Here is a 119188-nt window from a genome sequence, read left to right as displayed (position 1 = left end):
CTTTGTCATTGGCGAATGGCTTGTGTGATTGCATGTTTTTCTGTCTGGGTTTCTTGGGATTCCTGAACATGATTCTTCTTAAGACTAACGTGTGTAAGAGTTTAGGACAAACATATTTCAAGGATGAAATATTTTTTTAACTTTTTCACTAAGCTGAAAAATAATCTTAAATGGCCTTTTGTCTTTAGGAGTCTTAGGCATCTAATGGAATGATATAACAGCTCATTTTTTCCTACTCATACAGAAATGCAATTATAAGATGAAATGATAGGTTTAATTGTATTTTGGAGAGTTGGACTCTGTTATCACTGACATATCCATGTAGAGAGGAGACAGTAGCTATAGGACGCTAAGATTGGATGGCTTTTCTAAGTGTCACTGATGCCTACAGAAGGTTAATGAACCACTGAGGGCAAGTATCAGGTAATTGAAAGCCAGATGTGAAAACGGCCTCTTTAGTTGCATACAGCATTCTCATTTCCTACAGCAGGAATCAAAGGGAAAAAGGAGAGAATGAAGACCAAGCCAGGACTTAATAGAGTAGCAGAATTTCAAAGACAGACGACCAAGACAGATCTGTTATGCAAGGTCAGGGTCCTTATCGGGAAAATTGGACACATCAGATACAACATCTAATTGGATCCCCTTCCAAAAGATTTTAATTCGACAAGCTCCTGGGAAAAGTCCTAGTCTATAGACGTATTTCCCTGTAATCCTCACTAACTCCCCAACCCTACTCCATGATAGGAGACATTAAAGAGATTTCTCTTGTGCAAGACAATACATGCACCACTCAGGATCCTCATAACTCAGCTGGGACCACACTGGCCCAGCTAAGGGAAGATAGAGACTATACACTAAAGGGACCATAAGATAGTACACAGGTACTGATAGGAGTTGGAGGAGATCCTGAGGATGCCTGAAGAAAGGAGCCAGAATAGAAGATTGAATAGAGAAGAGTTTTTGACTTGGAAGTACTCCCCCAAGTTATGGAATTTAATTCCCTAGTAAAGATTCCAGGAGTTAGTGCAAACTTGCTACTAGCATGGCTACCAGAAACATGGAAAAAGTGATGGCCCACTTGAGTTAAAAAATGGCCCAGTTGAGTGGAGCTAAAATCCAGAACTGCCTTGGCAGACAGTGAAGGATGGAGCTAAAAGTCTCAGAGAAGCAGTCATGCTGGATATACTACGGCTGGAAAGGCAAGAGGAAACACCATGGAAAAGGTCCTGAGGTTCAGAGGTACACTAGCAAAACAAAAAAATCAGAGGTGACTCTTCTATAAAGATACCTCTACCAAACAATGTTGGCTGATAGCAGCAACAGGGATGATAGGACTCTGAAACAACAGAGCCAGGTGGCAACCTAAAACCATCCAAAGCCAGGAAGTCACGATTACTCTCCTGATGGCAAGCTCAGAGTGGCAGCCAAGAGGGCCAGAACCACAGAGAGGTATGAGATACTTCCTATAACAGTGTCTCCAGAGACAAAATAGATGAGCAGTCACCCAGCTTGTACTACTTAGCTTATACTAGCAGAAGTCAATGATGGGCAACTTCAAAGCTGAGGGCAGTTGCCCCAGTAAAATGTAATAATCCCTTGCCCGAACAAGCCAGTTTTCAGACCCAGAACTGCTGTCAAAAGAGATGGCTGGGTCCATAGGAGGGAAAACTCTGCAATATCATGGCAAGTATACACAATAATGATTAGGTAACTACCCATTAGGAAAAAGGGAATACCCAGACATTTGAGAATGGTTGGACATAGGTCATGAGCTGTCATTAATGGCCCAAGACCTGAATCATCATGGCCCCCATGTTAGAGTGGGCCCTATGGGGGCCAGATAATAAATGTAGTACTGACCAACGTCCAGTTTACAGAGATCCTCAGCATCCATGGGCTCACTCAAATAGAAAGGACCTATTTGGTGGTTGGCCCAACCCCCACTTGCATCCTTGGTCTGCAGAATAAGAGCTATCATATTGGAAGAGGCCAAGTGGAAGTCTCAAATTAACTTCCGTCATGTATAAATAAATGTAAAGTCATATTGTGGGGAGAAGAGAGTAGATATTTATTGCCATATTCTATTTACCTCCTCCTCTCAGTCCTTATTAGTTTGACCAGTCTGGTCCCTGAAGAAACCACATGGAGTAGGAAGGGTCACTAAACTAGTACAATCTCAAGTATAATAACCCCAGTTGCCGGCACAGTGCCAGATACAGCATCTTCATTAGACCAGATCAATACCACCTCAAGAATATAGTATACAGCCATTGATTGGGGGAAGGCATTCTTTTTCCTTTCAGTCAAAACAAAAGATCAGAAACAACTCACATTTCCATGGAAATAATAGACATTAATAGTTTTGCTCCAATGCCATATTAAGTTCAAACACACCTGTGCCAGCTGGACATCCACAGAACAACACATTCATCTATTTCATCAGTGCCTATTGAGTCATGACCAAGAGATGACTGGCTTGCTGGAGACCTTTATAAGACAAGTGTGTTCCAGAGGGCTGGAGCTAAACCCTGCAACAATTCAGGAACCTGCACAACTCTAACATTTTCAGAAGGCCAGGGGTCATGTCCAGCAACCAGGACATCTGCAAAATAAAGACAAATTATTGCATCTTTTACCTCACTGTGAAGAAGGAAACAGGCCTGGTGAGCCTCTTCCGCAAGTTCTTGAGTCAGCATATTCGATACCTAGAGATATTGTTGACTCATGCACCTTGTGACAGAGAAGGCAGCCAACTTTAAGTGAATCCCAGAGCAGAAAAGACCTCTCTGCAGCCAGCACAGGCTACCAGGCAGGGAGTCCAGATCCATACGATCTGACAGGCCTCCTGGGATTAGAGGAATCCTTGGGGAGGAAAGGCACCATGTGGAGTCTGTGGCAAGTTCCTGTGAGAGAATCACAAGGCAAGCCCCAGGGCTCTGCAGCAAGGCCATGCCATCTGCAGTGAGGAATTGTAGATTGTTGGAAAACAGCCCCTAACCTGCTAGGAGGCCCTGGTAGAAAGAATCACCAAGTACTTTGTGACCAAAATCGCCCATTAAATGTAGGGTCTTCTAAGACCCAATGAGACTAGCCCAGCAACAACCCATCATAAAGTGGAAGTGGGACCTCCAACAGGAGGAGAGGGTACAAGCAGCCTGCCTGAACAGGTAACCCAGACCCCGGTCATCTACCATAATTATCCAGAGATTCCTCTTCCTGGGCACATTATGGCAGGATGAGGGATCCTGTAAGTCCAACTGGAAGACGAGGGGGAGAACCTAAGTTGTTGCATGAATGGGCTGACTCCATACGTGAGAGCCAGCTGAAGTTGGATAGCCTCATACGGGGTGAAGGGAGGTGGGGAGGGGCCTTAAAAGATAGTAATAAGAGAAAATACTCCCAATATTCAGAGCTTTGAGTAGTGCCCTTGGTGTAGAAAAAAGAAGTGTCCCGAGGTTAGAATATATTGGCAAATGGCCCAGCTAGCTGATGAGGAAAAATAGGAAAATTAGGGATAAAGGGTCTGGGATGAAGGTGTGTGGATGGACTTATAGAAGAGGACTCAAAGGGGGAAAATCTTTGTATTATATGTTCAAATCCCCAGAGAGCATCCACCATTGATGAAGAACTAAATCAAGTAGACAGATGACTCAGCCCACTGGCCTCAGCCAACCTCTATCATCAGCCACTCCAGTGTTGGCACAACGGAAACATGAACAAAATGTGGAAGCAGCGATGAAGGCTATTTATGGGCCAACGGCAAAGACTCTCACTTACCAAAGATAATTTGACTACTGCTGCCACTAAAGCTATCCTGCCTATAGCAGCACCCAACAACGAGTCCCCAATAGAGCACCATATTGATAGGTCTTCCTCAAGAGACAAACCAACCACTTGGTCGCAGTTTGACTACCTCGGGCTCTTTCCACTCTAGAAAATTCAGATATCTGTTCTTTGTTCTCAGAAGAATAGATACATATACAGGTCATGGGTCAGCACAGTCTCAACCAGCACCACCATATGAAGGTTTATGGAGTGTTCGATCCACTGGCATGGGATTCCATATCCTATCACCTCCTCAGACCAGAGGACCAACTTTACAGCATAGATGTTCTGTGAAAGAGCTCGTGAACATGGAGTTCACTCTATCATAGCATAGAATTCATCTCTCAGCTGCCAGCCTGGAAGAGCACCGAAATGGTATAGTGAACACACAGAGTGCCACATCAGAGGCAACACGCGGAGTGTGGGTGTCATCCTCCAAGGTTCGGTACATGCATTGAAACAAAAACCTGTATATGTATATGGTGGTACTGTGCCCACAAAAAGGACACAAGGATCTGAGTACCAAGGAGCAGAAGCAGGAGTAGCTCCACTTACCACTATGTTCATTAATCCACTTTCTGCTTTCTGTCCCCCTAACTCAGCTCTGCAGGACTGGTAATCCCACTGAATTATGAGCTCAGGAATTGGGGGCTTCCTATGTCCAAGCACGAGCAGACAGGAAGAGGAATCACCTTCCTGATAGTGTCATTGACCTTGATCACCAGGAAGAGAGAGGGCCACTATTACACACTGAGGGCAGGGAAGATTACGTTTGGCACCCGAAGGTAGAAAAAAAGGTTTGTTTCCGCAGACACTAGGTATCATTTATATCACACCTTTCCGGGTTATCAGAATCTGGTTGTGTTCCTTGTCTTCAAGTAATTTTTCAACTTTTTGTAAATTGTAGGTAATTCTATGTAAATTCTGTCTCTTCTGGGAGTGATTTTAATTGATGTATTCCACACTGCATTAAAAAAATTTTGTCCCTACTTGCAATTCATCCCAATATCCCTTAGTGCCAAATATGCTTGTGCTCTTTTGACTTTCTTGAATTTTCTATGTATACGCTTATCTCATCCCTCTTTGTATCTGTTTGAGGGTCCTGAATTTTTCTTTTTTTCTGAAAAGAAAATTGTCTTTTAATACAGGTGACTCAGCACCTTTTGTATTCTCTCGACCAGTAGTGATGGTAAACGGAAAGCTATAGGAACCTCTGCTTACAAAGGGGCTCAGGTCTCCTGGAGAGGAGGTCTGGGTCATATCAGACCAGGCTCTGAAGCCAGAGGAATGGTAAGCGATGATGAGAGAACCCAACCGCACCCCCGGGGGGTGGCTCATCCTACTAACTCCCCTTTCAGAGTTTCTCCTCAGGAAGAAGCATTCGCCATAATCCTGGAAGAGACGCTGTCTGAACATGTATGGAAAAGCAAACTGAATGGAACAAGGAGTGAACTGTAGGGGACCCAGAATTGCACCGCGCACACCTCTCTCCAAGGAAGGACTTGGGGCCCCGGGGTGGGACCCAGGTGTGGGGGCTGAGGGTCTGACAGCTCCTTCAGCGTCTGCCTCAGGGGCAGAAAGCTGCTTCACCCCAAACCTGCCCTTCCTGATTCAGTGACTAGACAAATCCCCACAGAGTGACTGTACTTTATTCTGGGGACACGAAGGCCCAGCCATCTTGTCCCCACACACAACACTCAGAGGTATAATATTCACCCCAGAGTTCCATGCTGGGTTGGCCCTGGTTTGGTCAGGCCTGCCCTGTGGTTCAACTTCTCCCTGCCTCAGCCGGCTTCTTCCCCCTTACTTTCACAGTTCGTCCACCCCAAACTCCCCGTCACTGCCTTCTTTTGGAAAGCCTGCCCTGAAGTGCTAGTGCCCTTGCTTCTAATCCTTCTTCCCTTATAGTCTGGAATGTCCTTTGGTTTTATATTGTTTTTTTTTTAAACACCCGTGCAACCATGTCATTTCGACAGTGACTCTAAATCATCAGTGGCTTATCGGACCAGGTTATTGGTTCCCCTACGTATGCCAGGAGACCTGAGAAGTCAAAAACTGTGCTCTCGGGGTCACTGCGTGGCTCAGTCAGGTAAGCGTCTGCCTTTGGCTCAGGTCATGATCCCACGTCAGGCTCCCTTTTCAGCGGGGAGCCTGCTTCTCCCTCTGCCTCCTGCTCCCCCTGCTTGTGCGCTCTCTCTCTCTCTCTCTGACAAATAAATAAATAAAATCTTAAACAAATAAAACTGTACACTATTCCATAATTTTAGACCTTACCCACAATCAGTTCTGTATATTATAGGACACAAGGCCCTTTGGAATCTGAGCCATCTGCTAGTCCTCATCTCTGTCTGTCCTCAAAATGGAAGCACCAGGAAGGTTCCAGCATGAGGCTGATACTCCAGAGAATTCTCCCCTCTTGCTCCTCATCTGCACAGGTGGTACCAGGAAGCATTGCTTCCTCGCTCCTTCAAGAAGACTCAGACTAAGGCCACCGGTAACCCCCTCCACCTTTAGAGTTCTCCTTATCTCTTTTTTCTTCCTTTTTTAAATTGAAGTTTGGTCAACACATAACGTTGCGTTAGTTTCAAGTGTGTAACACAGTGATTCAGCAACTCTACACGTTATGCTAAGCTCCCTACCAGTGTAGCCGCCATCTGTCACCATACAACGTCATCACATTACCATTGGCTATATGCCTTATCTGCATCTTTCATCCCTATGACGCATTGAGGCCATAACTGGAAGACTGTAGCTCCCACTCTCCTCCCCCATTTTGCCCATCTCCCTACCCCCTCTTCTCTGGCAACCATCCATTTGTTCTCTGTATGTATGGGTCTGCTTCTACTTTTTTGTTTCTTCATTTTTGTGTGTGTTTTATATTCCACACAGGAGTAAAGTCATGGTATTTTTTCTTTCTCTGACTTATTCCACTTAGTCTAATACCTTCTGGGTCCAACCGTGTTGTTGCAAATGGCAAGATCTCATCCTTTTTTAAATTGCTGAGTAATAGAGCACTCCTTATCTTTACTGAATCTGGTCACTTGTCAGTCTACCCACCGCTGCTAATTCCCCACACTAGCCTGTTCTCAAAGGCTAAAATGCTGTCTATTTTTCTATCTTGGGTGTCCAACCATAATGTCTGGTTTACATTAGGAAATATTAGTTGGACAAATGCATCAAAAGATCATTTTTTGTATATTCCTAACTGCCAAAAACAGAAAACAAGAAAATATCCACCAATAAGTGAATGGATGAACAAATTGGGTATACAGTCTTAGTCTGGTAAGGCTACCATAAAAAAATAGTACACACTACATAACTTAAACCACAGAAATTTATTCTTCCTTGTTCTGGAAGCTGGAAGTCCAGGATTAAAGTGTCAGCAGATTAGGTGTCTGCAGAGGCCTTTCTCCTTGGCTTGCTGATGACTACCTTCTCACTCTCTCCTCACATGGCCCTTTCTCTGTAGATGTGTCAAAAGATAATTTTTAGGGGCACCTGGGTGGCTCAGTGGGTTAAGCCTCTGCCTTCGGCTCAGGTCATGATCTCAGGGTCCTGGGATCAAGCCCCGCATCGGGCTCTCTGCTCGTCAGGGAGCCTGCTTCCTCCTCCCTCTCTCTCTGCCTGCCTCTCTGCCTACTTGTGATCTCTATCTGTCAAATAAAAGAAATAAAATCTTTAAAAAAAAAAAAGATAATTTTTAAAAGAGGGCATGATCGTGCCTCTCATGTAGCTATAATAGCTATAAGAGGAACACATGTCAGAGATGTGATTTAAGTCATTAATGAAAGAGAGAACCAGTACCATGGTACCACCTAGGCAAAAGAGAATCCAAAACACAAATATACAGACATCTGGAAAGCTGAGAAACATTTACAAATAAATGCAAAATCAGCAATATCTTGCTGGTCAGTATCCATGGGAATATCCACTAAATACAACTGGCTTTTGGGTGGACAAAAGTCATTTGCGTGACTATCCATTTTTCCACAACTTAGAGAATTATAAAATAGCTTAGACAATCTGGAAGGATGCAGTAGACAGTGCCCCCAATGATCTTCTTAGTCCAATGTCTTTCCCGTTTTCCCCTACAGTTTAATTAATGTATAACTCTTCTACCCCAAATTATGCATTTAATTATGCAGTCATTTAACATAATTAAAAAAAACAACACACAGTAAAATGCTTTGTTCTCAGATACGCTAGAGAACAATCCTTTCCGGCTTTAACCAGTTAGCTAAAGCCAGCAGTCTGGTTTGGGTCCTGGGGGAGATGGAATCCCCCATCCCCTGTCCTCTCGTTTCCTCTAAATTTTCACAGATATGGCCCAATTCTTAGCAAGAGATATTATTAACAATATCAATATTAGCCAGAGAAAGACTTTGTTGTCTTAGCTGCTCTGAAGAGTTGGAAAAAGCTAACTGCCTTTCTGGTGGTGTGTAGGGCTCTACCAACCTGATTTACACCATTGCTTTCCTGGGGGAGAGAGAAAAGCCACGTGGGCCCAGCTCCCAAGGCAGGTACAGAAATGGAGCTGGATGCTGGGGGAGAAAGGATGGGGGAAGGAGCCCAAGGGGGAGAAAGGACAACAGGAGTCTAGTGAGGCTGTTCCTAGTGAACGGCATCTAGAACAGCCGTGAACCACACAGACTGCGTCTCTAGACGTAGCAGCTTGTGAAGAGGTGACTCAGGCGGCTCAAAGGGCAGGACTTTGCTCGTGTTCAGTCAGAACTTTCAAGTGCTTGAAAACCCTCAGACACTGGTGCTGGCAGAGGCTTTCTAAGAAGCTGCATGGAGCCCACACTGGCCCGAGTCCTGAGCCCACCTGAATGGGCTCCGCTCCCTCCGCTCAGGGAAGGGAGCGCTCCACGCCCTGTCTCGGCCCCTGTCTCGGCCCGCGGAGACCTCTCCCACGATGCCCTGAAAAGCCACTGTGCGACAGGCTCGTCACACCCTCGACACACGCTCCCCCCACACAACCCTGGGTCTCCCCCAGGGCCTCCCTAGGGACGCCCTTACCTCCCCTGGGTCCCCTCCACCCCTTTGCTCTCCTCCATAGCGCTTTTAAACCTGTCAGGGGCCCTCTTGAGTCAGGAGCTCTTTACCTTTTCTTACCAGCTGATCTGTTTATTACTTTCAAGACACTAAGTTTGTTAAGGAAAAAAAAATTGCCTAACAAACCAACCATTTCTATTGCATAATAATCCTTGTCCCCATGACAACCGATGCTGCCATACTGAGTTGATACAATATCAGTCAAAAGCAAAGACACTTCTCATGGTAAATGTATAATTTCCATTCGGCTTCTTTAAATATTAGAAATAGCCTCTGCTTTTCTCCCCATTTGGTGTCTGGGGACCCCAGGTTGGGAACTTCTGAAGGCTAGTGTTGAACGGGTGCCGATCAAGCTGCCCTAGTTCTCCCTTTTCACAGATGGGCGAACTGAGGCTGTTAATTTTAAGGTGAATTGGCATAATCAAATTGGCAAAGAATCAGAGTATAAACTGAGGTTTGTTTTTTTTTTTTAAGTCTCCCCTCTTTGGTCTCTGACTCCTAGCACTAAGTTTTCTTTTCTTTCTTTTTTTTTTTTTTAAGATTTTATTTATTTATTTGACAGACACAAGTAGGCAGAGAGGCAGGCAGAGAGAGAGGAGGAAGCAGGCTCCCTGCTGAGCAGAGAGCCTGATGCGGGGTTTGATCCTAGGACTCTGGGATCATGACCTGAGCCAAAGGCAGAGGCTTTAACCCACTGAACCACCCAGGTGCCCCAGCACTAGGTTTTCTTAAAAACAAAAACAAAACAAAACAAAAAAAACATAAAATAGAGCTGGGAGGGACTGCCACTTGCCCCCGAGGGAGACTTTTCTACTTGCAGATGGACCTCTCTGTGGGATCTTGGATTTTCTGTATAGCCGCTGCCTGCTCCTTCCCTGGGGTGGAGAGGTCTCGCCTACCCCGGGAAGAAGGAACCTGAGACATTATCTGGTTGGGTCGTCCCAAGTGGGTGTCCAGGATGTTGACTCTTATTTTGAGGGAAAGGGCTTCTGGGGTCTGTTACTTTTGAGAAAGGCAGGGTTAGACAAATGTAAGCTGATTTAGTTGAGTCTAGTTTAGTTTTCACTGTGGGACTTCCTTCGAAATGATTCTGGGCCTAATGACCTGGCAGGAGAATGACATAGCATATATTATCACCCAAACTTACAGGACCTGAATTCTCTTTTTCATAGGAGACCTATTAATACCTCATGGAATTCTGGGGTTCCAGGGAACATTAGTTTGGGACCTGTGAGCCCCATCCACCATTTCCAGAAGAAGAAACTGAACTCCATGGAGTGACCAGGCCAAGCTGCTCCCAGGTTGCTAGAGTCCAATTCTGTACTTTTCAGATCTGGGTCCATACCTCACCCACCATGTCCCTTAATTTAACCCCAGAAAAAACTTAGCAGGAGATCACAGACATGGAGGGAATTCTGCTCAGAGAGAAGCTGCTTCTGAGGCTCATGTGTGTCCTCAGCAAAAGCGCCCAGGCTGGAGGGGGCAGGAGGGACCTGGGAGGGAGGGACCCCACAGGACCACAGGACGAGCAATTGCATGGCCAGGGGGTCTAGAAAGGGCTTCCCTCTGGAGGCCCCAGATAATCCTAGTTCTAAGGCAGGCCCCCGCAGCACAGAGGGAGGCCCCAAAGGCAACTTCCACTCGGGAAGCACAGGCTTCCCCGGGTCCGGCAGACAGGCCTCTCCCCAGAGTGCCCCTGCAAGCCCGCATCTCCCAGCCAGGGTGGGAGAGACCCGGGCCAGGGACTCCCAGGGGCCTCCGGGGAAGGTGTCGCCGGGAGGAATAGAGGAATCCTCGGCCAGGAGTGAGGGCTCCGAGGGGCTCCAGGCCGACTTGCCGCTTGCCTGAGGCCGTGTTCCAGGGGCTGCAGGCACCAAGATAAAAGGACACCGGGCCCCTTCGAGAACAGCCTCGGGTACTCGCTCCAGACGCCGGAGGCCACAATGAGCAATGACGAGCTGCAGCTTTCTGGGAAGCCGTGGTGCTGCCATGGCTCAGACGCCCCAAAGCAGCTTCTGAGATTCGGGGAGCCCTCTCCCACCCAACACCTGAGCCACTCTGCTTGGCCAGGTTAGACCTCCATTAGCCAAGCCAGGTCCTCTTCCCTTCCTGCCTACCCCCCGAGTGTGGGAGGGGCACACTGAGCAGCTGTCCTCATGCCTAGGTGACCACCCCTGTCAAGCCCTGGGGACGGGATTCTGATTCGAGAGGAAAGCATTCTTGGGGGGCGCTGATCTGAGAGCAGCAGTCTGGTGGGGCCTGGGTGGGACTCTCCCTGATACGCAACACAGCCAGGTGTGTGGTTTCCAAGCCTCGCTGGGCCTGGGGCGGGGTCGCTCCCCAGCCTTGTTAACTGTGGGCAACTTCCTAGGCCTCCTTGGGTCTTGGCATCCTCCTCTGCAAGATCAGATTTGGGAATCTTGCTGGGGGGTGACTTACAGGCCCCGCAGTGCTGCCCCAGTGCACTTGCAGGCATCCGCCTTCCACAAGAGGAGGATGGAGGTGAAGGACAGTGTTTAACCCACATCCCTGTGGACGTGGGAGGGGCGATGTGGGGAGCGGCGCCCACAATCCAGGACCCAAGCCCATCAGCCCTGAGAACCTCCTTAGAAAGTCTCTTCAACAAGTACATGCATTTCCACCATCCTCATTGCCTTCGTCTCATTTGATCAAGCTTATTCCCAGACCTGAGCTTGACCCTCTGCAAAACTGGTCCCCAGACAATCGGTGATGTCTTGGGGCCACCATGTACCAGCTAGGGAACCTTGAGCAAAGTTGTTAGTCTCTTTGAGCCTTGATGTACTCATCTATAAAATGGGAATGATAATACCAGTTCCTGGGGTTGCCAGTGAATTAGACTAAGTGACAAAGGCAAAGTGAGCTGATTCCAAAGCTCAGGCCTTAGCCACTGCTTAGAGCTTAAGGACACACGGAAGTGACAAAAAGATGAACCCACCCAAAAGGCACCGCAGTGAGAGGTGTTAGGACACAAGGAGGGGGTATTTACTCTGGCTGGGGCCCCCCAGGTGGGGCAGGAAGGACCCTCCAGGTGGGGAGTACGCAGACGTGTTCATGGAACGTGAACTCCAGGGTGACGTGAACGGCGTGTGGAGTGCATACAGGGGTTGAGGATATGAGACGAAGTAGGAGAAGGTGGGTTGAGGGGCTATCAGGGCTGTGAGCCTGCTGGGGGCCACTTTTCACTGGTCATGAGGACTCTGGTCACAAGGTTTTAGAAGGATCAGCAGGTAGCTGTAGTAAGCCACGGTATTGGAGCAGGGGGGGCCAGGCCGGAGGCGGGTTCAGGTCTGTGATGGCGATCCCAGTGCTCCAGACTGGGATAGAGGCAAGGGAGATGGGAGAGGAGATGCCTCCACGAGAAGGGAAAGGGGCAGCATTGTTGTCTTGGAAGGTGAGGGAGAGAAAACTTCTCAGTTGCTGGCGTGGGTGACTGATGATGCCACTCTCTGCGGGAAGACTCGGAGAAGGGGAAGATGATCCACTCAGATGCCTCCGTGTCAAGTTAAAGTGTCTGAGCAGGTGGGGGTGTCCCCCGGCCAGTTGTGGAGCACGCGGTAGGAACGTGAGCATGGAGGCGCCTGGCAGAGGGGACACCTCATGAGGGTGTGGAGTGGGGGTCTACAGCATGCAGAGGTAGATGCTTGGATGGCTTGGATTAAGATGATGTCCCTCTGGAAACCCACACAACACAAGACTGGAGAGACGAGCTCCAGGGGACAGACCAGGGGCGGGAAGAAGAGTCAAGGAGGAGCAATTAGAAATGAGTGAGGAGGGGCGCCGGGGTGGCCCAGTGGGTTAAGCCTCTGCCTTCGGCTTAGGTCATGATCCCAGGGTCTGGGGTCAAGCCCCACATCGGGCTCTCTGCTTGGCTGGGAGCCTGCTTCCTCCTCTCTCTCTGCCTGCCTCTCTGCCTACTTGTGATCTCTGCCAAATAAATAAAATCTTAAAAAAAAAAAAAAGAAAGAAAGAAATGAGTGAGGGTAACCAGGAAAGAGAGAGTCATGGAAGCTGAAGGAAGAGACAGATCCAAAAGGGACCGAGCCACAGTCTCCTAAATCCCGCAGCTCTGGGCCCCAGCCCTTGGGGGCAGGACACGATCACTACGCGGTTGCAAAGATGACGGCTGTTTTTATGTGAAGGGAAGACTCATTCAGAGCTAGAATGAGCAACATTTCTTCCTTTTTAACATGTTTCATGAATAAACCTCCACAGAACTAACAAAGTTTTTAACCACAAGGCCGCGCGTGCAAGGTACAGGTGGTTCCGCAGTCGTGTCGTGGACATTCAGGAACGCAGCAGAGAAAAGTGGCGCGGCTGTGGCCAGCGACTCAGCTTGGTCTCCTCCATTCACTCACTTTGGGTCTGAGTCCTGACTCCGCCACCTACTGTCCTGCGGGTTACTTGACCTTTCTACACCTCATGGCTTCGCCTAGAAAAGTGAGTTCTTCCTGAGGAGCATTGCTGAGAAGACTCTGTAAAAGGACACATATGAAGCACTTAGCATGGTCTTTGCACATTAGCGTTTAAGAAATGTTAGCTGTGGGGCTCCTGCGTGGTTCAGTCCCTTAAGCGTCTGTCTTCGGCTCAGGTCATGATCTCAAGGTCCTGGGATGGAGCCCAGCTCAGTGCGGAGCATGCTTCTCCCTCTTTCTCTGCCCCTCACTGCCTCCTGGCTTGTGCTCCATGCTCTCCGTCTCTATTGAAATAGCATCTTTTTAAAAAAAAAATGTTAACTACAAAAATAACATAATAATAATTATTTTTAATCTGGTCAACCAATATTTATTGAGTGCCTACTATGTGCCAGGCAATATGCTAGGACAGAGCTGTCCAGCAGAAATACAATGCAAGTCCTAATGGTTATTAGCTGTTTGTACTTCCTCTTCTCCTGTAAACTCTTTACATGCTTTGCTCATGTTTCCTCTGTTCTTTAATGCAGTGGTATTACATCATGACTTAAATTTGTACTGGTCTAATGACGAGTGATTTTGAACACCTAGTCACATATTTGTTGATCATTTGGATATCCTTTTTGGGAAATGCCTACTCAAGTCTTTTGTCCATTTTTAAACTTCATTTCTGTCTTCTCGTGATTTTAAGAATTTCAGGTATCTGTTTGGCAGATAGATACTGCAAACATCTTCTCCAAGTCTGTGATTTGCCTTTTCACTATCTTAAAGGTGTTTTCTGATAAACAGAGATTTCCTAATTCTAACGAAGCCCGGTTTATCATTTCTGTCTTTTAAAGTTGGTACTTTTTGTCCCCCATTAGGAAAGATTTCCCTAACCCAATATCATAAAGATCTTCTCCTGTTTTCTCTAGGAGCTTGTCTGGCTTTCATATTTTGTTCTATGATCGATCTCTCATTAGTTCTTGTGAATGGTAAGAGGTAGGGGTCAAGGGGTCAAGATTTACTTCCTTTCCAGGATGGATATACAACTGACCCAGCACTGGTTATTGAAAAGATCTCTTGCACTGCCCTGCTGTGGAGCTTTGGTTGTAAATTGGGAGCCTGTACATGTGTGAGTCTGTTTCTGGGCACTCTAGTCTATTCTATTTGTCTATACTTTTACTACTGCCACATTGTCTGAATTAGAGTCACTTTATTCTAAGTTTTGGTATTTACTAGCTAAGTCCTCCAGCGCTGTTCTTTTTAAAAATTGTCTTAACTATTCTATATCCTTTACACGTCCATATAAACTTTAGAACCAGCTCGTCAATTGCTACCAGAAAGAAAAACTGTTGTAATATAGATCAGAATGCATTGAATACTATTATGGGTTGAGCTATGCCCCCCCCCTGCAAAAATTCGTATGTTGGAAGTTCTAACCCTCAGTACCTCAGAATGTGACCTTGTTTGGAAATGGGATTGTTGCAGATGTAATTAATTAAGATGAGGTCCTACTAGAGTAGGGTGAGTCCCTAATCCAATATGACTGATGTCCTTATAAAAAGAGGAAACTTGGACACAGACACGCACAGAGTGAGAACGCCACATGAAGACTGAAGTTGAATTGCCACAAGCCAACTACCAGAGCTGGAAGAGAGGCCTGAAACATCCTTCTCTAGAGCCTTCAGATGGAACATGGCCCTGCTGAGACCTCGATTTTGGACTTCTGGCCTCCAGAACCGTGAGACAATACATTTTCGTTGTGTCAGCCCCCCAGTTTGTGGTACTTCCTTACCACAGCTCCATAGAACTGAAACAAATACATTGAACAATTCAGGAGAAATTGACATCTTAACGATAATTTTTCTGATCTATGAACATGGTATATTCCTCCGCTTATTCACATGATCTTTAATTTCAGTAATGTTTTGCAGGGTTTTTTTTAAAGATTTATTTACTTATTTTAGAGAAAGGAAGAGAGAGTATGTGAGCAAGGGGAGAGACAGAGGGAGAGGGAGACAAGCAGACTCCCCACTGAGCAGGGAGCCTGACGTGGGGCTTGATCTCATGATCCTGAGTTCATGAACAGAGCCAAAATCAAGAGTCGGACATTTAACTGACTGAGCCACCCAGGCATTCCTGTTTTGTAGTTTTCAATGCAAAAGTCTTGCATTGATCTTTGTCAGACTTTATTCCTAGGCAAGTGATATTTTTTGATGCTTTTCTTCATGGTACTTTTTATAAATCTCACTTTCAACTTGTTCATTGCTAAGTATATAGAAATGCAATAGATTTTTATATATTGATATTGTAGCCAGAAGCCTTGTTAAATTTACTTCTTAATTTTAAGAGTTTGTAGTTTCTTTGGATTTTTCTATAATAATAGAATCAGCAAATAATTTTATTTGTTTCATGATTTATGCTTTTTTTTCCTTTTCTAGTTGTATCATACTATTCCATTACAACACTGGATAGGATAGAATAGTCTATTGTACTGGATAGACTTTCCTTGTTTCTAAACTCAGGAAAAATGTCCCATATTTCACTACTGAGCATCATATTAGTTATATATATTTTTTGTAAATGTTCTTTATTAGAGAAAGAAAATGTAGGATCCATTTTTATACTATGTGTATATACTATGTATAGTAGGTACATATACTAATACATACTATATATATACTATATTCATTATATTACATTACTCTGTTTATTTTGGCATCAATTCCTCTCTATTTTAATTATTATAAACTTATAATACAATTCTGTATTTTATAGAATAAACTTCCTCTCCTCCTTTTCTTCTTTCCTTTCTTTTATAATTTTTTTCTTAAATATTCTTGCCTAAATATAGAGTCTTGACTGAACTCACACTTGACTCTTTAAATTCAATGAAAATTTTCATCTTTATCATATACAGTAAATGTTGTGAGCACTAAGTATTTCTCCATTCACCCAGATCTTCTTTGACATATATAGTAAAATGGGTTTTTTTAATGTAGTTTCTATATTTTTAAAAATTATGAAATATGTTTATGTACATTATATATACTATATTATTACACACATTCTACATATGATACAAGATGTGTATACATATAATGTTCATTGTAAAGAATAATAAACATCCATATATTCACCACCCAATTCAATAAAACATTACTCTGCCTCTGAAACTCTTCTCCCCAATTGTCATCCACCATTCTGTTCCCACACCGAGGAGGCCATTATATAATCATCTGTGTTAATAATTCTCTTGCTCCCCATTAGTGTGACCCCATAGGCATGGCATGTGTCGCTACAGAATGTATGGTTTAGTTTCATCTGTTTCTTTTCCTTGCTCTGTTTGCTCTACAACCCGTAAGAATCGGCCACGTTGTTCCATGTAGTTACCATTTTTCAATATCGTTGATCTCTAATGTTCCATTTTACAAATACACTAAATCATCCCTTCTACTATCGATAAACATGTGGATTATTTTCAGTTACCTTGTATTGTGAACAATGTTGCCATCAATGGGCTATTGCTTTTCTGGATTCTACTCCTATATTTCTTCATAGCCTCTCATATGTCTTAAGCAAATGACTACTCTATTTCTGAGCACTTTTCTGTCTTTTCTCAAGATGGAAAACTGTCACAAACATGACTTCAGGTCTCAGTCACGCTCCGGCACCTTTCTCCCTGAATCTGCTTTCATTCTGCAGGTGAGAAAAGTGACTCGGCCCAGATAGTAGTGATCACTGACAGGCAGGTGAAAGCCAGGTGTCCTCTCCTCGTGCTGATGCCGCCCCCCCAGAGCAGGCGTGGTAGAATAGGAGGGAGAGCATTCAAATAGTTTCCTAATCCCAGTCACTTCCTGTGATTAGGATTATGAAATGAAAAGTCGTGGTTTGGACTCGGGCATGGGAACAGATGCCTGGCAGAGTGAGGGCAGAGGTGGGGTGAGGGGCATCAAAGGCAGGGAAGTCCTTATCTCCAGAGGAGGTCCCTGTCCCATCATCCTGGGGGACTCCCTGTCCAGCTGCCTGGGGGAGTGGTTCAGGCTAACGCCGGCAAGGTAAGAACCGTGCTTCTCTTCTCCTTGGGACTTGGACAATTCAGGCAGGCGCGACATAGGAGAGCGTGTGTGCGTGTGTGTGCACGTGCGTGTGCACGCCCGTGTGCTGGAGTGTGCAGAGATGCATAGCCAGGTGGCTGCTCCCTGGAGGTGCCCTGCTGTCCTGTTGCCTGAATAGGTGAGCCTCGGCCACCCCGCCTGTGCTAGCGCCTCATTGTCTGCTCTCTCCTCCCCCATCTGTTTCTTCTTCTGAGAACTATGTTATCTCCCAATTTCCAGGCTCAGAATGGAAGCTTAATGCCCCTTCCACTGTCTGTGATGCGTGAGCACTGGGGGAGGGGGAGGAAGGGCATGGCAAGCAGGCCTGGGCGTCAGGGGGAAACCAGAGGCAGTTAGGAAGCCTGGGTGCTGGGCCTGGCCCTGCCAGGGACCGACTTTCTCACAGACCCTGAGGCAGGACTGGCCATGTCGAGCGAATGAACCAAATCCTTCAGAAATGACCTTGATCCTTGTAGCAAGCAGTGGCCCCTCTTCTTCTGTCAGGCAGCCTTACTTGATAGGGACTTTTTCTTTCTTTCTTTGAGCTGCTTGGCATTTAGTCAATGCCTTTCATGCAGCAGGCACGTGGTAGGGGCCGGGGACACAGATCCAGATCAGGAAGTGCTCTGTGTCCATCAGTGTGATAAACAGTCTGGCCGCAGCGGTTAGGAGGCCTGTGGAAGGAACTGGGGAAGACGTCCCTGAGGGGGGCCATTTGAGCTGTGCGGAAGGTCTCCTTGGAGACAGCCAAACTGCATGTGAGGGGAAGCAGCGTGTTTCGGGCTGAAGGAAAGCCTGGGAAAGGCAAAGAGATCAGAATCAGCAAGGCCGGTCGGGGGAGCTGGAAGCAGTTCTGTGTGGCAGGCGTGCAGGACGGGCTGTCGGGCTGGGAGCTGAAGCCGGAGGTCCACAGGCCTTACGAAGGGGCTAGAGTCTGAACATAGGACACTTCTCCAACCTGACTGGGCCTGAAAGCACTTGGGCCGCTAGAAGGCTGACTCCGGGCCTTACTCCAGCCGAGAGAGTCGGAATCTCCATGAGCAGGCCTTGGACTCAGCCTCTCACCAGTGTCCCAGGAGCGTCCACACAGGCCCTTGGCGAGTGGCAGGACAGTAAGCAGGGGAGAGGCGAGCAGGGAGGAGGCAGGGCCCAGGGCTCTCTTGAGCCTCTGCTGGAGGGAAAAGGGAAGAGCCTGAGGGCAGACCCTGGAGCTATGAACAGCATCCCAAAGAGCCGACAGGCTCAGTGGCCTCTGCGTGCTCCTCAGATCATGTGCCCCATGTCCAAGACAGGGGTGACCAGCTCCTCCAGGCGATACAGTGGAGGGATGGCAGAGGCGCCCTCCCACCTCATTCCCACTCCACCCACCTCTAAGGGTGTGACCTGAGGGACCATCTCTCACCCGTCCCTTTATCCTAAGTGAAACTTGATTTCCACATCCAACATGGCTCCTCGTTCAAAGCTGTGTGTTCAGAGCATGTTGAGGGAAGGCGGGGAGGAGGCGTGAGAGGCTGTGTTTCCATCCAAGCTAAGTGGAGGGAGGCTTCTTGGGATGGTGGGTTTCCCTCATTGTTCAAACGGACGAAGAAGGCTATGTGATTGCTACTTACCCTGTATTTTTGTTCCTCCAAAACATGGTAATGAAGGATTCTGATACACAGGACATAAGGGGCCATGCTCGAGGTAGCCCACCTTCCAGGGACAGCCACTTCACAGGACAGCGTCCAAGCCCCTCACCGGGACCCCAGATGCCCTCCAGCAGGCCACGTCACCCCTGCTTTGCAGTGCCAGCCTGCCCCTGCCTTCTCCAGTGTAACTTTTACACGTAGTAACAGGGGAACCAATCAGTTTCACACCGGCTGCCCGCGTTTATGCTAATTCTCCCCCTACCCCAGCCCTGTCTGGCCGGCACCTGCTCTTTGTCCAAGACCCTGCTGCGCTCCGTGATACCCCTCCCCACCCAACACACACCTCAGTCACACACCTCAGCTGCTCCTGCCAGCAGACCTTCACCACCACCCTGTGCTAGCCTGACTGGGGAGAGCTTACATGGAAAGTTTCTGTTTCCCTCCCCGGCCCAGCTTGACCAGAAATTCCTCAAGGACAGGGCCTGTGGGTATTATATTTTGCCTTTCCTGTGCCTGGCATGTAGTAGAAACTCAATGCATGTTTGCTGAACCAAACAGAATCCAGATGAATGAGAAATACCTTCCCACGTGTGACTGTTGTGGTAGTTTAATAGCTTCTGAGGATAGGCTTCCTGGTACTTGTAGATGGCTTTTAAAACCTCTGTAGGGTTTAAAAACCCATCCCCCTATATTAAGTGTAAAGTAAGAAATGTAATGAGTAAACTGAAGGTGATTATTTGCATCTCAAAGGGGGGGGGCAGGTTTCCTTTAAACATTAAGCTTTTGCTGGAACTTTCAGAAACTTGCCTTACAGATCATTAACTTCTGGGGGTGGGGAATAGGAGTCCTGAAGTTACTTACCTCTTGGAGTCTGGGCTCTGAGATGCCTCTGAAAAGAGGAAAGAAGGCAGAAGATCTGGGAGCCCCACGGGACTGGATTCAGATTCTGAGTAGACTAGCCGTGTGGCCTCAGGCAAGTCCCTTAACCTCTCTATACCCCGATTCCCTTATCTCTAAAGAGATACACTACACTCACTTGGTGGGATTATTGTAAAGATCTAAGGGATCCTATATGGAGTCTCTTAGTAGAAGTTCCGCAATATTGTTGTTGGGTTTGACATTGCCAATGGATGCGAGGAAGAGGTCTTAGCAGGTTTCCAGAACTTTACCTTGGATTGCAGGAGTAAGGAAAGCAGAAAGTATCTAGACCGGAAGGGCTAGACCAGGGCGGCAAGCGTATTTTTGCTCTCACAGCACTTGACAATGTTTTGATTTTTCAGGCTGACTCTTTCCATGCTCAACTTGCACAGGCACAGTGCCAGCCACACTCTGTGGTGTGGTTGAGGTGAAGGTCTCGAAGGCTAGAAAGCCTACCACTTACGAGCTCCGTGATCTTGGGAAGATCACTTAACTCAGTTTCATAATCTGTAGAAAAGAGACAATAACAGTACCCATCTTTTACGGTTACTGTATGAGATAAAGAACATAAAGTGCTTAGCCCAATGCCAGGTGCACGGTGCCCCCATAAATCTCCATAAATGGCACATGACTGTGTTACGAAGGGATCCGTACTAATAAATGGCGGTAAGTGCCCTGCTGGAAGAACAGCTTGGTCTGGGAATATGGAAGGAAGTAGGGATTCACTTGCAAGATCGCTGACCCCAGACTTTGGAGACCACCCAACAGGAGAGCTGTGTGACCTTGGGCCTGTTCTGTAACATAGAGGATTTGCCCTAGATAATCTCTCAGGTTCCTAAATCAGCCCAAGGCCAATATAGCCCATCTCCCCAGATAGCTGCTCTCGGTTCTGGGGCAGGGTTGGGGTGGGGGGCTCGTGCCTTGCCCTGATGCCCCCACCTACTATAGGGTAAGGCCTCCTCACTCAATAGCCAGGACTCGCCTGGAAACCATCCATCCCCTCCACCCCGGTTCAGGCACTTAGCCCATTGTGTGGTCTTGTTGCTGTGCCCGACATCTAGAGGGTGACAGGACCACACAAGTACAAACAGGAGCGCAATCCATACTTGAGCGAGCAGCTTGTCCGGCTGAAGGAATGATGAACGAGCGCTTTTCCCTTTGCAAAGATTTCTGGAATCTCCTAGGTCCAAACTCTATCTTACTATTTCCTGTCCTTTGTTGACAAATGTTTGGAAACAGGTGAGATTCGTTACCTCCCTCTAGGTGGAAAGAGAAAGAAAGCTCCGTTGGCAGGTGAAGCCCTTTGCAGCTACTTCCTCCCAGGTGTGGAGAAAGTGGCAAAGTCCCTTCAGGAGTCCCCAGGGCTCTGAGAACCCGTCCCTATCCCTGGGGCTGGCAAGGCAGGTACCAGGCTCTCCCGCTGGCAGGGCAGGATGAGGGAACCCGCCTCCACTCCGGGTACCCTCGAGCCTCTGAAAGGCAGAAACGAATGACCCTGACCTCCGAGACAAGGGCACCTCGGAGAGAAGGGCCCGAGTTCTCTGGAAAAGTTGTCTAAACAAAGGGCATTCCTTAGCTTCCACCCGGACAGCCGAGCCTCCTCCCCAGCGCCGGGGGTAGAGTTACACGCATCGCCGCGGAGCCGGCAGGAACGCCGCGTTTCCCAGCCTTGGCTCGCCGGCAGCCGGCTCCCACGCCGCGCGCGCCCCGAAGCCTCGCCGGGCCGGCCCCGCGCGAAGCGGGTCGGTCCCGCGGGGTCCTCCGAGCGCCCCGAGTCCCCTCGCTCCCCGCGCCCCGGCCCAGCTCGTCCTGCTTTCCCCGGGATAGGGGAGCCCGCGGCCGCCCGCGCCGGGAGCAGGAGGGAGCGGAGGGCGGCGGAGGCCGGGGTGGGGGCCCTGCCCCGCTCCTCCAGCCCCTTCCGCTGCTCCGCCTTTCTGCCCTCCGCGCTCCCTCTCTCCGCTGCCGGCCCGGGGCGCGCCGGGCTTGGCCTCTCCCGGCGCTGGCAGAGCCCATGCCGCTGCCTGCCAGCCCGGGCCGCGCCCGCTTCCCCCCGCGGACCCGCAGGCAGCCGGCGGCCCGCACCCCACCGCGCGGCCGGAGCGCAGGCCGCAGGGCCGGAGAAGGGCCGCGCCGCGCGGCGGGATGGAGGCGGTGCCCGAGGCGGCGGCGGCGCGGCCCGCGGGCGGCGGCCCCCAGTGAGTACGCGCGAGCGGGGCGGCGGGGGACGGGGGGCCTCGGGGAGCGGAGGGGAGGCGGGGAGGGGGAGCCCGGCCTCGGAGCGGGCCGGGGCTCGGGGACGCCGCCCTGCGCGTCCTTCCCGCGTCAGCCTGTGGGAGTCGGAGGCGACCCCGGGCTCGGCCGGCTGCCCGGGAGGCTCCGGTGCCCCGGGGAGCCCCGCGCAAGGCTCGCGGGCTCGCGGGCTCCGGCGGTGCGGGTCCAGGGCTGGCCCGTCGGGAAGTTCTTTTCCCCTCACTGGCATCGCCCCGCATCCCCTGCTTTCTGAACCGAACGTGAGAGGAGAGGATTCGGTGGCTGCGAAGAGAAAGTTGGTAGATTCTAGACTAGCTGGTGGAGGAAACCATCTCGCCCTCCCGAAGATACTCCTTACACTTGGCAGGCTTAAGGCTGATGTGACATTTGCACTTTGTGCGTATGGTGCCTTTTGAACCACGTACGTTCCAGAAGCACGTATACATCGAATGGTAGTGAACGACGATGGAGGGACCTGCCATGTCAGAGAATCCTGTGGTGAACTTTAGTTCCTATCCGAAGTGAAAAATTCATTCCTAATTTGTAATGCATGTAAATATGAATTTTTATACATGCAGTTTACTTCAGATGAGACCCATCTAAATGTACGGTGTTTAAGGAGCATTTTCTCGGCGAGTGGGGTAAATATTAGTGCACTGAACCACTTGGTGAGTAAAATCCCAAGCTCATTTTCACTCCCTGTGAATACACTGACTTCAGCTCTGCCACCAAGGAGCCGTGTAATTCTGGCAAGTCACTTCACCTCTCCCGACTGGATATTCTCATCGACAGAATAAGGGGAGCTGGGGGGAGGGTTAATAATCACCCCATCGCTGAGTGCTTTAAAGAGCCCTGGCCTTAGAAGGAGACTTGCATTCCAAGTCCAGCCTCCTTTCAGCCCGTGTGACCAGATCTCTGTGTGCCTCAGTTTCTCTGTCTGTGAAAGTGAAGAAGAGAATCCCCTTCTGGCAGAGTGTGTGGGGATCATCTGAAAGAGGGTGTTTGAAAGCTCTTGCAGGCCTGCCTGGCACAGAGCAGATGTGGCTAGGAGCTGGTGACTGGCCGTGGCCACCCTTGGAGCACAGCCCTGTGCTACTGTCCTGTGGCTTATACACAGGGAGGCACCTTCGACCAAGGGGTCAGATCCTCTGTGGTATCTTCCTAAAGTCTCTCATCCCTTCTGGTTCCCCTTAAAAAGGGAGGAGCCTGTTAGCTTTTAGCAGATCTGACATTCTCCCCTGAGACCGCCTGTCAGCAAAGACGGGGGCTGGGGATTGGGAAATCTGGCCCCTGTTGTCACTCTGGTCCACATTGGTCTGTTGTTTGAAGCTTCATTGTGCCCCATCTGCAAAATGGGGATAGAAAAACTAGGACACTGCTCAGAATTGGCAGAAAAACCCCAATAACTTATTCATGCCATCCAGTGATTTGCACTTTTCAAAGTTCTGTCCCCGGGTTGTTCGTATCTGCACAGGCTTCGATACCAAGGCACTTTGGGGACCCAGGAGGTTGTTAGAGCTACTAGCCACATGCTGGGTCTCAGGAGCTCTGTCTGTTTTCTCCTCCAGAGGGACCCAAATAGGGAGCAGAACAGCCAGCTCCATGGAGATGACCTCAGCTGTGGAGAGAAGTGGCCGTGAGCCACAGCTGCATAATGGACACCTTCCAAGACCCTGGTCCTGCTCTCTGGAAGACAGAAAACCCAGCCTGATGGCCCCCCAGCATGCCAGGGCATGGGGCATGCAGCTCCAAGGCCCCTCTGTGCTGGAGTCCAAAGTGAGGGCCTTGAAGGAAAAAATGTCCGCAGGCAAACAGGGGGTGAGCCCCTGCCTCACTTCTCATGAGCGGCCGTCCAAGAAACCCAAATGCAGGCGAGTCAGGGGGGGCGCACCTGGGATTCTGTCGGAGCGGTCTTCCTTGCCCGATGCGGAGGAGGGCCTCCCTACTCAGAATCTGCCCGATGGGCAGCTGGACAGCGGTATCAACAAGGAGGAACCTGCCCAGAACGGGGGTCCCAGACCTCCCAGGCCACCTTCTAATGGGCTGGAGTGCTGGAACGGGAGGAGCCCGTGGCCTCCAGAAGCAGTACAGGCCTTGACGGACAATGAGGGGAGTCTGCCACCAGGGCCTGGCTCTTTGCAAGAGAGCCCTGTTCACAGAGTCACCCCAGGCCAGCCTGGGGGCCCTGGGCCTTGTAACAAGGTCGCCCACATGCCCAACCTGAGGAAAGGAAGGTCATACGCCCTTCAGGATGGTCTAGGTTCAGGCGGAGACCTGGACAGCTTGTCTCTGACCTGCGAGGAGGACTTTGCTCCCAGGCCAGCCCTGCTGGGGGGGCTCTGGCGAGCTGCAGAGCTGGGGGCTCTGGGCACTGGGGGCAGTGCCTTATCCCTGTCTGACCAGGTGGAGAGGAACCGCCTTCTGCTGCAAGAGATGTTAAATGTTGGGGGTCAAGGCCCGCCCAAGGTGGGAATCCCAGCCTGGACTCCATCCTGGGACAGACGCCCACCAGGTGAGGCTCACTCTGTAGGTCTGGGTAGTGGGGGCAAAAGGAGGGAGTCCGGGAGGAGACGAGGGGCCAGAGGGTACGCGTGGGGGGTGGGTGTGGCAGGAAAGGCAGAGGAGCACAGCCGCTGGCCACCTCGTTCCACAAGATGTCCTCTTATTCTGGGCTTTGACACAGACTCCTTACCACCTCCCAGCTAGCCTGCCTGCTGAAGACCCCCATGAGCCCCCAGACCAGTTGGAGGCCACCCTCTGAGCTTGGGGTGGAGGCGACCATGATTTCTTCCCTGTGGTTTATAGCCCTTTCCGGAGGGGCTTTCTGGACCTTCCTCTGATGACTTGCCCCCAGCCCCAGTGGACCTCATCGCCCCCTGGCGGAGACCCCCCCTCCACAGAAAGCGCAGGCATTTTCTCAGGCGGCCGCTCTGCTGGGATGGGATGTGCAACTGTTCAGGCCAGGGAGAGCCTTCTTACATATCCTTCCTGCCACTCCAAAAGTCTGTTCCTCACCCACACCTGAGAGGCCCCACACAGTCCCCTTGGTCCATGGCAGTGCTCACCAGCGGTCACCGTGACAGGCTGCGCCTCCACTTCCTAGGCTGAGACCCAGAGTAGAGTTGAGTTTATCTCTGGAGTAAGCCACTCCTGGAGAAAACTTTCTTCTCTGTGTTCATGAAGTGGCAGCTGAGAGCCCGGTTTCTGGCTCCGCCCTGATCTCTGCTTCTGTTCTGTGTCCTAGAGCGGCCAGCAGGGGACGTGGACTGGGACTCAGGTGTCTCCCTCCAGGACTCAGACCAGAGCAGGTGAGAGCCCAGGATGCATGCGTCCTCTCCCTCCATCCTCGCTGGGCTCCCCCTCGTTTGCCCAGCACCAGGAGAGTGGGAGGGCTCAGGAAAGCCAGGGGCAGGCAGGAACCCACACCAGCAGACCGGTGACAGTGGGCCACTGTGGATCCTCATATCTGAGACCCTATAGAAGCTGTCCATCCCCCCCAGTCCCCATGGGTGCCTGGCTACTACTCGAGTAAAACCACTGGGCACAGGACGCAGTGTCAGAGCACTACCAATGACCCGCTTAACATCCCTGGGCGTCCTTTCCCGGCCCTGGGCTCGGTCTCTTGATCTTTAAGTTGGCCCACATAGCATCTGTCTGGCTTCCTTCCCAGGACTGTGGTGGGGCCATCAGGAGACAATTGTTGTGAAAATCCTTAGGGCAAGTCCACAGATTGCAAAGCTTGTCCCCCACAGCTCCTTCCCCAGCCAGAGAGCTGTGGTTCTGTAAAGGGGTTTGCCTCCTCCGACCTCACCTGTGATACCCCACAGGCGTGCTGCAACCCTGCCACCAGCGTCCCCAGGCAACTGTGCTCTGGGTGGTCGGGACAGTGGGGCCACACTCCAGAGTGTCGTGTCCTGGCAGGATGTGGGCTCAGTGGTGCTGAGCGGCCACCCCTAGTGCCTGCTCAGAGGTTGGCCTCCGTCTTCAGTGAGCTCCTGGTTCTGGGCTCACCGGGCTCTGTGTCTCCGGCTGCACAGTGACGTCCCTTGGTGAGGGTCTCCCAGCTTCTGTGGAGGGCAGAGGTCAGCACCGGTGTCGCTTCATTCCCAGGCCACTCCCTGCATAAATTCCACTTCCGTTGACCTGCCTTCCAGAAAATGTGGAAGAGGCCCCCCCCCACAAATTAAGGCTGCCCCCGTTCAGGCGATCCAGCTTTTGCTTGGCGACTGCCTTTGCTGTGGCCTTGGCCAAGGGCCTGGTGGAGAGGGGCCTTTCTGACTCCTGCGTTGCTCATTATTTATGACTTGGAAGCATCACTGACTCCCCTCTGCCAGGTCCCCACATAGCCGGGCCACCATATGGAGGAGTGTGGCTGCAGAAAGGACTGGTCCTCAGGGACCCGCTGTCCTCCTCCTTCCCTGGGGAGCCACAGAGGAGGCAGCTGGGGCAGACGAACCTCAAGTCCTGTGAGTTGGGGCCTTCTCTTCCTGCACCTGCTCCGGCGTGCCACTTCTCACACGCCCCCTGCCCCGTGGTGTGCACCCCCCGCAGGGTGTCGCCCCTGGGAGTTTTGTCCAGAGCTCACTGTTGAAAGGAGAACGTGGATAATAAGTACTAAGAATATCCGTTTTAGAGGAGGAGAAACTCAACTGTGGGGAAGGAAGGGACGCCCCCCCCCCGGTCCTGTGCAGTGATGGTGTTTGTGTGGAACCCTCGGGATGGGGATTTCTGGACGGTTGCTTCAACCCCAGGCCACCTGCAGCATTTGAGGGTTCAGGTCGGGTGTAGGTGTGCCGGGGTAAGGTGTGTAGGTGTGTGCAGATGTGTGTGTAGTGTGATGGGCGTGTGTGTGTAGAAAGAAGTTGTCTTAGTGAACTCTAGGACTGTGCCCAGCATATATCTGGGCATGGAGTTGGCCTGGGGAAAACTTTGGCCTCTGGGGTGCCCCACCGACCTGTGGTGCACAGTCAGGCCCCTCCTGAGCAGACACCCAGGCCCAAGGGCCAGGGAACGTGCCTAGTTCAGGGATGAGAGAAACATCGGCCTTGTCGGGAGGCCCCCTTGGACAGAGCTCCTCATTGGGTCTATTCCTGAGTCTCCTGGGCAGAAATTGAAGCTGTCCCTAAGACACCGCAAGCTCCCCCTGTTCCCTCAGGGGGATGGATTTATTGACACCTTTTCCTTATAGCTGAACTTCCCCCGAGACCTTGGAAATAAGGCCTGCTTTCTCCACTCTGTAATCCAGCAGTGCCAGTGGGACCAGCATCCTGGGGACTTAGTGTCTGTACGGAGGGGCCTAAGGCCCTGGGCAGGGGGGTGTTCTGCCGCAGTGGCCGTGCTTCTCGGTGGCCATCCTTCAGGGGGTCAGAACAGACTCTGGCAGTGAGTCCTCTGATCTCCTCTGCAGGTGTGACGCAGAGAAGGTCCGGCCTCGCACTCTGGTCCGGCATCAGTATCTTTCAGAATTGCAATCAAATACTCATTGACCATATTAATCCAACCCGTACTTAATTATAATTGTCTATAGTTGTTATCGCTTTGCATGGCGATCAGAAACGGTGGCCACTGCAGAGCCTGAGACAGTTGTCACGGTGTGCACGGGATGCGGGCTGGCCTGTTGGGGGGTAGTCTCCAAGACAGTTGACCTTGCAGGTGGGACACCTGAGATGCTACGAGAACACTAGAAGTGCTCCGGGACCCTGAAGGCTAAGAGCCAAATGCAGAGGAGACCTCCATCCCCTGACCCCAGAGCAGCCCCCTCTACTAGGAGGGTTGAGTCCTAGAGAGCTGGAATGTGCCGGTGCCTGTTCTTCCTTCTGGAAGACCATGCCAGCCCCGCCCTTTCCCAGCCCCTGTTGGGTGCCGGGCTTGTGCCAAGTCTCTGCCCAGGTCAGTCTCTGCCCAGGTCAAGTCTCTGCCAAGTCTCTGCCCTCACTTTATCCTAATAACTAACTGTGGCAGCTGTTCCTGGTCCCTGACAAAGAGGCCCCTCTGGGGAGAGGTTAAGTGACTTGCCCAGGGTCATACTGCTAGTAAGTGTGGGAACCAGGGTTTGCCGGCAGAGCTGCCTGGTGCTACGGTCTGGGCGCTCACCCACACGCCACACTGCCCCAGCTGTCCTCTCTGTGCCCCACAGGCCGCTCCTCGAGTTAGGGATCTGGGGGTCTTCTGCCTCCCCGAGCGCCGGTGAGGTGTTCTCAGGGAAGGGCAAAGAAGGGGAGGTGCCAGGCTCCATGGGCTAATCTTGTTTCTCACCCAAGCACTGTTGAGATGATTTGGGGGGTGGGGTTCTGGTTTGGGAGAGGAGGACGTGGCAGGCAAGCACTTCCGAGAGGGCAGGTGGGGGCCAGTGCTGTCGGCCACCTGTTCACAGGCTGAGGGGGAAACCGGTCCCGTCCGAGACAGGCACGGGGAGGAGAGTGAGGTGGGCGCTCTGCTCAGGGCTGGCTCTGCCCTCTTCCACGCTTAGCAGCCCGTGGGCATCCCACCCTCACTGATAAAATGGCCTGGACCAGCTTGGCCTCTTCCCTATCTGGAGGCGCTGAGAGAACAGATCAGGATTACAGACTGCCTTGGGATCCCAAGTTAACCCGGCTTGGTGAAACAAAACATCCGTGAAGCCAGGGGGGCAGTGTAGTCAAGGCAATCCTCATCCCAGGCCTGGCCTCCAAAGGGAGTGTGAGCTGAAAGCAACCGGCGGCCGCGGCGGCGGCGGCAGGTGCCAGGCGCCCCCTTGAGGCCGACTCTGGCTCCATCAGGACCTTCCGCCCTCCCTCCGTGCCCTGCTGGGCTGTAGCGATTGTTCAGCCTTGGGGAAAATGGAGAGAAGAGGGTCTTTGGGGTTGTGTTTTATTTGTGCTCTAATGATGAAGGAAACTCAGAGGATTCCCAGGTTGTTGATTTCCCCCATCCCTGCGGCAGAATCGTGCTCATTTCAGAAGCTGAGGCCGGAGGGAAGCCCAGCCCCCACACACACCTCTTCATGAGGAGAGAAGGCAGAGGGCCAGCCTGCAGCAGCCCATACCCTAGTGGGTTCCAGTTTTCTGGCCCCTGCTGGGATGGCTGAAGGTCAAAACTCCCTGCCCCAAAGCAGCTCATAGACTCCAGTGCAAAGGGAGGCAGGCAGGGATTCCCCCAAGGATTTCAGAGGCCTGGCTTGTGGCTCAAGGGGTCAGGCCCACAGCTGCTAGATCTCCGGCTTTTTAAAAATTAACATATTAACTAGCATTTTCAGAGAGCATCCTGTGAACCAACCGCTGTGTATGATTTCAGAGGGAATTGCCCATTTTTGCGCTCACTGCCATCTTCACCTATATCAGCTTTGGCCATAGATGCTGCTGCTGGGTCTCCTCCTGGAGCTCCTTGGGGGCAAAAACTGTGCCGATCTTATCTCTGGGGCCCTGTGCCTGCCAAGCAGCGGCATGGAACAGGCCCTCAGAAAACGTATGGTAGAGACTCATAGGCAGGAGTGTAGGTGGGCTTGGTAGGAGTGGGATGGACACAGGACAGGACACCCCGTGTGTGTAGGGCCTGCAGGAGGGCTTTCGAGAAGGCTGAACCGGGATGCGTGGATACTACAGGATCCAAAACGGGAAGGCTGGCTCTCCATTTACGGAGAGGTATGGAACTGAGATTTTAAGTAGGGCAGTAAGAAGAGGACTGACATTCTCTGTCTTCCTTCTGCCGCACCCACTGTTGTCCATTGTCCGACGACCGTGTCTTTAGACTGCAGGGCTGTTGTCGTGGCCTGTGGCCTGGCACCCGTGCTCCACAGCTGGTGAGAGGGTTTGAAGATCATTCTGGCTGACTGGTCAGGTTCTGGATCTTCTGAGCCCCTAGGATTGGGGGGCATGATGAGTCCTGGGGGTGAGCATGGGAGAAGAGGCATTCTAGCACATTCCCAGGATTCTCCCGGCGGTAGGGGTACCAAGGCAAGGGAGTGGGGAAGGATGGCACAGCCACAGCCTGTCCTACATATCCCCAGCCACCCCCGATCCTGCCCGCAGACTCAGATATACAGACGCAAAGGAAAACTGGAGGACAGCCCCCTTGGCGTTCCCAAGCCCACCAAGAACACACCTAAAAAGAAAAGGTAAACCACTCACCAGCATTCCGATCCTGTGCTCTGGATTGTGTAGGGTTCTAAGTGCTGGGTGGAGAAGGAGGAACCCTAACGTTTGAAGCCTTGACGCACAGCTCGTGCCTCCTGGAGCGCTCATGCCACATCATGACCACACTCGCCCACACGCCTCACATGGAAACCTCATGACGGTCCCAGTCTCTGTGAATACAGAGGCTGCAGAAAGCTGCTTTGCCCCAGACCACCTGTGGGCTTGGGCTGACATTCAAGAAGAGGAAACCCTCCTCCCTGGCCTCTGGAGTTGAGCCGGCCACTCTCCCTCCTATCGGGGGGAGTCTTGGGCACCTGGCTCTGCACACGGAGGCCAGGCGGTGCTGCCCAGAGGGGCCAGCCCCTAGGGAATTTGTTAGCCTTCAAGATGCAAGAACAAAGCCAGCCGCCCTACTCTCCCCAAGTAAGAAGTTGGTGTCTTAAGGAAGCTCTGTTCGCCTCCACCCAGATCCTTTCCAAGGTGTTCAGTGAGACAGCAACCATTCTCAAGGACGCCCGCTCTTCCTTCTCTGGTCAGAAGTTGCCTGTTAATTCTCTGGGCAACAGCTGCTCTCTGCTACCAGTCTCCTTGGGCTCCCCATTCGATGGGCATCACCTCGGTGAGCCCTGTCAAGAGTGGTCCAGAGCAAAACCACCAAGCCTTCTTGAGTTTCAGAACAGGTTCCCCTCCAAACGTACCTTCCCCTTGCAGACAAGGACAATGTCATCTCTTTGGGATTTCAGTTCACAGTTAGGGATTCCATCCTTTGTTCCTAAGGAGAGAGTAACTTAAAATAAATAACCTCAATAATATCAGCAGTAGGAGTAGCGAATGCTAACCTGATTGAAACGTACCCAGTAGCCGGCTCCTTTTAAAAGGCGCTCAGTCTCTCTTCTCAGCTGAGCCCTTAGTTAGCAGATGAAGAAACCGAGGCTTAACCCCAGAGTAACCTACCAGGGTGACCCGCTTGTAAGGGGCAGCCCCGAATTAGGACCTGGTTAGGCTGCTCCAGAACCACACTTGGAACCTGCACTCTGCTCCAGCCTGGCCGTGTCCAGCTGCCCACGACGGGGAAGGCACCAATGATAACGTCCCCAGGATAGCATCCCACCGTCAGGCCACACGGAGTCAGGACTCAATTTCAGGCCCGCCTTTTCTCTTCCCCTCACTGGCGGAAACTGTGCACAGTGGGACAGAAGGAGAGCTCGGCCCTCGGTCATCTAAAAGCTTTATCGAATACAAAGATGGAACAAATGCCAGGCAAGAAGGTTTATATATGTCCTGTATGTGATACATTTCCCCTTTGCCCATGGGTCCTGGAATCTAGGAAATGTCAGATCTCCTTATAGTCCAAATTATTTCCCTAATTCGTGTTCCTGGGATCAAAGGGTGAGACCCAGACTTTCTGGAGCTTATTATTTTAATCCAGGATTATAATGGCTGTAGAAAGAGCCTACTCTGTCCTGTTGACCTTCCTCCTTTGCTAGGAGAGGCGAGGTAGCTGTCCTGACTGGCGATCTCCACCTGTCTGGCCATTTGGGGAGCTGAGGTCAGAGCTAAGCCTGTCTCTCCACCAGGAAACTGGCTTAGAGGGAGAGACCAGACGGGGGCACAGGCCACCCTTGTCCTTGCAATCAGCTTGGGACACTGGTGGTTAGAGGGACAGAGGGCATGGCCAGAGTACTCCTGTGGTACTCTAGCTGTCCCCAAAAATTAGTTCCTTTAAAAAAAAAAAGAAAGAAAGAAAGAGAAAAGATTTTATTTATTTATTTGAGAGAGAACATGGGCAGAGTGGGGGGCGGTGATGCAGAGGGAGAGGGAGAAGCAGGCTCCTCACTGAGCAGGGAACCTGTCACGGGGCTCAACCCCATCATGACCTGATCCAAAGGCAGATGCTTAACTGACTGAGTCAAGCAGGCGCCCCAACAATTAGTTCCTTGTAGGTGTTGTTGCTCCTTGGTAACTAAAGCTCTGTGATGTGAACCCCCCAGGGAGAGGACCTCAAAATCCCCCACCCCAGCCCGTGGGGTCCACCAGACCACCTGGCCAAGACCTGGGCTCCCAGGGTAGCAGCGCGAGTCTCTGCGGCTGTCCAACTCCCACCGTTTGCAGATGGGGGTGGCTAAGGCCCAGGGAGGAACAGCACTCAGCCATGTTATCCCTGTGCCCTACCCGCTGAGCTGTTGAGTCCCAGACGGGCAAAGCTTTCGGGAGAGTAGCGACTCTGTTCTGAGGTGGAATTGCCTAAGGTTAGCCATGCACTGACGGCCCCAGCCCTTCCAGGAAATTTCCACAAATGTGGGAGCTGAGATGGCGGGGTATAGGCCGTGACGGGAAGGGGTTGGCTCTAGGGCCGCATGCCCTGGGCAGAGGCCAGGGCCAGACTAGACAGGAAAGCCTCGCTCGGATGGAAGAGTCTGGACCTGTCAGGCTGACAGGGCCGGCACCCCTGGGGCAGACGGGCAAGAGGCAGCGATGGTTCCAGGGTGGGTAGTTGGGCTGGGAGAGGCTCAACGTCCCCCGGCACTGCAGCCGTTGGCCCCCTCCTCCCGCGAGAAGGAGCCCTTTCCCCCTCCATCGGGCTGGTCAGGGCCAGGAGTGCCTGCCCTGCTGACCTTGACTGCCATCTGTGAAGGGGGCTGCCACTCCCCTCCCTGCTCAGCTTGTCACTGCACGGATGCCTTCAGGAGCCTAAAAAGCCTTACTTTTCCAATCAGTGGAGAAAGCGGCTTTGTTTGCCGGGAACCAAAGCAGGGCAGCTGATGAAAAAAGAAAAAAAAAAAAAAAAAGAATGAACAGCTCCAAGTAGAGGGAGCAGAAAGGAAGCAACAAAGCTGGAAAATGGCTTAAAAACCTGGGGGGCAAGGCCGGTCCTGGCAGCATCTGGCCAGCTGCCTGGGGGCCCTCCTGCCTGCCCACCAGATCTTGTGACAAATGCCCTCCGACAGCCGGGGAAGCACAGCTGTCACCGGAAGGCTCAGGGCGTGTGGGCGGGCAGCCAGCGGCCTGCGGCTGCAGGGGCGTCTCTCGGGCTGGTAACCTCATTATCTCTGCCTTCGGAGCAGGAGCCCCAGGGAGCACAGCTGCTCTCAGCGGCACATCGGAGGGGCCGCCTGCCTGGGAAGCCTGCAGAGCAAGGTCTCTGCTGCCAAAGGAGTCTTCGCGGGGCCGCAAGGGTGGAGATTCACTTTCACGTCCCTCCAGTAAACCTGCCTCGTTCCAAAACTGTGCCTGGACCTTGCCAGGGTTCGTATGCACAGATGGTGCCTTTATTCTAGCAGATCTTTTTTTTTTTTTTTTTTTTTTCCCTTGGGCCGCAAAGCGAGGTTAGGTGCAAAGCATGAGCAACAAAGAAAGAGACAAAAGCAAGCAAGAAGAGAAAAGAATAGGCAAGAAAAGAGAAAAACAAAGAACCATAGACTGCCCGAGCTTGTCCAAGGATGTCCCAGGGGGGCCCCAGAGTTATGCCATTTCCCACTCACGTCTGTCATCTGTCATCCAGGAAACTGCTTGCTGCCTTCCCCCAGTCAGGCCCCTTTCTTGGGGTCACCCATGTGGTGGGCGAGACACAGGATTTGGGGGGCTTTCGTCTGAGATCTAAGCCTGGCTGAGCCTCTACCTGCTTGGGTTCTCTTTTAGTGGACCCTCCGTGGTGAGGACAGCCCAGCGTCTGTGACAGTGAGGACAGGGGCAGCCTCAGGGGATGCTGAATTCATATCAAAGAGTGTGACTCCAGCCACAAGCCCTCTCAGCCTGCCCCAGGATCCACGGACAGGAGGAAGGAGATGACAGAGGGTGTGGGAAGGAGACTGGAAGCAGGGGGGTTGGCGATCGTCTGCTTTGCTCTCCACTGATGTTCGACCTTGAGCCATGTGCCAAATGTTCGTGTCTGCTGCAGAACGTCCTCATCTGTCAAGCAGAGAGCACACCTGCCCTGGGCCAGCCTGGCTGGGGAGAGGGAGCTCAGCGGAGAGAAATGGCTTGTCAGTGGGAGGTTGTGGGGCTGCCATTATTCTGTACCCTGGTGTAGGCTGTATGTCACTGTCTGCCAGACAGCTTTGAAAGAGGGCCATAGCTCTGGACTGTGGCTCTGGACCGGCTCGGAAGGCCACACATCTGGTAGGTGGGGAGGGCTGGTAGAGGACCTTTATTACGAAATTCGAGCCATTGGCTGACTTGGTGTGGGTCTAGCTTAACTTCTCTCAGCCCTGAGCTGATGCCTGACGGGTTTGGATGGGGACTGAGGCAAGCAAGCACCAAGATTTACAGAAATGTCATTCCCCCCCAAGGAGCAGAATGCGACGGGCTGAGGCCTGACTCCTCGTGTCTGCGGTGGGGGTTTGCATGGGTACGTGTGGGTGCAAAGAGAGGCAGAAGGAGAGAGGGAGGTGATGTGTGTAAAGACCATCTGGCTGGGCACAGGCCCAGTCCGACAATGCCAGGCCCTTCCCCCGTCCTCCCGGATAACTCCCGTTGCCTGCCCAGGGAAGGAACAATAGAATAATCTGGAGATTTCCCTGCCCTTCTTAGATCCTCCTGGGATCTCTGCATCCAGTCCCTGAGTGGATGTCCAAGGCGGGCCAGCTCCCCGGCCATGTCCAGAGATACTCAGAGCCATTGCCCAGACCCTAGGCCCAGGACCCCAGGCCCCGGGCTGGCACACTCTGTGCAGGCGCTGAACAAGGAAGGCTGCACACGCAGGGCATTTTCTGGCACAGCCGAGCTCAATGCTGTGAAAGCCCTTCTAATCCGTGTTATTTTCTTCTAATCCCTCCCCTGCCTGCTCTGGCCCGTGTGTCACCCTGCAGGACCTTTGGTCCCAAGCCGGAGTCTGCGCTGAGCCCCAGGCATGAGGAAGCCAAGCACCTGCTGCAGCGAGCCCGCATGAAGGCCCGGACGCGGCCCCTCCGTGCCAGCCATGAGATCGCGCCTGTCGTTGCCCAGGGTGGCCGGTGAGTGGAGCCCCGGCCAGGCTGGCCGAGGAGGGCTGTGGCAGGGAGGAGAGGTAGGATCTGGCCGAAAGGCCGCTGCTCACTCCTCCCTCTGTCTGCGTGCGTGGTTCCCATGTCAGGGACTTGATCTGAATCATTTAGTCCCTCAACGCACCTTGACCGGGTGTCGAGTGTCAAACATTAAGTCGTCAAAGGTGAGTGACATAATCCAAGCTCCCTGAGGGGACAAATGTCACAGTCTCCAGGGAGAAAGACAGGCGCACGGATTAGTACAAGTCTGTGCGCTGTGGCGTAGGAGAAGCAAGACAGGTGTGCAGGGCAGGAAACCCGTACCTCCACCTGGGAAGGAGAGCAGAGGCTTGAGAGGCTGGGGCTGCAAAGTCGGGGCTTGACGGAGGTGTAGACCTTCACTGGACACATGCTGGGGGCTGGGGTGAGCATCGCAGGGCAGAGACCCTGAGTAGAGGTACCACGCTCTTGGGGGATGGAGGGAGTGGCTCGAAGGCCAGAGAGCTCAGTGGAAGCGCGTCATGGAGGTCAAGTTGAACGGTGTGGAAGAAATCTCCAGGATCTGAAGCAGGTAGAGAGCATGACCACACGTGCATCTTAGTAAAGCTGTTCTGGCTCCGATCCAGGAGCCCCGGGGCAGTGAGCGCGCTGCACTGTGCTCCTAGTGAGATGGGACGGGGAGGAGGCTGTGGAGACAAGGCATTGCCAAGAGCCAGAAGCAGGCAGGTTTACTGAGGCAGCAGAGAAGGGAGACGGGTTGAGACTCTGGAACCAGACCAGTGGGTTCATACTGGCTGTATGCCATTAGGGAAGCCTCCGTGCCTCAGTTTTGTCACCTGCACAGTGGGAATTGTCACAACGCCCATCTTACGGGGTTGTTGTGAGGGTTACATGAAGTCCCACGTGTCAGGTGTGTAGAACTGAGCCCGGCGCAGAGTAGACACTGTGTGAGTTAGCTACCCGTAGCCCTTGAGTTGACGTGGGAAGTGTGAGGCGGGGAAGCATCCCGGGTGAAGCCCAGGGTCTGAGTGGGTATCTGGAGGTTTGGTGGTGCCTCAGCCTGGGGGTGAAGTCTAGGTGCAGGGTTGGGCTTTGGAGGGGGCTGCCCGTGGACCTCGCTCTGGACTTGCTTATTGGGCAGTTAGATACGGGATCCATAGAGGAGGAGAGAGGTCAGAATGGCCAAACTGGGCACTACCCTGCTTTCACGATGTTAGGGTTGTGGGTGGGGGTGAGCCGACTGGACACGAACAAGTTCAAGGACATTCAGACCAGCACTTCACCTAGGTGACCACTCCTTGGGTGACTTTGATCCCGTCATCACGCCGTTCCATGCGCTGTGCCCCTCCAGGAACCATTTACACATGGAGTTCACACACCCGAGCCGGTGTACCTGGGTGGGCCTGACTCGGAGCTGCCAGCCCGTGCCACGCTGGGCCAGCCCCAAAGCAGGACGTCTGCACTGTTGACAAAGCCTGTGCTTTGGTCACCGTGATGGGCACGCTGGCTGTGCTGGTTTCCATCACGTGGTCCTAGCGGGAGCGGGGATTCTCAGTGGAACTGGACCATATGCTCTTCGATGGGGAGCGCTGAGCCCGCTCATGGAAGGTCATGGCGCTGCTGAGATAACTCCAGCACGTGCAGAGGGCTGAGGCCTGCCTCTGGGCTCAGTGTCACTGTGACACCTAGGAGGGGCTCCAGAGATCCTAACCCGGCAAGCAAGCTACCCTTTTATTTCTGCGTCTGTGCCTTGTCTCACTCTGCTCGGAGGACACTAGCTGGGAATGGGCATGGCTTCTTGGGAGCATCCAAACTAGTCTCCTCTGCACGTATGTGGCACCCAGAGCCATAAAGTTTCACAGAGCCCTCCGTTCCACTTTCTATAGATCCTTGGGCTGGGTTTTGTAGCCACAAAACAGTCAAGAGGATGATTTGCAAAACAGACGTGACTGTATGGCGGTCCTGTTGGACACCTTCTGTTCCCCAGATCCCCCAAGCAGCTCATAACAATCCCAGTCACTGACTTTAAAGTACGTTCCCTTCCGTCAGGCTGTCCCCTGGCCATCGAAATGCTATGGAAATGCAAGGTGACCCAGTTTAACAGCTGCTGTGTCCAGAAAAGAATTACTTCGACTTGGCAGCCCTGGTGAATCCTCAGAGGGGGTAGCTGAAAAATCAACGCCAGATGGCTTGCTGCAGATGCTTCTAAAGGTTATGCTTGTCAGATCACCCTGGAGAGCCATGCTGAGTTCACATGGCGATGCCACACGGGCCCCAGGCCTGAGTCAGACGCACGAGCACCCCCGTGCCCTCCCCCGCCCTCGGCCCAGAGGCATCCCTCCTTCCAAAGAGCAGTTCAGTGAAACATGGACGAGAGAGTGGGGGCAGTCTCCAGAAGGCCGTCTCTGTCCTAGGTCTAGCTGGAGGTGGCTGGGGCAGGCTCGAACAGACAGGCTTTTCCAGCAGGTGAAGAGGTGGCAGTAGCTGCCTTTTCTGGAAGCAAATCAGTGTAGAAACCCAGTAGCTCCTGGAAACACAGGCTTTTGCCATTTGGGACACAGGCACACTGAGGTTGCTATTCCTAATACCGGGAGGGCAGAACATGCCAGAAATATGCAGGGCCCGGGAGGGGGGTGCACCACGAGAGCTCTTGTCTTGTGTCAGGTCGTGGCTCCATTAAGACTCTAGAGCATGTGTGGGTTGCATGGATCGTGTGGTTGGAAACGCACTGTTATAGGAAGTGGGCCTCCAGAAAGGGCTTCTGCTCGCCTCTTGTTCCAGGGGGGTGGGGACAGGATGCAGATTCTCTGGCCAGAGCCTTCTCTTCTTGGGCAAGAGGGCTCTAGAGAGCTGACCCAGAAACCCCCACATGGATGGCAACCCCTCAGATCCTGAGCAGTGGAAGAGACACAGGTGCAGGTGGGGTCCTCAGGGGCCAGAGCTCGGGGCTCCAGGGGCTTCACAGGCACCAACAGAGAACAGTCCCCAGCTCAGGGATCCCAAGGACCTCCCTGGCCATGCGGAGACAGGCAGGGAGACCCTGAACCACCCAGGGGGCAATCCTAGCGAAGAACTTCACATCTCAGCCGCGAACCCCTCTCTGAATGCAGACCCACATTATGACTTTTGGGGGTCCTGAGGCATTCTGGCCTTGTCTGCCTTCCTCCATAACAAAAGTTAAAAGTTACAGTTTATGACCATGCTGGTTTAAAGGTATCACATATTAGAATGTTTTCTTAGACTTTAAAGTCTGTTTTCTTCTGATTTGAAAAGAAATTGAAACATTTTCATGGGTCCCTGGAAGTATCGTGGCCCGTAGGTGTTGCGACTTCTGTGTGCAGCGGGTAGATAGGGCCCGGCTGAGTGTGAGCTCCAGACAACAGGAGGACTGACAACTCTGCAGAATTCCTCCAAGCAGAGCTTTTAAGCACAGGTTCCACTCAGGCCTCAAAGCAGGCAGACCCACTTGCTTGACAGTAGTTTAAAAAAAAAAATTTCCTCCTGGAGCAGTGCTCATTGAGAGAAGATACTGGAGTCAGGATTAGCAGTCGGTGCGCAGGCCCCCAGGACCCAGCTCATCCCAGGGCAGGGAAATATTTAGCCAATACCTAGTCGCGGCCTCCAGGGAGGCTCCTGTGCTTGCCCTGTGGCACTTGAAGCTGCATGATTTAGGAAGTGTTCGCAACCCCCACCCCACCCTTAGTGCGGCAGGACCCTGGCTGTCACTTTCCTCTGCCCGATCAGCATTCCTGGTTAGGTGACCAGCAGGCCTGCAGGACCGGAGGCCTGGGCTCCAAGGTTTGAGCCGGTAGTCTGCCTGACAAGGCCTGGGTGAGGGAGGGCCCTAAGCTCCCAGCCGTAGCTGGCTCCCGTGGAGATTTGCAGAGACTCAGTCTTGAGCAATGTCTCTCTGACCTCACAGCCCACCCCCTGATTCCCAAGGGTGGTAGCCTTTTTACACCATATTGGACCCCCTCAGCCATCCAGACCATTCCAACCCATCAGGACTGGGAGGTCAGCCAGTGGCTTTGCCGTCAAGACACAGAGATAGGGGTGGATAGGGATGGCCAGTGACACCCCCAGGGCACCAGTCACATTCACCTGAGCCACACAGGCAATGCCGTTTATTCAGACAGAAAGGACAGCTGGGACGGACAGCCTGCCCAGTCCAGTGGATGCTGTGTCTGCGTCTGGGCCGCTCTCCCCACTGGCTGGCATACTTTAACAGTAACCGTGAAGCATGTATGGTTTCTTCCCGCTGCTATCCGAACTCCTTTCCTCTTAATTGTGTATCAGAATTGTCCTTCTGTTGGGTAGCCGTAAGCTTGGTGAAGGAGAAACTCACATTAAGGCAGCCTTTTTGAAAGCATTGGCATCCTTCCTCCAGAGTCACTGGAGCATCCAGTTAGGGGAAGGATTAGTAAATCCACTAATCGCCCACAGACATTTCATTATAATAAGTTGCTGGCGTCTCCAGGCAGCTTGAGCCAATTGTGCTCTGTACACAATGCTACTGGAGAAGAGTCTACTTCTCTGTTGGGGGAGGGGGGGGGGTAGGGGGGCGAGAGGAAGGTAACATTAGGGAAGGCTTCGGAGACACTTTGAGGACTAAAAACAGTAACATAACACATGCACTATACCAGTATAGATAATTGCGTATGTGGGCACATTTCTAAGCAATTGGAAAGAAGTAGCAGGTCTCCAAAATGCAGGCTCCTGTCTCCAGGCAGGACTAGACCACCAGCTCAGTCAGGGTCTAGTTCTATTTTTGTGGCCCTGTCTGAGGGAGAAAACATACCCACAGCTTGCCTTTGCAGCCGCTCAGGAGCCCATCAGCCTGGGAGCTGGTCCTATGTGGCCTCTCCTTTCTAGGAATGAGGCCTGACCATGTGGCCACGGAAGAGCCTTCCAGCACTAACATCCTGGGAGTCTGTGATGACAAATGAGTGGGGCAGGTGGTGCAGGTGTTCAGAGGAGGAGATACGATCACGGTGCATTAGGTTTCTTCAGAGGAAGAACCAACAGGGGTGTGTGTGTGTGTGTGTGTGTGTGTGTGTGTGTGTGTGTGAGAGAGAGAGAGAGAGAGAGAGAGAGTGTGTGTATGGAGAGAGAGAGGGACTGAGATTTATTTTAAGAAATTGACTCATGTGATCATAGAGGCATGATAAGTCCAAAATCTGCAGGGTAGGCTGGCAGGCTTCAGACTCAGGGCAGAGTAGCAACTCCAATCTAAAGGCATTTAGTCTATTGGCAGAATTCCTTCTTGCTCCAGGAAGATCCATATCTGTGCTGTTCAGGCCTCCAGTGGGTTGGATGAGGTCAGCCACATTGTAGATGGTAATCAGCCTTATTCAAAGTCCGCCCACCTAAATTTTTTAAAATTTTATTTTATTTATTTATTTGACAGAGAGAGATCACAAGCAGGCAGAAGGCAGGCAGAGAGAGAGGAGGAAGCAGGCTCCCTGCTGAGCAGAGAGCGAGATGCGGGGCTCGATCCCAGGATCCTGGGATCATGACCTGAGCTGAAGGCAGAGGCTTAACCCACTGAGCCACCCAGGTGCCCCCGCCCACCTAAATTTAACCTTACCCAAAAAATGTCTCCACAAAAACATCCATAAGACTGTTTCACCAAGTAGCTGGGCACCATGGTACCCATCAAGTAGACGCATGAAAGTAACCATCACACATGGGATGTCGATACAGCAGGTAACATGTAACAGATAGGATTCTGATTCAGGCAGGTTAAGAAAAAAGACACCCCCCCTCAAAAAAAATACCCAGGAAATGGGGCAAGCGGGCTGCGTGAGGGGGATAAGGTAGGAAGCCTGGGGGCCCTTTAGAGTGGTTGGTGGGGGGTAGAGCTGGGGAGGAAAACATTGTGGAAGGTGGAGGCACGGTGTTTTTACCACAAAGACTGGGAGCTGAATCTTGTACCCCCTTGGGGGACAGTGTGACAAGGCTGTGCTCCAGAAGGACCAGCAGACAGGAGGCAAGGAGTCTGGGTAAAAGGCAGGAGTCCAGTGTGAGTGATAGAGAAGTAATAAATGAGAAAGATGGTGTGAATGTCAAACACTGAGCAGTGCACTGACAGGGATGCCACTGCAGGGGAAAGGAAGGGAACATTTAGTCCTTCCTTAGGCAGCCTTTGATAGGAAATGCCTGGAAACTCCCCCGGCTCCGGGGGACCCTGGTGTGAGATTTATGTAGTGTTTTCTTGAGCGGAGCAGGACTTGACCACCAGCACAGTGTCTCCCGGAGCAAAGGCTGGTGACAGGATGACTCTTCCTAGCACAGTCCTTGTCCTCACAGCTTTTCAGAGTGTGGGGAAGGAGCTGAGGAGGGCAGTAGGTGGGTGCTCGAACAGACAAGATGCAGAGCCCAAGGAGAAACATTGGTAGCATTCTGTCTAAATTTTGTCTGAGCAAGATGGTTAGGAACCTTGACTCCCACACTGTGGGAGCAAGAATGCTTAGAAACCCTGACTTCAGGTCACCACATGCTCTGTAGAGACTTACAATTCGCTTTCCCATTAAACCTTTATCGCAAATACAGCATTGGGAAAGTTCATCCCTACCTGATGCCCACGAATGCCAGGCTCGCCTCCTAAGTGTGCATGCACACACGCATGTGCACACACGTGCACACACGCACACACACAGACACGCACACCCCACTACGAGGATTTTGCTGCCATCCTTCTGTACATCCCCTGTTCCTATATAACGTTTCATCTTGAATCAGGCTGCGCCACGCTACAGAGGGAAAAGCCAAAAGTAGGGAAGCGCATATCGATTTTCTGCAGTGCTGGGTCTCAGAATCAGGATGGGCTCGGAAGCCACTCGGAACCTCCGTGGGGTAACTTTGGAATTGCGGTTATCATGGAGCTGTCCCCCGGGGTACCTTCCTCCGGGTCTCCTGCCTGTGACCTGTCTCCCCCTGTCTCCCCACCAGAGACGGCTGGAGAAGCCCAGCCCCGGACGCGAGGATGCCCTTTGCCTGCAGAGACACGCCGCAGAACGGGAACACGAGCGACTCCTCCAGCGGGGAGTCCAGCAGCGGGCAGTGGCCGAAGCGGGGCGCCTCCCCGTCCCGCGTGCGCTTCGAGGACGAGTCGGCCCGCGACGCGGAGTCCCGCTACCTGGAGCGGCTGCGGCAGCGCCCGGCGCGGGGCGGCGCGGGGCAGACGGCGGCGCAGGGCCCGCTGCGCTCCAAGCCCGAGCTCGCCCACTACGTCCGCGGGGGCTCCGCGCGCACCGACGGCGGCGAGGGCGCGCTCTGCCGGCTCGTGGGGCGGCTGGAGCAGAGGGGCTTCCCCGCGCAGCCGCCCTTGCGGGGCAGCGACAGGAAGTGCCAGGCCTGCGGCAGCTGCCTCGACGACCGGCGCCCCGGCGCGGACCCCAGGGCCCTCCGGGAGCGCGAGGGAGCAAGTGGGGTGCCGGGGGTGCGGGCGGAGCCCCTCAGCGCTCGGGGCCCGAGCCCCCCCTTCAGGCCCCTCCTTGCCAAGCCGGGGGGCCACACGGAGTGGATCCGGGAAACGCACATCGGAGACGCGGTGCGCCCCGAGGAGGCGGACTCCGCGCTGGACAGCACGGACACCTCCGACAGCTGCAGGACCGACGGCGAGGAGGCTGGGACCTCGCAGCCCAGCAGGGCTCGGGGCCCGGCCCGCGGCAACAGCCCCCGTCCACGGGGCTCCAGGCCCCGAGGAGGCCCCAGGTGGTTCCAGAAGGCCGGATGGGAGCTGCCGGGGAGCCCTCAGGCCCCTCACTACCTGCCGGGGGTTGAGCACATGGAGGGCGTCGCGGAGATGAAAGAAGGCAGGGGACACCTGCCCGAGGGGACTCAGTTTCCCAGAGAAGATGCTTTCACCAAGCCTCCTACCCTGGAATCCAAAAAAGCTTCCCTGGGCTCCCAGCGGCCGCCTGGACCAGGGCCGGGAAACCACTGGGTCCACGCTGTGGATTCCCCGGCTCTGAGCAGGACAGCCTGTCTCCTGGCCTCTTCCACGAAGCTGGGGTCCTCGGTGCCAGGCATACAAGCCCAGGATGGAGGAAGCCATGAGTCTCTCCAGACTGTGTCTGCTTCCTCCCTGCAAGAGAGTCACGCAGAGCCCTCTGCCCTGCACCAGGCCCAGAAGCCGACTTCCTTCTCCGCCAATGGCTGGGTGCCAACCCCTCCATCTTCAAGGAAAACCACTTCACCTGTGTCTCATAGGAAGGCAGCCCTGGCTAGACCCGGGAGGCAGGGAGAGCCTCTGGACCCGCCTCTAACTCCTCCGAGAAGTGGAGTTCCCAGGACCTGTGAGCTCTCCCCTGCCCAGACCCAGCCCTGCGGCCCTCCAGTCAGGCATCCTCTGCTGGCCCTGTCCACCAACAACTGCAACAACAGCACGCCTCTGGGGCTGCAGGAGCCCCCCAGAGGGGCCGGCCTCGAGGGCAAGGTAGAGGAGGGCCCCTGCAGCCAGGAGCTGCCCCCAGAGAACGGCAGCAGCCACGGTAAGCAGAGACCCCAGGCCAGGTGCTCTGAGCCCTTCCTCACCTTACATCTGACTCGATGGCACAGCTGTGCACACTCCCAGCGGCCTCTTGGAGCCCTTCAGAGCAGTGGCAGGTGTTTCCAGAACCTGCGGGGTCTGTGGGTTGGGTATAAGACTCGGCATCAGCCTGGACGCAAATTAGCCACCTCCTGGGTGGGTAGGGGGAGGCAGAAGTCAGGGAGGCAGGGGTGATTCCCTCCGACTGCGGGGGACACTGAGGTGTGTACAGAAGCAGCAAACTCTGGCTGCTGGAGGCCTGGACTTTAAGGGAGTTTTACTACTAACAGAGCAGGAATGGTGCAACAGCTCTAGGTTTACTGTTTGCTTAGAGCAGTCGGTGCCTACAATCACATGGTTGAGGCCCTTTCCTTCAATATCTTCGTTTCATTCATTCCCTCATTCATTCGTTCAGCACTGATGGAGCACCTGTTACATGCCAGGCATCTTAGCAGGCACTGTGGGGAGTACATAAGTGAATGAATTCAGCAGGAGTCCTGCCCTCGAGACCTTCTGTGGCCAGGCAGACCTGCCATCTGGTCACGCAGCGGCCAGCGGGCAGAGCCCTCCCAGACCTGCAGTCCTCCTGGACAGGCTCCTGGGTTTCAGCAGGAAGGGCTAAAAAGGGGTGAAGGGCATCACCACCGCCCTTGGAAGATGTCCTTATATTGTGGACCGATCCTGGGCATCGCTGGTCATGGGCTCTGATCCCTGTTGCTGTGATCTGAGGGGAGCAACTCGGCCATTTCACTCTTAGGCAGAGATAACAGGTCTGCCCCCCACAGCCTTGCCTTCGCCTGTCCAGAACTGTGACAGCCCTGGAGTTGGGGTGGCTTGGGAGGGATCCAGGGCTTGGAAACACAGTGAAAGAGGGCAGAGAGCTGGTAGACTGGGCTGACATTACCGAAGATATGACGGCCAAGTGCCCTCCTCGCCACCCCCTCTGCTGCACACGGGGACACAGACATTTTCCCTCTCCTTCTCCTGCTGACAGGAGCCTGTAGAAGGCAGGCACTCCCCTGAGCTGCCTGCCGCCCACCCTCTTCTAAGATCTGGTTTCTTCTGTGGGGCGGGCTCTAGGCCGGCTGCTGGCTGCCCCCAGCCACTTCCTGAGAGGCTCCTGTCCTACAGCCTCTGGCCTTTCTGGGCAGCCTGGCCTTCTCCGGCTCGGACTCCTCCTCTCATTAGCCAGGAGGTCCTGGCCAGGTCACGCCAGCCCTCCATGCCCCAGGCTCTTCCTCTGTAACCTGAGGTCTTAGGAGAGCCTGTCTCCTGGGAACCCATGACATCATCTCTGTAGAGGGTTTAATTCATTGCCGAGCACCTCAGACATGCTCCAGAAAGGTGCCTATCATTACAGCTGTTAGACCTCACAACCAACAAGACTGTGGTTTGCGTCCCAGGAATGCAGAATTTCCCCATTCCCGACCATGTCTCTTGTTATAGGAAGGGCATGACTTCTCACCAGCAGCCCCCTCATCATACTTTTATTAATCGTACATTTATTAATCACCGGCTGTGTACCAGTTGCGGTGCTGCGGGTGGGGAACTATAGCAGTAAGCAGCCCCTCATTCCCGTCCTGCTGTGTGGGGGGCTCTCCACTGCCTCTGCTTCTCTCTTGGGGCTCCCGCCTTTCTTATTGGGCATGTCCCCTCTCCTGACCATGACCTTCGGGGACGGCTCAGCGACACGGGAGGGCTGTGGTCGTTGCAGGAGGAGTGCAGGGCTTTCCCGACTCCGCAGCTGCTGGCACGGTCAGCTCCGTGAGCATCACCCTCTCCCTGGCCTCGGAGGAGCCAGAGTCCAGCCAGGAGCCAGAGGGAGGTCTGCAGAGGCCAGAGATGAGTCCTGGAGGGCAGGTGTTATCCCGGTGAGTGACGGGAGCAAGGGCCATGACTGTGGGAGGTGGGGGGCTGGGTGGAGAAAGAGACCCCCCCTCTGTGGCATGACTGGCCTCACTACTCCGAAATCCGTAGAGGGTTCCTAGGCTTCTTCTGGGCATGGCACCGTAAGACTCCTTTCCCCACCACTCTGAGTGTGTTGCACGCGCTTCCTCTTTCCCCAGGCCTCAAGCTCCTGGTACTGTGCTCGGCACACTTGAGCAGACAGTCCCGACCCTCGGGGTGCTCCCCAGGCAGGGTGGCCTGGTGGGAGTGCTCGTTTCTGACTCAGGGCTTGGAAACAAGCCTGGCATTCACCTTTCCATTCATTCTCTCCTTCCACGCGGAGGGGCTGAGTCCTCGCCCCGAGTCCCCGAAGTCTTGGTGAGCCAGTGGTGTGGCCACGACGTTCTTTCCTGCACTACACCACATTCCTGGTGACCGAGAGCCAGGTCCCCATCTCTGGCGCCCTGTGCTCTCCAGAACCCCAGCCCCATATATCCGCTTTCCCCTGACTTCTGCACTAGGGTGTCTGAGAGGCCCCTGGCGGAACTGCTTCCCCAGGCCTTTTTCTGGCAAACTCACCATCCACACGGTGCTCATTCCCACTCGCCTCCTCCCGGCCTCTCTGACCCCCTGGCATTTCCCTCCAGCTGCTTTCTCCCCATCTGGGCTGCATGACTTCTTTCTGACAGCTCCAGCAGCCCCAGCGGCTCTTGCCTCAACAGTCGCTCCTACATTCCTTCTTGGCACAGCAGCCACTAAATAATGTCAATTTTCCTGCTGGAAACCCCCAGTGGTTTTTCTCTCCCACTTGGAATAGAATCCTTGGCTTCTGTGCTTGGTGGAATCCAGCCCACCTGCCTGCCTTGCAGGTTCCGACCCGGTACTAGTGGCCTACATGGGGCCTCTTCCTGCCCGGGGAGCTGTGGCCTCCCCCTGCCCCAGGTTCTCCCCTGCGGCCTCGGCGGGACGGCTCCCCCTTACCGTACGGCTCCCAGCCCCATGCCATCTTCTCAGAAAGAGCTGGCCGTCCTCTCTCTCGGCTTGGCATGTCTCGATACTTGTTGTGGGTTTTTTCCCTTCATTTACTAGTCTGAGAGTAAGGACTTTGTGCTGTGTCACATACCCCTGTTGTTTCTAGAAAGCACAGAGGCTCTGAAGAAATGCTGAATGAATGAATTGAATGAATGGGTGGGTGAGCCCGTAGTTGGAGGTGAGGCGCAGGGTCTTGCCTGAGCTCTTGTCGGGAACAGCTGCCCAAGCAGAGCATCCTGCGGATGTCCTCTCAGCGTTTCTGTAGCCACCTGTCATGTCGTCCCCAAGGCTGGCCGTCCTGGGGCCCGCAGGACCCGGAGGGACAGTCCACCCTCCCCCCAGCCTCCTGCCGCCCGCTTCACGTCCACCCTTGCATTGCAGAGCACCCCCGGGGGTGAGCGCAGGACCTGGGCCGCGCTCCGCTGCCCCTTCTGACAGCAGCAAGAAAAGCAGCACCAGCCTGGCCTCCACCCTGGGGCTGAAAAAGCTCTTCCAGGCCCTCGGCCACGGTGTCAGGCCCAAGCTGGGCAAGGCCCGCAGCCACAGTGTGGAGCAGCTGCAGCCCCCCGCGCTGGGCCCGGCGCCCCACACCAGCACCCCCAGAGTGAAGAAAGCCCCGTCGTTACAGTCCCTGCATCTGGTGAGTCTGAAGGGCCCAGCCAAGGGCTGAGTGGCGCCAGTGCCACTGGAATGGAAGGTGACATGATGGGAAGGGCTGAGGATGCCCCCCGAAGAGCCCGGGTGGAGAAACGGAAGCTACTGGCCTCCACACACTTGATCCACGAGACCCGGCTCCCCGCCGGGGTAGGCAGCACCCCATGGTTCTGTTCTTCCACGCAGCTACCCCAGATGGGTTCATCCTAAGCTTCTCTTCCTCCCTTTGTCTCTCCCTCAACTCTGACGCCTCTGCCAAGTCCTAGAGTCTACTGCCTGATCATTCTGGAACCTTCTTCATGACCACAGTGACTCTGTTAGTCTGCCCAGCTCACTTCACACCCAGACTAGCGCGAGAGCCTCCCGACTGGCATCCCTGTGGTGTCTTTCTCCACCTGGTTTCCACAGTGGTCCTTCTGATACGCAGATCTGGTTATCTACCCCCTTGCCGAACATCCGCCATTGGCCCCTTATCACCCACACGGTAAAGTTCAGATCACCTGACATGGCCAGAGGGCTTCTGTGATCTGCCTTCATCTCTCCTCACTCTCCTTCTAACGCCCTCTCTGTTATCCTTGACCTTGCTGCTCTGTCATTAGGCCACACACTGACTTTGAATCACCTGAAATGTTTCTCGCACCTTCTCTCCCTGCTAATGTCTGTTCATCTGGCAACTTTTCAGAAATTGCCTCCTCCATGAAGCCGCTTCCAATCCTTTCTTGGGCTGAGCTGGGCAGGGGGGGTGGGGGCTCTGCTCTATGTTCCCATCCTATCCTGTGCTTCCCTCTTTCAGGGAACTTGCCATGTAGTATTTTAATGGATTTTTGTCTGCCTCCCCTCACTGGAGTGTGAATTCTTTGAGGAAACACCCCTTGATCTTTATATTCCTGATATAGGTTCTCCTTGTGTCCAAAATTAGAGAGTTCCTACAAAAACGTCCATAAGCCAAAATGGTATAAATTGAAGAAGCAGTCACCGTTAATTAATATGGAAAAATTTTTGAACACTCTCAGACCCCCAAAATATCCTCTCTCTGGCTTTTCTGAAACCCCAGGACACCTCTGGCTAGTGGATGCCCACATAAACCAAGCTGGAGCCCAGACACTCACGGATGCAGTGGTGTGGCGGCTTGATATGAAAATGCTGACAATTGCTGTATCTTCTTATTGGATTGTCCCCTTAATGATTATATAGTATCCTTTGTCTCTTGTTACAGTCTTTGTTTTAAAGTATATTTTGTCCAATATAAGTATGGCTACCCTGGCTTTCTTTTCATATCTTTTTACTTGACAAGTGTTTCTCCATCCCCTCGCTTTCAACCTGCATGTGTCCTTCGGTCTGAAATGAATCTCTTGTAGGCAGTGGGTCTTGCTTTTTCTCCATCCCACCAGCTTGTGTCTTTTAATTGGAGCATTTAGTCCATTTATAGTCAAAGTAATTATTGATACACATGTACTTATTGCCATCGTGTTACTTGTTTTATGGTTGTTTTTGTAGTTCTTTTCTGTTCCTTTCCTCTCTTGCTCTTTTCTCTCACAGTTCGTTGGCTTTCTTTAGTGATATACTTGGATTCCTTTCTCTTTGTTTTTTTGCGTACCTATGACTGGCTCTTGATTTGTGGTTAGTGTTGGGTTTATAAATTACATCTTCTGCATATAACAGTCTACATTAAGTTGATGGTCACTTCAGTTCAAACCCATTCTTTACTCCTCTCCTCCCCACATTTTAAGTATATGGTGTCCTACTTTACATTTTTTTTTTTTTTTTTACTTTGTGAATCCTTTGACTCATTTTTATAGATGTACTTGACTTTACTGCCTTTGGGCTTCCTAATTTTCTTACTCATACTTATGGTCTTTCCTTTCCATTCAAAAAGTTCCCTTCAATATTTCTTCAATGGCTGGCTTAGTGGTCATGAATTCCTTTAACTTTTGGCTCAGAAGCTCTTTATCTCTCCTATTCTGAATGACAGCCTTGCTGGATAGAGTACTCTTGGCTGCAGGTTTTCTTCCTTTGGATGTATCATGCCCCTCCCTTCTGGCCTATAAAATTTTTGCTGAAAAATCAGCTGATGGCCTTATGGGGTTTCCCTTGTATGTAACTGTTCTCTTTTGCTGCTTTTAAAATTCTCTTTGTCACTAGTTTTTACCTTTTTAGTTACTATATATCTTAGTGTGGACTTCCTTGGATTGATTTTGTTCAGGGCTCGTTATGCCTCCTGGCTCTGGATCTCTGTTTCCTTCTCCAGATTCAGTAAGTTTTCTGCCCCCCTTTTCTCTCTCTTTTCCTTCTGGGATCCCTATAACAAGAATGTTTTTATGCTTGATGATGTCACTGAGTTCCCTAAGTCATTTTCATTTCTTCTTATTATTTTTCTTTCTGCTTTGCAGCTTGATTGCTGTCCAATACTCTATCTCCAGGTCACTGATCCATTTTTCTGCTTCCTCTAGTCTACTAGTTATTCCATCTAGTATATTATTTTTCATTTTAGTTTTTGAGTTCTTTATCTCTGATTAGTTCTTTTTCATGCTTTGGTAAGGGTCTCACTGAGACCCTCCACTCTTTTCTCAAGTCCAGTGAATATCTTTATGACCATTATTTATATTATTATTATTATTACAGAGAGGGAGAGAAAGGGGGCAGGAGGGACAGAGGGAGAGGGAGAGAGAGAATCCAAAGTAGGCTCCATGCCCAAAGTGGAGCCTGACATGGGGCTTGATTTCACAACCTGGAGATCATGACCTGAGCTGAAATCAAGAGTCTGATGCTTAACCAACTGATCCACCCAGGTGCCCCTGACCATTACTTTAAATTCTCTGTCAGGCATATTGCTTATCCCTGTTTCATTTAGCTCTCTTGCTCTGATTTTGTCCTGTTCTTTCATTTGGGACATATTCCTCTGTCTTCTCATTTTGTCTAACTCTGTGTCTGTTTCTATGTGTTAGGGAAATCAGCTATGTCTCCTCTTGAAAATAGTGGCCTTATGAGCAAGAGCTCCTGTCATGCCCTGCAAGGCAGTGTGCTCTGTTCATCAGAACCTGGCGCTTGAGTCGTGTCCCGTATGTGTGTTGTATGTTATTTGCTGTTGTGCCTTCAGTCTAGTCATCTGCAGTGGCTCTCTTTGCCTTTTACAGGCAATGTTTGGTCCCTGTGATGTTAATGGGCTACTGTTGGGCTGTCTTAGATTTGACTCAGACCAGGAGTTTGCCAGAGATGCAGTAGTATTGAACTACAGGATGTTTTCTCTATGTTGCTCCCCAAGAAGTTTTTGTTGGTAGGCAGGGCCTGCAGTCAGATTGGATGTCTGCCCCCAGCCCCCTGCTGGGGCCACAGTCTCAGACTGATGTTTATGGTCATCATCCCCTCTCTTCAGAGCAGGAATCACTGTTGGGGCTTCTTGGCGCACTCAGGCTTGTGGCACCACTTTGAATGGGCTCTGGCCAAGGGCATATTGGAGGGGCCACATGCACAAGAGAATGAGGGTATGGGCCATGCTCTTAGCAAGTTAGGTGATAAGTGTTGGTGCTGTGCTTGTTTCCCTAGCTATCCATGTGTCTAGGCTGAGGGGCAGGGGAGGTGCCTACCAGCTCCTTTGATCCTAGAAAAGTCTCCCAAAGATCCCTGCCCTTCCAGCACAGGCTCTATTAGTAAACAAATCTCCCTCCCATATATCCCAGTTGTTTTTCATACTGCTTCTCTCTGCTGTATCTCCGTGGGGCCCTTTGTTGTGCTATCTCTTTAAGCTCAGGGATTCAGTTTCCTATCATCTCGCCAGGTCTCCCAGAGCCAAGGCCACTGATTTTTAAAGTTCCGGTGTTAAGCCCCATTGATTTTAAGAACTCCTGAAATGAAGCCTCTCTGGTTTTCTTTGTCTTTTTTAAAAATTTCTTTTCTTTTCTTTTTTTGTTTAAAAGACTTTATTTATTTATTTGTCAGATAGAGAGTGAGAGAGCACACAAAGCAAGGGGACTGGCAGGCAGAGGGAGAAGCAGACTCCCAGCCAAGCAGGGAGCCTGATGCGGGACTGGATCCCAGGACCCTGGGATTATAACCTGAGCCAAAGGCAGAGGCTTAACTGACTGAGCCGCCCAGGCGTCCCGGGCCTCTCTGGTTTTCAAAGCCAGGTGTTATGAGGGTTCATCTTCCATGTCAGGTTCCTCATGCCTGGTATGCCTGGTGCGAAGGGTTGGTCCTCTCCTCTCTCTGCACCCCAGTGTCTCTCCCTCCCTCCGATGGTCCGTCAGGTCCAGTTAGCTCCCAGTCTTTGCCCCTCCTACCCTCTTCAATGTGGACTCTTCTCTACGTTCAGGTGCAGAGAGTCTGTTCTGCCAGTCTTTGGGTTGTTTTATGGGTTACTTACACTGATATGCATGTTATCTCATTGTATCTATGGGACAAGGTGAGCTTAGGATTGTTGTACTCAGCCATCTTTCCTGGAAATCCTCAGATAAAAAATTTTTAATGTAAACAATCATAAAAGCGATACTAAAGAATCACAAAGTGTTAATATTTTAACTCTAAAGCCATGTTTATTATTCTTCAATTAATTTGCTTTCATTCTTATTTCTTAATGAGAAAATTAGATTTTCTTTATAAATGAAATTATTAGTATCCTAGCGCTAAGTTTTTTGGCCAAAAAAAAAAAAAATTGAACCTTCAGATCACCTGTATAGACCCATCTACTTGAGTAAATTATGGTGATTCCAGACGGGCACTTTGAGGTAGTGACAAAAGCTTGTATCCCCACTTTCATAAAAAACCCTCGACTGAGTTCATGGTTGGGGTCAGGTCTCTGCCAACCCCTGGCCCCATGGCTTTTCTTACCTGCAATATTGGACTCTTACCACCAGGTGTCGCCGTCCCACCAACATCGGAAAGCTGCCTCCTTTCAGAACCTCCATTCTCTGCTGAGTGGCAAGGGAGACCGGTCCAGCCTCTACGTGGTAGGGGAGCCAGGGGACTACAGTGCAGCTGGCCGGTAAGAGTGGGCAAGTGGCATGGGGGGTAAATCCAGAGCGTGGTCAGTAGAGGGGTAAGCTTAACTCGGTCCTTCATCAGGTGCCATGGGAGTCTTGGAGCCCACACCTCAGAGCCTTGCCCTGTGCACCTGAGCTCTGAAAAGGTGTGGAGTTGGTGGAATGGGGGGAGTTGGAAGGTTTGATTCCTCCATCCCTCTGCTGTCTGATGATATGCTAAAACTAGAATGTTCAGAGAGCTTCCTGAGCCCAGCTGAAGATCTGATTAGAGATCCAGAGACAGGGTCCCCAAAGAGGCACCTGACTTGTGTCCCTGTCTAGAGGACTCCCACCCCCCTGACAGGACCCTCTGGGGTAGCTGCTCTTCCCTGCGGCTCCATGGCAGCACTTCAAGTGGGCTGTTCCCTCCTGGAAATGTTCTGTAACATTATAGCTTTTGTTAGATTCTCAGAGAGGTCTGTGCACCCACAAAGATCTAAAATTGTGTGGAGGGGGTGGGAAGGGGGAAGTAGGGGGCCTGTGGCTCAGAGCGGGCTTTGCGGAGCCTCAGAGAGAAGAGGTGTCTGTCATCTTTAAGGTGGGGAGTGATTGGGCCCCAGGGCCCAGCCCTCTCTGCACTCACTGTGTCTCTGGTCCCCTGGCAGAGCAGCCAAGGCCTCACCCCGGCGTGCCCTCAGTGTGGAGGACGTGAGCACCCCCAGCCAGGCGCGCACGGTGGGCCGTGTGGTGGAGGTGTTCCCAGATGGCACAACCCAGCTGCAGCTACAACGCTCCCCGGAGGGCTCTTTTGGCTTCTGCGTGGCCTCCGGGGAAGGGCGCCGCGACGCAGGTATGGCCCCTCTCTGGGCTCCACATCCCTGGGGCCTTAGCAAATCACTTTTGGCTGTGGGCATTTCCAGAATGTGGCTGAGACGTGGAGCTCCAGACTCAGACAGGCTCATAGCCAAAGAGCTGGAATTCTCCCTTCAGGGGGTCTTTGGGAAGAGTCAGGTGCGGGGCTGCTGGGGTGGGTAGGGAGGGCGAGGCAGACTCCGCTGCCCTTGTACTGTCCGCTGACATCCTGAAACCGGAACCTTGAAGGTTTTTTGCTGGAGCGCCCAAGGGAGACGGTGCTTGTTGGGTCTCGGGAGCCCTTTGATGTGGCTGATGTGTGTAATGGCTCCTTCCTCCTGCGGCTGAGTGTGTCGGGGCATGTGGAGCGCGCCCGCCTGGCTGGGCGTCTGAGCCCCTCCCGCAGCGCTGGCCCCAGAGGGCGACGTTCTCAGGGATCCGGCCCTGGCTGCGCTCTGCTGAGTGACCGCCTCGGTCAAAGTCATGTCACCTGGAAAAAAAAATCTGCCTCTGCTGCCAGGTTTGCAGACACAGCGAGCTCTTACCTCTCCTCCATCCTTCATTGTTTCAACACGTTTGCACTGAGCCCAAGCCAGGTGTTCCAGATACAGGGTAGGGCAGGAACGGAACAGAAAAAGACCCCGTCCTCAGGAGCCCACGTTCCAGGGAGGGAGGCAGCTGTACCTACAAAAAAGTATACACGTTTATATATTCTCCAAATGAGGTGCCAGTTAGCAGAGAGTTTGAAGACACAAATCCAGGCAAAGCCGGGTAAGGGCTGGAGTGTGGGAGGACAGGTGTGCGGGTGGGGCAGCCTGTCCCAGCGGAGGATGCTGGAGCAAACGGGGGTGGGGTGGGGTGGGGGGCGCAGGGAGGAGCGGTTTGTGTGTGCAGAGGAAGAGCCGTCCAGGCGGAGGCTGGAGGGATCTGCACAGAGCAGCAAAGCAGCAAGGGGGAGAGAGGCTGAGCCTGGGAGGGCGTTGGCTCCCTCCCCCCCATCCCCCCCATCCCCCCCACTCCCCCACTGAGCTGGAAGGCTCCGGGACTTGGAGCCCCACCATCGTGCTCTGATTTGCGCCTGGAACCGTGTCGCTGCCCGGCGGCTAGACCTCGAACAGACGCTAGCGAGCCAAAGGTGGACCAGAGAGACCCTTTGTAAAGATACTTTGGTGGAAAGACTTGACAGTGGTGGCTGGGGCTGGGGAGGCGGTGGGGATGTGGGAAGGGCTAGACTTGAAGGCGGTGTGACTCAGTTTGCTGATGGATCTTACCTGAGCATGAGAGGAAGAGGATGAGCTACCCCCACGCTGGACCTCAGGGCGGGTACGGCATCTGTCCTCACAGGCAGATGGCGTTTGTGAAGCTGGGCTGGTCTTCCCAAAGCGCTAGCAGGTTGTTAGCCACTCCACCTCCCCTTTCCTCAGGTGAGGGGCGGCAGGCCTTTCAGAGGGGCAGAGAGGTAGGTGACGTGGCACGGTTTGTACTCCAGAACCTCTGCTCTGCTGTGTGGCCCCAGCAGGTTACTTACCCTCTCTGAGCCTCAGTTCTCCCGTCTCTAAGCTGAAGATATGCTCAGACCTGCCTGGAAGAGTCAGGAGCTTCCCGTGAGGTCCATGGGACAGTGCCTGGCACTTTTCTTCCCTTCCCTCTTCACAAAGGGCATTTGTATTTGGGAAGCAGAACTCCACCAGGGACTTCCATGATCTGCCCCGTCTCTCCGTGTGAGGTCACACACACCCAGGCAGTATGCTCCGCCCTTCAGCCTCCCCCGGAGTCCTGCTGGGCCGCGTTGCAGACGGTCATGGAGTTGACGTCTGCTGGGCAGGGGTCTCTAGTGACCAGGGCTCCTTGGGCTCTGCCTTGGCCCACCCCCCGGGAACCCCTCACCTGGGTTGGTACGAGCTCTTCCCTGTCCTCCCAGGGGGTGCCCTGCTCCTGCTGCTGCTGTTGGCCATTGGACATCTCACAGAGACCCCCAGGCACACGGGACGCGACTGGTGCTGGTACCTGCGGGCCACAGACTGTCCTCTGATTGCTGGGGGTCGCTTCTGCTGCGCCTCAGGGGGGCCGTGAGCTGGGGCCGGTCCGCATTCCTCGCCAAAACATCAAGGTGCTGGGGTGAACTTGCTGGCTGTCACACCGGAGAGCACATGAGAACAGCAGGCTTGGCCTCCCACTTCTGAGTGCCACAGAGAGATCAGACGTGCCTAACAGAGGCCATTTCCAGCAAACAATAAATACCTACGACAGCCATCTCTCCGTCCTATTTTTGTCATGACGTTCTGTGGTGAAGCCTACCCCAGAGTCTCCCCAGAATGAGTGGCACGACATCAGAGTCTGGTCCAGCCCTGGCTACATGCTTTTGGGGTTTCTCATGGCTCCCCACATGCACCTCCTGCTTACAGCGGCTGTTTCTGTAGGCCCCCCTCTCCCCTCCTTACCTGCCCTCTCTCCCTGCCACCAACATGCAGACAGGACAAGTAAGCGGTTAGAGCCCCCGGACGGAAGGGGTCAGAGAGAGGCCAGGGGTTGAGAGAAAGGCCTTGAGCCCCTGAGATGGTCGGCGTCCCTCATCAGGAGGGAGGCAGCCTGGAGGCCAAGGCTCGGCTTGGCTGAGAAGCCCCCGCGCTGAGAGAGAGTTCCACAAGTCAGACCCGGGACGGGCTGTGTCAGAGGCTGCTTTGGCTGGACTCCGAGCGACTGACCTTCAGGTGCCTTGAGGGAGAGTTCAGTGCTTCCAGACCCCCATTTCAGAGGGTGGCTCTGCAAGGCTTGCTGGAAGCTGGGCCGAACAAAGCTCGTGTGGGGCCGGTGGCGGGGGTGGTGGGAGTAGAGGCAGGACATCCCACTATGGTTCAAGTGTGTTAAATGCCCTCAGGCCGGAGACCGAGCTACCAGAGGAGAGGCCCTGCAGGCCCTTTCTAAGGAAGCGGATACTAGGACGCAGAAGTAGAGTGGAGTGTGCGGCCTGGGCTGGGGAGCTGCGAGGTCGTCTCAGGCAGCGCTGAGTGACCCCCCCCCGAATTCTGCACAGCCTGGCCTTGTGCTCTCAGATCACCCATGTTCGTTCAGTGTGTGAGGGGGTGCGGGCTGGTGCCCAGCTTTCCCCGTAAGACTCTTCACTCTCTTAACTGAAGGGGAGTCTGGAAGGTTTTCAGAGGAAGTCGAGGTGAGAGGGGTCCCTCAGCAGGACTGGCTTGCACTGTGCACCCAGGAGAGTCCCAGGGAGCTCAGGCTCGCCAGCCTCAAGGCCCCACAGAGCCTGCTCCTCTGATGTGGGCTCCCCGAGTCAGACGCAGGGAAAGGGGAAGAAGTGGGCTCTGCCTAGACTCACTCTGCACCCAAGAGACCCAGGGATGGTCACACAGGCCAGGCAGGGCCTTCCTAGGGGCAGTGTGGGGCACAAGATGTGTGTGAATAAGGGACAAATGAGCCAGCATGTTTTTTTTAAGTAGGGGGTGGAATTTCTATGTTTCCTGGGCTTTTGCCCAGGTGCTTCCAAATCCCAGAGAGGAATCACTCTGAGGAAAACTGAGGCCAAGGCTGGTCCTAACAGGAATACGAAGCAAGCCAGGTTTGGGGTTGACCTCAGCCACGTTCCTTACTCCAGTGATACCTTCCCATGGCCCCACCTACCTGAAAGCAGCGACTGGATGGTGTTTGTGAACCCCAACCAGTGGCGGGAGTGAAGTTGGTCTTTTTCTTAACTTTTAAACATCAGTTTCCTTCCTAGTCTACAATCAAAGCTCACCTCAGGAAAATGTGAGATTACCTCATTCACACTGGGGTATACACAAATAATAACAGCTTAAAGCATTATTTGCTGAAAGTGTTCTTTCATTAAAGCCTTATTTGTGCAGCTTTTTAAAAGAGAAAAATGAAATGTTACCCTCAGGTATCATTTCACACTGTATCTATGTAGAAAGCCAGTTGTGGTTGTGAGGTAGACTAATGAGGGTGTGTACGTGTGTGTGTGCACGTGTGCATGCATGGAGCAGTGCGCTGTATGAGCACCTGCACCCCGCCCCGCAACCCCCGCCTGGGACAGCGCCCACCTGGTCAGGGTCCCACAGAGCTGCCTCTTTGGATTTCATGTGCTCAGTTGTTCTGTTTTCCTTTGCAGGGTTCTACGTGCAGGAGATGGCTGATGCGAGCATGGCCAAGCTGTACTCGGGACTGCTGGGGGTAGGGGATGAGATCCTCGAGGTGAATGGGGCCAAGGTTGCAGGGCTGGGCTTGGCTCACGTTAAGGAGCTCCTGGCCCACGCAGAGAGCTTGTCAGTCCGTGTGCTGAGGCACAGACCTTTCCCTCGGTGACCCAGGGCTGCTCTTGCCCTCACTGTCGCCCCCTCGGCTGCCCTGACCTACCCCAGGAAGGATGGCTGGAAATGCACTGCATGAAGCTGCTTCGTGGACGGAAAACAGGTCATGGTGGCGTGTAGCCCCTTGGCTGTGGTGGGGCCGCTGGGATCGAGCACCTTGGGGGGAGGGCGGGATGGTGTGTTCTGTTTAAGGATGTTAATTGATGCTGAACTGGGGACAGAAAACATGGCTCTCCTTCCATGCCGGGAGTGGTGTCAGTGTCCTTCTGTACCTTTGTTGGCAGGAGGAGGAGAGAGATTCAGGGGTACTTGGGTGAGCCCCCAATTGTCTCCTTACTCCCAAGTCTCATCCCACTCCCGAGCAGGGGCTCTCCCAGCCTCTACACTCCAGAACCAAAGAAAGTGCTTGGCCCTATTGGCCGTGAACCTGCCTTTAAAGTCTCAAGTTCTCCATGTCCCATTTGACACTTGGCTCTTTTTCCAGAAATGGGTTAAATGTCCTAATGTAACAGCCTTACAGCCATTGGCCATATATTCCAAACCCAAAATTGGAACATGTGGTCTGGCACGAGAGCTTATCTGGTAGCCAGAATATTAAGAATCTCTGGGAAATTTTTGTGTTATATAAAGTTAAGGGGGAAAAAATGAACCAGAGACCAAGGTCAGGGAACGGCAGCTGTGGCCAGTAGGTCTGGCCAGCCGCTCCCTACAGCCCCCTGCCCTCTGCCTCTGCCCAGGGCGGGTGCTGGCGAGCAGGGCCTGCCTGCCTTCTCTGGTGGAGTGTGGACTCCAGCTGCAGCTGGTGCCAGGGTGTCCCCAGCCACATGCTGCTCTCTGCCCAGATTCCCTGGTGGCCTCTTGGGTGGGCCGGCAGGGAGTGCAATGACAATGTACCGGCAGGGGGATGGGCTCTCCACCTGGGTGCTTCCCAGCTCTCGGCCCAAAGGGTTGGGACTCTCTGGGAGTAGATGGCTGTGCGTCAGTCTTAAATTATTAAAAAGCAAAGCTGAAGCTTCTCTTGCTCTGAGTCTCTAAATTCTGGGCTGGATGCTCACTTGACCTTGAATGGCCTAGAGTAGGGGCCTGGGGTGGGGGAAGAGGGAGGGAGGACACGGGCACAGCAGTGAGCTGTGTTGGGCCTGCCAGAGGGGAAGGCCGGCGTTGTCCCCTGGGGTTGGGGTGACAGCCAAGGTAGATGCAGAAGCTTCCAGAGATAGTCCTTCGGCTGGGAGAGGAGCCTTGGGCAAGGTACATTTCTGAGAAGACGAAATGGAGCTAGGGGCTTTGGGTAGGTGATACTGGGGGGTGAGGGTGGGCAGGGATTGCAGAGGGCAGCTTCAGGGCTGTTGGTAAAACACACAGCCTTTGCTAAAATGAGTGTCATAGCAGCTCTCAGTGGGCAAGGTCACTGAAAGGCGCATGTGGCCTGAGGGAAAGGTGATGAGGGAGGAGGCAGACAATCCTGTGGAGTGTGCTGTGAGTGATCTTGCTGCAGGCCTAACCTGCAGGAGCCAGTTAAAACCCCTCTTTACTGCCCCCTGGAGGCTAGGGGTTGAGGCGTGCTCCCAGAGCCCCTCCGCACTATAGAATGGGGAGACTGAGGCGGGGAGGTGGGGAGGCAGGTGTGCAGGAAGAACGGGGAGGCTCCAGCAGGGGAGCCGGGGAGCCAGCAGACAGGGGCCTGCAGGATGTGAAGAGGGTGCTGGGACAGCTCAGAGAGCAACCTGGCCCCCAAAACTTGGGAATGGCCCCATGTCAGAAACTACAGTCATGGGGAAACACTGGCAGCTCCTGTACCCCAATTTCTGGCCTGGAGGTCATGAAGTTTCATGTTGAATTAAAGCTTCTAGGGACGAAGGCACTTCTCTTTTCTCTGTATGGTGATCGCGGACAGCATGCCCTTCCGGCTCCAGCTGGGAAGAAAGGGAAGAAGAGAATTCCAGCTGAGTCGAGGCCCAGGAAGTTCTCTAAGGAATCCTGAGCTGCTGCTTCTATTACTTCCTGGGGACAGGGCCAGGCTCTCAACACATCCTACTCAGTTCTTAAAAAACAGACCTGCCAGATATGCTCTGTGTCCTCTTCCTTTACACAGATGGAGATCCTTTACACAACGACGGGACGTTCAGACCTGGGATCTCTGATGAAGGCCCACTCCTCCCCCTGCTACCCCTCCCACACACACCCCCACTCCGGGAAGGCCTTGAAGAGGGGAGTAGACACTCTGGACCGTGTGGGAAGTAGATGTGCACTTCTTGACTAAAGTAGTGCCAGGGGCCCTGAACTGTGTGGGTGGGAGGGCACTTGGATTCCTCTGGACCCCTGTCTGACCGTCCCCATCTGCTCTGTCTGGGGAGCTGCTCGCCAGGTCAGCCTGTGTCACCCACACAAGCAGCAGAATGTTCCTTCTTGGAACCAAGTGCATTAACTAGGCGCCAGGCCCTAGGACAACAGTTGCTCAGGATGATGAGAAAACGGCCTCCAGTGGCCGCCGTCTAGGGTAGATGCAAACACTAGGCCTGGTGTGGGCAGCTGAGGTGAGGCTGACCCCTGACGCAGCCTGGGGTGATCAGCCACCTGCGGGGTAGCGAGGCTTACCCAGGAAGGGCACCCATGCAGGGTTTTGTAACATGAGTAGGAACTTACAGGAAGGATGAGGGAAAGGACACAAAATAGCACGTGCAAAGGAGTGGTCTTTTCCTGTGTCTGACCTATGTCCCCGCTGCTGGCAGGTGACTGGTAGTCTGTGTCCGGAGCTCGCTCCCCAGAAGGCAGCAGACGCTGGGACTACACGGAACAGAAAGAGGCTCCAACTTGGGCCTCACACATGACAACATCCTTAGGGTGACATGCTCCTTCATGGGGATCAAGGGGAGAAGCCGAAGCCACGGGGTGTGCTGGCCTGGGAGGGAAGCGCTGTCATGGGCCGGCCGGCTCCCGCCATCGCCTGTCACAGCGTTTCCTCTGGGCACCTCGTCCCGTGGCCAAGGGGCCCGTAGGGGGGCGAGTGCACATCTCGCAGGGCGCGGCCTGCTCCAGGAGCCCTGGGATCGGGGACGGATGGAACCCGGTCGCTGGCGAGCGACCAGGAGGCCACTGCGCGCGGGCAACCGCCCCGCGCCCTCCCTGCCAGGGTTCTCTGCTCAGAGGTGCGTGTGGCCTCCAAGCCCTGCGGGTCCCAACAGTTCGCAGACGGCCGGCTCCCCCTCCGTGCTCCCTCCCTGCCACCTGGCTGCCCGGGGAGGTGCCCTCCTCGCCCGCCTCACGGCCTCTCTCGCGTACCTCCCGCTCTTCCGCCGTGGTCCCTGGTCCCCGTGCTGTCCCTCCTGGCCTCGTTGGGGGTCCGGGCGGGAGACGGGGCTCCAGGCGCAATGCCCTGCCTGGCGCGGGCTCGCTTAGAGCTGCAGGGTGACTGCAGCTGGAAGTTTGCTGAGGCTGGGGGCGTCTGTGTGTGTGTGTGTGTTTGGGGGGGGTTACCCGCCCCCAGCCATCAACACACGCAGGACACCTTACTGGGCACTGGAGGCCAGGTAGAGGCTGGTTCCCCCTTTGCCCTCAAGGGACGCAGGGCTGGGGGGGGTTGGGGAGGGGGGTGGAGGGCCCAGGGGACCGCATGGTGACCGCTTGGCTGGAGCTGGTGGGTGGGATGGGACCAGAAACCAGGTGACTCAGGACCCGCAAGCTTGGTGGGGGCGCTGGGAGGGAGGGAGCAGGAATGGCGACCGGTGCGTGCAGTGTCCCCAGTCTCAGGCAAGACAGAGAAACCGTAGGCAAAGCTCGATTTTTGGAAGTCAAGGCTAATTCAAGGGCGTGCAGTCCCTACGCCATCTCCCAGACTGCTCTGTCTGCTCCTCAGATACTCCAGAGCTCTGCTGGGGACATCAGGATTCAATTCTGAGTCCTTCCAGCAGCTCTTCGAGGGAGGGAATACTTATCTCCGGGTTACAAACTAGGGGCCTAAGATCCAGGTTAAATTACTTATCCAAGCTCACACTGCAAACTAATGGATGTTGGATTTGAACTCAGCCCTCTGCGACTCCCAGCCTTCATGCGTCCTCCCTCCTGGGACCTTGTGGGGCTCACGTTGTCCCGAGGCCCTCCAGCACCCCTCCTCGCCCTCACAGACGGCCCCGGCACCTGGCTGGGCCCACCCCATCGCTGACCTTCACCAGGGCCGGGCTGAGGGGTTCGCTTCAGCTTTTCTTCAGGGAACTGGCATTGGCGCACCCACCTTTCCACAGGGGAACAGATCGCTTTTCAGAACAGTGTTTCTGAGATGCAGGTATAACCCACTCATGGGTCACAAAATTGGTCAAGACCAACATTTACAAGAACATCAGTGCTTTGCACAAGCAAGTGTAGGTTTTGTTTGGGAACTGCCTCTGCCAGGGATGGGGGTGTCCTGAGTTGTAATTTAAAGGGTCGTTAAGACCATGTTCCAGAGGACTCGAAAAACATGCCCTCAGGGCTAAGCCTGGGGAGGCTGCCCCCGCCCTCTGATACTCCACACTCCACACGTGAAACTCTTTGGGGGCGGGCTACCTCAAGAGGCTGCAGAAACAAACCTTCCTGGACTGAGTGTGCCTGGCCCCCAGAGGAAGAGGCATCCTCGATCCTACATCCTGGTCGCCGAGAGGCCCAAGTGCCAGGGGCACGGTATGATGATGTGACTGGACTTCCCGCTCCTCCAGACTGGCCTCAGTGCGGTGGGATTTGCCCGTCGGTATGTATCGGCAGGAGCTCGGGCTGTTGGTGCCCTGATCTGGCCACACCCAGACCCATCACTCACCCACTTCGGGCTGCATATTCATGTGCCCTTGCTCACAATGGACTCCTCGGTAGCCTTCAGAAACGTCAGAGGTGCCTATCCTGGGAGGCACTCCAGGACACCTGCATGCTGACTTGGGCCCCCTTTCCTTAGCTCCCATATAATCAGGTACAAGCGCTCTTTATTGTGGCTCTTTTCAAATAGAATTTCTTGCTTATTCTCCACCAAACTCACCTGGCAACAACTGGACTTCACTGGTCTGTCTCCTTAACCCACTTCCCTCCCCAAGTCGCCAGGCTGGTTCTGGTGCTATTCAGAAGGCCCTGCTGTCACCTGATCCCCTTCCTCCCATCCCTCTCTCCCTCCCCAGCAACCTCTCTGAACTTTCCCTCCTTCCCATAGAGCCAGAGCACCTGCTTAGAAATGGCAATAGCCTTCCTTGGCAAGAAGCTCTGCCCAGCTTTCTCAGGCTGTGGGCTTGGCCAGGTCGGAGTCCTGGGCCCCGAGGAAGGGGCTGCCGGGGTTGGCTCCAAGTCTCTGCCCACGGAGCCAAGCTTCAACAGCTGTCCTGCCAGGCCTGGAGGACATCCGGGGCTCTCCTGTGGCTGCCTGGCTGCCCGCTGGGCCTGCCTTTGTCTTGTCCTTCTGCAATCTGGGCTCAGGCCCCGACTCACAGTGTGGGGCTGACATTAGGGGTCTGGCCAGGTGCCAGGTGCTGGGGAGAGGCCTGCCCTGCCCTTGGGATGCCCGTGTCCCCGGGGTGGAAACAGCCACAGCTGCAAAGAGACAAACCAGTGTGCCAAGGGCTACAATGGAAGCCCCAGGCAGGAGGCCCCGCTCCACCTGGTAAGCAGAGAGGCTTCCCAGAAGAGCCCGCCGTGGGCTCACCGGCCTGAGCTGTGGTGTTACCTCAGGAGCAAGGAATGCTGGCAGCCACGGGCGCTCACAGTGGCGTTCGGATGCCACAACGCTGCTTCTCCCCCCGGGTGCCTCCGATCGTGTCTCTAGGCTTTTCTGAGTTCATTAATGAGTTTGGCTCACTTACTTTTTGCACATTTCCAGCCAGATAAGAGCTCTGAAACATTTTATCAGCAAGGCTAACCTGCTTGAGGTCCTTGACGAGTAGACTTTGTGGACTGCACGACGGGCATGGTCAAGCCAGGGCACCCGGTGTTGGGGTCAAGCCAGGGCACCCGGTGTCCGGGTTTCAGCTCCAGTACTTCTAGTTCAGAGCTTTAACCCACCATGGACTCATACTACAGCTTTTTTGAGTCCTTGTCCTCGCCTCCACTTTACCTCTTCTCAGGTTAGAAAGACGCTTTCCCGAGATGCTTGCCTCCCCTCAGATCTGAATGGTGCCTTTTTTGTCTGAATGGAGGTTGGCCTCATAAGGGTCCGGTCAGACCTGGTTCTCATCCTGACTACCACTTCCTCTTGGAACCCTGGGGCAAATTCTTAATTGTTTCGTACCTTTTTTCAGGTATAAAGTGGGCCTTGACAGGTATTCCTTTGCGGGATTGTGGGAATTAAATGAAGACATAAATTTCACTCCTCACCACATCCCAGATGCCTTCTGCCAACCCATCAGATTCTCATCAAATGTTGGTTAGAATTTCAGCTGCTAATTCAATATAAAATTTGAGAAACTTTTTTCTAGAAGTTGATGATCCCTTCCCAGAGGGTGACCAATCCTTGTGTGGACCTCTGTGAAAGCAGATGGGACATGTCTGATGGTGTGGTGGGGAAAGGGAATGCCATCACAGAGGTCAGAAAGGTTGGATCTGGATTTCTCACATCCAAGCTTCTGGAACCCATCCCCTGCTGGGAGACAGGTTTGTGGGGATATCTGTGCTCAGACCCTGCCTGCATCTGCACTAAACGGAGGGGTCAATAATATTCTGTCATCAGTGTCACTTGGGGAAGTGTCACTTTACTGTTTCCAGACGAGTGACACCTCAGATGTGCCACGGATCAAGGTTTATGGATCTTAACTATGTTCTCTTGGATGGTGCAACATTATGGCAGCATGGTCTTCCCTTCCTAGGAGTTTAATTTTTGCCTCATGTCTTGTCTTGTATTTTCAGAATTTTACGTAAGATCTGTAGCCAGTGGGGACCTTTTGAAAGACAGCAAATCACTCTTTTGCTGCACAGCAGAGCCAACAGTGCAGTCAAGGTGCTGGTTGGTCCAGAGCCCTCAGCCTTGGGGGGGGGGGTGTTGCTTTTCCCTCTTGTCCACACCACAGTCCACATTTCCTCAGGCTGGGGTGGGGGATGAGTTGCTTTCATTAGGGGCACATATAACCATGTCTTCCCCCTAAATCCCATCCTCCTCAACTATTAACTAGAACTCTCAAAATAAGCCCTCCTTTCCCTAACAAGGCTGGTTATAGGTTGGTTTGCGTCAACCCTCCTCACTGTTACCTTTGGGGGAAGTCAAAAGACTCATGAAGCGCTGATGTCCCAATTTCTGTGCTCAGTGCTGGGGGCACGGTAAGTGGCTCTGCCTCTCATCAGCTGTGTGACCTTGAGAAATTACTTGTGTCCCAGTTTCGGCACCTGAGATGGTTATTAGATGAGGAAACCTCACTATTTCATGCAGCCGTTTTAAGTCTCTGCAGACAGAGAATACCTAGAACAGTGCCAGGCACACGGAAGGTGTTTGGTTAATAGGAGTGAGGATGATGATGACAGATGGAATGATGAAGGTCTGTGTCCTTAAGGCACTCATGTAGCCTCATGACCTTGTCCCCACACAGAACTGAAGGCAGGTTCTTTCAACTGCCAACTGGGATGGCCCATATTGTTGTTGGCCAACACTTCGGTGAGGGGGAAATAAGACTCAGGTCTTGCTTCTCTACTCCCCACACACTCCTTGTCCCAACTGAAACTGTGCTGTATGACATTTTGAATATACAGTATGGTTATTTGGGGGTTTCCTAATTCATGTGACTTGTCCAGCCAAGGAAATCACAATTTATAATTCAGACCTTCTAACAGCCACACACTTTCCCAGCTCCAGGCGTATGCATATGTCCGTGTTTATTAATGGGGGCAGAAGGGGGGCGCTCTGTGTAAGTATGAAAGGAAATAAAAACAGAGACAAAACCCAACAAAACAAAGACAAGAACAAACAAAACAACAGCCCAAGACAAAGGTCATGGTCTTTCCATTTCTCTTTTAATACTGAACAGTAGTATTCTTTGTACAGCTGTAACATGATTTCAAGAGCAGAAGTAAGAAACATTACTGATAGACTCCAGGGTGTAAAAATACCACTTTGAAAGACGGCTAGTTGAGATTTTTCTTACACAGTATTTTTAAAAAGTTTTCAAGTGTGTAGTGTCATCAGTTTGTTTAATGTCAGAATTACGCGCAAAGCTGCAGAAGAGGTTTTATTATGCAGGGATGGTTTACTGTAGCCTAAATTCCACAACGCAGTAGCAGTGATTCTGAAACTAGACTGGGCGTCAGAACCCACTTGGAGGGCTTGTGAACGCCCCAGAGCCTGTGATACAGCAGGGCCAGGGAGGGGTGCCTGAGAACCTGCATTTCTAGCAAGCTCCTGGGCGATGGCTGCTGAGGCTGGTCCCACACCGCACTTGGAGACCCGGCCTGTAGAAAAAGCAAAACGCATCTACCTGTGGTGAGGAGTGTCGACTGGCACCAGGACCACCGGGCTCTTCTCATGGGGACTAGCAGGGGAATGGGAGGCACCACCTGGAAGTCACCTGGGCATCTGCAATTCTAATCTTTGATCTCACTTCTTTAGTTTGTACCTTCTAGTTATTTAAAAATGAAACACTCTAGGTTATTTATCTTTCAAAAGAAGATTCCATGGTTTAATCTGGCTGAGTACTGCCAGGTATTACACATTTCATTTTTTCATTACACTAATTTCTGATTGCATATGAGCTAGTGAAAGTGTATTTTTCCACTTAAAAAAAAAACGAATCCAGAATCATTTACAGCTTCCTGTCTTTGGCCCTTTCCTGGTTTCCAGGCCACCCTCACCCGGGGCATTCTCCCAGCCTGGGTCAACCTAGAACGGAAGCACATCAAGCTTACAAGCAAGTTCCAGTAACTTATTCTACTGGGAGGCACGTGGCTGGCCTCTCCTCACCCCGCACGGATACTTTCTTTTCCCGAGGACTAGGACGTCTGCCTCTCCCAGGGCAGACTTCACCTACAGGGTTGCGATTTCCAGCCTGGAGCAGGGTCTCAGCTAAAACCCACTTTCTGCGGAGCAGAAAGAACAATGGTTAACGTGGTCTCAGCCCAGGGCTGACGGAAAGCCTGGCCTGTGTGGCGCGTCGGGCTGACACCGAGCTACACAACAAGGTCCAAGAGCTCAGCGAACAGTGAGGCTGGGGGTCTTATTTCTAACACCCCCTGGATAATCGAGTGGCTTCTGGGTTCAAGAACTCCTAACCTTAAAAAAAAAGAAAAGAAAAGAAAAGAAAAGGATAAAATACACTTTCTCACAGGTCCATGCCAAGCAGCCGGGCAGGTGACTGGGACAATCACCGTCTCAGCAGAGTTCCCGTCTACACAGCCTTGGGGAAGGGCATTTCTGGACAAAGGTCACATGGGAAGGAAAACAGCACCAACACATTAGCTTATATCGCAGGGAAACCAAGTTTTTCTTTCTTCCCCGCCTTGCCACAAACCTGTATGGGTAAAGAGACCAGAACTTAAGGAACTCCCGCCTACAGGTAGCCGGCAGCAACACGGCCCAGGCCCCGCCGGAGTTTTCAAAGCTTCAGTGTCTATCCAAAAGCAAAAAACATCAGATGGTTGGGGTGGGGGATGCGCCCGACCGGTCATTACCGGCCTACCTTGTTATGTCACCGAGGTCACTTGTCCCAAGCTGTGCACGAGCTCCCTGGTGCCTGAGTCCAGAACGCAGTGCAACAAACGATCCCCGTGTCCGTGTGGGGAGCCGTGCTGCGCTCGGCCTAAAACAAGACTCTGGCTGAGCCGAGTGGTCCAAGCCCTTCCAATGGCGCTGTCGGGGACGCTGACCCCAGAAGCCAGCCAGCCCGGGGTTCAGCCCTGCCGTGAGGGACCCGGCCCTGAGCCTTAAGAGCGGGAGCCTCGGAGGTTCATTGCACGTCTCTCCCAGTCTGTCTGAACGGCTGTTCTACGCAGAATTCTCTTGATTTTCTGGACCTGACACCTGACGGCAGCTTCAGAGTGTCACAGCAAGGGACCTCGGCGAGGCCGGTGTCCACGCTCCCCTACAGCCGACTGCTGCGGGCCTTGCAAGAGTAAGACCTTCTCCCTTGAAGCGCAGCGTGTCTGTGAAGGCGGGGTGGGGGTGGGGGGCGGTAAGGACAGGACAGGCTCGCCTGGCCACGCAGCTGTCCCCGCTCAGAAGCAGAGCTCTGGGAGAAGCCCGTGGCTGTGCCCCCGCCGGGCCGCTCACGGGGGCGCCGTCTTCCCGCCCGGACTGGTCGGAGGGGCTGGAGGTCTGCGAGCCCTCTGGTTTCACCTCTCTCTGCTCTTGGTGAAAAAAACATGCTTTTCAAAAATGTTATTCTTAAAAAAACAAACAAACAAACAAACAAAACAAAACCTGGGAGGGAAAGAAATGCCCGCGAGAGGAAGACAAAGGGGCGCGTCGCGCGCGCCGTGGCTTCCAACTTCCGCTCTCGGGCCGGCCCGCGGCAGTTCCGCTTCCGAGTTCGTCCCGCGGCGCGCGGTGAAGCCGGAGCCCGCCGAGCCTCAGAGCCGCTCCCGCGTGTCACGCCGGTCCCAGATCCTCAAACGCGGTGAATTCTCTAGAAAGGTAACGGTCTCACTTCATAGCCAGGGAAATTACCAAGAGAAAGATCTTGGCTCTGCCACCGTCGCTTACAGAAGGTACCGCACTTCGCAGAGACAGATTTCTGTTGCAGTCAGACTAGATTTCTCTTCACAGCCCCGAATCTCACGAGGTGAGAAGGAGTGGGAGTTGCCAAGCGGTTGGCTACCAGACCCATCAGTCTGTTTAACTCTGGCTGGAAGCGGAGGGAAATGGGCAAGCTCCCAAGTTTCCTCCCTTGGGCTCTGGCGTGAGGATCCTCGTGCGGCACACGCGCTGCGACTCCCAGCGGCCCCCCGCAGCGGGCACCGCGGAGCGCCGGGGCGCGCGGGCCGCACAAAGGCGAGATGGAACCTTGGGACTGAAAACGAAAGGTATTTTGGTTTTCCAGCTGGATCCCCACTCTGGCAAACTCTCTCGATGCCTCATTCCCCCCACCTGTCCCCCCAAATCAGCTGATTAGAAAAACCTTCTTCCAATAAACCGATAAATGTAAGCCGAGCTCTCTTGTATCCATCACATCCCGCCAGTTCCTTAGAAATGACATGTGTCGGGGCGCCGAGGCTGTGGGGAGAAGCCCGCACGCTACAGCATGTGCCTCTGAGCAGGGCAGAGGGTCACCGGGGTCTACTTCTCTCCCCGTTTTACAGGCACGGGGACCACGCAGGTGCCCCCCCAAAGCCCGGCAGTGTTAGGATCGCTGATGAAGAAACATTTATCCTCAAAAATCAACCTAAGCCCCTGGCTTGTTTCCTCGGGCTGCCCCGTTTGCATTATGAGCGGAGACGTCTGCAGCGATGCCCAGCTCGGGCACAACAGGGTCAGACCCAGGATCACTCTGGCGGGGCCGGAAGCTCTGCTGGGGCAGAGCCAACGCGGACGATCACGGTAAGGGGCTGCCCGTCCAAGAGCGGTTCCTGCGAGGTGCAGAGATGGGGCGCCCGCGGGGGAACGCAGGCACTGCTCGCATCTTGAAGTAAACTTTCTCCTCCTAAGGAACTCCCTGGCCAGCTTCAGCGGGAGTCTGGTCTACAATAGCCACTGCTCAGCAAACATTTGAAATTAAGTGAGGTCCTCGCGCCGATTCCAAATCTCTCCCGACATTTAGTAATTACCCGGGTCACAACACTTGGCCCGCCGACCTCAGGAAGCATCTTACCCATTAATGGCCAGGCATGCTCCCAACAGGCCCCAAGGACACCCGTGACAGTGGTGCGGGGCACAGTAAACCTGGTAATAGCAGGAGAAGAGCACGGCTTTTGGATGGCATGATCATACAGGTCATTAGGCTGCCGGCCGCCTCTTGAAGCGCGGAGTGTGGATTACAGTACTGAGACGAGGTCCCCATGTAGGGTGGACAAAGACCTGTTCATTTTAATGCAAATCTAAGGACCATCCCTGTTCTAAGTTTAGAGAAAACTATTTGAGTGAGTCTCAAAACTTGTAAAACAAATAATCTAGTAGCCTATGTCTGAAGCCCTTTGTAGTAATCTTGTGGTTTTTTTTGCTAATTTGAAAAAAATAACTTATTTATATATCAAATAGAGTGTAAACACCACCCTTATAGTTTTAAAAATCTGCTTTTAGCTTTCAGCAAGAGGCAGATTTCCTTACCTACCGTGATCCTAACTATGAGAAAATACCCTTCTTTAAAAAACTGTTACAAATATTTATTAAAAAGTGCAATTCATAAGTCAGCTGGGCAAGTACATCATTGCAAATCACAAAAAGGGGGGAAAAGCCCAAAGCAAATAAGCAAAAAAACCTCCAAGAAATACAGACAAAACATGAAAAAAGGGAAAAAGGAAAAAAAAAAAAAAGAATGTGCCGAGGAATGGGCCCCAATAAAATGAGGAAACAGGAAGTCAAAGCTAGAGCTCTATCCAGATGTTGCCGTGCTTTCCAAGTGCAGAAGGTGGTGGGGAGAGCGTGGCCTCTGCCGCCGGGCTCCGGGTCGGCTGGCGCTCTATACCAGTGACGGCATCGGGGAGGTAATAAAAATATCCTACAGAGGCCGGGACGCTGGAGGCGTTTAAGAAGTCATCGAAAGCTTGAAGTTTTAGCATCTCAGCAGTTTCAGCTACTAAAACTCAATTAAAGCATCCGTTCTTCAAATTTGAATTGGCTCAGTTATTTGAATGGGTAATAAAAAAAACTCAGTTGTCATCTCAGGGGGAAAAAAACCCCACCCAAGTTCACCTATTCCTAACCATTCCTCCCAGGTTAAGAGAAATCTGGTCCAGAACTAGCCTATTTGGTCATTATGGTTTCTGAGTGAGTGTCGCTGTACCCGCCAGTGTACTAACCGCCCCTCCCCCCCACGCAGAGTGCCACAGCAATGACCTGACCGGCTGCCAGACCGGCCCTGGGTCCAGACCGTCCAAGCGAGCGGCTGAGCTGCGCAGCAGCCGTGCAGGTAAGGGGCGTCGTAGAAACACAAGCAGCCCCAGGGTAGTGACACGATCTAGCAAGGCTCTGGGCTCCAGCATCCTCATCCACCCTCCCCTCAGCTGTGCAAACCCTGGGTCTCGCTGCCCCCTCCTCCCTTCGGTTCAGGCCACCAGCTGTCGGCACCCCCAAAGCCTTGTGCTTTCCATTCTTTTCCATTAGTTGTTTCTACCACAGAATAATGAGCCTGGAAAAGCAATTTTATCCCAGCACTTATCCCTGAAAAATGGACCACTGCATTTTCTGTCACAAACTGCTTCTGGGCCTTGTGTCCCCAAGAGCAACCAGCTCTGGGGGGGCCGCGGGGCCACTGCCGCCACGGGAGAGGAGACCGCCCGGGAGCCGGTGCGGCCAGCGGGGTCCCGGAGGGCACAGGCGTGCTGTCTGGGAGGGGGAAGGAGCGGCCAGAGATGGATGGAATGAGCAACAGCAAGCGCTAGTTGAGTCGCGAACTTTCCTGGATTCCTCAGAGTCTGTCCTGGGGGCCCGGGCCCCGGAGGCAAAGCAGCGGCGAGCCGTCCTCAGGACAGGCGGTGCCGGGCGCGCAGTCATCCGCCTCCTCTTCCCAGCGGCCCTGCCAGCGCCGGGGCAGTGCCGCTATCTCCGCGGCGGTGTCGCGAGGAGGAAGGTCAGTGCAGGCTGTGTTTTCCAGACAAGAGTGTGAGGAGACGGCAACGCGGGGCGCTGCTGCCCGCCTCCCCCGGGGTCCGTGCGCAGGAGCCGCGCGGGGCCGCCGTCACAGCACTAAGAAGAAGACCAGCACGACCAGCAGGACCACGAAGAGGACGGCGATGGCACACCACTGGCGCCGATCTGGAAGGCAGGACAGGAGGATTAGCGCTTGCGATGCTGCACTCCCCAGGGTATAGCCACAGGCAAGGCCCCGCGGCAGAGCGGGGACAGAAAGCACACGGGTGGGCACACAGAGGCTCCGGAGCCTGCCTGGGGGGCCTGCCCGCGTGTGCGTCCACAGCTCGGCCCGCCTCCTGAAAACGGGCCTCTAAGTGCGTGCTTCGCGTCTCAAGCCGTGAGTTAGACTCTGGCTCTCGCTTTGCTGCTGCTCGGGGGTACCGTGTCCGCGGAAAGCGGCTGGCATCAGCCTTACAGACCAAAGCCCATCTGCTTTCATCTCCCACCGAAGTGAAATCATTTCATTCAACAGGAATCATGTTCTTTGTTCAATGAGCACCAGGGGAGGGTGGACAGAGGACAGAAGCGCCTGCTGGTCACTTCAGGAAATGAGGTGCTGAGAAAGCAAACTCTGGGATCAAGAGTACGATCCACATTGCCCCACAGCCGGTCAGGAAAGGAGTAAGATCACTTCAACAACCGGCACAGCCTGCCTGACAATGAAAGCGGAATGTCTTCCCTGAAACATTCTGCCCTATTGACGCCTGAGGACAAGCACGGGAAGCTAAGTGGCTAGAGTCCAACTAAATGGCGAGAGCAAGGAGGCTCGAGGGGCAGGAGGGGGCAGGAGAGCCACGGGGAAGACCAAGGGGAGCCCCAGCTGCACCCACAACCCTGGGTGCGGGGCCCTCACACTGAGCTGCCTGGCCGGGCTCTGGTGAGTGTGAACACCAACAGCCTCACACACTCTGGGCCGGGAAGGGCCTGGGGCCCAAGATGCTGCCATTGCCAGGATGCCTCGTTCACTTATGCAGGTGTAGAAAGAACACACGGTCTTTCTGCAGACGAGTCCTGCATTTTCCACGAAGGGTCAGACTGAGAGAACAGGATTTCATAGGCCTATGAAAATGCAGTTCAACAGCTAGAAAAGATCACTCGGTTTAAACAGAAACATAAAGTCATACTGATTCATCAGAAGGTTATTGGAGAGCCTGCAGACTGTGGCACACCATAGTTATCAAGAATCACATTATACAAAGGTCTGAATCTAGGAAAACAACTTGCCAAACTTGCTACAAAGCATTGCTAAGTCCACAGACCGAACACTTAAATTATTTAAATGTCATGGAGAGCAGAATCTTAGAACCAGCCAACAGCCAGCCACCAAGTGGCAGTAAGCAAAGCAAGTATCATCTCAGTGCCAACCACCTTGTTCTACTTCAGACGTGCTACAAACTCACTAGTAAGTGTGATCAGGGCAAAGACCCCAAGTCTGTCGGTTCCTTACCTGACAGGGGCTAGTTGAATGGGCATGGGAGGCAGAATCAGCCTACTCAGAAAATATTTTTAATCTGTTTATCGCTTCACTGGCCAAGAAAACTTGAGTATCTAGCATTTTTTCATCTATTTAAAAATGTTATGATGTTTTAAAAACCCTCTCATTAAAATGATTAGTCAGTATTCCTCCAGGACAAAACAGTCAAGGTAACTGCTTCCTCACCACCCGTACCCCCCAGCTTCATACAGATCCCTGCACCGCTCCCCATCCTGCATCTCAAACCCAGATTCCCGATACTGAACCAGTTTTCCACTTTCTGGCTTTCCACCAGCCTCTACCCAATCCCAATCCCCTCCCACCCCCAATCATTTTCTCTTCCACAACTGCATTGAACCGGGGGTTTTCATCAAGAAGTTGGGTCACACGAGCCAGCACAACCCAGAACTCTGTTCCAAGCCACCTTCCTCTGTAGTGGAAAGCTGCTGCTGGATTAGCCTGAACCAGGAAAGCTCTGGGAGCCGTTACTCCAGCTGACTTCTCCCCAGAAGGGGTGAGTCCTAACCACAAAGGCTTCTGTGCTTTCAAGTGGAAAGCCTAACCAGCTTGACAAGTTCAAGACCTGCCTCAAAAAGTCAGAGAGGAACAAAGAGAACTCCAACGGTAGGGTTTTTTTTTTTCCCCCTTACAGAATATTTTCCTCCCCTAAAGAGAAAAGGTAACGGAATTTTGGAATGTGAGGGGAAGAAAACCTCCGTATCTACTCAAAAGAATAGACTTTCCTTGGGTCACTTGGAAAGGCAGGTGCGACATCTTGGCTTTCCTCGGCCATGGAGCAGCCAGCCACGGGGAGGGCAGCTGCCCTGTGCGTGCTCAGTGACCGCCTCGTTGAACGTCCGTGTGTCTTACTACACTTCAAGGACAGATGAAAATGTAGTCAACCTGCCCCAAAGTTTTGGAGAACAGAGACAAATATAAACTGCCTTGTTGTCAAACTGAAGCCAGCACCACCGTGCAGGAGGTCCCTGAGCAAGCTTTCTTTTGGGAGCAAGCAAAGATTAAAATGAAAACCCCAGGCGAGCTGTCCAAACTGAAGGGCCTTTCAGGCTGAATGCTCTGTTTTCTGGCTCTTTCTCTTAGACAAACATAATTGAAGTCCCCACTTTACTCCCCAAACTTTTCTTTCAGGATAAAGTAGAATTAAGCATAAACAAGGCTCAATGCTATTTATACACACTGAACGGCTTATCACAATGCAAGTACTTTTCTAAATTATTCATACCCGGAATGCTGTGAAACAAAGACACAGTGCATCTTTGTTCTTTGCTCTTCCCCAAACAAAACTGGTGCTGAAGTAGCTACTTGACTTTGTGACTAATACATACACTAGTAAGAGGTCTGGTGTTGCAACTGGTTATATAATAGTTCATTAACTTTTTTTTTTTTTAAGTAGAGGGGTGAAGGTGGGAGAGGAGAGAACACGGAGCAGTAAGGAAGGCAGCTTTGCGAACCTTTCTCTGAAGTTGTGTGAATGATGAACTAAGGGGGCGCCTGCTTCTGGCAATGACTTGCTAGAAGCATAAAGGTATTTGTCCCTGGAGAGAAAGAAAGAAGGAAGTCTGGCCACCAGCTTCCCTCTGTTTTGGCTCTAATAGGTCTTTTGCCCTGCAGGGCCATATTCCACCTGTCTAGGTATTTTTTTAAAACACAAACATTTGGTAAGTACTAATACACCGGAGACACTGTTAAACACTTGCAGATTAACTACTGTTACTTCATTTAATCTTCACAGTGATCTTGAGATGAAGGCATCAACCTATTATTTTACAGATAAGAAGCTGAGCCCCAGACGACTGTTCTATAACCTATGAGTTGAAGTGCTGGAAAGCAAATACACATTTGTATTTAAGTCTCAGTTCAAAAGTCCGAACTATCAGACCCCATAGCACAGACCTGAGGGGAGGAAACCCAAAGAAAGACGTGTCAAGAAAGCGGGGGGGTGGGGGAGATTCCGGTGGGGGAGCTGGGAGCTCTGGTTCAAAAACAGCCACATCAGCTCAAGGAGCAGCTCAGGTCCCCCCTTCACCAGGCCACTCCAGCCAACGAAAGAAGAAAGGAGATACTGGATTTTCTTTAATTTAAAATACACTATTTCTGGGATGCCTGGGTGGCTCAGTTGGTTTAGCATCTGCCTTCGGCTCAGGGCATGATCCTGGGGTCCTGGAATGGAGCCCCACGTTGGGCTCCCTGCTCAGCGGGGAGTCTGCTTCTCCCTCTGCCTCTCCCCCCTGCTCATGCTCTCCATCTCGTTCACTCGCTTTCTCTCAAATAAATAAAATCTTAAAAAAAGAATAAATAAAACATTATTTCTAATGTACTAGGGGAGGCAAGGGTTGTTACAATAAAAAAAAAAATAGAGTCATTGGAACATATATTCCTACACAGTGACTGATTTGAAAACTGTTATTTCTTCACCCCATCCTGCTGCAAAACCGATGGAGTTTTTCACTGTGGATTTAAATGAAAACCATTAAATTAGATCTGTAAGGCCCCCTTATTCTGAAATGGTAGGAGTTTCTCAATGAAAGTAAGTCAGTCCAGAAGAAAACAGTAACTGGCTTAATTACTTATAAGAGTAATTTTATAATAAGTTCCCTATTTTGGCAAGGAAATAGAAAAAATAAAATAAGAAAGGATTTTCTAAAGAGAGTTAATCTGCTAGGAGAAAAGCCACCCAACACCACCAGCCTCGTGCAGTGGGGGTGCGCAAAAACCACTTCTCAAGCCACAAGCAGCAGACAAGGCCTGTGCGAACTAGTCTTCCTTCTCCGACCGAAGAGCAGAACCAAAAGTGTCCCACAGAAGAGATCCGAAGGGGCATGCCTTTGAGAACCCTGTAGACGGTGTTTCTAGATTTCAGTAGGAATTCTTAAGCTTTAAATACCATACATACCACTGGTCATGTGAGATACTTTTGCAAGTTTCTTCATCACATTGTCCAGCCGAGACTGAGTGCTCTCCAACTCATGAGAAAAGTCATCCAGCATACTAGAAAGAGAAGCAGACCCAAAAGGGTAGCAGGTCAGCATAAAGGCTTGGCAATGCACTGGCCACGGAATTAAAACAGGATCTATGCCTCCGTTTTGGCAAACCTAAAACCAGGAACTTTGGGATTCAAGCCCCCAATCGATTATCCAAAATCCTTAGCACAAGATAGGTTTTTGAATTTGGGGGAATTAAAAAAAAAAGGTACTAAGTTGCACGTGCTGTGTATTAGCCAACAACCTCAAGCAGGGTCAGGGGCAGACCTCGTCACCAAACACGGTAATATCACCTCAGAGCAAACCATGAGGGATCATAGCTGCAGTCAGTTCAGGTCAGGTTCTTCGTAGTTGGAACTTGCTGGAAACTTTTTTTTAAAAGACTTCTTTTTTTAACACTCTCTCGACTTCATGATCGGAGATCAGGCAGCACGAACCAGACCGCAGAGTAACACAGACTCAGGGGCAAGGCAGCACATGCGGAGGAGGCTAAGCCTAGCCCAACAGGCAGGCTTTGCCACTTGCTCACCTCACTGCCCTGACAAGGCACCCCACTCTGGGACTGTTTTCGCATCCGTAAAATGGAGCAGCTTCCCTGCCAGGGTCTTGTGGGGACCAGGGCGTGACACAAAGCACTTTATGGCAGTGAGTTAAACACGCTTTAATCACATAACAATCTCCCTGACCGTGCTCTGTGCTTTGTCACAGAGCTGGGAGGCCCTGGGACTGACACTCCTGCAGGTGCGCCCTCCTCGTCTATACCCACGGAGGAGTCGGTGTTTGCCCGCTAAGAGAAGTGGCTCCAGGAAGCAAATACTACTGGCTGTCCAAGCTGCAGCTGGGAAAGAAAACACCAAACACTCTAACTCCAGCGGTGTTTCATAAATGACAAAACATTCCAGACTTTTCCAATCGGAGAAAGACAACTATCATGTGATCTCCCTGATATGAGGAAGTGGAGATGCCACATGGGGGATTTGGGGGGTAGGAAAAGAATAAATGAAACAAGATGGGATTGGGAGGGAGACAAACCATAAGAGAATCTTAATCTCACAAAACAAACTGAGGGTTGCTGGGGAGAGGGGGTGGGGTTATGGACACTGGGGAGGGTATGTGCTATGGTGGGTGCTGTGAAGTGTGTAAACCTGGCGATTCAAGACCTGTACCCCTGGGGCTAATCATACATTGTATGTTAATTTAAAAAAAAAAAAAACATTCCAGACTCTTCAACTTGGGGTGAACATGTGATTATTCCGAGTATGGAACCTAACACACCAATTAGTAGCAGAGGTCTTATTAAAAAGGCCTTATTACCCTAGGAGCATCAGTGGCAGCTAGAAATGACTGGGCTTGATCTGTGCCCACATGCAGTACCTGACTGCCCGCAGGACTCGGGACAACCAGCTCCTCATTAAGTCAATTATTAAATAAACTCCATGTTGACAACTAAATAAACAGATCTTTGTCCCTTACCTGAAATTTCAAATTAACACACTATTAGCTCATCTAAGATCCTGGTAGCATCTTGGCCTGCAGCTGCAGACCTATCCAGGCAGAGCCAAATACTGAAAAACAAGAGCCACCCTTGTATGCTGGCATGACTTTTCCTACTGAGGACAAAAAGGCCAGTCACCCAACCTCCAGCCTGAGGACACCCACTACACTAGGTTTCTAGCCCAGATCTGATTCGGTGCTGTCCGAAAGAAACAGACTGTAAGTCCGATATGCTATTTAGTATTTGCTAGTAGCCACATTTGAAACAAAAAGATGAAATTAATTTTAAAAATCTGTTTTTTTGGCTCATATATCCCAAATATTATCATTCCAACATGTAATTAATATTAAGAAAAATCAATCACAAGCTATGCTACTTTTTTTTCACAGAAGTCTTCAAAACTTGATGTGCCTTTATACTCAGGGCACATCTGTGTTCAGACTGGCCACATTTTATGTCATCACTGGCCACAGCTGCCAGTGGCCACCGTGCTGGAGGACAGAGGTCAAAATCCAAGATTCAGGGGCTTTCCTTTTAATTTACCTATTATTTTTACCAAAGTGAGACACAGTTTAAAGAGCTAAATAGCATGTTCAGGCTTTTTATAAAAAAACACGGCTGTTTCCAGTCCCCTTGGACAACTGCTGCTAACCCCTCCCACTATCCCCTGGGGTGCTTTCTCCATGCGTTCAAGTAACACACTCACACCAGAATCCTGTCCTACCAACACGACTCTAGAAAAGCTAGGGCTTAGCTCTGCGCCCACCTCCTTCCTCATCTCTGCATCCATCCCACCACTCACCCCCCTTCCTTCCAGTAGGACCTTGTCAGCACGTGATGAGCGCGCCCTTCACAGCTCACACTGCCAGGAGGCAGGAACTGTCTGCTCCTTGGCGCCCCCTGTGGCTGGCGGAGGATTCCGCTTTCTCTGGTCTGTTGAGTCCGTAGCCATTCATTTTCCTACTTTTCAGGACCTAAAATGTTATGGTTACTGTTTCTTATTTCATACCCTATGTCCCCACAGGTCTTATGACAGTTTTTTAAAAAGCTCCCTCTGCTAGTGCCTTAGTGGGCTGTTGGGAAGGAGCGACATCAAGGGTGTGTTTGGTGTTCAAGTCACCATCTTTAACTGAGTCTGCCAGGCTTCTCTACCATCTACTGAACCTCAAGGAGGAGTCAGGCAACTAGTCCTTCTCCACCCACAAACTGAAATTTTAGGGGAACAATGCATTTTAGAAATTCAGCACGCATGCCTAGACTCCCACTCTTACAGCTTCCCCCTGGTCTCCCTGCCTCCGGTCTGGCTCCACTGCCGTCTGTCATCCAGACCACAGCTAGATGGGTCTGCCCCAAATGTAAACCTGTCCATGGCATTAGTCCCAACATAACCTTCCTGGTTTCCCATCACCCTCAGGAGAGAAAGTTCTAACCTAACCCCTTCATGGGGCTTCAAAGGCCTCCCTGTCTTGACTTCTGCAACCTAACCCCTTCATGGGGCTTCAAAGGCCTCCCTGTCTTGACTTCTGCAACACCAGACCTTTCCATCCCATGCACTCTCTCACTCTCTAACCCCCGGGCGACCCTCCCCCACCCCTTCCCCAGTCACCTTCCACTCATCCTTCAGGTTCCAGTTCCAAACATTTTCTCCAGGACCTGGGCTAAGTCAGGTCTGCAGCTTGAGCTGAGAGAGGGCTCGTAAGGCACCACAAACTTCCCCCTTCCATCTCTGCGCCTCTTAATGACCTGCACCGTCTGCAGAATGTCTGTTCTGTGCAGTAACTGGTCAACTCTGACGGCAGACAGTCTCTTCTGTTCCCTCCTCTGTGGGTCCCCAGGACCTCCCAGCAGAACAGATACCAGTCTGAATTTCTGAAGAATGAATGTGTAAGGCTGAATTCAAGACTGGGATAGGAGAGGTTCTGCAATATCCTCGTAGACGGTCTTATTTTTTCAGAAAGAAATTTGTGGAATGAAAGCATTTAAGGATGCTTTTGGTGTCCTACTTCTGAGCACAGAAGGGGACTGTGCTGAAGGAAAAAACAAAGAAACTCAGCTATGTTTTCATCTGCTTTGTTTTTACTTTTTATTTTTGAGAGGGAATTTTTTTTATTAATCAAAGTTAAATTTAAAAACTTTTCTTCGTTAAGTTAAAGTTTAAGATGTTTGACAGAGGAGGAGAGTCACAGGATGACAGAGGGAAGTCAGCTCCTGTCCTATCCTCTTCAGGACCCAAATCTCCAGGGAGGTTACACAGCCATATCCGTCTCGTGTTCCCATCCGTCACAACACTCTGAGAATCCGCTCAGAGGAAGCTGTATCTGCTTTTGCAGGGTGTAAAAATCATCATGAAAATAACTTTGCCCAAACCCTGTTGAAAATTTTATCTGATAAATGTGCTTCTTTGGGGGAGGCTAGTCTGGAAGACAGAGTAAAGATGCAGCTAGATAATTAAAACAGCTTTTGGGTTTACTAGCCATGTAACTGTCAGGCTTTTTAGGGGTCTCCTAAGACGGCTCTGCCCCTCCATTCCACTGCAGCGAGAGGGGCCGTGTCACACTCACACGGCCTGCTCCTCCAGCTCCCCTCCGATGCGCTGGGACATGTTCTTCAGCACCCCGATGCTGCCAGAGACCAGCTCCAACTGCTCATCCTGCTGTTCCACGATCAACTGGTGCCAGAGAAATAGGAAATAAGCAATTAAAATCCATCTTACCTGGTTCCAAGCCCAGTACTCTAGCAGCTGCTAGCTTCTTTGCCAACTTGGGACAATTCTCATTCAGAAGCAAAGCCCAGAAATCGAAGGGCCAGACCATCGCCTCTGAGAACACGCTGCTCAAAAGGCTGGGTTGTCAAGCTACTGATACTTCCTGCTGATCCAACTTGTGAGCAGTCAGCAGGCCCGGAAACCACCAAGAGCGAGTTACTCTGGTTGGCTCAAGTCTGATGCAGGCATAAGCCAGGGTCAGAAGCACCTGTGCAGTGACCACTGAGACATGGGATGCTGGGGAGAGGAAGCCCACTGCCAGGGTCAGGGTCTCAACCACAACAGACTACCTCAGCCTGACTACAAGAGAGAGGCTGGCTAATCTGTGAATGCAGGAGAACTGAATACACAGTCCTTTCCCTCCTCCACAAGGACAAACTAGGGAAGCCCCGTGGCAGTAAGCTGCGTCAAGGACAACCACTGAGTTGTGGTGTAGCCTCCTCATTTTTTATTAAAAAAAATCTGCTTGATTAATAGCAGTTTAAGTAGACAACTGGTTACACAGACACGCTAAAGGAAAAAGAACACACAAACATAGGTGTATAGGTAAAGCGTAATATTTAAGAATGAGTAGCTTCAATGGATAATCCTCAAATCCCCAGATACATTATTATCAGCTTCCTTTTTAAACCACAACACAAATCAAAAGCCACGATGTAAACATAATCAACCTTCCTTTCCTTCTATCCTATAACCTCCACCAACGCAATCTATTTCTACACGTAATAATTTCTACACAACAATAATTTGCAATGAAAAAACAAGGACTCAGTTTTTCTAAAAGTGCCTTTGTTGAGATGAACAAAAAACTGAGCATACGAGTGGAGGCGGGGGAAGAGGCTGCTGGGGTGCTTTCTGTGTTCTTGTTTTTGTTTTTAAGTCAGTGGCCTTGTCTGTAGGTTTGGGTGTCTGGTCTGCCTTCCCGAAGAGATCTAATCAAGCTCGGTTCTCTTGAAAAGGTCATGCTCTGAAGGAGGTTTTAAAAACCCTTCATCTACAAAACCGCTGTGCACGTGGACACAGGCAGCTGCAGGGCGAGCGCGGTCCCCCTGACTGGCACTGGTCACAAAGCCCCCAGGCTGGGGGGACAGAGGGGAGTGCCCCGCCCCCCGCCCTCGGCTTCTTGGGTACCTGTTGCTGCGCCTGCTGCTCCTCGATGAAATGGGAGTTGGCTAACTGGAGCTCGCGATCGAGGCGCCCGTATTTGTCTGTTGTTCCCGTGCTCCAGTTCTGGCCACCACTGTCCCCGAGGAGTGCCTGCGAGAGCGGAACAGGGGGCAGCCGGGGCAGGGGAAATAAGCCATTGCTTTCTGAACCAACGCTCTGGCACAGGGACTCCACAAGTTCACACGCTGCTCACGGCGCACTTTCCGCCGGGTCGGCCCTTGTGCAGTGGTGTGGGCTGCTGCCTGCGTGGCGCAATCTCAGGAATGCCAGGAAGGGCACCCGCTGCCTCCCAGCTCTCCCAGGGCGACTCAGAAATGCGCTTTGTCCCGTGCAAACACGGATAAAGATCAACGTAAAATCAACAAACACCCATCTGTATACCGCTTTACGATCTAAAAGCACTTGGTCTCTTCAGGCCAGCTCTAAATTTTTTTTTTTTAAGATTTTATTTTTTATTTGACAGATCACAAGTAGGCAGAGAGGCAGGCAGAGAGAAAGGAAGGGAATCAGGTTCCCTGCTGAGCAGAGAGCCTGACCTCAGGACTGGATCCCAGGACCCTGGGATCATGACCTGAGCTGAAGGCAGAGGCTTAACCCACTGAGCCACCCAGGCGCCCCCAGGCCAGCTCTCCTAGCACCCTCGGAGGTTCATCAGAGACCCAGAGGTTCTAATCTGACTCCACAGGTCAAGAGCCCTTTTCATTCAAGTATAAGCCGGGAAAGTTTCTGCATTTCTTTGGAAGGAGGTGGGAAGAGCCCCCTGGAATGACGAGCCAAGTCACAGCCCCTCACGTACCAGAAGGTGCCAGAACCACCAATGTCTGTTCACCTGAACCCATGAGTCAATCCCAGTGCCCGTCGGCTGGACTAAAAGGCTGCAGGCGTCCCACACAGGAGCCGGGGCTGCGTCGGAGGCAGGCGGGGCCGCAAACGAGCACCTGGCCCTCACGACCCAAGCAAGCGCGGGTTCCCACGTCAGAGCTCTTCCCTAGAGTCAGGTTTCCCACTATGAATTCAAGGAAGCTTGCAGCCAGAACAGGATAAGTCTGGAAAAAGGATAAGTCTCTCTTACATGAAGAGGCCGGCCGGGAATGTGAGAGCTCATTCTCGGTAGCGGGCTCTGATCGGGAGCCCCTCGAGCCCGTCTGACCAGGTGGTCAAGGTCACGCTCCCGCCAGCCCTGCACAGAGAACCAGAGACGCTGCTGCTACAACTCTTCTTCCATGTGGAGGCGCCGGGTCTTCTTAGCAGGTACTTCTAATCCCTGGAACTGTCAAAGGCCTCACGGGTTACTCGGTTTTCTGTCTGCAAAGCTCTTCAACAGCCCCGCGATACTGACACGGACCTCCTGGTCTGACATTCGGAGGTGACTTCAGTCAAATAGCCACACTTCAGGGTCGGGTTCGGCAAAGCTCAGGACGCAGAGCCCAAGTTCTGAGGGAGTTCGGAGAGCTGCCAGCAGCCTAGGGCCTCAGTCCAGCCAAGAAGCTGGATGGGGACTGTCTCTGGCATAAAGCAGACCCGAGGCCTTTTGTAGATGGCTCTGCCCAACCTGATCACCAGGCTGTCAAGTTTAAAAGATCCTGCTCATTCCGTGGCAGAGACTCTAAGAATCTCTGTGGAGGACACAGAGGCCTAGTGACCATGTTTTCAAGGTCACAAAGTCTATGTACAGTGCATCACGAGGCTACCCACAGAGAACTGGGGGTTCTACCAGCCTTGTGCGCTCCTGGGGTCATAGTCGGGGCTCTTCTTTCTAGTCTATCTGTGGTCTGCACTTAGGCGGACATAGGTCACGCCGGTAAGAGCTATCTATGCTTTACCGTGAAACAGACTAGGCGTTACCAGTCTGACTTCGGGAATCTATCTTCATAGAATGAGGAGGGAGAGGGCCTGGGTGCAGGTGCCAGAGCGGAAAGTCCTGGCGTAGCAGAGGCTGGAGCACAGGGCCTCGTCCTGGCACGGAGCAGCGAGGCCGACTTGGCCTGCTTGCATGGGACACAGAAAACTGGCCCTGCCATTCCCTGGGAATCTGTCCTTTCACTCCACGCCAAAAACAAAATCCCAAGCCATACTCAGAGAGGCAGGGTGTAAGTACATTTTTTATTTATGGTAGTTCAACTTTCACGATCTGGAGAATAAAACAACTCAAGTTCAGCGTGACTGAGGCCTGGTGTTCCCCATGTCACTGTCACAACTGCTTTGAGAGTAGACACGAGAAGGGAGCTGCTGGCCGTGTCCATGCCCTCTCTCCTTTCAAGAGTTAATGCCCAAGGGGCACCTGGGTGGCTTAGTGGATTAAGCCTCTGCCTTCGGCTCAGGTCATGATCTCAGGATCCTGGGACTGAGCCCCACATCGGGCTCTCCACTCGGCGGGGAGCCTGCTTTCCCCTCTCTCTGCCTGCCTCTCTGCCTACTTGTGATCTCTGTCTGTCAAATAAATAAATAAAATCTTTAAAAAAGAAAAAAAAAAGTTAGTGCCTGATACGCTGGGGCAGCGCCTGGGTTTCCCCCGCTGCAATGCTGAGAGGAAGGGAGGGAGACAGGAAGGAAAAACCCCAACAGTGATTTGAAGAATGAAATGCAGGGAAAGGAAACAGGAAAACTAAGTAGGTGACATCCTGAGAGCCCCTCCCTTTCTTTGATCTCTTACTTGTTTTCGGATGCGATGGGTCAACACCTGCAGGTCTGAATTAAGGATGAACTGATTCCTCGTTAAGAACGATGAGCTGTTTCTTAATAGTCTATTAAAAGGGTTATCAGTAACTTGATGGAGTCTGAACAGACCTTAGTTAAATCTAAATTTTAGGCAACTGTTGTGTTTTTTTTTAAAAGCATTTTTATCAGTCAGAAGGGAATTTCTATCCAAAGTGTCTAATTTTAAAAAGATACTTAAGGGGCGCCTGGGTGGCTTACTCAGTTAAGCATCCGACTCTTGGATTCGGCTCAGGTCACGATCTCAGAGTCCTGGGATCGAGGCCCACATTAGGCTCCCTGCTCAGCAGGGAACCTGCTCCTCCCTCTGCCTCCGTCTCTCCACCCTGCTCACGTTCTCTGTCTCTCTCTAAAATAAATAAAATCTTTTTTAAAAAATTTAAAAATTAAAAAAAATTTTAAAAAGACACTTAAATTCAAGAACTGGTCTCCTGTAGCTTTTATTTTTGATATGACATTATCTGCCCTGGGGTTTCTAAAATCAGGTTTCATAATTTATCTGTAATAACTAACAAAAACTGGACCTCACCTTTAAAAAGTACTTAAAACAATGAAAGGTCTCATTTAACACAAACTGAAGGTGCCGTCAATGTCTTTACATAAAATTTCACTCGGTAGATGTTTAGTAAGTTCTATGGGCAATGGAACAGCAGCTAGAGATTTAAAACCAGCTCATGACATAACTGCCCCTCACTGCTTGGGGTCCAGCAGAGAAAAAGGAGACAAGCAATCAGAGCACTTTCTAGAGAGAATGGCTGTGTGTAAGGCCTATGGGGAGAAGCAGAGGGAGCTATGGGGGCCCAGACGGGAGAAGCAGAGGGTGTGAGGGAGAGAGGGAGGGAAACAACACCGTGGCACTGGGGCAAGCTGACCAGACTTTTACAACACCTGCCAGCCTCACGCCAGACTCAGCACGTACAGGTCTTCTGTGTGAACACACGGTACATAGACGTCAGCATTTTTCAATTCCAAATATCTAACCATGCTATTTTCTTTGGTTGATACTGTGTGTTCAGAAGTTTACTCACCTGTCTATTTTTTCGTTCTGCTAATGCCTGCACAGATGAAGCCGACATCTGATCCTTCATGTCCTAATGAGACGAGGAGACGTGAAAATAAAATCTTGGTTAACGTTTTATAGGCTAACAAAATACACATAGATTATTATGAATTTTTTTAAACAAAAAGACAACATTCTTTAGCTTCTAAGTCTCAGAAACAAAGGAAATAGAGAAACTCACATTCCTGGACACTGAACTCAAACAGCAAGAAAGAGGAAGGGAACTCCTATTTCCTGGGTACCTGCCAGAGGCTGCAACACCGTTGTACACTTACACACGTTGTCACTGAATTTTCACAATGACCCTGTGAAGCTGCTATTATTTCCATTTTACAGGTAAGAAGACTTAGATCTAAAAAGGCTAAGGTATTTTCTTAAGGTCACACAGTCAGTAAATGGCAATCCTGGGGCACAAACACAGAAGTCTGTGTTCAAGGGCTAGCTTCTTCACAAACAGAATACATGTAAAAACCACACACTTTAGGATCAAGTCTTTTTACCATTAAACATCAGAGGACACTTTCTAGTATTCTTACTTTATTTATTTCTGAGTTGGATTCATGTGCAGTATAGACTCCCCTCCCTTCCCCTCCTCCCTCCCTTCCTTCTTTCCTCCCATAATCTCCACACCCAAGGCTCATACTCACAATCCCAAGAATAAAAGTCATATGCTTTACAGACTGGGGCAGCCAGGCACCCCCAGTATAGACTATTTCTAACACAAGAGTGGATTTCTAGAGCAGTACCAAAAAATAATCTTGTATGGAAAGAAATGAATGGACCCATTACTTAACCTGAAGCAAAACACTTTATTAAATATGAACCCTTTTCCTTATATTTAACCCCAACCCAATATACTTTAAAATGATTAGAACTGAATACATGATTACTGTAATACAACTTTTCTTTGGAAAAAAAAAAGAAAGGCTGCCAAAATGCTTTATAATTTTCTGTTGGCAAGTAGGCTATTTTATAGATGCAAATGTTGGGTATTAGGCTCTTAGAAACTTCTTCCAAGACCCGTGACAGGTGAACAGCAGATCGAACAGTGCCAGTTTTCGTGATTCCTACTGTGGTGAGTCTGAGTCACGACCACCTTGCTTCAGCTTTCCAAGCGCCCATTTCTACGTTTGGCAAATGCTCACGAAAGCCTACTACGCACCCACATGGTACCATGAGCAAGGGAAGGCGTCTGCCCACGCGGAGCGGGTACTGCGGTGGACAAGGGCAAACAGTAACCCACAGACACATCAACAAGGTGCTGGGAAGGAGGGAATAGACAAGGGCTGAACTGCATGGGTGATGGACACCACTTTAGAAGGCTGGGGGTTACACTGGAATGCAGATCTGAAGGGCAAGAATGAGCCAGCAACAGAAAGAGCTAAAGGCTGAGAATTCCAGGCAAAGGGAACAGCAAGTACAAAAGCCCAGAGGCAGGAGAAAGCTCAGTGCCTTTAGCTCTGGAGAAGGCAGGCCAGAAAGGCTGCAGGAGCCAACTGTGTGTTCAGGGGTGGGGGAAGAAGGGAAGGCTGGCCAAACATACGGGGGGCGGTGGGGCGGAGGCTTCAGGCGGCTTAGATTTCATCCTGAGGCAGGGGCTGGCAAACTTTATTTGTAAAGGAGTAGATATTAAGTGTTCAGTCCCTGTCACATACTCTTGTGTATTTTCTAATCATCCTTTAAAAAATGTAAAACTGTTATTACATGGATCGCAGGCCCTGTGCAAAGGCAATAGGAAGGCCTTAAGGCATTTTAAGCAGGGCCATGGAGTATTCTGGTTCATGTTTTTAGAAGCTCACTTTGGTGTTTCTGTAGAAAAAAGTGTTAATCAAGCAGAGCAAAGGTAGAGCGATCATTTTCCTATAACCTGTCGTGAAGTACCAGTGGTGCCCCAGGTAAGAAAGGCCGCCAGCCGAAGGCGCAAGCTCCCTGCGGTTGGGGGCCTTCAACAAGAGGGTGCCTGAGCCCTTGGAAATGACCCCGGGGTGGGCAGGGCATCTGAGGGTTGCTCTAAGGTCCAACTGACCCAGAAATAGGATTCTCTCCCTATTTCATTCATTCAAACTTCAAAAGACAAAAAATAAAAGCCCATCCACAGACACCGAGAAAAATATACTCAGTAAAAGAAAGTATTCATTGTAAAAACAAAGAAATAGATACTGGTATATATTTTTAAAATATATATATTTTTTAATTTATTTATTTGACAGAGTACACAAGTAGGCAGAGAGGCAGGCGGGGTGGGGGGTTGCCGCGGGGGTGGGGGGAGCGGGCCCCCTGCTGAGCAGAGCGCCCGATGCGGGGCTCAATCCCAGGACCCTGAGATCATGACCTGAGCTGAAGACAGAGGCTTAACCCACTGAGCCACCCAGGCGCCCTAGATACTGGTATATTTAAAACAAAGGGAATTCAGTTATACAAGCCAGAGTTCTTAAATGTGTGAGATTTGCTTGATTCAGTCACAGGAGGCAAAACGCAGGTCTCTTGGACGCCTGGGTGGCCCAGCTGGTTAAGTGTCGGACTCTTGGTTTTGGCTCAGGACATGATCTCAGGGTCATGACATTGAGGCCCAAGGGCTCTGCGCTCAGAGTCTGCTTGAGATTCTTTCCCTTCCTCTCCCTCTGCCACCCCCACCCCGCTTGCAACGGCACTCTCTCTCAAATAAATAAAATCTTCAAAAAAAGAAAAAATGCAGGTCCCTGGACCCCACCCAGATCTATTCAGGCAGACTCTAAAGTCAGCTAGCAAGTCCCTGGGTGAGTCTTAACGAAGTCAGAGCTGCTCTGGTCTAGATTCTAGAAGCCTAGAAGTGAGCCTGTCACCTAATAAGTATCTCCTAGACTGCATGCTCCCAATAACCAACTAGAGTTTAAGATGACATTCTGAATTAGTCAAATAATAACAACAGTACAATCCTATATGTATTACTAACTTTGCAGAGCAAATATCTGAAATGTTTATTGGCTTGGATAATAGATGCTTTAAAAATGCACTTAAGGGGCACCTGGGTGACTCAGTGGGTTAAAACCTCTGCCTTCGGCTCAGGTCATGATCCCAAGGTCCTGGGATCGAGCTCCGCATCGGGCTCTCTGCTCAGCAGGGAGCTTGCTTCCCTTCCTCTCTCTCTCTCTCTGCCTGCCTCTCTGCCTACTTGTGATCTCTCTGTCAAATAAATAAAATCTTTAAAAAAATAAAAAATAAAAAAATAAAAAAAATAAAAATGCACTTAATACATTTTATAAGCCTTTTTCCAAAACAATGAACATTATTTGCATAATGAAAATATCAACATATGTGTATGGAAAAAGTAACCAAAGTTCAAGTAAACTTTGAACTTCAGCTGTAGAATGTGTTTTTGCTGTTAGAAGTCAGGACAATAAGCAGGAATTGAAGACTGTAAAGGGGCAAAAGGAAGCTTCCGGGGGTGCCGGGACTTCTCTGGAATGCTTCGAGGTGCTATTTCCAAGGCTGGGATCAGTTTATAAACTCTTCACGCTGTGTACTTGGGATACATGTACTTTTCTCCATTGTTATACTTCAATCAAAATGGAAAACAAAACAAAACACTACTGTTCTTCAACAATGGCTGGAAGGTAAACTGGACTCTGAGAAAACTTGACATTTTGTATCAAGAGCTATGATATTTGTATTAAATATTCATGATCTTGACCTAGCAATTCCACTACTAGGATTTATTTTAAGAAAACAATATTTATATGGGGGTGTTTGGCTGGCTAAGTTGGTAGAACATGCAATATTTATATGGGGGTGTTTGGCTGGCTAAGTTGGTAGAACATGCAACTCTTGATCTCAGGGTTGTGAGTTAGAAGCCCACACTGGGTGTGGAGATTACTTAAAAATAAAATCTTTAAAAAAAAAAGTAAAATATATACCAAAAAAAAGAAAAAAAAAAAAAGGAAAGAGGTACACAGCAGTGTTATTTATAATATGAAAGAAAAACAGAAATAAGCAGCAGTTCCAAACCAGAGTGTAGAAACTTAGAGTAAACCCAGAATATATGTCATTACTTTTAAGAGTCTATTTCAGGGTCATATAATGGCTACAAACAATACATGAAACTGTTAACAGTGATTATTCCTAGGAAGTGGAATTACAGAATGGGCAGGGGGCATTTTCACCGTTCTCATACAGCAAAATTACTTGCATTTTAAAAACAGCAAGTATGGATTACCTTTAATTTTTAAAAGTAAAATTTAAAAAATGCTTATGATTGCTTAACAGTATGATCACAATTATGTAAAACACAACTGCCATGTGTTAAGAAAATGACTATGAGAAAACATAACAAAGTTTTGTATTTATTATTTTGAGCTTAGGTTTCTTTTCTGTTTTTTCTCTTATTAACATTTTTCTAATTTTCTTTAATGAACATGCATTACTTTAATACAATATATGTGGGGGGGGGGCGGTTAGTCCCCATGGCCGTGACTTCTCTGACAGCTGTGTGGTGTGCACCCTGTGTGTGGCCATGGCAGCAAGTAAAGCACTAGGCTTTCACTTCCAGGATGTCAGTGTTTCTACAGATGCTAAAAGTTGTGAGACACCATGCAACAGATTACATTCTGCTATGATTAATTAGGATTTAAGAATTTTAAGCTTAGTCACTAAACAGTTTTAAGCATTCTGTAATAACCCATCAGGCCAAAAACATACTCAATCGTCTTTCTAACACATGAAGTTTAGAACCAGCAGTCAAGAAGCATTACCAATATGATTTGGTTCATCTGTCAAAAGACCAACACAAGTCCTGGTTATTTACGCTCCTGTTCCTATGTCATGGTATCTTCCAGACTGAGTGAATGGGACACTACATATATCCCAGTGCTTCCCACTAAGAGGTCTCATATCCCAATGTCCTCTCTGCCCACCCTGCACACCTCATCGTTGTTGGTTAACCATGTCTGTCTTGACTTAGAATGAAAAGTGAACAATTCTTGGGTTGGAACAAGTTGGGTTTCTTTCCCCACAGGGATGTACGGTTTTCATTCCTTTGAAAGTTAACGTTAGAAAATGTCTAAGAGGGGGCGCCTGGGTGGCCCAGTGGGTTAAAACCTCTGCCTTCGGCTCAGGTCATGGTCTCAGGGTCCTGGGATCGAGCCCCACATCGGGCTCTCTGCTCGGCAGGGAGCCTGCTTCCTCCTCTCTCTCTGCCTGCCTCTCTGCCTACTTGTGATCTCTGTCTGTCAAATAAATAAATAAAATCTTAAAAAAAAAAAAAAAAGAAAATGTCTAAGAGGATCATTTAATTGATAAAGAAAACACAGAGCCAAAGAAGCTAAGTGACTTGCCACGATGGAAATTTGTTAAGGTCACAGATGAGCCTAGAACTCCATTCTCCTAACAGCTCCTTCCCTGAGTTCCTCTGCCACACACTGCAAAAGCTTCTCCTACGAGGTGGTCACTCCTGGAACAGATTTCCGCAACAGGAAAATTCCCCATGCAAAATCACTGATGTGGCGATAACCCCACAAATGTACACATGATTACTTCAAAATTATCAAAGGCTATTTATGCACACAAAAGAATATTTTGCTTTCTTCAGTAAAAACTGCCAGCAAAACTTACTAAACTGTACAACCTTAAAAGACACTTGGGAAAACAAGACGCTTAAAACAAGGAAGGCTTCTAAAAGCAAAACCAATGGACATTAATTGAAAAGAAAAAAAAAAAAAAAGAAAGATGTGATTCTTCAGAGAGAACAACCACAGTCACAAATGTACAGTGTATCACTGACTCTCCCGCCTGAGAAGAAGAAAGCACTGCGGGCATCAGCTGCGGATCCAAACGTATTCCTTTCACAGCAACTAAATGAAAACCTACTGGTAATGGTTAACAGAGGAGTTTACAGGAGCTTGTGAGAGACAAATCCCAAACTGAAGCGTGGTCATAGGTCTCATTTCCCAAATCAGCAAACTCTCTGACTCCACTCTGTCTCCTCCAATTAGAACCCAGAGATCTCGGTCTACAAATGCTGCTTAACTAAATGCAATCATGTTCAGTCAACACAAGGTGCTTAAAAAAAAAAAAATCCAAGTGAGCACCATGACTACCTCCTTCTCTCCTTATAGGACTTCAGTTAGAATTTATCGAAATTAGATCAGCAAAAGCTCAGTTAGGTACTGCTAACCTACAACTAGTAATCAGTAACACTAACAGCTTCCCCAAAATGGGTCATAACTAAAACAAGAATGATTAGAAACTCTAAAATACTCAGTTGGATTATATAGTTAAGTATGATTTAGACCTCAACTCTAGAAGGACTGCAACACTACATATGAAATATGGACGTGGTTTAGAATACGTCTTTCCGGGGCGCTGGGGTGGCTCAGTGGGTTAAGCAGCTGCCTTCGGCTCAGGTCATGATCCTGGAGTCCCAGAATCGAGCCCCAAGTCAGGCTGCCCAGTCAGCCGGGAGTCTGCTTCTCCTTCTGACCCTCCTCTCATGCTCTCTCTCACTCTCTCTAATAAATACAATTTAAGAAAAAAAAAAAAAAAAACTCCTTTCAAAGAGTGTACTTTAAAAACCTTTTTCAAGTATTAGAAAATGAACTTCGGTTTCTACTTGCAATTATACCAACGAACTTAACTTTCAATATATTCAGCTCTGAATCTCAATGTACAAAATTTACAAGTACTATCTTGCGAAAAGAACAAACACAATGACCGAGTTCAGGAATTTGTGTTTCACTGCCTGGGGCCACTTAAATACCAGCCTCTACAGAAGTGTCATTCAGAAAATCTACTACAAAAAATAAAAAAGCAAACTATATTTATAAAACAAATAATTGGGGACTTACCTTATCGGAAAAAGAGGCTTTCTTATCAGAACAGCATTCTGAATTGGCTAGAAATTAGGACTAATACAAATGTTCAGTGTATATCAATGATGTACCCACGTCCCAAAAAGGTTACTGGCCCATTAAACTATGGGTTTATTTAACAATAATTTATACACACATATACACACACACAGAGAAAGGCAACTACTGAATAAAAGAAGACACAAGAATTAGTTAAAGTTCAGTGATAACCTACGATTTGAAATAATTTCAAAAGGAAATCACATGACATAAAGTCTTTGGCAAACACATAGCAAGGTTCCTGCCTGAGATGACTCCTAAAAAGCCATATGTTAGCACTGGTATGATCCCAAGTTTCTTTATTCAAGGAAGCTGCTTTCTAGTACATATGTTAAAGACAGCTGGTTCTCTTACATCTAGTTATGCTAATCAAATGGCTTAGCCATATAGTTTCAAAATACAAACATATCTCAAGAAGACAAAATTTGACTGAAATGGTATTTTCTCCTTGTTTTTCTTTTTTTTTTTTTTTAAACAATAGGCTATTAGCTCTATAATTTGAGACTAGAGACTTGTTCACTTGGATTGGTGTTTTACACTCTAATGGATGCTTGCTCTGGACAGCTCCCGGAAGGCTGTCAAGCCGTTGTATATGGAAATGTCAGTAACATGGGTTGCAAAAGTTCCAGAAGCAATTCAGATGGTGGAAGAGGCCGCTATCCAAACCTGGTAAGAGTCATTCTTCACAATGCAAAGTGATTACCAATCAATCAAGAAACCAAATGGTTTCTACAATAGTAGTTCTTCCTTTTGTCCAAAAATACAGTATACCGAGAAATTAAGAGGCAAAAAGATAACTGGTTTGGAGAAACGGGAGCTATGGACAAGTAACCTCCCAAAGCCAGTTACCTACTCTCATTTTTGCTCCAAGAAAATAAACCAGACAATACTAAAACAAATTTCTTTATTTGAATCAGAGAAATTAGGAGGGACACTGACATTTAATTCATACTAAAAAGTCGTTTTAAAGTTGACCTATTAGTTTACAATTAAGAAAAAGCGTTTTGAGAAGTGTGGCTATTTCTTGCACAAATAACACAGTAAGATATTCCTTACCCTGACAACTTGCCGAGTACTTGTGATGAAGGTTTTTCTTATACTCAATTCAGTTGCATCGAGGTTGAATTTTCTAGGATTTGCTTCAACTATGCGTGGGTCAAAAAGTCAAGGGAAAGCAATTTCATCATTAAAAACCTAACAAACATCATGTTAAACCACAAAATCTCTCACAGGTAAGCAATAAAATCTGTCTCAGTGTTTCTTAAAGCAATGTCAACTTGACACACATCATTCTCAACCCTTCTCCTCCCACAGCTGTGAGGGTCTCTGTGCCTCGGAGTGGAGAAGACCCACCCAGTTGAAGAAGCAACAGCCCTTGCTGAGTTCGTTACAAAGCCATGGTGGGCGGACCATGGCTGAGCCGGGCTCTCCCAGATGCCTGCCAGCACTCTGTGTTGACTCTTTTCTGACTCCAGACCAGCTTTCCCATGACCACTTTGCAAGCCTTTTCCACCTGCTGTTCCAGACCATCTCATTTATGTCAGGGAGCTAACCCTCCTTATTCCTCTAGAGGTCAAGGTTTCTTCAGTGAAGCTTCACCTAATCATCTCGTTCCCAGCCTGGTCCCGCTGCCCCGTGTCAGACGCTCACATGGCTCTCTGGTCTTTTCTCTTACTGTCTGCAAATACACAGTGCTGTTATTTGATTAATGTCTGTCCCCCCATCCCCTGAGCCCTTCACTCACTACTCCCCACCATGAATTCCATGAGAGCTGGTATACTGTTCTGTTTTATCACTCCAATCTCAGACTAACAAAATACCCAGCTTAGGGTACACTCAATGATTATTTGCTGAAGGAATGATGAAAACACAGGCACACCTCATTTTATTGTGCCTTGTTTTACTGCACTTAGAGACACTGTGTGTTTTACAAATGGAAGGCTTCTGGCAACCCTATGTCGAGCAAGTCTATGGGCGCCATTTTCCAAGAGCATTTGCTCACTTCATGTCTCTGCACGTTTTGGTAATTCTTACAATATTTCAAGCTTTCTTATTATTACATTTGTTATAATGATCTGTGATTGTGACTCACTGAAAGCTCAGATGATGATTAGACTTTTTTTTGCAATAAAGTATTTTTTAAAAGACTTTTTTTTTTAAAAGTAATTTCTACACCCAGCAGGGGTTTGAACTTAAAATCCTGAGATCAAGAGTCACATGCTCTACTGCCTGAGCCAGCCAGGTGCCCCAGCAATAAAGTACTTTTAAATCAAGGTATATACATTGTTTTTAGACAAAATACTGTCGTGCACTGAATAGACTACAGTATAGTGTCAACATAACTTTTATATGCACAAGGAAATCCTAAAAATTCACTTGTGTCCCTCTACTGCGACCACGATACTCACCTTACTGTGGTGGTCTGGAACAAACCCACAGTATCTCCAAAGTGTGCATGCACCTGTTAACACTTCTGTCCTCTTTTTCTCACAATTTCTCGGTCTCATCAATCTTCTTCTCTTCCCTCTATCTCAAGGTATCTCCCTGTACCTGTGTTTTCAATCCCACCTTCTCAAGTTTTGTTCCACTAATTTTTAACAATATACTTTTTAAAATAATTTAAAAGGTACCCAGGGTCATATGATAAATAGAAATATGAACAGATAATGCCCTCCACTTAATAACTGCATATGAACCTGAAAAGCTGGTTTCCTAGACCACACAGCGAGAACAAGAGAGAAGTGAGAACATGCAACTGGCATATCTTCAACATTTTTGATTAACTGGAATTTTTCCAGCTGAAAAAAGGCCATCATTCTCTGGTTTTTCAGTCAGGTCAGTGGACTTTCCAACAACAGCATGACTTAATAGATCTGCTTTTACTAAATGCAGTCTCATGGCACAAAATGCCTCTCTTGGACACTAGCACTGTAACACATCACTTCTTGAACAGGAAAAAGTCCACAGAAGCATTTTCTTTTGGTTTCTAATTAACGTTGTAAGACACTGGTCTACGGAATAATGACTAAAACTCCCAGAGGATGACTACATCCTCTGACTAACCTTGTAGGACACAGCTCTACGGAATAATGACTAACACTCCCAGAGGCTCACTGCGTGGCAGGCCCCCCACTTACCTGCTCAGCTTACACCAACCCTATGAGAGAGGTACCACTGTTACCCGAACCTTCTACTGAAGAGGAAACTGAAGCAGAGAGCAAGGCACCCAAAGTCACATGGCTAGTAACTGGTGTGGCCAGGACTTGAACACACGGTCTGTCTCGAGGGACCGAGCTCTGAACCACTGCACCACACTGTCTCCACGTGGCCGGATTTATCACGCACTGTAGAAGAAGGTGGCCCTACACCTTAGCTTACTGGGCAATTATTTCAAATGTGTCAAGACACAAATAAGAGTACTATCGGGGCACCTGGGTGGCTCAGTGGGTTAAGCCTCTGCCTTCGGCTCAGGTCACGATCTCAGGGTCCTCGGATCAAGCCCCACATCAGGCTCTCTGCGCGGCAGGGAGCCTGCTTCCTCCTCTCTCTCTGCCTGCCTCTCTGACTACTTGTGATCTCTCTCTGTCAAATAAATAAATAAAATCTTAAAAAAAAAAAAAAGAGTACTATCAATCGATTATAAAGAAAGAATCTAATCAATGTACTTGAGACATCAGGATAAAAACATGTTCACTTTTCTGTTGACCCCAAAGGCACAGGCACCATGGAAAAGGATATTGATGGTCTCGTCAAGGTCCTCGAGATCCCACTCTATGCTCCGGAGGTTGTTCCTCAGCTCATTGGTGGTCCAGTCGATTTCCTCCCTCGTTGCCGTAGAGGGGTCCTGGAGGAGCTCTGTCCATCTCTGAAATAATCCCTGGGCGGTGTTGACTGCTTTCTGTACCTCTCTGTAATCAAGGTGAAGGGAAAGGACAGAAATCACAGATGTGTTCCATGAACAAGTTAACTACTGCCTGACCTAGTTAACACTGTTATCACATACCATCTTCAGCGACCACCATCCCCAGAAGTGTTTTTAGACCTTTATGGAAGGATCTTCACGAACAAATACCAAAATCCAAACCTTTAAGAATAACAGTATTACGTTCTCAGCTGATTTTGGAATAAAATGGTCATTATTTAAATAGCTATATCAGGTTTATTTGAGAAGGACAATTTTTTGAGAATTATTTGAGAAGGCAAGTTTTTCTCTGAAGAGCCTATACTTAAAAGCCATGTAAGAAACAATCCTACAAATTAACTAAAGTGCCATTAACATTCACACATGCAGCCATTTCGTGTGCTAGTAATCTGTATTCACAAAAACAAGTCCTAACACAGCTTTCCTTTTCTTGGGGGGTGGGGGTAGAGTGGGAGGTGAGGGAAAAAAGGGTTGAGGAAGGGTTATATTCATGCAACTAGCCTTTTAGAAGGAAAGTATTTTAATCTGAGACTTAAAAAAAATTGTCTTAATTCCAGTATTGTTAACATACAGTGTTAGGTGCGTTTCAGATATACAATACAGCGATTCAATAATTTCATACACTGCTCAGTGCTCATCATGGTAAGTGTACTCTTAATTCTCTTTACCTATTTTCCCCAGCCCCCCACCCCATCCCCTCTGGTAATCATCAGTTTGTTCTCTATAGTTAAGAGTCTGTTTCTTGGTTTCTTTTTTTTTTTTTTAATTTTGCTCATTTGTTTTATTTCTTAAATTCCACATGAGTGAAATCATATGATATTTGTCTTTCTTTGACTGACTTACTTCATCTAGCATTATACCCTCTAACTCCATCCATGTTGGTCCACATGGCAAGATTTAATTTCTTTTTACGGTTACATTAATATTCCATTGTTTATATATATATATATACACACACCTCAGCTTCTTTATCCATTCATCTATCAATGGCCACTCGGGCTGCTTTCATATTCTGGCTATTGTAAATAATGCTGCTATAAACATAGGGGTGCATGTATCCCTTTAAATTAGTGTATTTGTATTTTGGGGGTAAATACCCAGTAGTATGATTCCTGGATCATAGGGTAGCTCTATTTTTAACTTTTTGAAGGACATCTACACTGTTTCCCACAGTGGTTACACCAATTTGCACTCCCACCAATACTGCACGGGAGAGTTCTTATTTCTTTGCATCCTCGCCAACACTTGTCGTTTCTTACATTTTTGGTTTTAGACATTCTTGACAGGTGTGAAGCCATAACTCATTGTAGTTTTGATTTGGATTTCCCTGATGATGAGTGATGTTAAATATCTTTTCATGTGTCTGTTGGCCATCCTACCTCTTCTTTGAAGAAATGCCTACTCATGTCTTCTGCCCATTTTTAAATTGGATTATTTGTTTTTCAGGTGTTGAGCTGTATCTGTTCTTTTTATATTTTGGATACTAACCCTTTTATCAGAGTTGTCATCTGGAAATATCTTTTCCCATTCAGTAGCTTGTCTTTAATCTGAGACATTTTTAAATCCAAAATCTGATTAGAAGATTTCCTAGTATTATTAGCTTTAAATATAAATATGTATTATTATTTAAATATGTATTAAACATACACGTAGCAGACAAGTGAGTTTCTTGTTTAGAGAGTGAAACTAGGCCATTAAGTGCTATGATTTAGAATGCTTTCAAATTAGATAAAGTCACAAAGTTGTAAAAATTTTCCCACTTCCATTCTCATGGATTAGAAGAACAAATATTGTTAAAATGTTTATACTACCCAAAGCAATCTACACATTTAATGCAACCTTATCAAAATACCAACAGCATTTTTCAGAGCTAGAACAATCCTAAAATGTATCTGGAACCACAAAAGACCCCATGAGCAAAAGCAATCTTGAAAAGGAAAAAGCAAAGCTACAGTCCACACAATTTCGGACTTTATAACAAAGTTGTCATCATCAAAACAGTATGGTACTGACACAAAAACAGACACAAAGATCAACGGAACACAATAGAAAACCCAGAACAGACCCACAAGCATAAGGCCAACTAATCTTTGACAACGCAAGAAAGAAAATCCAATGGAAAAAAGTCTCTTCAACAAATGGTTTTGGGAAAACTGGACATCCACGTGCAGAAGAATGCAACTGGACCACTTTCTTACACTATACCCAAAAATAAATCCAAAATGGATGAAAGACCTCAATTGGAAACAGGAGGCCATCAAAATCCTACAGGAGAACACAAGCAGCAACGTCTTTGACACGGGTCATAGCAACTTCTTACTAGACATGTCTCCTAAGGCAAGAGAAGCAAAAGCAAAAATAAACTACTGGGACTTTATCAAAATAAAAAGCTTCTGCACAGCAAAGGAAACAATCAACGGAACTAAAAGGTAGCCTCCTTCATGGGAAGAGATATTCACAAGTGATCTATCTGATCCACAATGTAAATGCTATAACTGAATATTACTGCATATAAAAGCCAACAAGGAACCATTTTACAATTAATTATATGGTCTCTTGTATCAAATATTATAATCTTCACACACCTAAACTAAGAGATCTGTTTTGTTCCTTCAATGATTTCTTAACTGGTACTTCTGGGGGTTCACTCAGGGTGTTTGCTGCCTATAGCTTTAAGACAGAAACTGCATGCACCCTAGTCCCTCTGACAGTTTAGTCCGAAGATAAAGCACTAGCAAAATGAACAAAGGTGCCTTACGATAATATTTCGGTTTGAGAATACTCATGAGAGCTAAAAAGAGTCTTAAAACAGAGAATAGAGCTATGGGGCCAGGCTGAATACATCACTGAGCTGTATGGCCAACAGTGACATCTCCCCAGGTGTGTTCAACACCCAGTTTAAGGTTAGCAGGGTCCTCTCATTGTTCCTCCCACATCAGTCTTAGACTTTCTGTGTTCATGAGAAACTCTATTTAACATAAAAAGGGGAGGGACTAAGCATGCGTTTTTTACTTTTTCCTATGGTTTCTGTCTGGTTTGGTGGAGAAAGAGGTACACATTTCCCCATAATACTGGGTACTTGGGTTTATTTTTAGGTGTTGAATATCACCTATGGTACTAGAAGACAGAGTTAAAAAGGCATCAATCATGACATCTCATTTTAAAGAATATAAAAATTAGCAGTTCCGTAACATACATATAAATTCCTTTTTGAGAACTAAGAAGCCTTAAAACAAAGAAGCCTGAGGCCAGGGCATACCATACTCTCCAACCCCAGAACATGACTATATGCTCAAATTAAATTCTCTATGGTAGCAATCCATACACTTTTTCTTTTTAAGGTTTTATTTGAGAGAGAGAAACAGACAGAGATAGTGAGAGAGAGCACAAGCAGGGAGGAGAGGAAGAAGCAGGCTTCTTACTGGGCAGGGAGACTGACAGGTGATTCGATCCCAGGGTCCTGGGATCATGACCTGAACCAAGGCAGATGCTTAACCAACTGAGCCACCCAGACGTCCCTCCATACACTTTTTTAATCTCAGGGCTCCTTTGCACTCTTCAGAATTACTGAAGACCCCAAAGAACTTGGATTGTACAATGGAATATTACTCAGGCATCAGAAAGGATGAATACCCAACTTTTGCATCAACATGGACAGAACTGGAGATTATGCTAAATGAAATAAGTCAAGCAGAGAAAGTCAATTATCATATGGTTTCACTTACTTGTGGAACGTAAGGCATAGCATTGAGGACATTAGGAGAAGGACGGGAAAAATGAAAGGGGGGAGGGAAACAGAGGGGGAGTGAACCATGAGAGACTATGGACTCCGGGAAACAAACTGAAGGTTTTAGAGGGGAGGGGTGGGGGGGAAGGGTGAGCCAAGCGATGGGTCTTAAGGAGGGCATGGATCATGGAGCACTGGGTGTCATATGCAAACAGTGAATAGTGTCAGTCACTGTATGGTGACTAACGTAACATTAAAAAAAAAAAAGAACTTAGATTGGCGTGGGTTATTTATCTATTGCCATTCACCATATTAGAATTTCAAACAGATGTTTAAAAAGTATTTATCAAGTAATCAAACATACTAAACTTGCTACATGTTAATATAATGTTTTTTTGCAAAATAAAACTTCTAAAACAAACAAAAAAATTACTCTGTTTCACATGTTCGCAGATCTCTTTAATATCTAGTTTAACAGAGGACAGCTGGATTCTCATATCTCCTTCTACATTCAATCTGTTGACATGTTTTGTTGACGTATACAGGAAAATGCAGCCTCATATAGATAGATGGAAAAGGGGGGAGTATTTTAATAGTCTGTTTAGTTAATTGTGGATATTCTTTTTTGACCCCATACCAAAACTTAACAAAGTGGCAGTTTCTTTTTTTTTTTTTTTTTTTTAAAGATTTTATTTATTTATTTGACAGAGAGAGATCACAGTAGGCAGAGAGGCAGGCAGAGAGAGAGGAAGGGAAGCAGGCTTCCTGCTGAGCAGAGAGCCCGATGCGGGGCTCGATCCCAGGACCCTGGGATCATGACCTGAGCCGAAGGCAGAGGCTTTAACCCACTGAGCCACCCAGGCGCCCCAAAGTGGCAGTTTCTTAAAGGTTAGTTGCAATGTGGAACCTGAAACTGTATCAAAGACTTTTTCAACTCTTCATATATTACCATCCATTGTATTTTGAATGGATTCTTTACCTACCCATGTTTGATATCACATATGCTGGTCATCTGGAAAGTATTAGTTTGCTGAGTACCACAGGTCTTGAAAATGCTGACTCTTTTCATTAAACAATATCCCAAATCATATACCACCACCACCAATCTCATCAGAAAAAGTTAACTACTGGGAACCTGTAAGATAATAGGAGTTGATAGAAACTTTCCAAACTCCTGTTTGTTTTTTTTTTAAAAAAAAGGCTCTAATTTTATCATCTGCAATAAAACCTGTCAATTGTCTATTAAGTGACAGGTTCACTTTCTTCATTTTTGAGAAAATATCTCAAGTACTTTTTAGGTAATTTTCAAGTTTGAGAACATATGCAAGTCTTAATAGCCAGTTTGCCAGGCATACTTTCGAGTAAAAACGAGAGTCTGTGGAGGAAAAAAAAAACGAGCTATTTCAGCTAGCAACTCAATCACAAATTGCTTTTCCCAGAGACAACCATCTTATACCATAATATAGCAAAAGTGCTTTGCCATACTCTCAGTTTGTCACATAGAATAGTAAAATGTGTACAAAGGCTGGGGGAAAACATTTATGTGACATAACTGATCAATGTCTTTTTATCTAGAATATAATTTTTTAAAAATTCTCAAAACTGGGGTGCCTGGGTGGCTCAGTGGGTTGAGCCTCTGCCTTCGGCTCAGGTCATGATCTCAGGGTCCTGGGATCGAGCCCCGCATCAGGCTCTCTGCTCAGCAGGGAGCCTGCTTTCCCCTCCCTCTCTGCCTGCCTCTCTGTCTACTTGTGATCTCTGTCAAATAAATAACTAAAGTCTTTTTTTAAAAAAATTCTCAAAATGTAACAAGAAAAACAAACCTAATTAAGAAATGGGGGGAGGGTGGTAGGAAATGAGCAAAAGATGTGAAGAGTCACTTCACCAAAGACGACATATAGATGATAGTTAAGCACACAAGATGTCCAATACCATTAGTTATTAGAAAAATGCAAATTAAATCCACAATGAGATACCACTACTAACTGAGAATAGTTTAAAATAAATGACTGACACCACCAAAGGGCTGACCAGGTAGTGGAGTAACTGGAACTCCTGTGCATTTCTAGTAGGAATACAAAATGGTACAACCACTTTGGAAAATAACATGCCTTTCTTAAATTAAACAGGTTTATCGGGGTGCCTGGTAAGCAAAGGTAGTTAAGCCTCTACCTTTGGCTCGGATCATGATCCCAGGGTCCTGGGATCGAGCCCCGCATCAGGCTCCCTGCTCTGCGGGAGGCCTGCTTTTTCCTCTCCCACTACCCTTGCTTGTGTTCCCTCTCTCTGTCAAATAAATAAATAAAATCTTAAAAAGCAAACAAACAAACATGTTTATCATATGACCCAACATTCTCACTTCTAGGTGACATGAAAACGTACATTCACACAACCACCTGGAAATTCTTACAGTAGCTTTAGTCATAATTGTCAAAAATTGAAAACCACCACCCCTCAAGCAATAGCAACTGACCTGACAAGACCTCCAGCCAGCCTAGACCACCCAGACCAGTTTGAGTATAAGCCCCAACTCAAGCCTGCGCAGACAGATCATGGAGTGACTTCTAGAATGACCGACAACTACCTTTACCGCATTATAATATTAAATTCTCCACCCAAAGAGGAACATAGGCCTCATTTACCTACCATACAATGTACACACAGGCATGTTTCCTGAAGGCACATGTGCGACCTTCCACCCACCTCTACATATGACAAGCTTCCCCTTTTTAAATAATCATCCTAATCCTAAATGAAAGGAACCCATCTACACTTGCTCAGGGAATCACAGCTTTGAAAGTTATTCCCTGTGATCTCCTTATTTGCTGCAAATAAAGTTTCCTTTGTGCAACAACTCACCTGGCACAGTATTTTTTAATTTAATTTTATTTAAATTCAATTAATTAATATACAGTGTATTATTAGTTTCAGAGGTAGAGTTCAATGATTCATCAGTTGTATAGAACACCCAGTGCTCGTTACAACACCTGGTGTAGTTTTATCTGTGACTCACCAAGGAGCAAACTCGTATTAGTTCGGCTACAATGGGACACAGAGAAACCTTTAGGGGGGATGGGTCTGTCCTATATCTTATTTGTGGAGGTGGTGATTGCGCACAACTGTATCCATTTGTCAAATTGTGAAGAAATGTACACTAAAAATTAAGATCAATTTTATGGTAGGCAAATTAGAACTTTAAAATCTGGATGGTTCCGTTGTTAAGCACCTGCCTTCAGCTCAGGTCATGATTCCAAGGTCCTGGGATCAAGCTCCCTGCTCAGTGAAGAAGCCTGCTTCTCCCTCTCCCACTCCCCCTGCTTGTGTTCCTGCTTTTCCTATCTCTTTCTCTGTCAAATAAATAAATTAAAAAAAAAAAAAAGGAAGTGACTTTAAGGATCAAGATTGGATACAATTAATAATTTTTAATTTTTCAATGAAGAACATTTTTAAGGGAATATACCCTTTTTTCTTTTTCACTGCAAGGGAGGAACACAGTAACTACTAGTACAGTTTGGTGCCACTGCCTTGACCTAGGCTAAGGCAGGGCAGTTTTACCTGCCACAGTTTTTTTGCATCATTGGTGTAAATGTCAGTACAATGGAAAAAGCAAATGACATCTGAGTTATTATGAGAAGCGTTTTAGGTTAAGGGAGTCTTCTGTGAAAGGGTCAAGAACCCCTTGAGATCCAAGGACCACACTTTCATAATTGCAACTCCTAAGACACTGATAGTCGGACTTGATGGGGAGGAGGGGGCACACAGATGGATTCAATTCTAGTAGCACAGAGTGAAATCAAGGACTCCTTAAGCATGTTTTGAAGAAGACATCAAAGAAATGGCAGGAATCAGATAAATGCCACAAAGCAATCCCAGGATAACATTCAACACCCACAGGCCTGGCCAGTGACCTGGCTTATTCCACTCTCAATCTCTTATTTTTTCAAGAGGTTTTCAGTTAGTGACACAAGAAAGGGAAAGTGCTGATTATTTTGCAGTTCTAAGACAAACGTTTCAAGGAATTACAAAGGTGAAAACTATCAATTGTTCAAGTCTTGAAGAGCCAGAACCTGTAATGTGTCATGGATTCCTATTTTAACAGCAGCTTTTGGGGTCCCTCAAAGTTTAAAACACCTCCCAATTTAATTTCAGTTTAGTGCTAGCCTGAAAAAAGAAGGCATGAAAGAGAGTAGAAAACATCATGTGTCACAAACAAATCCTTTTTTAAGCCAGATATTTATGGTAACCAGAATTTTCAAGAGAACTTGGGATTTCTGGTCAGTTTCAAGAGCCCCCAAGCCACACCTAATAATGTGTGAGACTCTAGTGAGACAACTCATTCAATTAGGAACCACTTGTAAATATCTGGAACTAAATATTTACAATCACTAGGCATTCCAAGGAAGTCAATCAGGACAGAGGAAAACAACAACAAAAAGAGGAGTATATAATAGCGTGATCTGTTTGAGATTTGTGAGGATTTTAACAAGGGAAGGAGAAGAGCCCACTGAGTTTTCTTCACACTACTCTCTCAGGAAGGGCAACGGAATCGTTTCTCTAAGAAGTGGCGGGTTAGGCAGCCCCCCTCTTCCCACCCACATACATGCCCAGCATGGGCGGCTCTGCACAGCCCATGTGAGCCCAGCACCCTGACCAGACAGCAGCAGTGGCTGACTCCTTGGGCAACAGAGATCCAATTTTGTTTAGTCTCCAGAAAGGTTAAAATCACAAAACACTGTTTTCCTTTTCCTGTGAAGTGCAGTTTACTTATTTGAGGTTATTCTTTCAACTATGTGAAGGGAATGACTGAAGTCTGATGCCCAGAACTTTCCATGAGGGGCCAGGGATACCATGACTTTTTGAATCTCTTTGGCTGAGCAAACTTCTAGGTTAACCATCTATCTGCTCACCAACAGCTCTGGGAATCCTGTCTGGCACCATGTCACCAAAAACTTGCTGACTGCTTTCCTAGAAGTACAGGGTTAGCACCTGACCCAGAGAAGGTCCCCACAACAGCCAAACAGATTTTCTGCTGCCACATCTGTTACAGATGTTTCCAAAGTCATTTCTATCTTACCCAGTTCATACGCAACAGGAGTCACAGTGTTGGAAAATGTCAGGGACAAAGATCTTCCACCTTGCTGTCTACCAAATGGTCTATCAAAATCAAGGAACCTGTCATATCCTCATGGGTTAAACTCCATGAACACCAGAATGAAGGTCCCTCACTGCGGTCCACATCAATGCCCAGAAAGCTAATGCCAGGCAACTGTCAAAAGTGAAAACACAGTCCACATCTTTGAAGAATCTTTTGGACCAAAATAAAGTCATCAAAGCTTTCAAAAACCAGATTCTTCCACTCATTACACATAAAAAGTTGACACTGTCAGAACTAACCTAGTTTGTTTCCGAAGCCAAACACTAAACCTCTGTCATTGCTAGCTGAGCCTCTCCTGTACAACATTCTAGTCTGTTCCACCATGGGGAAGGGCCCAATATCCCAACCAACCTCTAGGACTAAAGGCAATACATCTAGATGTCCATAAAAATCACCAAGTTTTCTTCTCTAGATCTTGCCAAGTTTCTCAGAAAAGTTGGAGGAAGGAGTATCTCAGCCATTAGGGAGCTTTGATTTTGCAGAATCCACCATTCGGCTACGCCAACAAGTTGCAGAGTAATTGTAGCTGCAACCTCCGTCAGCCTTCTAATTTCTCCTTTCTTCTTTCACCATGCTGACAGACTCCAAATTGGCATCTGTTCCAGTTCCTGTGGCTATATAACAACCATCCCAAAACTTAGTGGGAGTAAAACAAGCATTTATTATGCTCATGGATTCTGCAGGTCAGGAAACCAGATGGCTGGTCCTTGCTCCACAGTGTCTGGGGCTGCAAAAACATGGGCTCCCCAGTGGGGTCTCTGTGTCTCTGCACATGATCTCCCTAGCAGAGCAGCTGCAGTATAGCTGGACTTCTCACATGTTAGCTCCAGACACCCCTACCTTCTGTCCTGAGTCAGGAAGAAGCAGGTGGAAGCTGTATGGGCTTGGTTATCTTTTAGGACTTAAGCTTCGAGAGTCAAGCAGTGTCATCTCTGCCTCATTCTGTCAGGGGAGGCAGTCAGGTCCCAGGGAAAGCAACTAGGATCCCAGGTTGGTAGGAGAATGTCAGCTTCACAATTTCAGAAAAGCAAACGGGGCAGGATATATACTGGGGTGGCCACCTGTAGAAAAAGACAATCGGCCACAAGACCAGTATCTGGGGCAGGCAGCGCTCGTTCTGCATAACTCTACTGAGAGGTTCCTGTTTCATCAATATACTGAGAGGCTAAGAAAGGCAGACGGTGTCCATTCTAGTAATGAAATCTGAAAAACAAAGGCTCTGCGAGCCTCTGTAACCATATCTCCCTCCTGCCCCATATCCTACCAACCTCCTTCCACCACCAATCCCTCGTGCTAGGTAAGGGAGGAGCTCTTGTTGCTGCTTGGCTTCCGTACTCACATCTTCTGTATTTGAGGGGAAAACCACACACACTCCTTTCACTTGACCTCACTGTCATTTCTGAATTCAACTGTACTGTGATACCTTTTGCAATTACTCTTGTGGGGGAAAAACTGACTCTACTTAGTTACCTACGGTTATATACAGTTTTGACCTCAATTTGCTGCTGCTTCCACAACCCCCCTGGGATAGTACCACTACTACCAATGACACCGCAGTCAAAGTCATGACTGGCTTGAACTCGTCTTCACTTTCACTGTACTTGCCACTACAGCCTTCATAGCTGTTGTCTTGAAACTCTCACTTCCTTTGTTTTTGTGACATTGTGCTCTTTTAGTTTCTAGCAGTTTTCTCTTTCCTTTTCTTCCACTTGGTCCTAGTGTTTCTCAGCACTTTTTAGAACTTCTAGGTGCTCATCAATACTCAGAGGTTCAAATGACCCCTTTCAGCTGAAAACTCCCCAACAGCATTACCAACCCCAGTCACTCACCCAGGATTAATTCCTGGATTTTTGGCTGCCTGCAGGACCATTCCATTTGCCTAAAACCAAACTGATCTATCCTGCCTACAAATAAATAAATAAAAAGCAAGCATTCAAACAAAAAGATAAAGCAGAAAAAAAAGTCTGCTTCCTTCTCTAACTTCCCCTTTTCAGTCAACAGCGCCTCTATCTTCCAAGATTTCAAACTTGTCTAGACACTCTTCCTCTTCTCACCTTGCACAACTTCTACTTAAGTTCAGTCACTGGATTTTAGATCTGGAAGAAACCTTCAAGATAACTAGTCTGCACTCGTTAAACACACAGAACTGGGCCCAGGCATCTCGGCTGCTTGCGTCATACGCTTCTGACCCTGACTATGACGTGCCTTCCAGTACCAAGACTACTCAATCCCATCTTTGCTAAGCCTTCGAACAAATCTATTTTCTTTGTGGAATCAGAAGACCTGGGTCTGAACCCTTAACAGCTGTTTGCCCATAGGCAAGTAAACAGTAACTGCTAGTTAAAACTGCCTCCTGATTAAGAACTTACAATAGGAAACAGATTAAATTTAAACTCCTCAGCTGGGTATTCCACATCTTCCTCCCCCAAACTGGCCGACTTTAATATCCAACCTGATTTTTTTCACTAAAACAAAATCTGTGTCAGTTGGCAGGTCTCCTTCCCATTCTCCTCTTTCTCATTTCTGGCTCTAGACCTCTGCTGGCTGCTTCCCCAGCAAAGAAAGAGTCCCTACATCTCTGCAAATGAAAAGCACACATTTCCTTTAAGGGCTAGAATGAGACCCTATACTTGCTTCACTAAAATGTCCTTGACCAACAGTCCTACTGGGGTCTTTCCTTTTTTCAAGTCTCCATAACATCTCAATTCTACTCTGAAATCTTACACACAATGCACATTGTCTTTTGCCTACACTCTGCATATCTGCATAGTGTTGTCCAACTAGACTACAATTTCAGCCAAATATAGTATTAGGCATTCAATAAACTTAAAACAAATGTGTGCAAAGTCTTTACGGTGAAACATCTGATTCTGATTTTAAAACGCAGAATGTGAGATCTCACTTACATTCATTTCATTACACTAAGATTTCCTTGCAAGCAAGTGATTTCTTTTTCAGTGATTATACCAATAAATAGTTCTCTCAACAATGTGAATAAAATGTACAATGCTCACCTTCAAGAAACTCACAATCTAGAGTTAAGAAGGCAGCACATACAGACAAATGCCAATTAAAGAATACAACATAACAGGGGCATCTGGGTGGCTCAGTGGGTTAAAGCCTCTGCCTTCAGCTCAGGTCATGATCCCAGGGTCCTGGGATTGAGCCCCACATTGGGCTCTCTGCTCAGGGGGGAGCCTGCTTCCTCCTCTCTCTCTGCCTGCTCTCTGCCTACTTGCGATCTCTGTTTGTCAAATAAATAAATAAAATCTTAAAAAAAAAAAAAAAGAATACAACATAACATACACCATATTGCTCATCTGCTTACTCAGGCCATTATTTCAACATTGATCCACAGCCAAGAACCTGGAAATGATCCTTACTCAGGCACACAAAGCCTCCAAAACAAAATACTAAAGAGCCACAACATTCATTCCCTTTACCTACAGGAGAGGCTTACTTGGTACCAACAGACTCTCATATTCCAATGCTCAATTTTGTGGTTTTCTAGGTCAGTTCAATTAGAAGTTGCAAATTCTAAAAAGTTGCCAACAAGACAGGGAAAAATACAGAACCCAAAACTCAAAATGTATGTATTCATCAAACAAGCACCACGAGTCCCTAACAAAATACAAAGATGACAACAACAGGATTCAAACATGGCATTTTTTTTCTCTTTGAGAATGAGTAATGATTTCTTAAAATGAGAATCCCAGGACTCTTAAGAGATCAGGGGAAATGGATGGGGGTTGGGGAGAGAGTGGAGATAGGGTATATTCTGGAGGGCAATCTGGTAATACTCATCAGAAACTTTGAAAATGTGCTTACTCTTTGAATTAGCAATTCTGCCGCAGGAATACAGGCTCTGGAAATAATCAGAAGCAGCAATAAAGACCTGTCAGGCATTCATTCTCCTTGCCATTACTCCACTTATAATAGTGAAAAACTGGAAACAACCTGTCATCCTCGGTAATCATTTATATTACATTTATATGGCAAAATACAACGTAGTCATCCAAAGCCCTCCCCACTGAAGACATTTTAAGGATATAAAAAAATATGGATGGCCCTCCTGTCCCCTTTCTGCCACCTTTCAGTGCCGCCATAAATGTGCACACGAATGTCCTGGCAGAGTCTCTCAAGAGCATCAGCCACGCTGAGAAGAGGCAAACGCCAGGTTCTTACTAGGCCATGCTCCAAAGTCGTCGTCCCGTCTCTAACTGTGATGATGAAGCAGGGTTCCACTGGCGAATGTGAAGTCACGGGAGATCAGAGAGCTGGGAAAGTTGCTGTGAACCCCACAGGCAGGTTAAACATGTGCGGAGCGATCAGCCCCAGATGTGATGTACTCAAAGATCTAGAAAAATGGCAGAATAATGTGCTCCCATAGCACTAGCTTGGTTTCATCATATGGACAATCTCTGGGATCAACCAACCTCTCACGAGTGGCCTCATGGACCATGAAGAAGCAAGATGAAAACACACAGGAGGGAAAATCCCGGGATCCTTTTTCTAGGGATATAATACATATGTGTAAATAAGATGCCTCAAAATATAATACAGTATGATCCCAATTTCTAGAGCAAGTATTCAATAATAATAATATACACATATATAAATCCTGGCCTTTCTGCTTATAAGTGTATATAAGCCTGAAGTTTGTTTGTTTTGTTCTGTTTTTAACTAAGTTTCATTTTCTTCATTTGTAAAATGATAATAATAGTACCAGTACTTACTTTGTAAGGACTAAGAAGATAATTACTGTTAGGTTCTTAGCACAGTGCTTAATACATAGTAAGAGATCAAAAACTGGTGAAAAATATTGCCTATAACTATTTTTTAAAGGATTTTATTTATTTATTTGACAGACAGAGATCACAAGTAGGCAGAGAGGCAGGCAGAGAGAAAGGAGGAAGCAGGCTCCCTGCCAAGCAGAAAGCCCAATGTGGGGCTCGATCCCAGGACCCTGGGACCATGACCTGAGCTGAAGGCAGAGGCTTGAACCCACTGAGCTACCCAGGCGACCCCTGCCTATAACTATTAATAGAAGTTAAGATCAAAAACACACAAAAATTTTAACAAATTATTTCTGGATGGTGGCATTTCAAGAAATTTTTATTCTTCTTTTTATATTTTTGTTTCCGAGATTTTCTAAAATAAGCATATATTAGTTTAACATTAGTTTAAATGTTACTCAAAAACCAGTAAGACGTGGTCTTTCCTCTCAGAAAGGGCACCTTATTTGGCTGGAAACACAGAAACAGACTTTTTTTTTTTTTTAAAGATTTTATTTATTTATTTGACACAGAGGGAGAGATCACAAGTAGTCAGAGAGGCAAGCAGAGAGAGACAGTGGGAAGCAGGCTCCCTGCTGAACAGAGAGAGAGCCTGATGCGGGGATTGATCCCAGGACCCTGAGACCCAGAGCTGAGCTGAAGGCAGAGGCTTAACCCACAGAGCCACCCCGGCGCCCCAGAAACAGACAGTTAAAAGAGAATGTTTACTGGGCATTTAACATGTGCCCCCAACTGCTAGGCCATTTACATGTATTAACTCACTTTATCCTTATAACCAATAAAGCAGGTATTGTTAAGCCAATTTTGTACAGTGCTAAGCCACTTTGTAAAAACAGGTTCAAAGAGGAGAATTCAATAGCCAAAGTTACACCAAGTAATTGAAAGGTATGATTCCAACATTGGGTCAGCTCGATTACCAAAAAACAGTTTTTCCACCAAACTTCACTGCCTCCTGAAGTCAGATAAAAAGAAAAATTACACCCAGAATCCATTTTCCTTTCTCTTTACCCCCTTTTACTCTTACAGAACTTATCACCACCTGACATACCACGTTATTGGTCTGTTTCCTGTCCCTAGAATGTAGTCTCCATAAAAATGGGATTTTGTTTGCTCTCTGCTGTACCCTCAACTCCCAGCACACAAAAACAGACACTCCATAAGGGTGTTAGAATAAAGGATTCTGAATAGAGAAGTGACCTAATCGTGTCTCTGTGGACACATCTGGTAGCAGTGCAAAGCTTGCTGAAGAAGTTGCTTGCAGACGTCCAGGTGGGAGAGAACAAGGACAAGCACTACGGTAGAAGAACCATAAATAGGGAGGGAGAAGAGATTCCAGAAGTATCCAAGGGATGGCCCTGATAGGACATGATGACCAAGTAGATGTGGGATTGAAGGTGAATGGGGAGTCAGGAGTGGAGAGCTAAAAGGAGGAAGATCTGGTCAGGCATCTGTAGGGAGGGAAGAGAGTGGGACCAGAGTGACCAGATGTGCTCAGATACACGGGCAATACCTGATGCAGGGGAAATAACGAAGCTGCCCCAGTGATAGCACATGGACAGGATCCACCTAAGAGGCTACGAGCGAAGGGCAGGGGGAGGTGATTCAGGAGAGCCTGGAGTTTCAGACACTGAGTTCTGGTGCTATAAACACCACTGGGAATGTCTAGGCCAGGTTGGGGCCCCACATGCCCTGAGAGCTCAGCTGCACCACTGTGGTGGTTTTCTCCTCTGTGTCCTGGGATTCTGCTCTGAATGGGACACTGATCGTGTCAAACCCTCACAAACCTAGCCCAAACATCTGGGCATTAAGAACTTCATATTTCAATTAACACAGCTTTCTAACTGATCCCCTTTTAAATCTTTCCTCACATGGATGTCTCCAACAGTACTACCAGATCAATATTCCCCAAAACCCTCATTTCATTCCATTTCCCAGATTGAAAAATCTCCAATGGCTTCAAAATGAGACTCTCCTTGACCCTATTCTACCTGTACTGTGAAGTTTTAACAGTGTGAGTAGACCCAGGCAGTTCGAATTTGAATCTTGGGTCTACCATTTCTTAGCTGTGTGACCCCAGGCAAATAATTCCTCTGGGCTCCCTCAGTTCCTCATCTCTAAATGTGGGTGGTACCCACATCACAGAGCTGTTCCTATCGAGTGAAAATGTTTATAAAGTCCTTACTTAGCTCAAAATGCCTGGACAGGAGCTGCATCCTTTAAATGTTAGCTATTATTATTACTTCCCTAAATAAACTTCCTATAGCACCCGGGATACACTCCTTGATCATTTCTAATACACAATGCCCATCTCAGGGCATCTGCCGGCGGTGTTCCCACCCAGGAACCACTACTCCTCAACCACCAACACCACCACCACCACCACCACCACCACCACCACCACGAGTATTTATTTAACATTTATACCGTATATTCAAGGTGCTGGGCTGGAAATACAGGAAAAATAAACAGCCCCAAACCCTCAGAGCTCATAGTCTAATAATGAAAGACAGCCAGAGGAAGAGGTTTAATAACGTGTTACAAGTGCCAAGGGAAGCACTTCCTGGAGGCAATGCAGTTGCTTACACTGATCTTCAAAGCTTAGTGGGTGAACCAGGCAGAGTGGGTGTACGTGGAGTAAGAGCAGCCAGGACTGTGGTTGTAATCACTAAGCCTGACCTTGCTGGAGCTCTGAGCTGAGAAAAGGCAAGCTGGCTGGAGGGTAAAGGACGGCTGCATCATGGTGGTCATGAAGAGTTTGGACTTTAAACAGGCAGCCACGAAATGATGTTAAGTGTGGAACCCCTGCTTGGGTTCTAGAAGAGCTACACCTCTTCTACCCACCATGGGCTCCACACATGATTGTGGATCGCCTGCAATGCACTGGTGTCACTGAGGAACTAATTTTTTAATTTCAATTAACTTACATTTAAAAACTGATATGCAACTCAGTTACTGGAAAATTTTTAAGTATGTCTGGGATGTCTGGGTATGTGAATCTACTCTTTCAACGGTAAATTCAATATACTCTAAATATAGAGCAAATATTCCTGATGAAAATTTAGTGTCCAAATTGAGATATTCTATATGTGTAAAATATACTCCAAATTTGAAAACTTAGTACAGAAAAAGTAAAATATCCTATTATAATCTTCATATTAGCCATCTGCTGAAATATTTTGAATACATTAAGGATGAAATTAAAATTAATTTCACTAGTTTCTTTTTCTTTTTTTTTTTTTTTTGAAGTGAGCTCTACACCCACTGTGGGGCTTGAACTCATGCCATGGAGATCAAGAGTCACATACATGCTCCGCCAACTAAGCCAGCCAAATGCCCCTCTTTTTACTTTTTAAGATGGCTACTAGGGCGTGCCTGGGTGGCTCAGCGGGTTAAGCCTCTGCCTTCAGCTTAGGTCATGATCTCAGAGTCCTGAGATCAAACCCCACATCGGGCTCTCTGCTCCGCAGGAAGCCTGTTTCCGTCTGCCTCTCTGTCTGTCAAATAAATAAATAAATAAATAAGATGGCTACTAGGAAAATGGCATATATGGCTCACATTATATTTTAGATAGCACTAACCCAAAAGAACCAAAGGCAGATGACTAGAAGAAGGCAAACCAAACAAGAGACTCTTTAATAAGAGTTCAGATGAGACACAGGCCTGAATTATCTCAATTCTACCCATCTTCATAACCTAATTCAAGACCTACTACTACTTCTAAAAGCTTTTCCAATCATAACCAATTCTAATGAGTTGCTTTTCTCAGAACTACTGGGGCAGTTAATCTTCTGTAACATTTGTTTTAGCACTCAATTTATCACCTGTCATTTCTACTTAATTTTGGGGTGAGTTTTTTTCAGAACCATCAGCTGCTAGGCTAAGGGCCAAAACGTAGGCATCTAATTTTCCACTTTGTGCAATGCATTTTCAATACTTCCAATAAACAGAGGTACACAGTTCCCCAAATATTCTGTCACAATCTGGATACACCCTTGTGGCTAACTTTACCTTCTATGGCAGAAGGTAACACCAATCTCTTCCTTCAGACACCTTAAGGACACAAGCTAAAATGGTAAAAAAGTCAACCAAGAATCCAGGCCAATGTTCCGATACAGCAGTGATATCTCATCAGTGAGCAAGCACTGGTAGACTCTATAGGATACTATCAGGGGAAAAAAAAGCCAAGATGGTGCCACAATTTAGCATTTTCACAGATTCCATTAAAAATCAAACAAACAAAAAATTTCTGATTATCCCTGGTTTCCACTGCCAGAGATGATAACCTTTGCAACCTGAGCATTAAGAACTTTCATTCGAGGAAAAGACACATGGCTTTAACATTTAAAAATTAACCCCTAAACTAATCCTTCTAACAAATAACACATTTTCCAGGTAGAGAGCCACATATTACTAATCAAACTGCAATTCAGCATTTTTCCATCTACCTTTAAGTAGGATGAAGAAAGAGACCTTTAAGGAAAATGTTAAGAAATACATATTTTACTGTATCATGGATAACAAAGTACTTCACCTAAAGTACCATGTAAATTTTCTTAGACAAATCCTTAAAAAACACAAACACTCAAGCAACTGGTCAGCATTAATAAGAAGCTAGCAGCAACTAGTTGGAAGCAAAGGGACACTTTGTGGTTATTAGCCCTGATCTGGGAACTATGGAGTTGTCAGATTTTATTATGTCTGACATTTAAAACATAACGCTGACAAGTTACAACAGCATGAAAATCGACCTTTTTTTTCTTTTTTGGATTTGTTTAATGGCTACAAAGATGATATAACAAAGTGCAAATAAAGTTTCTATCTCCAAACAATCGAGCAATCAAAGATGGAGTCAGGACAGCTCCTAGGAAAAAAATAAGTTAAGGCAGTTCTGTTCTGAAAGGCTGGATAAGAAATGGGGGGAACCTGTCAAAAAGCCTGGATGAAATCAGGGAGTTAAAAAGAAAGCACTCACTTCCTTTAGCACTGTGGGAAAATCCCAGTTGCTAATAGAAAGCTGAGGAAAGTTTAGTTTGGCTGATTTCATTTTGTTTTCCTTCCAACATCACCGCCGAGTTCGAACGACTGCTTTCCTCCCCTCACATTACTCAGTAAAAACGCCCCCACTGAATTGAGTTGTCTTCCGGAGCCCTGCTCCCCCGCAGCCCAGCCTGCAAACGTGCTCAGACGCCTCTGGGCGTGTTGTGGTCTCACCACTCTGCGGGCCGGCGCTCTAAACTCAATGGACAATGGGAGCTCACCCCCATCAACGCCAACTACAAAGCTCAGGAGGGCCATTTCCCTTTTCCTGCCCAGATGCTGTTTTCCCTCCTTCGAAGTAGGGCCCCGTGCTCCACTAGAGCCCCAGTGTGGGCTGGGACGCGTGTTCCCCTCCCCACCTGCAGAGCTGCTGATCCCCTCGCACCCCAAGTAAGTTGCATCTCCGCGCACAGCCCAAAAGGGATCCCCTTCCCCAGGGGCTTGGTTGGGGGTACGGTTTTCACAGTCCAGGTAGGACGGAGAGGGGAGGTCTCTGGACGCTTGCTCATGGCCCTGCAAGCCAAGCCGTCCTCACTGTCCCCTCCCTAGCCTCCACTTGTCTCCCCACCCCCTCCAGAGAGAAGAGCGGGGAGGTGCGGGCTGGCAGCACGGCCACCTCTTCCTCCAGTGGAGCCCACGGGGACACTCACCCTTTCACCACAAAGAAGGGGTCCTCCATGGACATGGCGTCCCGGAGCCCGGCTGCCTCACGCCCGCTCCGTGCACAGGGCGCCCGCGCCCTCCGAGCCTCCTCCTGCCCACCCCACCGGTCTGCCGCAGCCGCGGGGGCCTAGGTCCGAGGAACCCAGAGCAGCTGGCGCGCGCAGGCCGGGGCGCACTGGACCGCCGCCGGTCCAGCACTCGATGGCCCCGCAGACCGAACCCCCGACTCTGACGCCGGCCCCCGCGCCCGCCTCCTCCCCCGGCTCCTCCCGGCGCGTCTGGCAGGCTTGACCCCGCCCCCAGCCCCGCGGCCGCGGCCAACCACAGACGCGGCCCGCTGCACCACTTCCGTACCCGCTCTCACGTGACCAAGGCCAGCCCCGCCCCCCGTCGGCGGGGCTTGGGCGCCACGTCACTCAACCCTGGAGGCGGGGCTCGGAGGCGGGTGGGCGAGGGCTACAGTTACTCCCTTGCTGACTCAGGCTTGTTCCCTCCCGGAGGGCAATACCCTAGTACCTGATCTGTATGATCCTTTTACCTTTCCTGTACTTTTAACACTTCATTTTGATGACAAGATTTATAAATTCATCTTGTCCATGCAATAAAGCACGCTCATATACATTATCTGACTATGATAATGTTGCACAACTCCTTTATGTAGGTCTTACTATGAGTCCCGCAATGCCCTCAAGGCTGAATGTGCATTATCGCAATTTTCCTGGGGGTAAGGTATTATTTCCAATTTGTAAATGACAAAAGTTCAGAGGTTCCAAGACTGCCTGTGGTCACACACCCTGGACCGGGCAGAGTCACAGATTCTATGCGCTCTCCACTAAACTGGATGTATTTTCTATTGCCGTGCACCCTGCAAGTGAGCAGTAAGGTAATTTTTCTCATACAGCACACCAGGCTTCCCTGGAGAGAGCTCCTTTAAGAGACTAGGAAGGGACCAGTTACGGCAATTTCTTCCCCGCTGTAGTTCAAGAGCCCTTCCAGAAAGCATTTTGGTCAAAACAATTAGCCAGCTCTGGTGCTATGTATGCTATAGGCTTTGTGAACTTTAACTGCTGATGACCACTGAGCACTTAACTGTGTGTCAGGCACTGTACCGTTTTCTCAGTTGCTCTCATAATGAGATAGTTATCATTATTATGCCCATTTTAAGAATGAGAAATCTGAGATTCTTGGAGGTTAAGTGACTTGCTCAAGGTCACCAGTCCTTTTGGAGATGGAAGAGTCCTCAGAGCCAGACAAAACCCATATGAACCTGGATTCTATTATTTGATTTCTCCTCTACAAAACATGAATAATAATATTTAGCCTGTGGATTATCATGAAGGTTAAATAATAATGCATGTAAACCCCGAGGCCCCCAAACAATGGGGCAGCAATTGCAAAGGTGCAACTAAACCAACATGAGTTTGCTCTTTGGTGAGTCAGAAACTGAACCATGTTGAGTCGTCGCACAAAGAAAACTTTTATTTTCAGCAAATAAGGAGATCATAGGGAATGACTTCCAAAGTCTTGACTCCCCAAGAGATGGTGGATGGGTTCCTTTTGTTTAGGGTTAGGATGAATAGTTAGATAAGGGAGCCTTGTTCCTATGTAGAGGCAGGCATAAGTTTGCCCAGTGCCTTAAGGAAACATGCCTATACATGCGTTGTACGTTATGTGAATGAGTCTAAGTCTCCTCCTTAGGCAGATGTATTATAATGAAGTAAAGGTAGTGTAGGTCATTCCAAAGGTCACTCCATAGTCCATCTGCACAGTCATGAGTGGGGGTACAGGTGGTCTGGGCTGGTGGGAGGCCTTATCAGGGCCTTCACCATCACCTAAGGGGTCGTTTTGGGTTTCCTGTGCCTGAATTGAGAGGTAAGTGGAAAGAAGAGCTTAAGGCAAGATGTAAGACAAAGATTAGTGAGTACAAGCAGGTAGGCATGTAGGCAGTCAATGAGGCTGGGGAGGAGAGAGGTGAAAATCTCCATTCTGGGATGCCTGGATGGCTCAGTGTCTGCCAGTCAAGTTAAGTGTCTACCTTCTGCTCAGGGCATGATCCCAGAGTCCTGGGATTGATTCCTGCATCTGGCTCCTTGCTCAGCTGGAAGCCTGCTTCTCCCTCTGTCTGCTGCTCCCCCTGCTTGTGCTCTCTCTTTTTCTCTCTGACAAATAAATAAATAAGATCTTAAGGAAGAAAAGAAGGTCTCCATGCTTCTGAGACCCAGGAGGAACAGCGAGGTCAGATGTGGGGAAAAGAACTTTGGAGAGAGAACCATTCAATTTGGCTATGGGCATATTGAGATGGGAAGGTGAAAAGGATCATTGTTCATTCATTCAACAAACACATGTCATTGAGGGGCAGATGAGAATACTGATTAAGAGCCATACTCTTAATACTGATTAAGAGCCACATTGCTCAAGTTCAAATTTCAGTTCTGCTGCTTCCCCACTATGGTGTCTTGGGCAAGCTATTAAATTTCTCCTTGTCCTCATCTGTAAAATGGACTGCATCCTAACACCTTCCTCACAGAGTACCACAAGAATTAAATGAATTAATGTGTGAAAGGTGCTTAACAATGTCCAGCACCTGCTGTGCTCTTACTGTGTGCTAGGCAGTGAGGACACAGACATAAATAGTCTTGGACCTTGCCTTCAAGGGACTCTCAGATTGGTGGGACAGACAGGACCCATGGAAAGGAAAGCTATAATTAAAATGAGGGAGAAACAAAAGAAGCTACTTCTTTTTTCTTTTCTTTTCTTTTCTTTTCTTTTCTTTTTTCTTTTCTTTTCTTTCTTTTTTTTTTCTTTCTTTCTTTCTTTCTTTCTTTCTTTCTTTCTTTCTTTCTTTCTTTTTTTTAACTTTAACATGCCTCAGGTCCTGGCATACACAATTACTCAGAAAAAAATCTCAGCAAAAAACCATCTCCCCTTATTTCCCTGCCAAAACAAAAAACAACAACAACAAAAAAAAAAACAAAACAAAAAACAAAAAACAAAAAACAACAACAACAACAACAAAAAAAACACCTTAAAAATTCTTATGGAATAAAAAAAAAACCAAAACAGTAGTTGCCTTGATGTGGGAGTATTGACTGGGAAAGGAAATTTTCTGAGGGATGGATGTTGTATATCCTGATAGGAGTGTGGCTTATGCAGTTGAATGCCTTTGTTAGACCTCATAAAACTGTAACATTTAGATTCTGTTCATTTCACTGGAAGAGGCTGCCATGCCACCTCTGAGGTTTCTGTGCAGTCCTGAGAGGGCGTCCAGGAGAACCTCCAGTCCCTGCATGAGTCTGCAAAGTTAGAAGAGTGGGTGATGGAGGGAGCCTGCTGGGGGCCAAGCACAGGTCACTAGGTCAGGGATTGGATGAGAATGAGGATCAGAAAGTATAGAATCACATCCTATCATTAAGGATTCCAGGGCAGACCGGAGCCATTGCTTTCCCCTAAAAGCTGTGGGGGCTCCATGACACCCCCGCAAAGGAATCTCTTCTACTCTAAAATGGGAATAAAAATACCCAACCCGTTCCCTCACTGGATTGTTTTAAGGATCAACGGGTTGCTGTAAGTGCCCCTAATCCTTTTTAAAGAGTAATTAAAAAATGTTTTCCTTGTGGTAAAATATAAGTAACAATTTACCATCTTAACCATTTTTAAGCATTTAATTCGGTAGTGATAGATACACTCACAGTGTTGGCTTAACCAATGTCCAGAACTCTTTTCATCTTTGCAAAAACAAAACTCTGTACCAACTCAACAACTCTCTTCTACCCTCCCCCCATCCCCTGGCAACCACCATTCTACTTTCTGCATCTGTGAATTTGACTACTGTAGGAATCCCCTAACCAAAAACATGCAGTATTTGTCTTCTTATGATTGGCTTATTTCACTTAGTGTAAGGTCCCCAAGGTTCATTCATGTTGTAGCATGTGTCAGAATTTCCTTTTTTTTTTTTTAATGTTGGATAATATTCAGTTGTGTGTACATACAATATTTTGTTTATCTATTCATTTATCCATGGTCACTTGGGTTCCTTCTCTCTTTTGGCCATCGTGAATCATGATACATGAACATAGGTGCACAAATACTGGTTCAAGACCCTGCTTTCAATTCTTTTGGGTATATAA

The 119188-nt window shown here is 49.3% G+C and overlaps 2 protein-coding genes across 6 annotated transcripts; one reads left to right on the top strand and one right to left on the bottom strand.

Moving 5' to 3' along the window:
* Nucleotides 1-9071: 9071 nt before the first annotated feature.
* KIAA1614 (KIAA1614 ortholog) lies at nt 9072-57596 on the top strand. Of its 5 annotated transcripts, none has more exons than XM_032862714.1 (10): nt 9072-9108; nt 23757-24700; nt 25433-25496; nt 35108-35251; nt 42212-43755; nt 45508-45664; nt 47094-47352; nt 52217-52344; nt 52987-53171; nt 57297-57596. In XM_032862714.1, exons 2-10 carry the CDS (start codon nt 23791-23793, stop codon nt 57488-57490), a joined length of 3585 nt encoding a protein of 1194 aa, XP_032718605.1. In that variant the 5' UTR covers nt 9072-9108; nt 23757-23790; the 3' UTR covers nt 57491-57596. The 5 variants fall into 5 exon arrangements, with proteins under 5 accessions (XP_032718605.1, XP_032718607.1, XP_032718604.1 ...); XM_032862716.1 differs by lacking the exon at nt 9072-9108 and adding an exon at nt 15015-15036; XM_032862713.1 differs by lacking the exon at nt 9072-9108 and adding an exon at nt 19879-19993.
* A 13482-nt stretch (nt 57597-71078) lies between these two features.
* On the bottom strand, nt 71079-115311 carry STX6 (syntaxin 6). Its single transcript, XM_032862711.1, has 8 exons — nt 115049-115311; nt 95500-95669; nt 92818-92912; nt 84849-84911; nt 81070-81195; nt 79736-79842; nt 75592-75686; nt 71079-71326 (listed from the first exon to the last, which is right to left on the bottom strand). The coding sequence occupies exons 1-8, from the start codon at nt 115081-115083 to the stop codon at nt 71250-71252; spliced, it is 768 nt and encodes a 255-aa protein (XP_032718602.1). The 5' UTR covers nt 115084-115311; the 3' UTR covers nt 71079-71249.
* Nucleotides 115312-119188: the final 3877 nt, after the last annotated feature.

The sequence above is a fragment of the Lontra canadensis genome, unplaced genomic scaffold, assembly GCF_010015895.1.
Source record: "Lontra canadensis isolate GAN:19392208 unplaced genomic scaffold, GSC_riverotter_1.0 scaffold24, whole genome shotgun sequence".
NCBI lineage: Eukaryota > Metazoa > Chordata > Mammalia > Carnivora > Mustelidae > Lontra > Lontra canadensis.
This window is presented reverse-complemented; position numbering and strand designations above follow the sequence as displayed.

Excerpts from the sequence above, each read along its gene's own strand:
- KIAA1614 (XM_032862712.1), top strand. The coding sequence starts at position 22,081 with ATGGAGGCGGTGCCCGAGGCGGCGGCGGCGCGGCCCGCGGGCGGCGGC. Across the intron at positions 43,756-45,507 it reads AGAGAACGGCAGCAGCCACG|GAGGAGTGCAGGGCTTTCCC; the intron begins GTAAGCAGAGAC and ends TGGTCGTTGCAG. Across the intron at positions 45,665-47,093 it reads GGAGGGCAGGTGTTATCCCG|AGCACCCCCGGGGGTGAGCG; the intron begins GTGAGTGACGGG and ends CTTGCATTGCAG.
- STX6 (XM_032862711.1), bottom strand. The coding sequence starts at position 115,083 with ATGTCCATGGAGGACCCCTTCTTTGTGGTGAAAGG. Across the intron at positions 79,843-81,069 it reads AGCAGCAGGCGCAGCAACAG|TTGATCGTGGAACAGCAGGA; the intron begins GTACCCAAGAAG and ends CTCTGGCACCAG. Across the intron at positions 71,327-75,591 it reads AGTATCTCACATGACCAGTG|ATCGGCGCCAGTGGTGTGCC; the intron begins GTATGTATGGTA and ends CCTGCCTTCCAG.